At 34.5% G+C, this 144,179-nt stretch overlaps 7 protein-coding genes across 8 annotated transcripts; 4 read left to right on the forward strand and 3 right to left on the reverse strand.

Annotated features, from left to right (window-relative positions):
• Positions 1-3,696: 3,696 nt before the first annotated feature.
• Positions 3,697-6,946, reverse strand: LOC136063422 (uncharacterized). Its single transcript, XM_065763790.1, has 4 exons — positions 5,608-6,946; positions 4,855-5,381; positions 4,014-4,811; positions 3,697-3,855 (listed from the first exon to the last, which is right to left on the reverse strand). Exons 1-4 carry the CDS (start codon positions 6,944-6,946, stop codon positions 3,697-3,699), a joined length of 2,823 nt encoding a protein of 940 aa, XP_065619862.1.
• Positions 6,947-6,983: 37 nt separating this feature from the next.
• On the reverse strand, positions 6,984-7,502 carry LOC111986582 (uncharacterized). Its single transcript, XM_024018250.1, has one exon. It carries the CDS (start codon positions 7,500-7,502, stop codon positions 6,984-6,986), a length of 519 nt encoding a protein of 172 aa, XP_023874018.1.
• Positions 7,503-26,914: 19,412 nt separating this feature from the next.
• Positions 26,915-55,311, forward strand: LOC111984752 (probable disease resistance protein At4g27220). Of its 2 annotated transcripts, none has more exons than XM_065763804.1 (8): positions 26,915-27,388; positions 27,471-27,652; positions 35,605-35,689; positions 35,809-38,641; positions 39,761-40,501; positions 47,907-48,644; positions 52,895-53,783; positions 54,768-55,311. In XM_065763804.1, the coding sequence occupies exons 4-7, from the start codon at positions 35,864-35,866 to the stop codon at positions 53,405-53,407; spliced, it is 4,770 nt and encodes a 1,589-aa protein (XP_065619876.1). In that variant the 5' UTR covers positions 26,915-27,388; positions 27,471-27,652; positions 35,605-35,689; positions 35,809-35,863; the 3' UTR covers positions 53,408-53,783; positions 54,768-55,311. The 2 variants fall into 2 exon arrangements, with proteins under 2 accessions (XP_065619876.1, XP_065619877.1); XM_065763805.1 differs by having other exon boundaries at positions 35,838-38,641.
• Positions 55,312-67,728: 12,417 nt separating this feature from the next.
• Positions 67,729-80,701, forward strand: LOC111984788 (acyl-coenzyme A thioesterase 2, chloroplastic). Its single transcript, XM_065763802.1, has 6 exons — positions 67,729-68,071; positions 72,651-72,906; positions 73,330-73,501; positions 78,581-79,053; positions 79,788-79,916; positions 80,140-80,701. Exons 1-6 carry the CDS (start codon positions 67,938-67,940, stop codon positions 80,299-80,301), a joined length of 1,326 nt encoding a protein of 441 aa, XP_065619874.1. The 5' UTR covers positions 67,729-67,937; the 3' UTR covers positions 80,302-80,701.
• A 44,802-nt stretch (positions 80,702-125,503) lies between these two features.
• On the forward strand, positions 125,504-127,352 carry LOC111984790 (acyl-coenzyme A thioesterase 2, chloroplastic). Its single transcript, XM_065763803.1, has 3 exons — positions 125,504-125,829; positions 126,571-126,699; positions 126,927-127,352. Exons 1-3 carry the CDS (start codon positions 125,524-125,526, stop codon positions 127,086-127,088), a joined length of 597 nt encoding a protein of 198 aa, XP_065619875.1. The 5' UTR covers positions 125,504-125,523; the 3' UTR covers positions 127,089-127,352.
• A 7,270-nt stretch (positions 127,353-134,622) lies between these two features.
• Positions 134,623-135,301, forward strand: LOC136063423 (uncharacterized). The gene is made up of 2 exons (XM_065763791.1): positions 134,623-134,636; positions 134,929-135,301. The coding sequence occupies exons 1-2, from the start codon at positions 134,623-134,625 to the stop codon at positions 135,299-135,301; spliced, it is 387 nt and encodes a 128-aa protein (XP_065619863.1).
• Positions 135,302-138,240: 2,939 nt separating this feature from the next.
• On the reverse strand, positions 138,241-143,517 carry LOC111984780 (formin-like protein 1; the record flags this gene model as incomplete). Its single annotated transcript, XM_024016396.2, is given in 4 exon segments — positions 138,241-139,408; positions 139,803-140,047; positions 141,008-141,207; positions 141,398-143,517. Coding segments are annotated over 4 exon segments (3,369 nt in total). The 3' UTR covers positions 138,241-138,568.
• Positions 143,518-144,179: the final 662 nt, after the last annotated feature.

The raw sequence follows: 144,179 nt of genomic DNA on the forward strand, positions 1-144,179 counted from the left end.
TTAACTATTATAGCACATAATGAGTATTATACATGAACTATAAAAATATTTTCTTATTAAAATTTTGAAAATGAACAAATAGTGTGCATGCGCATCATGGTGGATATCGGCTAGTATGTCTAAAAGCGCACTATAATTTTAGCTATAGTGGTCTAAGGTTTTGCTGAGTGAAGCATTTCTTGAGAAAGAATGAAAATTCTCTTTATTTAATTTTTCACCCCATTAAAATCAATAATTGCATTTATGTTAAGGTATTAATTGTCACGTATTAATAGGAGAAATGCATTGAATTTCATGTATTAATTGGTGCATTACTTATTTATGTAAAGGAATTTATACCACAATTATTAGACCATACTAGACATTAACCCAATGCATCATCAGTCGAACTGCAAGGTTAATAAAAAATTAAATGGATATAAAAAAAAAAGTTTGAAAAATCCTAAAATAAATATGAAAAATGAAAAAGTAGGCATGGCTAAGTTACTAATCAAAACTAAGTCTAAAAAACAAGCCATAGAATATAATTTAAACAAAAAGTTTCATAAGTCACATCACTAGAAAACATAAAAATAAATTAAAAGGAAGTTATAGAATTGTAGCTAAGTCTTTGATAAATAAAATTTTATTACATTACACTTCTTAAAATTATTTGGAAGAAAAGCATATATCAAACTACAAAGTCATATTCTATGCATATTGCATATTTCACTAGCTGCTCTTGTCCCATTGATTACAATATGAGCCTAAATATAAAACTATATCTTTATTGAATAGTCCAGCATCTACCTCATTATAAAATCCTTTGGTTTCATTACGCTCCAAATTAATTTTTTTTTAAAAAGGCATTGCAATGGACCTGAAAAAGTAATCTTGTTCAAATTTACAATAGTAGTTGGGTGAAATCAACCGGTCCAAGTTGCATGGTTTGCCAAAAGCCCACTGGGTTTAAATGAGTTTTGTTAGTTCAAATGCATGTAGTAGTTCACTAGATTACAAGATTATTGGTCAGACCAAGTAGACCAGTCGAGGTTTCATAACTATGATTTGTACGGTTTAAAAAAAAATTATATAAGAATACTTATTATCAAAACCAGATAAAAATTCAATTGATTTTGAATATGACATTCATCCTCAAGTTTAATTTCTTTGACAACAACTGACCTTTTTTTTTAACTATTAAAAAGAAGAAACAAATTTAATAGAACATGCAATAAATAAATAAATAAATATATAATTATTTGTTATACATCTTTAAAAAAAAAAGTGTTATATATATAAATAAAAATTCAATTGATTTTGAATATGACATTCATCCTCAAGTTTAATTTCTTTGACAACAACTGACCTTTTTTTTTAACTATTAAAAAGAAGAAACAAATTTAATAGAACATGCAATAAATAAATAAATAAATATATAATTATTTGTTATACATCTTTAAAAAAAAAAGTGTTATATATATATATATGAATACAAAGGAGTAATATGTTTATAATTTTAATTGTAATAATCTAAACAGGCTATATTTTCTAAATTATTTTAATTACCGGTAATATGTAATATGTGTGTGTATATGTATATATAGTAATCTAATTAAATTTGTCCTATATAATTGTAGGGTCACAATTTGTAACTCAAGCCTAAAAAGTATGGAATATGAGTCCAATGAGCCCAATACAATGAATTTGTAGAGAAGTGGGTGAAAGAACTAAGCTTTTGGTGGATTGGACAACGGCTGGTAAGTATTTCAAAGATGAACAAGCATGAACCATACGTAAAACTCAATGAAATGATTGTCCGAGGAGATGAATTAATACAATAGTTCTCAAAGTACATGCAATTCTTAAGACTACAGTAATTTCTTTTCTTTTTCTCCTTTTCTTTTTTTCGATCCCCCTCTTATGTGAGATCTTTTACATTATATAGTTCCTTTCAAGCCATCCTAATCATACACTTGTTAATCATCTAAGCTTTCACTCCAGTACATGTCCCATCAGACATCTTCTTTAGCTATCTGTGAATGGTAGTAGCTGAAACTGCACTATTCAGGAGTCTTCTCCACATAAATGCAGTCAGAAAAGTTGTTGCAGTGCATTTAATGCGGTGGTAGCGGCTTTTCTCTTAGATATTTCTGTGTTCTTATCACCTTTGTATGTGCCTAAGGTTCATCCTAATCGTTGGAACTTCCTGGAAGGTCACCTAAATTGCCCAAATGCTTGCCTGACCGATATTCATCATGTTCGAGAAGGAGATACTCCTCGGACTATATTCATTCATTTTTTCCTTACGTGATTCTCAATTTTGGAGCTTCTCCCGATCATTTACTCATCCTCGGACATGTCCACATCCTCGAATAAGGCCCAAGGCCCAATATGCAAATTTGGGCTCTCATTCTCACAATAATTAAATTGAGTATTAATAAAGTAAATGTGTTTATTTTCTTGTATTAATTATTTATAGATGGTGCACTAATTATTTATGTAGAATTAATTTTAATAATTATTTTTATAAGATTTATACATAAGATATAATTGATTTGGAATATAATATTCTTGTTGAAATTAAATTGCTTTGATAACAATTTAAACAAAGTATAGAAAAAATAAAAGCAAACATAATTACATAAAATCAAGAGAGATGGGTTCAAGTTACACCTGGTGTAGCTCTAAAGAGTTACACATTTTTTAAACCATTGGATTTAAGTAAATCCAACGGTCAAGAAAAGGCACTCATTAATGCTAATATTTTGATTAGGATATTATTTATTATCCCTTATTTATAATATTCTATACTTATCTCTAAACCCAAAAATAGGTATACATTTTTCACTCCTATCTCTTTCTCCTCCATCACTCTTCCACCTCCACTGCCATAGGAAAATAATTCAAGAAAAATTGTAATTAGACTTTAGCTTTTGTTATGAACACCGGCCATGAGTATATATATAACCTTTAAAAGAGCTAAATGGAAACAAGGAAGTTCATGTTGTAGATCCAACCAAATGAGATTAAGGCATAGTTGAGTTTGAGTTTCTTTTGTGACGAGATTGTTCGAGATTGTTTGACGAAACTTTTGGCCAACCTAAACTACTATAAAGTATAAACTTTTTATCCTGTCTTTCTTTCTTTCTATGTATGATGAGTCGTTAAAGACAATGGGCGATAAGCCAAATAAGCTGGAGAAGAAATAAAACTGAAATTGGCTATATCCAAAGTTCTCCTTAGCTGTCTTGTCGTTTGTAATATGGTTTAGAGCATCTGGGGGACAAGTTATTGGGAAAAAGTGGCTGCTTTTGTTTAGATAATAATGGGTAAAATTATTAAATTCACGATTGATCAGATCATTTCATTTAACAGGGAAATATCAAGCAAATGCTTTTGAGTTTTGAGTTTTGAGTATTGATTAAATGCTAGCAGGTTTTAGGCTTTCGTTTGATTTGAAAGGATTATTTTGCTGGAGAAAATAGCGGGGAGAGAGTTTATTTTTTCTTTTTTCTTTTTGGTAAATCAGAGAATAGATTAAGGGGAAAATACATTTGCATTCACAAAGCGATCAAAAGTCACTCCAGAATTATCCAAATTTACTAAAAGCAGCACCTCAGTAGGAGGGCTTAAAAACACAAAATAATAAACATTTAGCAAAGCACCACATCATGCGAGCGCATCCGCACACTTGGTCGCCTCTCTAAAGCAATGTTAGATCTTCACATGAGGGATGAGCTTCAGCCCTTCCTTGCAGTCCGCCAGAATTGGCTTGTTTGAACTAGAGGAGTCATTTGCTTTACCAAGAAGATCAACCAGCAACTGGGCATCCAACTCAACTATCACAGCCGACAGATTGAGGGAAATGCATAGCTGAATGCCATCTCGAAGAGCCCACAACTCAGTTGCAACTCTTGTAGCCCAGCCTATAGCTCTCGCATACCCTCTTATCCACGCCCCATTTGCATCTCTTATAAGGCCACCCCCCCAGCCCGACCGAGGTTCCCCAAGGAGGACCCATCAGAATTTACTTTAAACCAATTAACTGGGAGCTGCAACCACTTCACTTGGATAGTAGACTTTGTAGGTGCACTATGGACGTTTGCACCAACAAAGACATACTCCGTCGCCTTCGCCAAAACTTCAACCTTAAGATTTAGGGAGGGCTTGGCCTTTTGAGACACCACCCTATTTCTTCGGATCCAAAGGCACCACAACCCAATCGAAAAAACGATACTCCAATCAATTCCCAATGATCCATAGCAAGCCACACTACACACATTCAATCTGAGCCAGTCCATAAAATTCATCCCATAGAAGTAATTGGCTTGCATCGGAGGAGAGATAGATTCCCAAAAGGATTTTGCAAGGGTGCACGATCTCAATAAGTGATCAATGGTTTCCGGGTAATTGTTACACAAAGGGCAAGTGTCAAAATCAAGGATGCCTCTCTTTGCAAGAACAGCTCGCACTAGGATACTCTCATGACAGCACTGCCATATGAAACATTTAATCTTGGGTATAGCATTTGCTTTCCAAACCCAAGCTCCTCTAAATTGCCCACTGTCTAGATTGTCCATTTTGGAGCAGGTTATGTGGTACGCATCCTTGGAATCAAAATCTCCATTTGGGGAGGAGATCCAAGCCATCCGGTCCTCAATGTTGGCAAGCCGAGGTATAGGCGTAGCTTTAATGTCCATAAGGATGTGCCTCGGAATGGGAAAGGAGCATTTAGACCAATCCCACCCTGCGGTGGAGACCATATCCTTAATACGAAGAAATTCTTCCTCTCGTTGAAGCGGACTTCTAAGAATGCCTTTATCCAACCACTTATCAAACCAGAAAAAAAAGGCTGCTATTTCTACCAGCTACCCACTTTGATCCTTCTGTAAACACTTCGTGCCCCTTAGACAGAGCACTCCAAACTTTCGAGCAAGCACGCCTAGAGAAATCCCTTGTTAAGGACCTTCTTCGCAAATACTTTTGGCTGAGCACCCGCGCCCATAAAGACTCATTTTCCTTATGAAGGCGCCAATTAAGTTTGGCAAGAAGGACCTTATTTTTCTCACTTGCAGCTAATAAACCCAACCCGCCCTTCTTCTTTGGTTTGGTGATTTTTTTCCAACTAATGAGATGGAGTTTTTTCTTTGTTTTGGAATCGCCCCATCGAAAATTTCGACTAAGCCTATCCACTGCTTTGGAGATTTTTGGTGGGATATCCACACATTGCATAATGTAATTAGGGATCGCCGAGGTTACAGACTGAGTAAGGACCATTCTCCCAGCAAAAGAAAGTAGATGGGCTTTCCATCCAGCAAGACGACTCTGAACTCGCTCAAGGATGAATCCATAATCCTGATTAATACCCGTATGCTTTAATGGGAAGCCCAAATACTTCCCTAGATTAGGGGTAGATCGAAAACCCAAGGTGTCACAGAAACTTTCCCTTTCATAGGCGGGGATATTTGGAGAAAAGAAAACTCTGGATTTTTGGCTACTCACCTTCTACCCCGACATATCACAAAAAGAATCCAGTACATCCCGAATTGCCGCACAATTCTTATGATCTGCTTTTGCAAAAAATACAAGGTCATCAGCAAAAAAAGAGATGGGAGAAAGCAATACCTCCTTGAGAAGCTCGAACTGGATTCCAGAGCTTATCTTCACATTTATTTGTAATCAGGGCTCCCAGCACCTCCATACAGAGAATAAAAATATACGACGAGAGAGGGTCCCCCTGTCTTATACCCCTTGAAGGAAGGAAAGGATTTAAGGCACCTCCATTGAAAAGAATTGAGACTGAAGAGGTTGAGATGCAATTCATAATTAGAGCTATGAGTTGGTGCGGGAACTGAAAAAGATTGAGGGTATCTCTGATAAACCCCCACTCTAATCTATCATACGCCTTCTCAAGATCAATCTTAATTGCCATAACCCCAGTTCGACCTTTTTTCCTAGAGATGGTATGGATCATTTCTTGAACAATAATGGCATTATCAACTCCCTTTCTCCCTGGGATGAAAGCAGTTTGGAAAGGGGAGACCAAATCAGAAAGAAGAGGTCTAATACGCGCAACAATGATTTTGGCAATCATCTTGTACACAGTATTACACAGACTAATAAGTCTATAATTGCTGAGCTGTTCCAGACTGGTGCACTTAGGAATGAGGGTTACTAGAGTCTGATTGAGGAAACCAGGAATTTTGCAAGAAGTGAAAGCCTCCTTTATTACCTTTTTAACTAAGTCCCCAACCAACAACCAAAAATGTTGGAAAAATCCCGCGTGAAGTCCGTCAGGGCCCGGCGCCTTATAAGGTTTGAGGGACCAGAGAGCAACGCAGATTTCATCATCAGTAACTGGGCATTCAAGCCCCCTTATTTCAGCATCCTTTAAGGCATAATTCCAGAAGGGCGGGTTCCAATTTACTCGAAAAGAGCTTGTTGACTCCGTGGTAAAGAGCTTAACAAAATGATTTCGTCTCCTTCGCACCAGGACAGAGGTATGAAAGAAAGCCGTGTTCCTATCTCCTTGGACTAGTAAATTTACTCTAGACTTCATAGCCCAGAATTCTTCCTCAATCTTGGATAAATCCATATAGTCACAGATAAGCCTTTTTCCCAAATTAATCAAAAAATCATTTGGTCTACTAGCAAGGGCCATTTGAATACCTTTTAACCGAACTGTGAGGATTTTTTTTCTTAAGGAAGATATTGCCAAAGTGTTCCTTGTTCCAGACTTTCGCTCTGGAGCTGAATTGATCAATGGCCAATTGGAGATTTGTAGCATTTGTCCAAGCATTGCGAACCAAATGTGGGAAGGAGGGGTGAGACAACCACATTGGCTGGAAGCGAAAAGGTCAGGGAAAAAAGGTGGAAGGCAGCCTGTAAGGAGACAGAAGAACTGGGCAGTGATTAGAGTGCACTCTTTCCAGGTGCTGCACATAAGCTTCTGGGTACAGCTCATTCCACACAGGGGTCACAAAAACACGGTCAAGTCTTTCCTAAATAAGATCAGTGACAGGGCGGCGATTTGACCAAGTATATCGAGCCCCAGAGAACCCGAGGTCGATCATTCTACAAGAATCAAGACACTCCTTAAAACGGAGAGCTCTAGAAATATTTACAGCTCTACCTCCAAACTTATCTTCGCCGATAAGCACCTCATTGAAATCACCAGCCAACACCCAAGGGAGAGAGTGAAGAGAAGCTACAGTGGTTAGATTATTCCATAATAGACATCTTTCAGCATATCTAGGGGAAGCATAAATGGCTGATAGTACCCAAGAAGAGTTTGAAGAAATTACCTTAACAATAGCGTGAATTTCTTGCTCAGTTGATGCAAGTTCAGAGACCTCAACTTGAGATGAATCCCACAACACCCAGAGGCCCCCAGCAAGGCCTATGGTCTCCATGTGAATCGCCCCATCAAAAGGCAATCTGTCCGAAATGGCTTTTGGTCTTGGACCACCTATCTTGGTTTCAATAATTATCATCACAGCAGGAGAGTAGAGCTGAACCATATCTTTAATAACACCACAAAAATTTGGGCTTTGGGCACCCCGAAAATTCCAAATAAGTGTACTCATAATAACAGACTGAAGAGTAGAAAAAATAACTTCACGAAGACAATGGGGTATCCCCATCACCCTCCACATGCATCCTGTCAACACCATTCTCAAGGTGACCAACCTCGGACACGTCATCAGTCCGGTTATCAGCATTATGGTGAACATTCAAAACACTCCGTGTATCACACACCACACCCACCATCTCACTATCAAAATTTTGTTGATCTTGCAAAGTGGGGAGCACAACAGGGTGAGTTTCCTCTTGCTCCAGAGAATTACAGTCTCGAATTTTTAAGAGTTTAGCACTGGCAAAATTTGAGGAGATGCCTGCAATGGATTTGCACAGATTTGGATTCGCTGGGATATTTGAGATGTCCAACAACGGCGTCCTCTCCTCCTCCATCCTTATGGTGCCACTATCCATTAGATGGGTCGTTCTCTCTTCCGATCCTTGATTCGTTGCTGTGCTTGAACCTCCAGCAGAGAAGCCCCTAAACTCCCTTATTTCCATCCCAAAATCCCCGGCAGCGCCGATCCCCTTTCCCTTGGTAGCAATCCACTTCTGGGTATGATTTCCTTTATCCTCCACATAAGTTTTTTTTTAAACTCTGGATTTAGCATGCTGCATCCTTACTTTTTGATTTTTTGACCCGATACTTCTTCTCATAGTACTATGCTCATCACGTGTCCCTCCATAGAAGAGAGAGAATGAGTGTGATCTGCAGACATAAAGTTGGGAGATAGAGACCCTCCCATCATGCTTTGACCCACAGACTTGTTATGGGTAGCACTGCCATTTTCTTTTTGTTTTGGGCTTGCATGCATAAAGCCTGGGCTTCGAGTTGGGCTAGACTCCCTGTTGGAGTTAAAAGAGGCAAAGCGTGCCCCTTCTTTCCCTTGCTGACTCTTAACTTTCTTTTTTCGTGTAACAAGCATCCAGGTCCCAAAAGAGCTCTCTTGGGCTTCTGGCATGTCATTTGTCCTCACCGGTTGCCTCAGTCTCCTCCCCAGTTGAAATTTCTACCTCCAGTGACCGCACAGAGTACGGACATGATTCCGTTCTGTGATCCACACGGCCACAGGAAACACATAAGGTATTGAGGCCTTCGTATAGCACTGGTTGGTCTAGCTTACCGATATGGAGAAGCCTAACAAGAGGCTTTCCAAGGTTTATTTGTACGCACAGTCTAGCATATTGACCTCGGGCTTCCGACGCGGTGTGCGTGTCAATCCGCAAGACCGGCCCTATCACGCTCCCAATTTCCCGTAGCACTGAGCCTTCATAGTATTCAAAGGAAAGCTCCGGAAGGCGAATCCAAACAGCCACCAATGCCTCAAATGCTCTTGAAGGTCTAAAGTTTGGTTCCTACCTTCTGATAGCTAAAATATGGCCGCCAACAAACTAGGGACCACCGCTACGAACCTTATCATGATCAGCCTTAAAAGCAAATCTGATAAGAAAATAACTCCTACCAAGGTGCACACAGTCCATCTTACTGACTGGCTTCCACAAGCCAAGAATCTAAAAGTGCAGAAACTGGTACCCTACCGATTTGCCAAAGACTTTGATTATCAATGCATTTGACAGTTGGGAACGTATTCTAGTTTTGGACTCCCCTGACAGTCTGACCTCTGCTTCACCGTCGGGGTATACTTGAGCTTCCGTATCGGACAAGTACTCCGTCTCCATATCTCGTTTGAAATCAAAGGCCTGCTCGTATGCACCTAGTATATCACCAAGTAGTTTGTCTCTGAAAGACTTCCCAGTATTTCCAAAGGCCGTCGGAGGGGGCTCATCATGTGCACCAGCAGCATTGTGTACCTCTTTAACCTTTTTTGTACTTCTCTGTAACTCCTCGTCTTCTTCCCTGGAACATCTAGTGCACTCAGACGTAGAACTCTTTTGCATCATGTTAAGAGCGTGCAAAAGAAATATATTGCTAGCTAGCACAATGTATGTGCCCAATGAGTTTATTTTTTCTTGTATCACAGGGTTACCCCTTTATATGTGGTTCTACGAGCCCATATTAAATTTGGCCACAATTTTGCAATTGCACATAGCAATGTGCCATTGGCCCAATGACCCAATTTAGGTTTGTACCTCTAATGTCAGTGTTCCGTAGTTGTTTTATTTTTTTTTTCTTTTTTTTTCCTCCTTTTGTTGGCAATCTATCCATGAAGGTAGAACAACGGTGGAAAAGAAAGAGATAGAGAGAGAAATGTAGAGAGAGAGAGAGAGAGAGTCAAATATAACATATTTTTTGGGTTTAGAGATAGATATCAAATATAATAAATGATAGATAATTAATGAGATCCTAATAAGAATATTAGCATTAATGAGGGTTTTTTTTTTTTTTTTTTTACCGATGAATCTACTTAAATCCAATGGTTTAAAAAATGTGTAAATCTATAGAGTTACACCAAATATAACTGAAACCTATCTCAAATCAAGAATATAAAAGATAATTATACTCTTAGTGAAAATGATTAAATATTTGTCTATTTAGTCAAGCAATTGATTCATATATTCTTAATTTTATCTATTTCTAATAACATGTAATGAAATATAACTAGAATTGATTTCTCAAATATTATAACTTTTATTTTCGAAATGTATCAAAATAATCTCTGAAGTATTTTTTTTTTTTTTTAATGGGAAATAATCTCTGAGATTAAGTGAATAAAAGTTGACGTGATTGATGATATGATAACAACCAAATGGGCTTTTACGTGGACAGCAATGTGGCCTTAAAAAATAATAATAATAATCTCTATTCTGAAATATTTTTCTCAGTTATACTTCAAAAGTTCTCTTAATTGAGACATTACCAAACCACATTCATTTTAGAAAAAAAAAAAAATCAAATTCCCAAATCAACATCTTAAGCAAACAAATCGAAGTTTGCCAAAAGTCATCTATACACCTACAATCATATCAATCAGGCAAAATTAAAATCATTTCAAACAAACACAATCAGTCGCATAGTTCCAATCTATCCTTTATTTTTCTTAAACAAATACAAATAGTGTGATTGATAGTAGAGGCCAATACACATAATCGCATTGCAGTTTCTTATATAAACCCAGATACAGTGAAAAGGTACAGAAAAGGGCAAAACAAGCTGCCAGAGCACTCTGTAGTTGCGGGAAAGAGACCATATTGGCTACAGAACGTTTGGAAAGGAATCGTTTAGTGTTGAGAGAGAAGCTGAGGGCAATTTCAGGTGTACGACTCTGAGTCCTTCAACGAGACAATGAAATGTTTACATGCGAGCACGTTTGTACTTCATGTAATGGTTGTTGGGTCAGAGTTGGACCTATAGCAAAGACAGAAATCACAGGAACTGCAGTAGTATTTTGGTTTTACGGGAGTAGAAGGCTATATGTAGTGCAAATAAATATTTAATTAAGAAATATATAATGGGAACAAATAATCATTGCCATCGAAGTAAACCTCGTTTTTGCACCATAGACTGCTATTTGCCGCTCCAAAAAGGCCAAGATCATGCTTAGAATGGAAACAAAAGTTAAAAGATAAGCAAGTTTTCTCGGTTATGTGGGGCGAGTAGCCGAAAGATATGCAGCTAGGCAGTGAATTATAATGGAGGAAGATGAGAAACCAAAAGCCAGCAAATCAAATAGCATAAATTTTTTGAAGTTTTCGTTTTCTCTTAAAAATGCTATGCCTTAGTCTTTGTATCCTCCAGGCGGGTTGATGGCTTCTGTGAAGCTGAGACTTGCAATGATTGTGGATATAACTAAAAAGATGCGAGACAATTTCTCATAATATTTACGTATAATTTCCTCTACCCTGACCTCTCCAGCCTCTTGCCTTTCCTTTTCTCGTCCTTTAACCATCCGATCCAAACTGAGAGAGCGAAGCCTCTATTCAACTTCAACTTTGACATGATCCTAACCTGTAAGTGTTCACGAGGGGAAACATGACTGATTAAATTCCTTAAAATAACAAATTTCCATCTTCGAACATGCAAGGTCCATGTATATTCTTACATGACAAACGACTCAATGTTGAAGATTTAATTTCATATTAGCTTAAAGGTCTATTTGAATACCGTTTATTTTGCTGAAAATTAAAAACACTATATTAAAATAATTTTTAAATGTGTAAATAGTGCTGTGAAACATATTTTTAATGAAAGTTTTGTTGAAAAAAGAAGTTTATGAGTCATGTGAATAATGCACGGGACCCACTGGAACTCAGTTAACCTTCTTCTCAAACAAAAAAAGTGAAACGCAGACATTGCTTGAATCAGTTGTATCCAAACGCTGCTTAATTGGATGATTACTCTAATGATTTTATTTAGCAAATTAAGTAGAATATTGCATATATGTGTGTGTGTGTTGTTGTGAAATTTTAAAGTACTCGCAAGTGTACGAACCGTACCGAAGTATAATTTGACAAGAACGAGGTCGAACCCACAGGGACTTGAATGAATGTAGGAAAATTAAATCAAATCTTAACCAAATTAATCCTAATATAGTTTAATTAAAAAAATTGGTTGTTTTTAAATTAAATAAACTAAGAAAATAATAAAATTAAGCAAATAGTTAAACTAAGTAAAAGATATAACTCAATAAAAAGATGTAAATAATCAAGGGGAAAGGAATTAAGGTTTTGGAATCCGCCTTGTTAATTCATATCAGCATATATTTATGATCATTAATTTTTCCCAACTCACTACATGATAATCTAGAAATCAATCTTGCTACCATGGAAAATATCATCATTAACACTTATGTTTAAAAATCTAAAGCATGTTCTTCTTCGCTTCTTAAGTATAAAATTAAATCATCAATTGTATTCGTAGCCAAACAAATCACAAGATATATCAAATTCTAAAAATCAAATCATAAATTGTATCCATTGATAGACAAATCACAAGTGATATCCAATTTTATAATCAAGAATTAACAAACCAAGCATTCAATTAATTAAGACAAATCCTAAATCATGAGAAAAACATGATTGAACTCATATCTAGAATCTCATCTTAGTCAATTGATATGAAGCAAGAACAATTTAAATCATTAAAGAACAACTATTGTGGGAAAAATTAAATCACATAAATATTACTAGTAATCCTTAACAAGGTTTCATCCTCAACCCTAATTACAAATTTAGCTACTCATGGTAATTGAAATAGACAAAAGAATAAAATATTAAACATTAAACTAGACAAATAAAATAGAGAAAGAAATAGTCACAATGCTATCATGGAGAAAAGCTACAGAGAAGCCACATGCGGCACTGCCTCTTGCTCCAATTTTCTGTTTTGCATCTCAGCCCTAGCACTAGCCTCTCTAAATTTCGCCATAAAAATCCTTTAAATAGGTCAATGAATCCTATTACAAGTTGAATTCCCGTTTGGAGAAAATCCCAGACTTTTAGGCTTCACTTAACCGACTATTTTGGCCCATTTAACGTCAGAATTCGGGCTCCTGGTAAACTAAAAAGTTGTATCCCTTTAAGTTAACTTTCCAGCCCAACTTGAATCATCTCGATTGGATATCTGAGCCGAAAGTTATGCCGAAAATACTAACTGATGTGTAGGCTGGAATCCTAATCCGAATTGGACTTGGATTTGGTGCAAATTTCCTTTGATTCCTTACTCCAATTGGACTTAAATTTAATATTCATGTCTGGCTGGATGTAATTTGGCTTGATTCAATTGGCCTAGCCCCACTTTGCATGTAAAGCTCTTGTTATCTACAACACAAAGATATTACATAATCAGTCACAAAATAACATAAAAATAAGGCCAAATATGTAGATATGTGAGTATTTTATTGTATATATTTCATGCACATCAAATACCCCCAAACCTACATTTTGCTAGTCCTCGAGCAAAACAGATAAAGAGTAAAACAAAACAAAGAAATTAAAAACAAAGAAAAAGGAATTCCTAACTAATCCACTTTCGCTGGAAATTTCGATTGCATTTAGCGTATGCAACAAGCCTTTAAACCCCTAGCTTACACTAGTGGACGAGTTGTAGTCTCGTGAGGGTTTGCAGGGAATATACCATTTTAAAAAAAAATTTAAAGACTAACACATGGATTTATTTAAAAAACCAGAATGACCGGTTCAACCGGGGGCTAGACACTAATTTGGTCCGGTTGCTTCACAAAACCAGAAATGTCATAAAAAGTAAGTTTAATCGGAATCCGGCAGTTGAATCGGCAAAACTGCAGACCGGAACGGTTTGACCGGCCATGGAGCGGTTTGCTTAAAACACAAAAACGTAGCAGCAGTAGTTTGATAGGAGGATCTAAAAATTATGAACATAGCCATCTTCCCACTTATCTGAAGTCTGAACGATGGGAGTGTAAGAAAAAGAAAAAGAAAAATGAAAGTTGTGAGAACAGATCTTCGTTCTTTAGTCCCTATCCATGGGTGTGGTGAAATAGTCAAATCGATTTTAGTTTTTCACACACACACACACACACACACAGAGCGCTTAGAAAACTGAAACTTTTTGTTTCATACTATCCTTCTTTCACCTGGTTGGGGGTGGCGAACTGCATACGCATAACTATTAGATATTTAGATTACGCCTTTTCTCTTTTTTTCTTTTTTTTTTCTTTCTTTTTATACTATTATTTAAGGAGTTTTCTTTATTGAAGTTTTTTATTTTTTATTTTTTGTTTAAAAATATTTGTACACTTTTATATTTAAGTAGAGATAAAATTTAAGAATAATTTGATAAAAATACAACTCTAACTTCTATTAGAACATTATCTCAAAAATAAGGTCACTCTCCTGTTGATTTTTAAATTGTTTTATCCATTTAATGAGTCTAGAAAAATCATTAAGGTCGTCCATCTTAATGGACAACCATTACATCATTAGTGGGTTATTAAAGAAAGATGAGTAACCGCTCAGCACAATCAATAATGACTATCAAAGGTCTTAAACTCTCCCATCAAGATAAAGAACGTTACGATTAGGGTAATAATCACCCTTATTTATGTCCAATAACTACCTATGTCATCTATAAAATGGACCGTCGGTCCATTTGCTAAGGTACGTTAAAAAACTATTACAAAATGCTATCTACATACGAAAGATATGGACTGATACTAACTTAAGCATCGGAAGCTCCCCCACTGGGCACAACCTGGTGGTTTCTTCGATTAGTCCCTCCTTTATTTTGCAGGTCCTACAAGATTGTCAAGAGCTCCAAATTGGACAAGTGACCCAACAGACGATTTTGGCATCATCAGTTTGGCGCCGTTTGTGGGAAAAGATTAGCCACTAACCTCTTCCTATGACAAAGGGTTAGTCAGTTCAATCCAAAGTTATAAAATACTGAATTGCTGCGCTCATCCAAAGTAGCAACAAAAAATGCATAGCCGTAAATAAGATAAAATCTGTGGAGTTGAGTTTCGATGAAGATGTCATGGTTAAAAGTCCCAAAGTGGGCATACAATAATGAGGGAAGAGTGAAGAGGCTACCTCTCGCCAAGGAGCAAGGCCATGAACGAAGCAAATGGAGGAAGCAATATTGGAAAGTAAGTACCTAAATTTTCTATTTACTTCTTGATTATCTTAAGTGCCTCCACAATGCATATGTTAGCATGTTTGGATCGTAATGGATCCTTTATCCATCTGTTATCCATGATTCACACCCCTCCTTAATTCACTCAAACAATATTGCTTTGCTAAATAGTGAAGCATATATTTAGTTAGAAAAGTAGAGAATGTTTGGTGATATCTCATGTATGAGAGATGTGCTTGTTCAAAAGGGGATGTAAATATTTGTACAACTGTGAGGCTTTAATAGTTACAGCCTACATAGATATATAATATATATATGGTAAATAAAAAGGATTAGTCAATGGGGAGACTTGCCGTTTCCTCTATAATATTCCTATTAGAGCCATATTTTATGGCCTTGATATCCTATTTATGGCCATAAAAAATGTCTTATTACATTTCCTAATATATTCGTAGCATAACATCCTAGTTGTTACGCACATATTATGACTTTTCATATCACCACTTTTCTTTCCTAGTGCATCTTGCTAAGATAAGAAAAAAAAGGGAGATATTGCTTCGATTTCAAACTAAGATTCCTCAAATATCTTCTTTACATGATGAATAAGTTTCTGTGATGCCTATATGCTCATGCACCATATGATATAATGCTCATGTTATGTTTATCGGTCAAGGTTATGAATTTATGATACTCCAACATTTAAACATTGCTATTAAGAACTGTTTAAGGTAAAAACTTCCAACCTTTGTTTTTCTACCAAATTTAAAGATACTAATTTTGAGTATTAAAGAAAAACGAAACCAAAATTTATCTCATAATTTTGGACATTAAAGAGGTGGAGTCAAATATTATTGTCTTTCCAAATTTATAAACCCCAAGTTTAGGCATTAAAACCAGAAGTTATTTGGTTGCATTTTTAGAATTTTGAAATTAAATCTAAGGTTTTCAAAGAAAATTCTGCCTAAAGAAAGATAGTGAATTTTCTAATGGGCGTTAAGGATCCTCCTATGAATGCTCCTTGGGGCCTTCAGTCAAATGTGTTAAATGTTATTTTTGGGTCAAAAGATCTTATTATCCATATCACATAAAAAAGGAATGCAAGTTTGTGATTGAAAAATCGTAAACTTTATGCCAATCTATATAAAGATATTTAGAATCAATATCTTGAAATGTTCTATAATAAAACGAACAAAGTTTATTGTTCAAAATTTTCCATGTATATATACATGTTGCTTTGACTTTGAAAATAGAGCACGAAAATTGTCCCATTTATATGCAAATCTCACCACACGGTTTCATGAAAACTTTGGTGGTATCTATATGCCTCTACATCATACTTTTATAAATTGAACCATAATTTTAATGCTCAATACAAAATAAATCACATTTATTTATGCACATACATATTTGTGTTACGTAAACACACTAAGGGATACTATGCTAAAAACTATGTCATAGACACATCAACATATACCGTCCCTAAGCCACAACAAATTTTATAAATTTGTTGTTAATAATATTTGTGAATTTCTTAATTGATAATGCTGCTCCAAGTCTAACGCTTTGCACAATAAAAGTAATAGACTATTTACTGTACCTATATTCTTAAGTTCATAAGCTTTAGAATGAGAACTTGTCAAAAAGAAACAACCAAGAAGGAGATAAAAAACTCTTAAGTGGAAAAGGGGAATACAACCAAAGATTGTGAAAATTCCTTTGACATCACAAATGGCGAATCAAGCTCTAGTAACTTTGAAGCCAATATCAACCCAACAAAGAAGAGCTCATTGAAAAGGAGTCAACTTAAAAGGATACCAAAAGTCCCACACACACATGCAAGTCACTTGTCATGTTCGCAAAGTGGTTCCAAGCCAAGCATGCATGTTCTAACATCCTTGCAAAGGTGGGCTTGGATATTCAATTTCTAAAAAAGTCTCCAAGGCGACAGGTAATTAAACCTTACTCACTCTCTCTCTTGTTAACTTAATCTCCAAAACTTGATTGTGATGTGTGTAACATATATATCTTAAATTTAAGGCATTGCAGAAGTTACCAACTAAATGCAAAAAAAAAAAAAAAAAAAAAAATCCGGAAATCCTATACTTTCCTTTAGTCTAGCTCTATAATTACTGAGATTATAAGAAAGGTGAAGTCAAATTCTTTTTAAAATATGCCTCTATTGGGGCACTAAAAAGTGGAATCAAATATAATTATGGTTTACCATAATAGTATAGTAGAGCATTATGAATTGCATAATTTAACAATTCAACCTTTTTATCCTTTAAATGTCCGTGACAATTTGTTATTTTGAAAGTTAATTACTTATATGACTTAGTAAGGTCGGAATAGAGAAACTTGAGGTCTAGAAAAAGATTCGCACACCATTTTTTAAAAATATTCATGACCTTTTCTCTAGTTCATATCTTACCAACTTATTGCACATGATATCACAACATCAAACACTTCTTTTTATCTTAAAATCATTTTTGATATACGTTGAAAGCTTGAGAATCCAAAATAATCGACATACCAGCTTTAACTTTGACACTTTAAAGAAGCATGTAGCCAATAGCTTCAGTCTTCACAAATCATATTATACTTCTAGAATGCACTTCATCGAATGACATCCATAATTGTATAGCATGCAATTGCATATTTGTATATTGTCATTCTTAACAAAATGCAGCTAGCACTTTTGAGAATACTAAGGTTAAAGCTTGTGTTATGTATACAAGAATTAGGCTCTTTTGAATATACATCACTGTAAGTTTCTTTAAAAAATCTTCTTCCCCTCTCCTCGTGTGTGTGTGTGTGTGTGTTAAAAATACTTAGTATTCTCAAAAGAAAATTGTGGGTTAATCTCACATTGGAAAATGAGTGTGAGTTAAAGAGATTTAAAGCCCGTGCTGTGTATCCAAGAGTTAGGCCTTTTGGATATACATCACTGTAAGTTTCTTTAAAAATCTTCTCCCTCTCCCCGTGTGTGTGTGTGTTAAAAATACTTAGTATTCTAAAAAAAAAAATGCAGCTAGCATTATTGAAGTGACTTAAGTGTACAATTAAAGAAGAGAGAAGGGAAAATTGCTACTTCGAATAGCAATAACCATGGTCATCAAAGCACTCATTAAAAAAAACACACACAAAAAAAAAACACAAAAGTTCCAACCACAATAGACCATTCCTCTAGACATTAACAAACGAGAATTTCACTTTCATGTTTGAATGGGGCAACAACGTGGGCTAGTTTTTATGCCTTCAAAAAATTAAAGCAAAAGAGATTTAGGCCTTAGGCATGAAGTACCATGTTAAGCTTAAAAATCTTAATAGAGAAAAGCTCGTCAAGAAGATCCTAGCAATGAAAAAATCGAGGTGTGGTGACAAAATAAAGCTGTAATCTAAGGTAACACATTTACTTGTCTTTTTATATTCGTCTATAAAATTTACACCTAGTAAGATTTCATGCAAAAATGTATGTGCTACTAGATGAATTACAAAAGAGATAAAGCTCTAGGATTACAAGAAAGTAAGAAAAATGCCCAACTAGGCTATTGGTAACTCATTATTTATATATAACTATTATATGGTTCTTATTTAACCATATTTTAGCAAGCTTATGTGCTACTTGATGCAGATAACAACATGACCTTAAGAAGGTCAAAAACGAAATAGCATCAAGAGTCCCAAAAGTGACATAGTCTCAAAGAGACCCAAGGCTATATAATTTCCAAAGGAGCTAGAAAACCGATCCATGTGATCATCAGTCTACTCAAGCAATGATCGTCAAAGAAAGAATCGATCCAAGTGATCATTGTCCAAAGAAGCCATTGAACTTCACCCAATAAAGACCACTAATCATGTGGCATTAAAGACCACGTAAGCACGTGGCACACAAAGATCACTAACCATGTGGCATCAAAGACCACGTAACCACGTGGCACACAAACCACTAAACATGTAGCATACAAAGACCATTAATCACGTGGCACACAAAGGCCACATAACTATGTGGCACCCAAAGACCACTATGGACGTGGCATACAAAGACCACTAATCATGTGGCATCAAAGACAATGTAACCACGTGGTATACAAAGACCACTAATCACGTGGCACACAAAGACCACGTAACTATGTCACACCAAAGACCACTATGGATGTGGCATACAAAGACCACTAATCATATGCCATCAAAGACCAAGTAACCATGTGGCATACAAAGACTACTAATCATGTGGCACACAAAGACCACGTAACCACGTGACACACAAAGACCACTAACCACGTGACATACAAAAACCATTAATTACATGGCATATACATAAAAAAAAAAAAAAAAAAAAAAAAAAAAAAAAAAACCCACTTGATATAGTGGGCACTCAAAAAGACCCACATTTTCAACATTAGGCACTCAAAATGGTCATCCGAATAAAACAGCTTGCTCTTCAGCAGTGATATAAAATGATCGTCCAAAGAAATAAGCTTACTCCCAAGATCAAGCAATGATCCTTCAAACATCCAAAAAGATCTTCAAAAGGCAGAAGCTAAGAAGAACCACCATCCTTGAAGAAGAAATTAATGGAAAGACAAAGGAGTCTGAATCTAAACAAGTCAAGAGTATTCCTAAGTCTAATCAACACAAAACCAGACTTGGGAATGAGGGGCAGCTGATAAGTCTAGAAAAATCATTAGGTCGTCCATCGTAATGGACGACCATTACATCATTAATGGGTCATCAAAGAAAGATGAATAACCGCTTAACACATTCAATAATGACCATCAAAGGTCTTAAAATCTCCCATCAAGACAAAGAACGTTACAATTAGGGTAATAATCACTCTTATTTTTGTCCAACAGCTACCTAAGTCACCTATAAAAGGGACCATTGGTCCATTTGCTAAGGTACGTCAAAAAACCATTACAAAATGCTATTTAAATACCAAAGATATGAGCTAATACTAACTTAAGCATCAGAGGCTCCCCCACCGGGTACAACTTAGTGGTCTTCTTGATCAGTCCCTCCTTTATTTTGTAGGTCCTACAAGATCGTCAAGAGCTCTGGATTGGACGAGTGACCCAACTGACGATTTTGGTATCATCACCACTTATAAATTAGATTTTCAAAATAAAAACATAGATTTTTTTTTTCTACAAAATAGGTCCATTAATAAAATAAAAAAAATTATGACACTAAAAAAAAGTGTCATTGCACAAAAAAGGTGTGACGAGGCTAGTAAGATGTTAAGGACATGTCTTTTAGTGAGCATTGGGGACTTGACGTGTAGTGTGTAGGTGGGCTTCACTTCTTCTTCTCTCTCTTTTTTTTTTTTTCTTTTTTTTTTTAACGATTATGAATTTTTTTGCTTCTTTTGGTGTTATCTCCTTCAATTTATATTTTATTAATGTTTAGTGTTTATTTTCTTTTGAAACCCCTGTTTATTGTTTTATATTTTAGCTATATTTTTTCGAATAAAAATGTTATTGGTTTATTAGTTGATTTTCTACTACGTTTAATTATATTTTGTAATTTTTAAAATATTTATTTTTTAATTATTTATTTATGACGTCAACGTCTGACTCCGGTTCAACTAGAAAATCAGAAACCAATTCTCATTCTGGTTATTTGTCTATTTTGGTTTTTAAAACCATGGTTTAAGGTCTTGAATATATTACATTATATTATATAATTTAATCTTAATTAATAAGGGTTTATTTGGGATCCGCTTATTTTGCTGAAATTGAAAACTTTTTGCTGAAAGTATCATAGATAAAGGTAAAAGTTAGCTAAAATAGTACTGTGCGATCCATGAATAGTACCAAAAAGTGTAGTAGGGCCCATGAATAGTAGCAAAAATAAGCTAAATAGTAAAATAAGTTAACAAAAATAATTTTTGCCAAACACATACTAGTCCGTTTGGATATTGCTTATTTTGCTAAAAACATAAAATAAAAAACTGAAAACACTGTAGCAAAATAATTTTTAAATGTGTGAATAATGCCGTGGGACCTATTTTTAATGAAAATTTTGTTGTAAAAAGAGATTTGTGGGTCCTGTGAATAGACATGGCAAAACGGGTCAGACCCGTTTGACCCGACCCGTTTGACCCGCGACCCGTTTGACCCGCAACCCGTTTGACCCGCGACCCATTTGACTCGTAACCCGTTTGACCCGTTTAAAAATGACCCGTTTTGACCCGTGACCCGTTTTGACCCGCGACCCGAACCCGACCCGACCCGCCCGTTTTTCCACGTCTACCAACGTTGAGTAGATTGAGATTGAGGTGTAATTCTTATAAGATATTTACTTATTCTTCTTCACTTAATATGTTATGTACTCCATTATAGTTTGTCATTCTTTACTTGCAACCTTCATTTTCTCTTCCTACTTTAAACATATCAAAAATTATACCAAGATTAGCTTTTAGAAAGCTGAAATAAGAGTTGCACCAAATTTAGGTATCAAGTGTTTAGTGGTAATTGGTAAGTGGTAATAGTATCACCAATGAAAATATAATCACAGTTAAGGAACTTAGAAACAATTGACAATTGCATCTATTTTCAAAAAAAAAAAAAAAAAAAAAAAACTTGTTTGAAAAATACGGGTCAACTCGACCCGTCCCGTGACCCGTTAAAAAAAAAAAAAAAAAAAAAAAAACTTGTTTGAAAAATACGGGTCAACTCGACCCGTCCCGTGACCCGTTTGACCCGCGACCCGTTTGACCCGCAACCCGTTTGACCCGTGACCCGTTTGACCCGCAACCCGTTTGACCCGTTTAAAAATGACCCGTTTTGACCCGTGACCCGTTTTGACCCGCAACCCGATTGACCCGACCCGAACCCGACCCGACCCGCCCGTTTTGCCATGTCTACCTGTGAATAGGGCACGAGACCCACCAGAAAAGCCACCACAACCACAAAACACTCAAAAAAAAAAAAAAAGACAACTGCAGACGTGTCCCTTTTCATCAGTACCTAAACAGGTACGCTCGTTTGGATACCACTTATTTTGTTGAAAATTGAAAACACTGTAACAAAATGATTTTTAAATGTGTGAATAGTGTCGTGCAACCCATTTTTAATGAAAGTTTTGTTAAAAAAAGAGGTTTGTGGGTCCCGTAAATAGTGCACAGGACCCTCAAGAACTCAGTTAACGGTCTTCTTAAAAAAAAAAAAAAAAATGAAACGCTAGACGTGGAACGTAGACTCAGTATCCAAACGGGTACAAGTTGATCAAAGCCTGCGTTTGTTGTTGACAAGATTACTATAAATTGATTTTTAAATTGTGATATCATATATATTAAAATACTATTTTCCTTAAAATTTTAGGTTATTTTTATTTCGGGCCTGGTTAGGTTAGGGTATACAATAATCATCTATTTTAGGAAAGTTTTTATAAGGAATTGAAAAAGCTGTCAAAACAGTTATTCACTTTTTCAGTTTCCCATAAAATGTTTTCTAAAATGATTTACTAGTGTATGCTCTTAGAGTATACATTAGTAAAACCTTTTTATTTTTTATCATTTATGTTTTAAATTTTGTTATTTTGGCCATATATATTTGATTCCATTTTGTAGTACTCATGTCGGTCTATTTTCCTTAATAATCTTGTGACACCTAGTATTGTATGGGTGAGTTGTACCCCTTAATGAATTGTCCTTATTTGATACTTTACAGTCATATTATTAACAAAAATAGACTTATATGGGTAACATGTATTAATGGACAACATTTATTTAACACTTAACAGTCAGATTACTGACATAAATTGAATTATATGAATGACATGTCTTAATAGACAATATTTATATGGCACTTAAAGGTCAAATTACTAACAAATATTATGATCACGGTCAATATAAAAACAAAATCAGATGTGATGAGCTAAAATGAAAATTTTAAAAATGTAAATAGCAAAACAAAAATAACTTCAATCTTTTTTTTTAGAACAAATATAAAAGCCATTAACTTAATCAATATGTATATTCAAATTTAGACAGCTAGATAGGAGTGATGGAACATCTTCTAGCCAAACCTGTTGGCCATCTACTGGTCTAGAATAATTAGCTATCTACTAGTCTAGATTAAATAGCTAAATACAAAGAGACCTTTTTTTACTTATTGGTATGAGAAATTACTTGGTCCATTGGGAACTGTAGGAACTGTAGAAGTGGTCTTCCAGGGTTCTTTTAAGTCCCAACCAATAAAACTTTGTCACTTATGCAAATATAACATCGCCTAGTGATTTGTGATTTTTTTTATTTTTTTATTTTTATATATCTTATGCTGATTAGGAAACTGAGTCACATTTGCATAAGTGGCATCATCTCATTAATTATGAAGACACTCCAGGAGTCCTCTTAGTAGACCTAATAATTTCTTGGTATGAGAAGGACACAACACGGAAAAGATTAGCCATACTCCTTGTTGTTAACTTGTACAAATGTCCATTTTCAGCCATATCAATTTCTTTGGATATTATGCCCAGTTTGGATGGAGAACAAAAGATGTAGAGTAGAGGGGAGTTGGCTGGAAATTAGGCTAATTTTTGGCCAACTCTCCCCTACTCCCCTTCCCTCCTTTTCTATTTAAATTGGTGATTAGTGCTTTATAAAAATTCAAAAGCTTGGAGCCGCTAGTGCTTTGCCTCCTTTGCATCGAATCCAATTGCTTCCAATGAACACATTGCCCCATAAATTCTTCATGCTCATTGCTAATAACAAAACTAACACTAAGGGTTTGCTTGGTTGGGGTGAAAAGTGGGATGATGAAAAATAGAGGAGAGAATATGAAAGAAAATAATTTGTAGGGTTGTTTGGTAATGATGAAAAATAGAAGGGATTTTGGTGGGACTAATGCATTTTCTTCTTGTGCTATCAAAAAGAAACCTCTCCAAATTGGAGTGATTTATAGGAGAAAAAATGGCAGAGGAGAGGGGTAGATGGCAAATTACTAAATGTGCCCTTCCCTTCACCGTGTCTATGTTCTGTTTTAGGTTCAGTTCATTTTCCTTCTTTTTTTTTTTTTTTTCAACGTGTTTTCTTTTGTTTCTCAAACAGTGACTTATTTTTTTAGTCATTGGTCTTTCTATTTTCTTTCTTTTATCAAACAATAGGATTTTTTTTTTTTTTTTTTTTTTTTTTTTTTTATATTTTCTTTCAACATGTTTTCTTTCTTTTATCAAACTGTGGCTTTTTTTTTACCCAAGTCTCGACGGTTGTTTGTGTGCTTAACAATATCTTTTTTATTTTTTAAAACTTTTTTGAATCAATGGTGGTATTTATTTTTTAACCAACTGATGGATGGCTCCTCTATAATTATCATATATAATATAATGTAATGTAATTATAAAGAAAAATAAAACAAATTGCAGGAGTATAAGAGTAAATTTATATAAACTACTTTTTCTATCCTCATTTTTTTGCTCAACCAAATAAAAAAGTTTTTTTTATCCCTTTACTTTTCCATTATTCTAACTATTTTTTATCTTCTCACTTTTTCTTCTCCTCATTCTAACTCTTTTCTATCTTTTCACTTTTTCTTCTCCTCAGCCCAGCAGACCCTAACTCTTTGAATATCAGAAAATATAGCCCCATCCATTATTTATCTTAAACCAGCCATCACGTGAGTATACATTAATCATTCATTTTAGAAAAGTTTTTATAGAAAATTGAAAAAATTGTCAAAACAGTTAATTACTTTTTCAGTTTCCCATAAAATGTTTTTTTGAAATGGTTTACTAATATATATACCCTTAGGGTATATACATTAGTAAAACCCTTTTATTTTTATCATTTATGTTTAAAATTTTATTTTTGGCCATACATATTTGATTCCATTTCATATTACTCATGTCGTCTAATTTCCTTAATAATCTTGTGACACCTATTATTGTATGGGTGAGTTGTACCTCTTAATGAACAATACTTATTTGATACTTAGAGTGCGTTCGGCACAAATTAAAAAGCTAGTTTATTATATTATTTAACTTATTTTTACTACTATTTATGGGTCTCACTACACTTTTTTGTACTATTCATGGATTCCATTGTACTATTTTAACTAGTTTTTACTTTTATCCATAGTACTTTCAGCAAAAAATTTTCAGTTTTAGCAAAATAAGGGGATCCCAAACAGACCCTTAACAGTTATATTATTATGAGAGATACTACGTCTACAACAATTTTACAACATTTTTATAACAAATCACAGGTGTTTAGTTGTTATTGGTTCAAATTTGAAACTAACACTAAAATTACTTTTTTGCTCTAACAATAACAACTAGTAACAACCTGCCACTTAGGATTTGTTGTAAAAATGTTGTAGACATATCATTTCTCTATTATTATAATCCGTTAACATTTCCCTATTAACAAAAATGGACTTATATGGGTAACATGTCTTAATGGACAACATTTATTCAACACTTAACAATCAGATTACTAACGTAAATTGGCTTATATGAGTGACATGTCTTAATAGACAATATTTATTTGGCACTTAAAGGTCAAATTACTAACAAATATAATCATTATGGTCAATATAAAAATGAAACCAGCATGATGAGCTAAAATGAAAATTTAAAAATGTAAATATCAAAACAAAAATAACTTCAACCTTTTCTTCTTACAACAAATATAAAAGCTATTAATTTTTTTTTTGTTTGAGAAACAAACACACACACTCAAGATAGAGAGAAAGAGGTTCTAACATAAAGACACACTATAACTCCAGGGAAAGAGGTTCTAACATAAAGACACACGATAACTCCACTCAAAAGTCATAATAATTTTTAAGAGAGGGTGAGGTAAGTTATACTACACATAACATACTCTTTTAAGTAATGTAAGACAATTACTTTTTTTTTTTTTTAAAGAAATAAACACACATACACACAAGAGAAAGGAAATGAAATTCTAACACACACACAATCAAACAAATTTTTTTTTTTTTATCTCTCTACTTTTCCATCATTCTAACTATTTTCTACCCTTCCAAATTTTCATCTCCTCATCCCAACAGACCCTAACTCTTTGAATATCAGAAAATATAGCCCCCATCCATTATTTACCTTAAACCAGCCTTCATGTGAGTGGGGCTATACATTAGCAGTGATGTACTCCTAATTAAAACATTTAATATTAGTCTGAAGGCTAAATGATAAGGTGGGACGTTTTTAAAAACAAGCATATTTATAAAATATAAAATAAAATTAAGGACACGTACATTCCAAAAACATTCAAAAAAGAAAAAGGAAAAAAAAAAGAAGGACAAATGAAAATTAAGGAATCAAACAACGTCTGACAAAGGGCGATGAAAACAATAAAAGTGAAGACAAAGCATGAGCTGTAAAACAATATGACCTATCAAAGACACACCCCAATCACACCATAGCAAATATTTTTCAGCCCCTACAACTTTCAAAATTTACATCTTAAACCACAAAGCATGTGGACGCAGATGTTTTAGTTCTGATATTTGGCACTATTCAATAAAAATATGTTCAAGAAAAACAACGGGAAGGAAGAGAAAAAGTCAGGGAGAAAAAAACAAAGTACTTTAATCAACACAATAATGCTGCCTGCCACTATCTAATAATTTAAAAGATTCATTCCAAGTTGTGGATTTAGAATTTTCTTTTCGAGATATGCTATGTCTACAATAATTTTACAATATTTTTACAACAAATTACAGGTGGTTAATTATTATTGGTTCAAATTTGAAACTAATACTAAGATTACTTTTTTGTCCCAACAATAACAACCAGTAACAATCTGCCACTTAAAATTTGTTGTAAAAATATTGTAAAAATGTTATAGACATATCATTTCTCTTTTCAAAAAGCAAAACAATAATAATTGAAAAGAAACTCTCTTCTGTTGAGGTCCATTAAAAAACTTTTCCTATTCTACTTTCCTTCATTTCTCTTTTCCTCTGAAATCATTTTCGCAGCATCTTTTGTTTCGTCAATCTTTACCCTCTCACTTTGGTTTTATTTTGCTCCACTTTTCAAAAAAAAAAAAAAAAAGAGTTTGATACTCTCTACTTTACGCCATTAATTTTCGTTGCAGTCATCCTCTTAGTTTGGTTTTACTTTGCTCTAGTTCTTAAAAAAAAAAAAAAAAAATTTATAGTAAAGAGTGAGATCTTTCCGACTTTTTACCTTAATCATCGTTGCAGTTTTTTGTGTTATCATCCTCATCCCATCGTTTTAATTTTACTTTGCTTCACTTCTCAAAACAAGAAGAAAAGTCCAGCTAGCTTAATCGTCACCGCTGCTCTCATTTACTATAGCCACTATCCTTGATCTGCTAAAATAAGAGAGGTACTTCCTTTTAGTTCCTCAATTTGATTTTTGTTGCGGTTTGTTACCTGACTTACTTTTTCTTTTTTAATTTTCATTTTAGTTTGTTCTACTTATCATTTGTCAAGACAAGCAAGGAAGGAAAAAGAAGAAGGAAAGGAAATTAAGAAAGAACGAAAGAAGGAAGAAAGGAAGGAAAGAACAAGATGTCATCTACTGTTTCCCGTTTTCTGAAACTCAGCATAGTGACTGTCCGAGTCTAAAACAACCTGCGGCTCTGATTCGGTAACCTTCTTATTTCTTTTTATCTCATTCATCCTTTGACATGGTTCTTTACTGTTGTAATCACTTTACTCTGTTACTAATTTGGTGCTTAATTATGGATCTAATAGCTGCCCTTAAAATAAAAATTTATAATATAAAAATGGCAAAATGGGAGATAGGGATTAAGAAAAGTGTTACATTACCAATTTTTTCAAAATTTTAAATTATTAAAATATAGTAAATTAATTATTTAACTACATATTTCAAATAAAGAAAAAGTTTGTATAGGGATTAAGAAAAGTGTTAAATTACCAATTTTTTCAAAAATTTAAATTATTAAAATATAGTAAATTTAATTATTTAACTACGTATTTCAAATAAAGAAAAAGTTTGTAAGCATGAACAAAATAAGGAACAAATAATTTTTAAAATCTTGCAAATTCTCCTATTAAACATCATTTTCTTTTTCTTTTTCTTTTTCTTTTTCTTTCTCTTTCTCTCAAAGAGAGGGAAGAGAAGAATTTTAATTCGGGTTCTCCCATGAGAGAAACCAGCAGTTCTACTAAGCAATAAAACATATAAAATTAGGCATAGCTCACGCATTGCGGGTATATATTATTAACAAATTTTTTGTTTTAAATAATATAAAAGTCTTTTATAGCTCTATTATTCATTACAACTAAAAATTTAATATTTGACTTGGAATGGAGAAAAAAAAAATGCAAAAGCATCGAACAATACACGTCAAATTCTTTATAGAAAATATAATAACCAAATTCTTTTAAAAATTGAAACAAAAAAGCAATTGTTAATATCTTTTCAATTAAATTCATCATCCAAACCAAAAGATTTTAATCAAATCCATGACTAGTGTACACAATTTTAAGACCTTAACACTATTTGATAATTATTCATGAATGTTTGTGACACATCCAATTCTTTCTTATGAGCACATAAAAAATAATTTCACTAAATAAAATACAATCCAATGTTCTTAAGTTGTTCTATTTAATTTCAAACTTCTTGTCATATGAGTAAAAATTCTTTCACGAAATATATTGTTAGCTGGCATTTGTAGTGATAAAGAAAACCTTTCTCGGCCTTTTGGCTAAGATCAAGTGTAGTAGTAATAAAGAAAATATATAATACCATTAAGCCTAAGTTTTGTTATTGATTTAAGTTTTGGATTTAAAGTATAAATGACTTACCCTACGATAAATTTTTAAGAATAGGTTCGCTTTTTATGACATTTTACTTTCTTAAATTATAGAAATAAGATAAAGAAGGAAGTCCCAATGACAAAATCTTAAAGAACAGCAGAAATGGTTAATTAATTAATGTCATTTTTTAACTGGATCAAACCCTTGAAGACATTCTTCCATCTAAATTGATTTTGAATGACAACCGTTGGAAGATGAAAAAGCTTTTTTTTAGAGGTGACGACATAATATATTACATAAGAGCATTCAAATCCGTTATTTTTAAACTATTTTATTTTACTATTTCAAAAATTACTTTATCAATTATACCGTACCATTTTATATTACATTTAATATCTTAACTTTTATTTTTCTATACAATACATTAAAATAATATATCTATTCAATAAAATATATAACCCAAATTCATCTCTCTCCTTTCTCTAATTTCTGTCTCTATCTCTCTCTCTCTCTCTCTCGCTCTCTTAATCTCAATCTCACCACCGGGAACAAACCCAAAACCCAACAAAACCACCCTTCAAACCTAACCACCCCACCACCTGCCAACCATCAACAACACCACCACCACCTGCCACTACCATCATCAACAACACAACCACCACTCAAACCCATCACCCCACCACTGCTGCATCACCCAAATCAACCCAACAAATTACCAACATAACCCACTACCACCACCACCAATCCAAACACAACACAACCCATTGCCACCAAGCCAAATACCACACCAGGACCAAAACTCACCACTACATGAATCAAAACCCGCTATAATCTCCAGTAATCAAACCCATAGAAAAAACCCATACCAAAACCCATCCAAGAATCAAACCCATAGAAAAAAAAATTACAATAGATCAAACCCACTAAAATCTCCACCACCAATCTCCACCGCAAACACACTGCCAGCAAGCCAAACCACCGATCTCAACCCACATCAGCCACCACGCACAACACCGAAACCAAAAAGAAAAAGAAAAGAAAGATAAAAAGAAATTAATCAATTTTTTTATTTAAAAAATATACATCATTCTTCAATTGCTACCACTAGTTGACGTTGTCGATCAACCCAAAATTACACCATTTAGCCACGCTTGATGATACTCGATTTCCAAAAAAAAGAATCGCCCACATGTGTTTCTTCGTTTGGCTGCCAAAATAATGAATATTGCCGATCTCCATGCTGATATAAGAGAGAGGAAGGAGAGAGTGAGACAGAGACAAAGTGCGTTGGGAGAGAAAGGGAGGGAGGTTGGCTTGAGAATAGAGAAAAGTGATTCAGATTTCAAAGAGAGAGAGAGGAGAAATTTATAAAATATGTGGTTCAAGTTTTACAAATTGCTACAGTACCGTCATACATATAAGACGGTACTATAGCACTATTGCAAAAATTTTTGCAATTAGAAGACCGGGTAAATGCATGTTATTTGTACTTTGATGCTAAAATATACCTTAATTTGCCATTTACAAGTCCGGATGTGAATGCTCTAAGGGCCAAGTTGGAAAAAAAATTATGTTGAGTTATTAGATTAAAAGTAGTTCTAGCTTCTGGAATACTCAAAGATTTAGCTATTTCTTGTACAAAAATGGACTTGATCACGTCCCAAGTAACAAATATGTTTTCTACTTTTCTTGTACACACTTTTTAAAAAGAAAATAGTAACAATATGTCGATCCAAAAAAGGGCATAGCCTTTGATGAACAGAATGGATCTGCATAAAAACAAAGAATTTCCCTTTTCTGATTGATGAGGCGATCACCCTCTTCATAGGTTAGACACCGTCATAAAATGAAACTTGTCATTAAAAAAATAGATAAGAAAAGAAAAGAAATTTAATATACTGCAAAAGAACATAACATCACGAACGCTACTCAAGAACCAAAATATACACCAACATAATGAAAACCCAAAATAGAATGTAGATAACAAAAAAATCATCACATAAAATAATTGAGCAAAAATCATATTACCAAAAGAACTAAAAATAGACAATAAAACAGACTAGCAATCTAGTGAGAGCATTGAGGGAACAAACCAAGAAAGCAATAATTTAACGAGCAATCTAAAGCAATACACTTTAGGGCAAAAGGGAAATTACTCCTGTCGGATGCCATTGCCATGTGACCTTTGGAATTCTCAGACTATGATTAATGTTGAAGAATTACAAAAAAAAAACGTTGAAGAAAAAAGTAAGTTAAATATTTTTTTTAATTAATATCTAGATAATTATAAAATGGTACCATTTAAAATTTTCCATGAGGTCCCACAAAATATTGAGCCAACCCTGTAAAAATAGGAGTCAGGACATCAAACGGCATGAGAATTTACTTGTCAACAGCGTAATTTCCTATTAGATTTGATATTATATTTATCCCCCCCAAAAAAAAAAAAAAATCCTATTAAATTTGATTTTGCGAATTATTATTTTCACACTTCTTGTTATTTTTAGACCAACTTCTGTAATACGATGGATTGGATAAAGGATATATGATCAAAAGTATTTCAAACTAAGAAAAATAATGCCACCACAGTACTTTAGATTCCATATTAGCTAATAATTAGCCTCCCTAAAAAAAGAGGCTATATCTATGGGGATTCGGGTTCGGGTGCGGGTGCGAGTATGGTGTGGTGACTCGGTAATTTTTGAAAAAGTAAAATGTGGGTGCGGCGGAATATGTTTTTTTAAAAATTATTAAAAATATTTTTATTTATATTTTCTATATTTTGCTAAGCATACTTTTTTCATATAATTGTAAACACATACCAATTTAAAAGCAATAGTAAATAATAATTAAAACATGACGTTCATAAATTAGAAGGCAACCCACAAGTTTGAAACTAAAACACTCCATGATGTTCGAAAATTATAATACAACCCACAAGTTTGAAACTAAAACAAAATAAAAGATAAGTGTTCAAGATAATCAAATACAAATGTCATCATCTTTTTCAAGATCAATAGTTTCATTTTGAACTTCAATTTCACTAGTAGTAACACTAGTGCTAGCATTCCCAATAACCATGGCCTCCAATTCTAGTTCATCAAGTGTAAGGGTAGCATTTTCAATAATTCTAGCTCCTCCATGTATGTCAGTCTCATTCCAAGAGTCTCTTGCAATATCCCACATCTTTGTTGCTGCATTTATGTACTCCTCATGGTGCCTTGACAAGAGTTGAAGATTAGAATACACATATACCAAATCCTTAGCATATGCAGGAGCCATTTTATTTCCTTTTTAGGAATGAATGAATTTGTATGTGCTCCAATTCCTCTCAGCACATGAGGATAAACAAAGTTGTCCAAGAAGTTTAAAGGTAGGAAACCTCCCTCCTGAAAATGTATCAAACTCAATTTTCACCATCCTTAAATCATTCTCGTCTTCAAAGAATCGCTTCAAACTCTTACTCCTTTCTACAGAAATTTTCGTAGCATATCATAAACGGGTGTTGTGAATTCAATGATACAATCAACAACATCACATCGATGATCACTTAAAATCAAATCTTTCACTTTTTGAGCTTTTCCAACATCATCCTCCCTATAAGAAGCCTATTGGTCACTAATAGCCATAGCTTGAAGACATTTTTTTTATCAACTTCAACCTTTTTAGCATGACAATAACCGAAGCAAATCTAGCATCAGCAACTTGGAGCAGTTTTAATGGACAAAATTCATTAAACATTGCCAACCTCATTGAATGGTTCATGATAAAAACACGTATGAAGGATGCATCATCAGCTATACATATAATCCAACTACGTTCCTCATATGTAACTTCATTCTTTTCAATGTTTTTTGCTAAACAAATATTCTTCAAAGCTAGATTAAGAGTGTGGACAACACATGTTGTCCAAAATATTTTGGGATACTCACCTTCAATAAGAGCTCCAGTAGCCTTCATCGCATTAGCATTATTAGTGATGACTCGGACAACTTTTTCATATCCAATCTCTTTTATAGCATCATTCAACAACTTAGCAATAAAATGTTTGTCTTTGTACTCACTTGACCCATCAATTGCCTTTATAACCATTGGACCCCCATCTGATTCAGCCATTATATTAATAAGAGGCCTCCTTTGTGGACCTGACTATCCACTAGAAACTATGCTTACACCATTTGCAAGCCAAGAGTCCTTAATTGGTTTCAAAAGTCTTTCAACATTTGCTCTTTCTTTTTACAAAAGTGTTGTTTTCAAGGCATTGTATCCAAGAGGAACATAACTCGAATTGTTATGGGTAGCAGCATATGCATAGGAAATACGATAATTTGGGTTCCTTGGAAAGTGAAATGGAAGCCCACCGATATAAAACATCCTAGCAATTCTACTATTCAATTCAACTCTAGCACTATTCTGGAATGATCTCTCCAAAGGAGAATTTGCAATCACATTCCTCTTCTTACCATCAACCACTGCATCTGTACTACCACTTCCTTCTTGTCCCTAGAATGAGGGAATAAGCCTAGGGAGAGGTGGGGGTAAGGGAATTCAACTTCTGTGTTCTCGCTTTAACTTATCATTCTCAACCTAATCATGCACTCTCTGCATTTACAATCTATGGCCCAGTGTCACTTTCATACATGCTTTAATACCTTTACCACTAATTTTTAATAAATGAGCCTTAGCCCTAGAATAGGGTCCCACAAAAGTTCCATCACAATAGTTGCACTTAAAATGTGTGTTTTCACCTGATTTGGAAGTAGAACCAGCAGGTTTTTCCAATTTAGTTACATACTTCCAAAGAAGGCCTTCATCTGATGAAGGTTCTGTGCTAGTAGCTTCATCAATTGAAAATTCAATAATTTCAATTTAAGTTGTTTTACCTACAAATAATTTGACAAATATATAATAACTAAATAAAAAATCAAGTAATCAACTAAAGTCTCAACATTACAGCTTATATAAAAAATTAAAAAAAAAATCAGATAACAGATACATATTGAGATACATATAGAATGAGCAATAGAGCATGTGAGAGTATAATGAAGGGTAAGAATGAAAGCAAAATACTTGAGTGAGCTTGGGACTTGGATTAGTGAACTTGAGGCCGAGATTGAGATTGAGAGATGAAGAGTGAGCTTAGGCAATGAGGCAAAGGAGGGATTCTGAGTGAGTGGCCGTGGGTTAGGGAGTGAGAGAGGAAAGACGGAGAGTGAGAGAACGAGAAAGGCAGAGAGCTCTGTCATTTGAGAGGGATAAGGTTGTTTTTTTTTTTGGTTTGAAGTTGCTTCAAAGTTCAAAACGTTTTGTATTTTTTTTTTTACTAGAATTTCAACCTAATTCAAAGCCGGTTTCGACCTGATTTGGCCTGTTTCGGCCAATACAACTCGATTCGGCCTAAATTGGCCCAAGTCGGCGTGAATCTGCAAACAAAAAAGGACACACCACTGACGCGCGTGTAGTGGCGTCAACTGCCGCATAGCTCGTCCGTGCAAGTTTGGTGGCCCTGCAGCTGCACCCATACTTCCTAGGGCTATATTAGATTTTGAACAATATGTAGCTAAAAGCCTTATATCTCTCAGACTCTCACTGTTGTAAGCTGCAACTTTAGAATTAAAAAACAGAAAAACAAAGTAGATGCCTTCTTCCTACCAGCTTATGGGCAATAATCTATTTTTTTTAATAATAAAATTAGAAAAAAAGGGACAACAGTCAATTGGTTCACAGCTTATCACAATCTGCTGCATTATTACTATTACCCAAAATAATTCTCCAAGAGAATTCCGATAAAGAAGGTATAAGAAATTGATTTTAGCAACTTATTTCACAAAAAACACACTACAACAAGGTTGCTATAATAAAAAATTTCATCAACTGAACTACAATAGGCTGGTATAAATAACAGCTTACTGTAGCTCAACACTTAATAATAACAATATTTTAATACTTCTCTCTCTCACTTCTTCTCTCTTTTCTTCTTTCTTTTTCTCTCACCGTTCTCATTTTCTTCTTTCTCTCTTCATCTTTCACCGGCCTTTGGCTTTCTTTCACTTTCTTCTTTCACCCCAAGAGAAAAACTTTGAGATTTTGGGTTTGGGTTTGAGCAAAAATCAAAAGAAAATGAACTGTGGGTTAGAGTAAACCTTGAGATTTTGGGTTTGGGTCTGAGCAAAAATCAAAAGAGGTGGGGCTGGTCGGAGTATGGTGGTGGTTGGCTGTGGGTTTGTGGAGGATGGCCAGTCGGATCGTGGTGGTGGCTGGTTGTGGGTTTGTGGAGGTGGGGCTGAGGCTTTGGGATTATGGAGGTGGGGTTGTGGAGGTGGTGAGTGTGTGGTTGTGGGTTTGTGGAGGATGGCCGGTCGAAGTGTGATGGTGTTTGGTTATGGGTTTGTGGAGGTGGGGCTGTGGGTTTAGGATTATGGAGGTGGGGTTATGGGTTTGTGGAGGTGGTGAGTGTGGGATTGTGGGTTTGTGAAGGATGGTCGATCGGAGCGTGGCAGTGTTTGGTTGTGGGTTTGTGGAGGATGGCCGGTCGGAGTGTGGTGGTGTTTGGTTATGGGTTTGTGGAGGTGGGGCTGTGGGTTTAGGATATGAATAATTTAAAAAAAAAAAAAAAAAAAAAAGAGAGAGAGAGAAATGAATAAAAAAAAATAGTTTTTTACGTAACTTAAAAAGATAAAATTGTTGATGCAAGATATATTGTAAAGTGTATTATTAAAATAAATAAAATAAATTTTTGAATTGTTAAATGTAAAAATTTACAATTTTTACTGTAAGTGGTCTAACCAGCTGTAAAACTGTAAATGTTGTCAGCTTTCAGCTTTCTTGCGTATCGCACTAACAGCACGCGTGAAGACGGTAGGAGACCATTATCTTCAGTAACATTCCAAACATAGAGGTATGTTAATGTCATTTACATTGGCTTCTTTTGTCCTTCAATTTGATTACGCTTTTCCTCTAAAAAAAAAAATTAACAAAATTTGTTAACACTTTCGTTGTTGTCATTGTTTTTTATAGGCCTTCATTTACCTATACTCTCAAGATAGCAGCCCAACCCAAAAAGAAGCAAAAGATGGAGTTTCTTACGGAGACCGTGAAAGTATTCGTTGAAAAAACTGTGGGTTACACAATTGCAGTAGTCGGACGTCAGATGGGCTATCTGATTCGCTACAAAAAAAATGTTGACAATCTAAATAACAAAGTTGACGATCTCAAAGATGCTAGAGATAGCGTGCAGCGTAAGGTTCAAGCTGCTAGTTACAATGTAGAAGAAATTGAAGCTAACGTCCAAAGGTGGCAGACACGAGTTCAGGGGATCACTGCAGAGGTAGAAGAATTTGTTGAAAAGGAAGGCCAAGCAAAGTTTATGTGTTTTAATTTGAAGGCCCGTTATCAGATTGGAAAAAAAGCACACAAGATGGGATTGGACGTCAAGGAACTCAAGGATGAGGCGGACACGTTCCATACTGTAGGCCACCGTGTCCCTATAGAAGGGGGTACTACTATTTCTACTAAAGGTTATGAGGACTTTGAATCAAGAAAATCAATTTTTGACGGAGTTATGAAGGCTCTAAAAGATGATAATATTCTTGCCATTGGGGTTTGTGGGATGGGCGGCTTGGGCAAGACCATGCTTGTTGGAAAAATTGCAACACAAGCCATGGAAGACAAGTTATTTGAAAGGATTGTTACAGTAGTTGTATCCCAAACTCCAAACTTGAAACAGATTCAGAAAGAAATTGCAAAAGAATTAGTGTTGAAGTTTGAAGATGAGGACACTGATTTTCAAAAAGCACATTTGCTATGTGAGCGGTTGAAGAAAGAGAAGATCCTTTTAATTGTAGATGATATTTGGAACAAGATTGACTTGGACGCTCTTGGAATTTCTTTCGGGGACAATAGCAAAGGAAGCAAACTATTGCTAACATCTAGATTTCGAGATGTATTAGACAAGGATATGGATGCTGAAAAGATATTCCATGTTGACATTCTATCAAACGAAGAAGCCATATTCTTGTTTGTAAAGATAGTGGGTGATTTTGCTGAAACCTTGAATTTCCAATCTACCATGGTTGGGGTTGTCGAAGAATGTGCAGGCTTACCGATTGCAATTACAACAGTTGCGAATACATTGAAAAATCAAAAGAACCCAAATGTATGGAAGGATGCCTTGCAACAGTTAAAAAGGGCAAATCCAACACAGATCAAAGGGATGCATGAGAAGGTCTACACGAGTATAAAGTTTAGTTACAATTTTTTAAGTAAGGAAGCGCAATCTTTATTCCTGTTCTGCAGTTCATTTGAAGAAGATATGGACATACAAATAGATCTCTTATGGAGATATTTGGTGGGTTTGGACTTCTTTGAAGATATTTATAAAATGGAAGAAGTAAGGAATAGGGTCCACACGTTAGTCGAAATTCTAAAAGATTCTTGCTTGCTGTTAGAAGGTTATAGGAGGGGTACATTTAAAATGCATGACGTCATTCGTGATGTTGCCATACATATTGCAGACAAAGAAAAGAAAATGTTAACCATAAGAAGTTCAGATGATTCGGAAAAATGGTCCAATATGAAAAAAATGAAAGACTCCATTGGAATCGCACTTTTTGAAGCCAAGTTTAGTGAGCTTCCTCAAAGGTTGGAATGTCCGCAACTTAACTTCATTATTTTGGGTGATGAAGAAAATTCTTTGCAGATTCCTAATCACATTTTTGAAGGGGCAAAAAATCTAAAAGTTTTAGTTTTGATGGGACCAAGTCTCCCACTTCCTTCATCCCTTTCACTTCTTCAGACCCTCCAGACATTGGCTTTGCTTGAGTGTGAGTCAGAGTCAGAAGACTTGGCTTTGATTGGAGAATTGAAGAATTTGAAAGCTCTTGTCCTAGTTGATTCCAAGATTAAGCAGTTACCCACAGGAATAAGGCAATTGACTCACCTTCAATTGTTGGATTTGAGAAGGTGCACTGAACTTGAAGCCATTCCATCAAATGTATTATCAAGTTTAAAAAATTTAGAAGAAATACACATGAATCGGAGCTTCAATCAATGGCAGGTTGGTGGAGAAATTACAGAAAGAAGCAATGCTAGAGTCTCAAAGTTAGATCATTTATTACACTTGACCACATTATGTATACATATTCCGAATCCCAATATTCTACCAAATGCCTTACTTTTTGATAAGTTGGTAAGATATGAAATATTAATAGGCCCTAATTGGGATTGGGATTATCATAGTCGTGTTGAGTTTGAAATCTCAAGGACGTTGAAAATTGACCTTGATAGAAGCTTTCAAGAAGAGGATGGAGTTAAAATTTTATTGAAAGGTTGCGAATATCTCACTTTGGCTCTTGGGAAGGGTATTAAAAATATTCTTTATGAAGTTGATAAGGAAGGTTTTCCACGATTGAAGCATCTTTATGTTCAAAACAGTGTTGAGATTCAATACATCATTGATTCGATATGGTTTCAATGTGTTGCCTTTCCTGTTTTAGAGTTGCTTTCTCTAGTCAATATGATCAATTTGGAAAAGATATGCCATAACCAACTTGCAATGGGGTCTTTCCGCAGCTTGAGAAAGTTAGAAATAAGAAAATGTGATAATTTGGTATTTGTCTTCTCCTCAACCTTGCTCAGGTGCTTTTCGCAACTCCAAGAAATAGAGATTGAGGATTGCAAGGTAATGAGTGCAATTGTTGTAGAGGAAAGAAAACATGGGATACAGGTCAATGATGACATCATTACGGATACAATTGACTTCCCTCAATTGCGTTCTTTAAATCTGAAAAGATTACCAAATTTAATGGGCTTTTGTTCTAATGTTGATTCTCAACCACTTTTCAACAAAAAGGTATTGTTATGACTTATGATTTAATATCCTCTACCGATTGTGATAACCTTCACACGTACATATTTTAGAGTTGAGCATTATACTAAAAGTTGAGCATGAATTTGACTGTCACTTGTATGGAAATTACTTGCTAGTTATTCATTATTGCAAAGTCAAATCCCTTATATATCATGATTATGACTTTCATTTTGATGGAAAGTATTGATTCTATTAATGTCATTTACTTCCCACAAATTACTAGATTGACGTAATTTGCTTATGAAATTTCCTTATGAGGGAATATGTTAGACAAAAACATATCACACCAATCTTCTTATTAGTCAACAATTGATTTTCTCTGTGCATGTCAAATTACTTCAATCATGTCCTTTTTATTTCCTTACTTAACTTATTTGATCATTTGTAATATAATTAAAATGTTTAAATTACCAATGTTAAGGTCCAAACTAAGTTTGTTAACCATAGAAATCTAGAGGGAAATTGTATATATATTTTTATTGCCATTTTAAGCTTCAACAAAACTGAAACTACCCCCATTTTCAGCTCTCATTCTGGTTTTAAAAAAAAAAAAAAAATTGGGTTGGGTCGGGAAGAGAAAAATTGTTGCTAAAGTGGTTTAGGTATGAGTGCAGACATTAAAATTGAGTGCAATGGGTTTGTGCTAGTGGGGTAGCAATGTGGCACACTACTAATCATCGTTTGGGAAACACCAAAATTGGTCTTTACTCTTTAGAATCTCTGAGCTAAATAATTTGCCCCAAAGCGAGATTTTACTTAAAGAAATTCAATTGATTTAAAAAAAAAAAAAAAAATTCTCGAAGCAATATTGTTATCTAAATTTTGTGAGCATAGACATCACATTTTAGAAAGAACTTGAAGAAATGAACCTAATGTCTGCCACTCAAATCTCTCTTCGTTAAAAGGCTGGTTGTTTTCCTTTTCCCCCTTTCTTTTATTAGTTTCTTCCATGTTCTACTTGCTTCATGGGTTTTTGGAATAAATTTAATTAACTTTTCTCATGTTTGTCTCTATGTCTTATTCTCAACATAAATCTTCTTCTTCTTTGGGTAATATAAAGGTATGTTATTGATTCACTCAATAAATATGTGAGAATTGTAGGTTGCATTTTCTAACTTGGAGAATCTACACATCGATGCCATATATAAGCTGAAGATGTTGTGGCACAATCAACTCGATGCAGATTCTTTTTGCAAGCTAAAACAATTGCGTGTTGATGACTGTGAAAATCTAATAAACATTTTTCAGCCTAATATCTTGAGAAGACTCCAGAATCTTGAAGATTTGCAGATAAGAAATTGCAATTTAGTAGAAGAGGTATTTGAAGTTCAAGGGAAAAATGGTGATGAAATATGTGATATGGTGGTATCCACGCAGTTCAAAGTCTTGAAGTTAATCAATCTACCTAATCTTAAGCATGTATGGTCTTTGGGTGCCCAAGCAATTTTAACATTTCAAAGTCTGCATGAAGTTGAAGTTTCTAACTGTAAAAGTATGAAAAGTCTCTTTCCAGCTTCCGTGGCCAAAAGTCTTAAACAACTAAAGAAGCTAAAAATACACGATTGTGGATTGGAGGAAATTGTTGCTATGGAAGAAGGATTGGAAACAATGACTAAGTTTGTGTTCCCACAACTCGTCTCTCTAAGTCTTGAATTGATGCCTGACCTCAAGTGTTTCTATCCAGGAAAACACACTATAGAGTGGCCATCATTGAAACAGTTGATGATACTCAAATGCGACAAAGTGAAGATTGTTGCTTTGAATGAATTAAGCTTCCCAAATACAGATGGGTTGGGCCATGATGTTCCGATCCAGCAGCCCTTCTTTTTCCAGATTGAAAAGGTATGGACTTGTACTTGTTTCTTTGTTGACATGGATATAAAATGTTTGCATTGTATAGCTTTTATACTTGATGGACATTGTTCGGTTGACAATTTTTTTTTTCCGTTAAAATGATTTCCAATTTTTTTATTATTATTATTATTTTTTAATGGGAAAATGATTTCCACTTAATGCTCCATACAAATCTAAATGGAGCTCTGTCGTTTAACCTCTACGAAACTGAATGAAGATAGTAAAAATGTTTTTTTTTTTTTTTGGGGGGGTGCTTTTGTACTGCTCCAATTTTTTTTTTTTTTCACCAATATCTTTCGGTTACGTGCCTTTAATTCTTCCTGCCTGAAATATACTTTTTTCCCCTTAATTGTGCACCACCGAGTCCTTAGTCCAATTATTTCTTTTTAACTTTGATTTTATATTTTTAAAACTATCCTAACTTACTACAACCAAAATCCTTCCTTCATATTCCCATCAAAAATATATATATAAAAAAAAAAAAAAACCTTCCTTCATATGATTAAAAAAAATATATCATTTTTGTCCCTATATTTTTACAATTTTTTTTTATCCCTAAATTTTACAAAACATTATACTTTTCAATCTTTTGTCTATGTATATTCTTCTGCCTCTGTTTTGCAATCTTGCTTCCTCCGTCTCTTTGTAATCTTGAACCTTTCAGTTTCTCACCTTCCCTCTATTTTTTCACATCTCCAATATATAGCATTGACGCACGGTTTAAAATAATTACATAGCTACATCCCATAATTTTCCAAATTTTATGACTTCCTCCTCTTTTTCCCTAGGATTCCTCAAACACATCACTTCAGAGCCAATAATTCCTCTTTTTCTTTCCTTCTGGGTGTTGGAATCTTATCATTATCATATACATTGCGATTTTCCAATTATTTTAGGTGTGATATAGTATTTCAACTCTCTTTTTTTGGATTCTCTGCAATTGTCATATTACAGTTGTTAATTGTTTGTGATTGAGAGATATGAAGATTGAGAGCTCACTATATATATATGGTTAGTTAGGGATGTACAAAGGAAGACGAAGTTAGCATAGGGAGAATCATGCAGTTCAATCATGTGAGTTAAGGTTAAATCATACCGTTCGTAGAACGAGCATAGAAATGAGGTCGATACTGTATTTTACAGCATTTTTGAGATTCACTCGTCCTAAATATGATCATACAAGAGTGATAATCTTGATTCTTGAGTCACTCACTCTTAAGTCTTAACCCATATGTCACCATGATCTTGACCTCAGTGTAGCAATTCTTTTTCTTTTTGCAAGAAAACTGACGAGTTTGATAAATTTTGTTAATGGATGAGAGAGATTCTATTATACAAAGTGATAGTCTTGATTCTTGAGTCGGTCACTCTTAACCCATATGTCACCACCATGCATCTACCAAGTTGCTGTATATTAGATTTCTTTTTGATAGTTGTGGTTTGTTTTTGTTAGAATAATTGTTTGAGTATATATGTTTTTAAGCAAAATTCGTTAGTGAGAGCTGGGAATATTCTTAGGCATAGAAAATCATTAGGAATTGATACATGGAGGACCAAGAAAGAGTAGAACTGTAGAAGGTTATAACAAGTCAAGGAAGAGTGACTTATTGGAGGCTTGATTAACCGAGGTAGCCCAGTGAATGGGAGCATCATAAAAAATTTCTTAAATTTATATAAGGTCAAGTAATGTTATTGATTAACATTTTTTTTTTTTGGGTGATGTTTTCTTTGATTGTCAAGAATCTTCAGCAAAGTATAAGAAAAGAAAAATTAGTGTCTTATATATTGGTAGAAAGTCTTTATATTTAAATCAAATACGTTTTTTTTTTAAACAATAAACTGCGCAAAACTCAATTATAGCAATTAATCTACAATTGTACCATGTAGAGCATTCGGTCAAACATAAAGAGATTCTCTTGATTTAGCTTCATGCATCTTATCAAAATATTGCATTTATAACAAAGTATTAATTAATTGACATTTATTAATGGGATAAATATATTTATTTCAATGTATTAATTATATGTATATGGTTCACTAATTATTTATAAATAGATTTATATAGTTATTCTTTAAAATTGATATAAGAAATAATTTCTTTGGAGTACTTATTATAAAAATATATTTGAAAGTATAGCATAACTCCTCACCAAAAAGCAATATATATCTTTCTCAAAAAAAAAAAATAGCATATTTATGTAGGAAAAATTAAAGGCAGTAACCGAAAGAAATTGATAAAAAAAAAAATAATAATAATAATAAAAAATAATAAAGGAGCAGTTCAAAAGCACCCCAAAAAGAATAAATAAAAAAATCATTTTTAATATGACAGAGCTCCATTTAGATTTATATGAAGCATTTAATAGGAAATCATTTTAACAGAAAAAAAAATGTCAACCGAACAATGTCATCAAGTATAAAAGCTATACAATTCAAACATTTTAACGTGTTTAAAAATAAAAAAATATTCAAACATTTTGGTGGAATTCTTGTGACTAGACTATTGATTAACATTGTTACAGTATTAGTCTAATTTTGGATAATTACACTAAGTGTTATATGCTTATATACATATTAACGAATAAACAAGTAAAGTCCATACCTTTTCAACAGAAAAAGGGGTGCTGGACTGAACATATGGCCCAACTCGTTTGTATGGAAGCTTAATTCATTCAGCAAAATCTTACTTTGTCGCATTTAGATATATCAATTCTATGAGGGCCACTCTATAGTGTGTTTTCCTGGATAGAAACACTTTGAGTTCAGGTAACAAAAAAGCTTAGAGAGACGAGTGTGGGAACACAAACTTAGTCATGTTTCCAATCCTTCTTCCATAGCAACAATTTCCTCCAATCCACAATCGGTATTTCCATTCAAGTTGTTAAGACTTTTGCCACGAGACTGGAAAAAGACTTTTCAACTTTTACAGTTAGAAACTTAACTTCATGCAGATTTTGAAATGTAAAATTGCTGGGCACGACCCATACATGCTTAAGATTGGAAGATTGATAATCAGACTTTAACTTTGGATACCTATCACATATTTCATCACATTTTCCCTCCTAACTTCAAATACCTCTTCTACAATTGCAATCCTTATCTCCAAATTCTTCAAGATTTTGGAGTCTTCCAAATATTAGGCGGAAAAATGTTATTAGATTTTACAGTCATCAACACGCAATTGTTTTAGTTTGCAAAGGAATTTGAACGAGTTGATTGTGCCACAACATCTTCAGTATCTTTGTCATGAGCATATATCCTCCAAGTTAGAAAATGCAACCTACATTCTCACATATTTATTGAGTGATCAATAACATACCTTTATATTACCAAAAATTGAGAAACAGAAGATTTAAGTTTTTTTTTTTTTTTTTTTTTTGAATGAACAGATATAAGTTGGTTATAAGACGAGACAAAATGGGAAAAGTTAAAATTAAATTATATTCTAAAAACCATGACGTAGTACAACATGGAGCAAACTAATGAAAGAACTGAGGAAAAATGAAACAAACTAAATGACACATTGCTCTCGAAATTGAATTTGGTTAGTAAAATCTCGTGAGTTTTGTTGTTTAGGTAATATATATAATTACACATAACACCTACTACTACTACTACTACTCCCTCTGTCCCATTTTTTTCCTGTTTGAAAAGTCAAATTTTTTAAGGGAACATTATTTATTGTCTTGTCTACCTTTTAAAAATATATAAGTTTCTAAAATTACCCTTAAAAAATTTATTAAAAAATTAAATTAGTAAATTAATAGGGATATAATAGGAACATTAGTAAATTAAATGATTTTTATTTTTAGAAACAGGACAATATTTTGGGACATCTCAAAATGGAATAGAGGACAAAAAAAATGGGACGGAGGGAGTATCTGCGTTGTAGAAGCTTCTTTCCATGAAGAAACCAGGCTGTTTATGTTGAGGCAGGACTGCTCTCTCATTCACCAAAATAGAAACCACTGATGACATTATTGGTCAGGTAACTTATGGACACATATAGTAAACCAACTTGAATACATCTAGTTTGAGTTCATTACCTTATGCTACAACAAACGAGATATGGGTGTATTAGGACATAATTAATGAAGGGCAAAATTCATATATATATCCTTAAGTGTTGCTTCCCCAAGTAAATTCAATCACAAGACTGCATAATATAAATTGTAACACACAAAACAAAATGTTATATTCCATTAAGGGAAATCATAGTCAACTATCTGACTCATTAGCTGACAAATCATAAGGTTGAATTATTGAAGAATCTATAATACATCTAAATATTTGTACTTAAGTTTTGTGCATTAAAAAATGCATATTCAATTTTAGGTTGCATCAATAGAATTTAAAGATGATACGTATAAAGCTCCCATTTTTATTGAGTTTGGGCTAATAAGCATGTGTTTGATTTCAGGAACAAGTTTAGGGATAAGACAATGAAATTTCCAAAAATCTAGGATGCAATATGATAATTCCTCAAAAACTATGATACAATATGACAGGGATATGCGTATTAATTAATTATTAGCTATATTTTTACATGTTGTCAAATATTGATTTTTTATGTATTGCTAAGCATATATCAATTTAAGAGTAATAATGGATAAAGTGAATATGTGGCCATTAAAAGGGTGTTTAGAATTCAAAGTAAGACCCAAAAGAGTAAATTAAAAAATAAAAAGATAATTGTAGACACTTAATTTTGCACTTGTAATTTAATCTTGGAAGATTACTGAAATAACTATTTCAAGTACCCAAAAAATCATAGTTGCATTTCATGCATTAAATCATTCATCACATATCATAAAAATGATCTTGAGATTCTAACGATCGCCACGATATACCCGATTCCCAAATCGGACTATTGGATTGAAAGATATTACAAGATCAAGTTTTCACAGCCTGCATGCATTGTATGTGGTTGAAGCTGATCACGTGTGATTAATTGAAATTAATTCTGATTGGTCAACAATTAAAATTAATTGAATAATTTATGTGATTGGCTGTTGGATTTTATCAAAAATAAGTTTGGTTGCATAGGAATAAAATTGATAATCAAATAACAAGGGAATTGTTGATAATTACGTCTTTTTAGAATATTGATCTATCAGATAATTATTATTTTAAGGACTTGATTATCAAAATAAAAGGGATTAATACAAGTTAAAAATACATCCAAGTGCAACTCCCAACTCAGAAAACCCCTAAAAAAGAGTCCAGATCAAACCAAAAAAGGAGATTGGGCTCGGCACTTAAGAGTGCCAATCGGTACTCTTGGAGTGCCAATTGGCACATGGCAAGTGCCAATCGGCACTTCCATAGTGCCAACGGGCACAACTCTGANGAATTTTAATTAAGCTCGAACAACAGTTCAAGCCCAAAAAGGATTAAAGTTTCAAATCTACTTCTCTTAGTATATAATGGAAACCCTAAACACATTTTTATAAGACTTTTCAGAGAGAGAAGAGTGCGCCTTCTTTGTATCTAGGGTTTTGTACCCGAAAAACTCTCTTATGTCTTCTACTGGTGTTATTCCTTGAAGAATCTCAAGATCCAGTGTTGTAGAAGTTGCTGCCTTCTCTAGTCATCAAAGGTACTGATGACCTAAACCTTTAAGGATGATCTTGGAGTCACAAATAGGAGAGTTTGTGTTGATAAACCTTTGGATGGAATCTCAAAGTCACAAGTGTGGGTGCTTGTGTTGCAAAGGCCAAGGAAAGAAGTAGTTCATGGACTCGGAGTTATCATGGGGTCGTGGTAATAAGTTCTACATGTGGTAGCAATAGGATGTTAGTGGTCTAAGTCTTATTGTAAACTTCAATTCTTTCTAATGAATTTGGTCTTTACCTTGAGGATGGTTAGATTAAATTCTCTCCAAGTTTTTTACTAGTTTGGTTTTCCTGGGTGATCATATTATTGTGTTCTTTATTTTCCGTTGCTTTACATGATATGACTTTATTGTTTTAACCTAGATCTGAATAATAAACCTAAGTATTCACTTAGTTAATTAATTATGTTAAACAATCTAGTTTATAGGGATCTAAAACCTAAGAGTATTTTATTGGTTTTTTTCCAATTGTTGGTTATATGTATATATATTATATGTCATTAAGAGATGTTAGGAAATGTAAATTGTTTTGGAAAGGACAATTATTAAAAATATTAACATTTTACTTTGATAAATTCACAAATATTTTCATATTTTGGCGAAATTAAGCACACAATATTTTTGTATTCGAGTATCATGTTTTATTTTATATATATATGTGTGTGTGTGTGTATTGCTTTTTTTTTTTTTACCCCCCTACCCCACCCCCTTAAATGTGCACCACCGAATCCTTCGTCCAATCATTTTTTTTTTTTTAAACTTCGGTTACACGTTACACCACCGAATTTTTGCAGCTATCCTAACGTGCAGTACAATCAAAATTCAAAACCCTTCCTTCAGGTTCTCAAAAAAAAAAAAAAAGAAAAAGAAGTCATTTTTAACGGAGGAAGGATTTTTTTTTTGGGGTTAAAGTGCACCACCACTCCTAAAATGGCTCTCTATTAATTTTTTTTCGCTATTTTTTTTTGGAATATATCATAAATTTTGTTGTTATTGTAAAATTATTGTAAAAATATTGTGAACATAATATTTATTTTATTATTATTAATTTTTCATATGAAGGTTGAGAGCTTACTATGGGTTAGGTAGGGATACAATATACAAAGGGAGACAAAATTAGTATAGGGGAAATCATGCATTTCAATCATGTGAGTTAAGGTTAATTAACTCATACCAGGTGAACTATTTCGAACTCATTGCATTAGAGACTATTGTTTAGAGTAGATGTTATACTAATACTAATATAATCAATTGTTAAACAATATCCCAAATAATTTTATAAAAATTTGTGACAGCTTAATCATTTCTCATTATGTGATTTAAAGCCAGTTCATACAATATATAGAATCTCTTACCTAAATAATTTGCCCTAAACTCACGAGATCTTACAGAAGCAAATCAAGCAATTCAGTTGATTCTCGAAAATAAAATTAAAAATCAAACAATTCAATTGTTTTTGTTTTTATTTTTTTGGTTATCTGAATTTCAAGAGTACAGCCATCACATTTTATAAAGAATTGAACATGAAGAAACTAACCTCTGTACTCCCACAGAATTTCTCTTCAATTAAAGGGTGGTTTGTTTCTTTTTTCCTCAATGCTTTCATTAGTTTGCTCCATGTTGTACTAGCCACGTGGTTTTTTAGAATACAATTTAATTTTAACCTTTCCCATTTCTGACTCTATTTCTTATTCCCAACATAAATCTTCTTTTTCTCAATTATTTGGGAATATAAAGGCTATGTTATTGACTCAATCAATAAATATGTGAGAACTGTAGGTTGCATTTCCTAACTTGGAGTACATACACATAAGTGACATGGATAACCTGAAGATGTTGTGGCACAATCATCAACTCGCACCAGATTCCTTTTGCAAACTAAAAAAGTTGTTTGTTAGAGGATGTAAAAATCTAATTAACATTTTTCCGCCTAATATGTTGAGAAGACTCCAAAATCTTGAAGAATTGGGGATAGGGAATTGCATTTCTGTAGAAGAGGTATTTGAAATTAGAGGGGCAAATGTTGATGAAATTTGTGATACGGTATCCACTCAGTTGAGAGTCCTGAGGTTATCCTATCTTCCGAAGCTTAAGCATGTGTGGAGTTTGGATCTCCAAGCAATTTTGACATTTCAAAATCTACATACTGTTGAAGTTTTTAATTGTAATATTCTGAAAAGTCTTTTTCCCATCTCGGTGGCCAAGAGTCTTAAACAACTTGAGCGTCTAACAATACACAATTGTGGATTGGAGGAAATTGTTGCCCTGAAAGAAGGAGTGGAAACAACAATTAAGTTTGTGTTCCCACGAATAACCTCTCTATATCTTGAATCGCTGCCTGAACTCAAGCATTTTTATCCAGGAAAACACACTTTAGAGTGGCCATCGTTGAAAAGGATGAGGATAAAGAATTGTGACAAAGTGAAGATTATTGCTTCAAATGAGTTAAGCTTCCAAGAAAGAGATGAGTTGGGGCATCATGTTCAGATTCAGCAACCCCTCTTTCCAATTGAAAAGGTATGGATTTGTACTTGTCTCTTTGTTAACATGTATATGACACTAGCTAGTGCAATTATCATAAAATAATCAAAAAACTAAATTTAATAACAATTTTTAAATACTAAAATGACTAGTGAGACTACATATAAATAGTTCGATTAGGTTATCTATAAAAAACTTTAAAAAAAAAAAAAAAATGTAGTAGGATTAGGAGCCTAGTTTCCAGTTGTACCGTAGCTGTGTTGAAGCTATACGAACTAACAAGTAAATGTTTAGAATAAGAAATTAGATACATTGGATAGGTTCATGACTACCTTAACGATATTTTTCAGATTTCTTTTTTGGAAAATGAAGGACATAATTGAGATATCCAACTGACTAAAACCTTATATGAAATCATCTTCTTTAAAAGTAATTAGGGTATCTTTTTTGTGTTTGATAATTTATATAGAGAAGAAGCCTTTCATTTTACTAGTCAATAGATAATTTTCAAATTAATAATGGTTGGTAGGTCGGATTCCATATTGTTGTTTAATTTTCTAAACTTTTATTCGAGTTTGGTTCTAAAATAATTTCAGAATTTTGGGTTTGACTAATATGTTTTGCTGATCTCCTGATAGTTTCAAATTTTTTTGTTTCAGTTTATTAAATAAGTTGTTGACGCATATGAATTAGGGGACAATTTTGATGTGTATCTCAACCCATTCTAACCATAATTTTGCATATGATTTGTCACATGTTGGGTTTAGAACACTGTCAAATATGATTATTAATCACATTTAAGGCCAAATTGATTATTAGATTTATTATGAATAGCCTTTAAAAACAAGATAAACATCAATAGCATGCATAGAGTGGAAAAGTAAAAAAAAAAACATATGATATTTTTATGATCGAGGAAAAAACCTATAAAACAAACTAATTACACAGGAAAAACTTTGGAGGACTTGACCTTATCAATCCAGAGGTGAACAGGTCTACTATTAAATAAATGTTTACAAACTGGATAACTCTATTCTTTGTAAACTTAACTATAGTTATCAAACTAAGTTCTGAGATCCACAGACATCTTTGATAGCAATTCGCTGCAATGTGAACCTCTAATCCTCGAATGCAATATTCCCTTGAAGATTAGATTCAGCACCTTTGACGACTGATTTGTAGCAACTTCAGATTCATCGATTTTGATTGTATGAGAACGAACACTGGTAGCAATTTTGGAAGCAATAGGCACTAGTGGTGGCTCTAGGATTTTTTTTTTTCCTATAGGGTTCAGTAAGAAAATGAATCTTGAGTAGGAGAAGAATCTTGCGGTCTACATGGTTTCCTTATTACAAATTTGTTCATAGTACTAGCTAGATTATAAAAGATAAACTATAAGTTCATTTGGTATATTGTTTCTTAATATAATGAACATATTAATTATAGAAGGAAGTTGGAAGGAGGGAGTAAGAGCCAGGTTCAAGTCTCTACAAAGAAACTTAACACACATATATACTCAGATTAGACTAGAATAAGATTTCAATCTTAGATTAAAAATATAAAAATACAATAAACATATTAATTATTGTTGTTAAGTGAACTTTAATTATTATTTCTTATAATATTTTTATCTATAAGTTTATATGTTTACTTTTACAATTCTTTTATTTAACAATTCAACTCAACTTTGATAACTATTGGTCTTTGTAATTATATTAAGAAAACTTTTGTTGTGTTTACTTTTGCTTTTGTCTTCACTCGATCACTCCCTTGTCCTATGCCTCTTGTCTAATGTTTTTATATTTATTTTTTTAGAATTACTCATTGTCTAATTGTTTAATTGTCTTTTAGTATTAACATTCGCTAATCACTGATGAATTGACTAGCCCATGTCTCAGTCCCCATTAAACAAACAACAAATTAAAAACACATTCAAAATTAGCTATTACATTCACAAATTCAGTCAGAAGTATAAATTAATTGTAACTTTTATTTGCAAAAATAGATTGTTAATAGGATCATATTCAAACTAATTTCAGTTTGGACTTAAAAAAGATTTAAGGTCAAGGACTTGAGAAGTGCTATATTCACAACATTTTCACAAGAAATTCTTGGTGGAAGGTTGTTACAATTCTAATTTTAATCCACCACTAAAATTACTATTTTGTCCACTCTTGTAATAGCCATTAACAACCTGTTACTTAAGATTTATTGTAAAAATGTTATGTACATATTATTTCTCTAGAGACTTAGGGTGTTCAAAATTTTATTTAAGAAGGTCAAACAAAAGAAAAATTAAAATTTTTTTTTCTTTGCCAGCTCTTGAAGTTCATTTGAACACCTTGGACTAAAGCTAATGCCACCCCTAGTAGGCACAAAATCTTTTAGATCTCAAATGATTAGCTCCAAAGTTCCTAAAAACTTTTCTTAGGGTTTTCTTTATATATTGAGTAAAATAGACTTGAAACCCTAATCACTTGATGGGCCGCTAGGCTAAAAGTCCATTTTAGTGAAAACGCATTTTGATTGATCAAAACTCTAAGTTTTTGATCAGTCGAAATGATTTGAATTTTCATTCTTGCACACTGAGAAACAAAACCTTGAGCACCTGTCTTAACATACCTATAAACTCTAAAGACTATAACAAGACAAATTTTGATTCACATGTTTCCTCATACAAACTAAGATATTTAAATCCTAACATCATATTTTGTTGGTTATTTTTGTCTTTGGCTTATAATTTTTCAAATAGGTTCCAATTACTTCAACTGATAAAGTTTATTATTAAAAAAAAAAAAAAAAGAAGATCTAGGTTAAAATTCCATATACACAAAAAATCATTAAGTATCTTGACCTAATTATAAAGAACTATAATAATGCAATCAATACTATAAATTGAAATCTATCATATTTAAAAATAATAAAAAAAGGTAAAAAATTCAACTTTTAAACACACCTTTAAAACTACAAGTGGCAAACTCTAGTTGAATTGGATCTTTTTACTTTTTATATTTCCTTTAAAAAAAAAAAAAACACCTTGTGCACATTTGTACTCAAACTTTTGTGTGTTAGTGATCTTGTTTGAAACCAAATCCCTCAAGTTGCATACTATGCCTCTCTCACATACAGATCAGTAGTTCATTTGTGGGGTTTACGCCAGTGTGAGATGGTGTTATTTGCAATCATTACACAAGATAATCAATCATGACATAGTATTTGATGTTAGAAAATCATATATAAGCAATCGCCCCACGACCTCCCCAAAATCATATATAATATTATCTGATGTTAAATTGCCCCTAATAACACATACATAAAGCCCCTTTACTCGAAGAAAGAAACAACTACCATCATACTAGTTTTTGTCTTTTCATAGTGGGCGCCCTCCTGTTTGGTAAGAGTATTGGTGTTTTTTGTTTTCAAAACATTGTGGAAACGGTCATTAAAAAGGTAAATTCAAAATTTGTTTTCCAATTCTCATAATACCAAAAAGTGTGTTTGTCACCATGTTTTCAGGTTAGTTTTTTAAGTATTGAAAACACAAAAGTTGTGTTTGGAAGTATAACTCAATTTTTTAGAATAAAGTGAACTTTTTCTGACGAAAAGTCACGAAGAGAGAGAAATCTCGCAATACCCAAATGGATTCATGAACACACCTAGCACCATCTGTTTTTTGAACACGCCTAAACCAAAACCACCCCTCTTATCTTAATGAAATCACTTTCTACCTAATTAGATTTTAGGTAATCTCTAAGAGACCAATGAGACACTGCCACCGCACCACCTTCTCTCTTTTGTTCCCTTTTAATTTTAACTCATTTTAAAACTAATCATATCAAAATCCTAAACCCCATTTCTTCTACAAGTCCATCACGCAGCATGTTGAAGTGCTTACACATGTTGAAGCATAAAAGACAGAATATCCTTGACCCTGCGACATTCGCACCGAACTCATCGAGTCAAACGATGACTCTAGAAGTACGCCGACATAGAATTTGCTTGTCGACAGACTCTCTTACAATCACAATATCATAGAGATTTGTATGACAATAGCATATCATAGTATTGTGTACCTATTTTGTTATTCATACCCATTATTATTTTTCCAATTTAATTATACTTTCAATTTTGTCATTTAATCTTCCCCCAATTGAGTTGATATCCTAACTTCACCACTGGTTAGATATATTCAATCCCTACTTGAAATAGTTGGGAATATTATCCTAAACTTGCTTAGAGAACACTAACTTTTCCTTTCTTTTGTTCAATGCTTTGATCTTTCTCAGGATACATTGTCTAACTTTGAAGAATTGAAATTAAATTGGGATGATGCCATATATCAGACATATGATCGATTAAAAGCACAGTTCTGTTGCAAACTAAAAGTCCTCGGGCTGTACAGCAAAGATAGGTCAACAGAATTCCCTTGGGTATTTGTTCAAGGATTGTACAATCTTAAGGAGCTTGACATCGCTAATTTTTTCTTGGAAGAAATTTGTCCATGTGGAATTGTCGATAACGAAGGACAATATGCTGAGATGTTCGAACGTTTGACAACTTTACATCTATCTAAAATGCCCAAGTTGATGCATTTGTGGAAGGAAAACTCTCAACAAGGTATTAGGGGCATTCAAAATTTGGAGTCTCTACATGTATCATATTGCGGCAGATTAAAAAATATAGTGCCATCCTCAATGTGTTTCCGAAATTTATACACTTTGGAAGTATCGGAATGTCATGGGTTGATTAGTTTAGCAACTTCCTCAACCGTCAAAAGTTTGTCCAACTCAAAAGATTGAGTTTATCTGGATGCAAAAGAATGAGAGAAATAGTCACAAATGAGGGAGAAGGTGAAGCAGGAGATGAGATTTGTTTCAATCAATTGAATTATTTGCGGCTTTATGATTTACCCACTCTGGAAGCTTCTTCCACTTGGGTAATCGCACCATAAAATTCCCATCACTGGAATATCTGTATGTGTTCAGATGCCCGGAATTGAAGATCTTCTCTAATGAAGTGCTAAGCATGCAGAAGCTAAAGCATGTTAAACTGGACGGAAACGATTGGTCGGCATACCAAACAGGTCTGTTTCCGGTGGAAGATGTGAATACTTTGATAAAAAGATGTTGGGAGAAAAACAATGATCCATGCTTGCGACAACTATTCACTCAGAAGGTATGTTGACTATGTTCTCACGTTTTTATTTTATGTAATTCTTAAAAGCATTTTTGTTGGAGTTAACACAAGGAAAGTGACATGATGCGGACCCAATATTGGTCACATATCCTAAATTCCACGGGAACACAACGTTAATAATATATAATATGTATAATACTTCCAATTGTTAATATACTTTTTCACTACTGGTCTTTAAAAGGTGCAATGCACTGGAACGTGAATTCAACTAGTTTTAAATTAGTTTATTTAATATTGAGTTAGTTTATACATTAAAACAAAAGTGAATTCAACTAGTTTTAAATTAAAAGATAAAAGAAAAAGTTATTGACAAACGCACGTGCCACTTTGGCAATCATTTTTAGAAGGCTTTTGGTGGAATAATTTGCTTCCACTGCCATGTATTATGCTTTTGGTTTCTTGGCATGTTTAATCCAAATAAATAAGCTATATATTTATTTTTCATATATTCATCTACAAACATGCCCGTATGGTATACATTTTTTTTCTTTATTTTATAAGTGTGGGAGTTTTGTTCTCATATTTACCATCTAGCTGACATAAAAAAAATTCTATTTTATATACAAACTCATTTTTCTTCTACGGTGATGAAATGCTCATTTCTCCTATATATAATAGCAAAATGATAAGATTTTTTTACACAAGCATATCTCACTCGTTTACACTGATATAGAAACATAATTTAATCTTCTTCTTTTTTGGGTTTGACAAAAAAAAAAAAAATCTTCTTATTTTTGTTCTTGAGGAATTTGGTTAGAAAAGACTTGATATTTGTTCTTGTGCTTGTTGGATCTTCTGACTTAGGTATCAGTTGCATTTATTATTGTATATAAGAATGAGATTGTTGATTAGATCATGATCTAGTGTTATGTTGTTTTAGGATTAATTTTCTCTTTCATCTCTTTATTTATTTTTTTTATTAGTTTTCGTTTGGGGCATTAATTTGAACCTCTTTTATTGTAGACCAATGCAAGCACAAGTGAGGCCGGAGAGGAAAATGATGTTGATGACTTGGAGGATGACTCAATGTAAGATTCAAGTAAGGGGAGACAGGAAAACGTTGGTGATAGCTTTGGAGGATGACTCATTAAGATTCAAGTGAAAATGGAGAGAAAAATACTTAAAATGACTTCAAGAATGACTCAAAGGAAGATTGATCTTTTAATTTATTAATGATTGATTTCTAGAACAATATAACTTTTACTGTTGAACGAGTGATGTAGTGCTTTTTGTTTTTGGTTGTGATGTTAGAGTTGTAGACACCATTGGATGGATCAAAAAGTTCACCTTAATGTATTGGTGTGTTACGGATAAGGATGAGACTTGTAGACTCATAGTAGCTTTGTCATGAGGATGAGACTTGTGGACTCATAGTAGCTTTGTCATGGGGCTTTGGAGCTAAGACAAGGCTATTATATAGTCCAAGAAATCATATGAATTTTTTGAAACTGTAGTCTCATAGACAAATTGAAGGATTTCTTTAATCAAGTAGTGAATTTTGTACTCATCATTGCTCATCTCTAAGAGGTGAAAACCATATAGCAAGATCCCTAACTCATATCTAAGGAGTTAAAAACAGATATTCAGCATAAAAATAAATAAATAAATAAAAATAAAAATAAAAAAACAGAAGTGAAAAACAAATACTATCCAACTGTTTAGTTTGGGTTGGTGAGGTTCTAAGTTATCTTACATTTGCTTTGCTATTGATCTTGCTTAGTATGTTTATATTTATTTATTTTAGATGAAGTTACTGGTGATCATACCTTAGACATTGAGACACAACAAAGGTTGATCGAGGCGCTGTTAGGAGGCCAAAAAAACGAGTGTGAGAATTGAGAATAAGCTTTTAGGATATGAATTTAATCATTGGTATAAATGAAACCCATGTTAAAAAAAGGTTTAGTACAAGTAGAGGCCACCCCATTCAATTAAGTTGGTTTTGATGCCTAACACTATCCCAAGTTTGTACCCTATCTTCTTATTACTTAAATAATTGGTCTTTACACTCTTAATCAAGATGAAAATAGCAAAATTTCTAAGAACGTAATATTTTAAATGACATATAAGAGTGCCAAATTTGAATACAATGTAACAAGGCCTTTAGTAGGCATATCGCTACTCAATGCTGATACAACACAAATAGTGAAACACTTACCTACAACACATTTTTCCTTTTACTAACAACCTTGCTATATATTAAATATGTGTTTAATATTTGTACTTACACAATGCAATGAGACCTTCTATAAAAATAGGCAAACCCAAATCCCTAGTTAGAGGCCGCTCCGAAATTTATCTCTTAGTGGATTGGTTCTCTCACAAACATATGGGCTCATGGATAGAGCTATATATGGACTAGGTGGGGGTAATGGGCCCCCCAAAGTTTTTTTTTTATTTTTTATTTTTTATATATATAAATTTTAGTATATTAATAGATACTAATTTTAGCAATTTTTTTCAATAAAATTACACTTTGCCCTCCCTTAACAATGCCATCAATTCTTTTAAGGGTTTTACAACATTTTTACAAACCACTGAGTTAGCAAATTTTTATTGGTTTGCATATTTGTATCACTTTTTACTTACCAATAACCACTCACTACATTAACAATTTGTAAAAAATTTGTAGTTTTATCATTTTCCACCTTTTAAAAGCCATAAAAAAATTAATATATTAAATCTAAACCAGAATATACAAGCCCAAAAAAATTAGCCCAACAAAAAAATTACCAATAACAAAGCTAAAAAAAAAAAATTAAACCCAATCAACATATTTTACCCAAAACAAACAACTTGGCCCTTTAGAAAGTTTTAAACAAAAATCCTTAGTGGTAAAGCAGTAGAGTCAAGGGCCGGAAACGCTACATACAGTGAGTAGCAGAGCCGCTCCCTAACTTCAAGTTCTGACTCTGTCCCTGTACGGGCTTACACCACGACAATGACACTTTCCTTAAGAATGAGTGCACCCAAATCCCTATTTAGCCCCTTCCTTAAACCATTAGTTCTTCACTGTTTTTATGTTCTGATTCATTGATATGGTATTTGTTCTTGTAATATTTTTTAAAACTAATCTTTGAAGATGTAGATGCTATTGCAACCATGTTGCCTTGAATTAATTAATAAAACCCTGAAACTTATTGTAGCACTTTTTCTTGTAAATACAATTTCAAGTGACAAGAGTACATAAGTTGGCAACTTGACAGTGGCAGTGGAAGACTAGAAGCTAAAAATGAAGCAAAGGCGCGTGCTAGCAGCAGCCCTCAAAAGCAAGTACCAATAGGGTAATTTCACCTTGAGGTAGAGATCACTAGTAGCTTCATGTTCTTCCAAAAACAGCGACCATAAAAACTAGTTGGTCAGTCAAATTGAATGAAATTAAAAGGCAAAATCAATAAAGATTTTAGGATTTTAGCTCGAAGGGTTATCTTGAACTTGTCTTGTGTAATGAAATTGAAAGGAGCAATATCATTCGAATTTGGGTTTAAGATTCAATGGTAGTGATGTTGAAGGGCACTCATTACCGATTTGGGTTTCAAATGGGGAAGAGGATCCAAATCATTTGGGTTGGGTAGTGCAAACATTAGGCACATAGAGACAAGAAAACAAAAAAGACTAGACAAAGGAACCAATTATACTCATTTTGAAAATTTAATGGCTAAAAGCACCCATTTAAAATATTAGGAACTATAAAAGCACTCATTATGTAACATTATGGAGCAAAAATGTTTTTTTTTTAACCTGTATAATATAGTTTTTGACAATGAGAAAATTGAGTTAATTTTTAAAAAATTTTAAAGTCTAAGGTCTTGCATATATTATATTATATAATGTAATTTGATCTTAATTAATAAATATTAGAACTAAAACATTTGCCTCCATGCTTTGTGGTTTAAGATGTAAATTTTGAAAATTGTAGGGGCTGAAAAATATTTTCCAATGTGGGGTGATTGGGGTGTGACTTTGATAGATCATATTGGTTTACAGCTCATGCTTTGTCTTCACTTCCACTGTTTGCATTGTCCTTTGGGTGAAAATAGTCAAATACCACGTTTTGGTAAAGTTTGTGACAATCTAGCACTGTTTCGAAAATATTTAGCAATCTACCACTTTTTTGATATTCAAGTTTTACAAACTCAAGTTCTAAATGGTACTCGAGTTCAGTGAACTCGAGTTCCTAATGAGTCCGCCAGCGTGGCACTGGCTGAGCTGGATTTTGGGCATTAAAAAATGTCACCTAGTACTTGAGTTTCTCAAAGTCAAGTACTGTGTGTCTTGAACTCGAGTTCTGTGGACTCGAGTACTATGCAATTTTTCATACATAGTACCCAAGTTTCCCAAACACAAGTATGGCTCGAGTATCGTAGTTCCACATCCAGGCTCATACTCGAGTTCATTGAACTCGGGTTTGGCTCGGGTTGCAGGCCCATCATACTTCAGTTCATTGAAATCGAGTAGTGTACTGTCATACCAAAGTTAAATCTCTCACCTCTCTATATTTGCCTTTATTATCAGTTGTTGAAATGGATCTTTGTCCTTCATACAAAGGCCTATCCTTTTTTTGGGACTTTTAATTTGATGGTTTGAGCAAAATGTACAGAGGGTATCGTACGCATGTGTTTCTGTTTACGTGAGGGAGAAGAAATGTATGAGAGAAAGTAACTTTTTTTTTTTTTTTTTGAGAATCATAGAAAGTAACTTTTGGAAGATTTGTTTATTCAGATTATCTTTATCTTTATAATTTTATCTTTTATGAATCCACTGTAATAGTTTCTTTGTGAATAAAAATGTAATTTGAAACAATACTAGCACCAGCAGTACTGTAGTAGGATTTCCATTGGTGGTTTTTGTAATTTGATATGCAAACTGCAAATGTTAACAATTACTATATGTTTATCACTTTAGGTTTGACCATAAAATCATATCCTACCTACATTAAACATTTTTTTTTTTTAAGAAAATTTTTTTTATCAAAAGGATAATGTAGCAACAGGAACCAAGAGATGACCTGATGAAATCCATCGTGATCGGTCTCCTTATTAAAATATTTGTTTCCAGTATTAGTTTAACAATGTTTTCTTCAGTATCAGTTTCAAGCACAAATAAGCCTTCATGACAAAATCTCTTGCCCACAAAATCACCATTTTGGCTAGGAACGATCTTATTGGATTCGAAAACAATTTTTAGGTCCACCTTATTGAGCAAGAATCGAGACACTAAATTTCTACACATGTTAGGAACATGAAGAACAAAGTGCAAGGCTAAAGACTTACTTGAAGTAAATTTCAAAAGTACATTTCCCTTTCTAGCAACTCTTGCAGTACCAGAGTCTCCCAAATAAACATTCTCTTCATCTAGTAGCCCCAATGTCCACTACCCAATCAGTTATGTTATTGACTAACTTCATTTCTGAAACAAGTGCTACCTCAAATTCTAAGACAATTTTAGGAACATCATACTTTTTTTAATCAATAAGAACATAAATCGCTTCGTAAGATTGTTGGAAGTATAGTTTGGAAAATTGTCCAAATTGATTAACAAAGTTACAAAGCAATATCAATAATATATCAATAAAACAAGTTATGCTCAAATTAACTTATAAGCAAAATAGAGAAGTGCAAAAGCGTATAAAATTAAGGATTAAGTAAAACTTATCGCCGAGGCACAAAACTAAATCCACTGTCCTTAAGAAGTGATTTCGCCCCCACTGAAATGAATCTGTTGGTGCAAATGGTTCAAGCGGTTGCTCTCTGAGATACAACGACAACTCTGTTAATGTGCACTCACAAACAGAGTTTCGAACTCGTCACAAATGCCCAAGAGAAAATTTTCAGAAAAAACAGAGAAGCTCAAGTTTCAAAGTAATATATGTTTTTTTTTTTGTTTTTAACTAATATCATAAATGCAAAATTTTGACAGTCTTAGAACTCTAAAAAAGGAAGTAGCTAAAGATGATTAGAGTGAAAAAGGAAAGGCAAAAACAAAGGAATTGATGCCGCAAGCTACAATGTATTTTCTGTAAAACAGGGGAAAGTGCGGCTGACTATTCTTTTAAGGAAATATGAGATGATTGAGGGTTTTATTTGCTGCCAAAAATTCCCACGCTAGCCAAGGAAAATTCTAGAGCATGGGCTTGGGCTTTACAACAAAATATTATGGGCTTAAGCTTTGAACATACCCATTTAATTTTAAAACATACCTAACACATATATCCTTAAGGCATGTTATCTTTTTGTTCTAGTTTAATTTTTTTAATCATTAGTAAAATTTATCATCATACATCTTTTTTTGGTTCTACCTGTATATATAACAATGTCATTGACATCATAAAATCTTGATAATAACTATTAGTCATGGAAACTTGCCCCTTTTTTCCTGAGGGAAATGGAAACTTGCCCTTGGGATATAAAAGATAACCGATGTCTTTTATGTCCTCACAAGAACATGTGTTCGTTTGGGAACATCTTATTAAGTTTTATTTTACTAAAAACTTTTTAGCAAAAAGTTTGCTAAAATATATTTTTATTTTAAAAAATGTAAGAAAAATTAGGGGAAAAAAAAAGGTTTTAAAAAATTGTATATAAGAGTTAAAAAGCAAAAAACTAGCTTATAAACTAATTACAAACACGCTTTATGTGATGATGGTAAGTCGTTACTTCAATTCTTAATATATTATAAATAATCATTTGCAAGAGCATAAAATCCCTTATAAATAATTTTTAAGGACGATATTGTTTTAAATTTGCAAATAACTATTTGAGAGGGCATTAAGGCCCTCACAAATAATATTTAGAATTAATTACAGATTTGGTCACCAATATTTATCACATGCTTCAAAATTGTTCCGAGCATTTCAAAGGTCCCAACAATCAATAAGTCGATGGTTAAGTATGATGTAACATACAGAAACACTATAATCAACTATTGATGTTAGCGTGGTGTATTTATGACTGTTTAGAAGAAGTAGGTGTAAAAAGATCACGTGCTACGCACATGAGCAAACCAATATGAGGATTTCACATCTAAAATCCCTAGCCCTTGATTTGGTGTTTTCATTTATCACACCATTCTTTTCCATCTCTCAATCGACAACATGAATCTTTTCTACACATATTTAAAAGATTAAGTACGAAATTGAAACATTTGAAAGGGTAAAGATTATTTTAAGACATGACAAAAGTTGAACACCAAAATGTGCAATTAAACCTAATTTTTAAGGACATCTCCTCACTAAAGCCTAAAGGCAAGTCATCAATTTTTTTTTGTCGTTTAATACTATAATATCAGGATAAATTTGTTCAGTAACAATGGCTAATCACCCTTGTAAATTGATTATCTGTGAAGGCTTTGTCATAATATACCTTTTAGCATCAAGAACAATTATGAAGACCCTGTTTCGAAGTTTGACTTTTTTGCAAAGTATTCAAATGTGATCTTTTCTTTTAAGAATGGTTTTAAAAATCGTACTAGACCCGCTGGTTCAACCGGAAACAAAGCACCAATCCGGTCCTATAAAACTCCTAAATCGATAAGAACTTATCAAAAACCAAAAAATAAAAAAAAAAAACCAAAAAACCGGAATAAAAAACGATTTATTGACTGTACCGGTTTTCATAACCACACTTTTAGGTACCTATTTTAAGATTATGATACTGTGTACGTGTTTGTGAGCTGAGTAGTTTAGATTTTGTAAAACATGATTGTATTGGTTACAGTAGTGGTAGCTACTTCTTTTGTGATTGATGTATGGTTAGTTATCCACTCTAATTGAAATAAGGTGTAATAATTAGGATTACTGCTCCATGCAACTACCATATATATAATGTATGCATGTGAGATGTAAAAGTTAATGGGATAATTAGTATTGCTACTTTTTACAAATTGTTGTTGTCACTGATTCTTATTGGTTCTCATTATGGGTTCACCATTATCATCATTTTTTTACTTATCAATAACAATTCATCACATCAACGATTTATAAAATAGTTTATAACTCTTTTTCTTAAACTTATACATTTTACATACAGGGGTAATTGGCAGATCCAAATCTCATCAACAGTGCAAAGCAAAAAAAAAAAAAGCAAACAAACAAACAAAATGTCGATAGACTTGAGAGTGCTTATTACTTTTACCTTGGCCAGTGCCAATGACAGCTACATGCAAGACATTCATTTTATTTCTTCCACCATATAAGCATCCTGGAACGTTAGCTGCTTCTTCTAGGATATGAGGAGAAATTTTGTAAAATGCTCGATCCACTGCCAGGAAGAGAGGGGATTCTCCAGCATTATTTGTAAGCGAAGTCAACCTTGGGAGTTCTCTAATTAGTAACTCGATAATATCAAAATGATCATTTCTTACAGCATCATGAAGTGCTGTATCCTTTTCAAGGTTTCCCATCCTTAGTAGCTCATGATTTCTTCCCACCTCAACTTCCGTTCTGGCACGATTGATTAGAACTCAGGTCATCTCCAATCGCCCTAACCTTGCTGCAACATGTAGTGGAGTGTTGCCTTTCGAATTTCTCCTGTACAAAAGTGATGGGTGCAACCTGAGGATCCTTTCTGCAATCTGCACCGCTCCACGTTTTGCTGCTACATGAAGAACAGAGTTCCCCTGGGCTGTCACCTGCCGATTCAAATTCAAACTAACATTTGGTTCAAAGAAACTGCCATCTCCATGACTTGCAGCATTGAACAGTTCAGCATCCATTGCTATAAGTTTCTTCTTGGATCTCTGACAATGACCTTGTAAATTTATATGGCAAGCAGCAAGTCATTGAATTAATATAGTATCAAATCTTAACTTCTGTATCTTGGTTATATATTCTGCATGCTATATCCTTTTTTTTTTTTTTTTTTTTTTTTTTGTGGGCACTGCATGCTATATCTTGATTCTTAAATTCTTTTAGGATTTAATGTGCCATGCATGTTCATATATATTATATAATATAATATACGCAGCTGAGTGGTGACAACATCAAAAAATTAAAAAACAAAACAAAACATAAGCATAAACCGATAGTAAAATTTAGGGTAAATTAATTATAGCGAAATTAGACTCATTATACTCGACTTTTCAAAAATGACACTTCCTCCCTAAATTTTCAACATAATTAACATTTCACCCCTTTTGACCAAATAGATTAACATGGAATATTTCTTTTCCAATATATATACCCAAATAAAACAAATTCCATACTACCTAGACAAATAGTATTTTTCTTATAGCCAAACGCTTTGCCACCCAATATTTTTTTAGCCGAATAGACTTTTTTTTTTTTTTTTTTATTGGTTATATATATATATATATAGAGAGAGAGAGAGAGGTGACAGCTGGTAAAATTAGAATTATACATATAAAACATCATAAAGGATGTCATTACAGATTGGTCACTTGGGAAGACAAAATCTCAATTATAATTTATTTATTTTTTCTCTTCCAATAATACTTTTCAAATCACCACCCTATTTCATTTTTCTTTTCTTTTTTTTCCTTGCCTTCTTCCTCCTCACTGAACTTTCTCTTTTTCTTCAATGAACACCTTTCACCGCCGACCTACTATCTCGTGCAATACATTTTTTTCTTCTTCTCTTTTTAGTCAAAATCATCACAACTCACAATAACCTTACATAAATCCGTGCACTTGGAACCCCCAAATGCATCAATGGGCTCCAAGACTCAAAGTCATACCCAAACCAAAAGGGCCAAAACCACTGGTCAACGAATCACATCTGTTTGTCGTTTGCCTTTGGGTCAACGGTCAACCATTCATGTTATGCATTAATAAATTTGTTGGCACAGATCTCTAGATTATTATTTTATATGTTTTTAATCTTTTTAATCTTTTTTTTGGATGAAACGTTTTTAATCCTTTTATGCTAGTGTAGAATGGAAATATATATATATATATATATTCACAAGTCCTTTTCAATAAAATATTAACAAACCCGGTATTTAAGCTGTTGTCTTTAAATGAGAATCCATACTGTTTGGGTTCTAACTTGACCTAGTTGAATTAAACAATTACCCAAATTATAAATTAGTTAAATTTCATGGAAGATGCAATTAAGACAACCACATCACCGATCACCAGAAATTTTGAGTTGAGAGGGCTGAAGTATTCTGTCAAAATGAACTCAAATCACAAATAAACAAAATTATCAATTTTAATATCTATACATACACACTTAAACATAGGACAAAATTGCAAAATGCCCCTTTTGGGCAAACTAAGCAGCGTTTTGCTCTTTTTCTCAAACTAATTAGGGAAATGCCCCTCTTTTGAAACTCGATTTTCCAAAATCAAGTTATAAAAAAAAAAAATTTCTGGAGCCCTATAGCGGCGTTTTTAAAGACCTATAGTGACGTTTTCAGGACCTATAGTGACATTTTGTAACTTGACTTCCAATAAATCGAGTTATAGGCAATTTTTTTAAATTTTTTTTACCTATAACTCGATTTTATATAAATTAAGTTACAAAACACCACTATAGGTCCTGAAAATGTCACTATAGGCTCCTTAAAAACGCCGCTATAGGGCCTAAATCGATTTTAAAAAACTCGATTTTCAAAAAATGGGCATTTCCCTAATTAGTTTGAGAAAGAAGGCAAAACGCTGCTTAGTTTGCCCAAAATGGGTATTTTGCAATTTTGTCCCTCAAACACAAGATCTTTTTTATAAGAGAAACTTATAATCTTCTTAAACTCTAATAAGTATACAAACATTGTATAATTGGGTATACAACATACAAATATATAGAACCAAAAAAAAAAATAATAATAAATAAATAAATAAACGAATACAGTATCTTCCATCAAAGTCATGCTCAACAATAATACTTCTCATAATAAACTTAATCAATTATTATTTTTATAGCAAATTCATAATTTCCTTTTCAATATATAAATTGTTTGCAAAACTTCATCCACGTTTGACAAATCAAAATCATAATGTCATAATTGAAGTCTCATATGAGCCCTTTTTTCTTGATAAAATCTTGAGAATATAAAATTTCAACCAAATTGCATATTTTATTAATGTTGAATGATTTGGACGCATTAATAGAATTTGAAATTAAGTTAAAAATTAGGGGTTCCACACTTCTACTATTTACTCACAAAACTTACTACCTAATTATTTCATTCTATTGCAATTGTATATTTACTCTAAACCCTTTTTTTTTTTTTGGAATGATTACTAGATTATTTTATCAATTCTTTCTTTGTGTTGAAAATGTGATATTAGTGGTGGACAAAATTGTAACAAAATAATCTATTACTTAAAATTTGTTGTGAAACTGTTGTAAATGTACTATTCATTTACCTTTTTTTTTAAAATAATAATAATTATGGTCAAGTGGTAGTCCATGGGAAATCTAATGGAATAAAAAAAATTCATTTTCTCTGATTATTGTTAACCATGTTAGCTTTTTTCATCACAATTAACTAGTTATTGAAAGTTCATGTTTAGACACCTGGTACAGGTTTTTAAAGATTTTAATCCAGATTAACGAAACGAAGTGATTAACTAAATCCAAATTAAATTGCAATATATAACCACTTACAAAACTTCCTGTTATGCGATGTACATGTACTTGAGTGTCCAGCTCCTACTAGCAACAAACCACATTAGTTGTTTCTCTTCTTGGTCTCCAAACACAAGTCAAGTACGCCAAGCACAAGTCCAATCTCTCAAATACTTCAAGGCCTCTTGAAGGTTTCTAATGTATTTGTGGTTTTCCAACAACCCAAATCACTCAAGGCTACGCTCAATATTTTGGTGAAATTCTCCTCTCAAAGATGGTCAATGGGAGAGGGGATACGAGAACTTCCCTTTAAAAGGTACACTAGCCTCCTACCTTCGTTTTGGATCGATTAAGATTTTATTTTCGTGCATATAAGGGTTATAAATCAAAGGTTGGATGGCTGCACTCAAATTTCAAAACTAATATGAAACCTCTTTTGGGCAAGAGTGGACTAAGGAGTGAATTGCTCTATGGCTCTATTCTTGTCTGCATGCTTGACAACTCGATTGACCAAACTTCATCTTCAGTTGACCCAATTCTTTAGAATCAACAACTTCAACTTTCAGCTCGTTCCTTCTTGAAAACCCAATTAAACAACCATAACTCAATTGACTTACATGAAAAACAATTTGCAATTACCACAAAAATTTTAACACACAATCTACCAATACTTAAATGATCCTAACAATTATTATTAATAACCAAGAACTTTCTACCCTTTTTTTATTTAATTCAATAGTTAAGAAATATAGATTTGAACTTTGAATGCTTTGATGGATACATCAGGCTATACCAACCAATTGATTGAGGTACTTAAAAAAATTATATCGCAATCAACGTTTCTTTTCAAAAAAGGTCATTCAAAATTAAAACATTACATGAAGTGAGATACATCATCATTGCTAAAGAATTTTTTTTTTTTTTTAAGGATAAACGGCAGATCGACATTGCTAAAGAAAAGTTAAAGATACAGGGAGTTTTTGGACTTGCCACCCAATCTTTGTTCGAAATTCTTCTAGCCACACAACTAAAGCCAGACATGATTTACGCATTTGATGTCAGTTTGTTTTTTTTTTTTTTTTTTTTTTTTTTTTTCATGTCAGCATTATTTGCGCATGTGATGCCGATAGTCGGTTGACCCTAAAGCCACCTTTTTGGATTATTAACTATGATAACGATTTGACACTAAGAACAAGGGATTTATATTAGTTTATTGATGAGAATCAAGATTAATTGATTGAGAACTTGAACTAAAATTGCATTAAAATTAAGAATTAAAGCTAGAATTACAAAGAAACTAGAGAAACAAGTTTCTGTCCAACTCTGAAACTAAATTATATTTACATCAAAAACTAATTGTACTCTTACATAGTAAGTCTATTTATAATCTTTAACTATTAGGAAATAAAGTAGCTAATAGTTACATAAGTTAAAACTGTAATTAACGAGGATACACAGCAAGTATGAGAAGTCAAAATAAGGGGCTGCTAACTACCCTAAGAGGTCAAAAAGAGTGGCTGACTGTTTGGCTTGTAGATGATGGCTAGTTGTCAATCCTAATGGTAGGGGGGGGGGGGGTGGGAATATTGGCTGGCCTAAGGATAGAGGGTGGCTGCATCAGTTATTTTCTCGTGTACCACATGCATCAAATAAGTATTTATAATCAATGTTCAATTATTTGACACTATATGCAATTTTAAACTCTCTCATGTGATCAACTTGATTTCCTCACGTGATTCCACCATTGGAGCAACTCGAATCTGTATTATATATATACACCAGATCGAGTTATTGATTTAGTAGGCTAAAGCCAGTATTTTTTTGCAACTTACTAAAATTCGAAAATTTTTATTGGGTGTTTTAAGAGTACAGTTACATGATATCCCATTTTTGCTTTCATATTTACTGTGAACTCTATCAATCATGCCTGATCGAGAAGCAAAACCGGCCCACCTCACAGCGTGTCACAATTATTTCTACAGTGGGTTTTTTCTTTAATCAATAGTCATTTCCGCTTCTTTCTCAAAAAAAAAAAAAAAATAGTCATTTCCGCTTTCTCTCTCCATTTCTGCACCACTTCTTTTCTTTGTTCTTTTACAATTCAGTTGAGTTTTTTTTTTTGGGTTGGACACTCCACGTGAACAATACACTTTCCTACCCCACCTGCACTATTACTATTGATGCATCCATATCATGAAGGCATCGCACGCAGAATATCTACCTTTGTATGTAACGTTAAGGCCGTTTGGAATGGTAGTTTGATAAAATGTTTTTAGTTTTTAAATAATATTACACATATTTTTACATATTTTTTATTTACATATATTTTTAAAAATATAAATAATATTTATAAACACCATTACTAAACGACCCTAATTATTTCAATTTTTTTGGTTACCCTACAGTGACAGAGTGACCTATCCAATTCTTATTACACAATGTTTGTTGCACACAATCTTAAAAATCGTGTAAAAATACGGTCTCAACTTATTTACATACTTCGTAGACACTCGTGTGTAATAAATAGTGCTTATCCAATTTGTGACTTCTCTACTCATAACCACAAAAACCGAGTAGTGTTCTTGAAGGAAATCCAAAAGATTCCATGGATTTGAATTCCTCTCTTTCTTCTAACACCATTTCTGTCGTCTCAACTTTGACTAAGCCCACTGAGGATGCCAAATCTTCTCCTACTTCTTCTGATGAGGTGCACAAGCCCATTTGCTACTGGCCAGGAGTGTACCATTCACCAGTGACAGATGCATTGTGNGGGGGGGGGTTCAAATATTTTTTTTTTTTCATATAACCTTTAAATATTTATAAAATATACCTATATTGTAAAAAAAAAAAAAAAAAAAAAAGGGGCCAAAGTCCCCCAAGCATGCATGTGGCTCTACCACTGTTTATAGTAAAGTTTAGAGTAATATAAATTTGACACGGCGTTATGGTCATGATGGAAAAAATCTCAACAAGATCAATCCCAACAGGTGATATTTAGGTCACCACAATCTAAATAATCCATTAACAAAGATTGAGATTACAAATACAAGTAATGTTACCTAATTTCAAAGTAACTACCCACAATATAACCTACTGACCTACTATCAAAGCCGACCTCCAACCCAATTGGATTACTCTTCTTAGTAGACTTCTTCGATATGCACGAACCTCCAATCCATGGTTGACTTCTCCAAATCAATTCTTGATTAATGTAGCTTAACTTTTCAGCTCCTTCACTTGAAACTCCTCAAAAAAAAGTTAAATATTTTTCAAGAATATAAAATATGATTATGTTCTTATATTAGTGAAAATAATTAAATATTTTTCAATTAACTCAAGAAACTGTTTCATAATATTCTTAATTTTATCTCTTTCTATTGACATATAATATAATTAAAGTCAATTCCTCAAATATTATAACCCCAACCTTTGTCGAATGTGTCATAATAGTCTCTACCGTTTTAAATGTGTCATTTTAGCCTCTACATTTTGGTATTGTCAATATAGTTCTTATCATTGAGTGTAGATGATAAAAGTTAACATAACTAATGATGATAATAAATTTTTTTTTTAAAATTATGCCAAATGATACTTTTCCGTGGAAGCCCATGTGGTCTTAAAAAATTGCCGTTTGGTATGGCATTTTAAGCAACATTTTTCAGCTTTTAAACAATATTACACGTATTTTCACATACTTTTTCACCCACACTTATTTCTAAAAAATACAAACAATGTTACTAGAATAATGTTACCAAACGGCTCATAAAAATCTCTATTCTGAAATATTTTCCTCAGCGTGGCCCAAATCCAACTCTCCTATTTCTCAATTAGGCTCATTGATTCTGAAACTCAACCAGCCTGTTCATAACTATGTTTGTTTTTTTAAACAAAAATCTATTTCTAAACCTTACAGCTTTCTCTAACAAAAACTCAAATCTCCTTTTTTTTCTTTTTTCTTTTTTGTTAATTGTGGCACTTCCGAAGTGCCACTTAAAATATTTCGCACATTCCGTAATTTAGTCTGAATCGGATGAAGACCAATATAAGTTTGTGTTATAAAATTTACAAAAGTAAGCATTGAGTGAGATCAACGAAAAAGAAAATGAGAGAGGAATGAAAGTCGAGAGAGTGATGCAGTTAATTTTTTGTTCTGATAATATTGGCGGTGGTTGGTGCAGTGCTACTCACAATAAAGAAGAAAACAAAGCACTCCAATGAGTTATGAGCAGCTTCGGTGCCACTGTCAAATCTCTTCTCTATTTTAGTTGTTCATTTCTCCCGTTCTCCGCCCTTTTCGTCTTCCTCACTTTTGGATATTGCTCAATATTTTCTATTGGTCATGTTGCTGTGATTGCTAGTGTTTTCTATTGGTCATGTACGTTGAAAATATTTTTACAACAAATTAAGGTGACAGGTTATTACTAATGGTTGAAAATGTGATATTAGTGGTGGACAAAATTGTAACAAATAATAATCTATTACTTAAAATTTGTTGTGAAACTGTTGTAAATGTACTATTCATTTACCTTTTTTTTTAAAATAATAATAATTATGGTCAAGTGGTAGTCCATGGGAAATCTAATGGAATAAAAAAAATTCATTTTCTCTGATTATTGTTAACCATGTTAGCTTTTTTCATCACAATTAACTAGTTATTGAAAGTTCATGTTTAGACACCTGGTACAGGTTTTTAAAGATTTTAATCCAGATTAACGAAACGAAGTGATTAACTAAATCCAAATTAAATTGCAATATATAACCACTTACAAAACTTCCTGTTATGCGATGTACATGTACTTGAGTGTCCAGCTCCTACTAGCAACAAACCACATTAGTTGTTTCTCTTCTTGGTCTCCAAACACAAGTCAAGTACGCCAAGCACAAGTCCAATCTCTCAAATACTTCAAGGCCTCTTGAAGGTTTCTAATGTATTTGTGGTTTTCCAACAACCCAAATCACTCAAGGCTACGCTCAATATTTTGGTGAAATTCTCCTCTCAAAGATGGTCAATGGGAGAGGGGATACGAGAACTTCCCTTTAAAAGGTACACTAGCCTCCTACCTTCGTTTTGGATCGATTAAGATTTTATTTTCGTGCATATAAGGGTTATAAATCAAAGGTTGGATGGCTGCACTCAAATTTCAAAACTAATATGAAACCTCTTTTGGGCAAGAGTGGACTAAGGAGTGAATTGCTCTATGGCTCTATTCTTGTCTGCATGCTTGACAACTCGATTGACCAAACTTCATCTTCAGTTGACCCAATTCTTTAGAATCAACAACTTCAACTTTCAGCTCGTTCCTTCTTGAAAACCCAATTAAACAACCATAACTCAATTGACTTACATGAAAAACAATTTGCAATTACCACAAAAATTTTAACACACAATCTACCAATACTTAAATGATCCTAACAATTATTATTAATAACCAAGAACTTTCTACCCTTTTTTTATTTAATTCAATAGTTAAGAAATATAGATTTGAACTTTGAATGCTTTGATGGATACATCAGGCTATACCAACCAATTGATTGAGGTACTTAAAAAAATTATATCGCAATCAACGTTTCTTTTCAAAAAAGGTCATTCAAAATTAAAACATTACATGAAGTGAGATACATCATCATTGCTAAAGAATTTTTTTTTTTTTTTAAGGATAAACGGCAGATCGACATTGCTAAAGAAAAGTTAAAGATACAGGGAGTTTTTGGACTTGCCACCCAATCTTTGTTCGAAATTCTTCTAGCCACACAACTAAAGCCAGACATGATTTACGCATTTGATGTCAGTTTGTTTTTTTTTTTTTTTTTTTTTTTTTTTTTCATGTCAGCATTATTTGCGCATGTGATGCCGATAGTCGGTTGACCCTAAAGCCACCTTTTTATTGATTATAACTATGATAACGATTTGACACTAAGAACAAGGGATTTATATTAGTTTATTGATGAGAATCAAGATTAATTGATTGAGAACTTGAACTAAAATTGCATTAAAATTAAGAATTAAAGCTAGAATTACAAAGAAACTAGAGAAACAAGTTTCTGTCCAACTCTGAAACTAAATTATATTTACATCAAAAACTAATTGTACTCTTACATAGTAAGTCTATTTATAATCTTTAACTATTAGGAAATAAAGTAGCTAATAGTTACATAAGTTAAAACTGTAATTAACGAGGATACACAGCAAGTATGAGAAGTCAAAATAAGGGGGCTGCTAACTACCCTAAGAGGTCAAAAAGAGTGGCTGACTGTTTGGCTTGTAGATGATGGCTAGTTGTCAATCCTAATGGTAGGGGGGGGGGGGTGGGGAATATTGGCTGGCCTAAGGATAGAGGGTGGCTGCATCAGTTATTTTCTCGTGTACCACATGCATCAAATAAGTATTTATAATCAATGTTCAATTATTTGACACTATATGCAATTTTAAACTCTCTCATGTGATCAACTTGATTTCCTCACGTGATTCCACCATTGGAGCAACTCGAATCTGTATTATATATATACACCAGATCGAGTTATTGATTTAGTAGGCTAAAGCCAGTATTTTTTTGCAACTTACTAAAATTCGAAAATTTTTATTGGGTGTTTTAAGAGTACAGTTACATGATATCCCATTTTTGCTTTCATATTTACTGTGAACTCTATCAATCATGCCTGATCGAGAAGCAAAACCGGCCCACCTCACAGCGTGTCACAATTATTTCTACAGTGGGTTTTTTCTTTAATCAATAGTCATTTCCGCTTCTTTCTCAAAAAAAAAAAAAAAATAGTCATTTCCGCTTTCTCTCTCCATTTCTGCACCACTTCTTTTCTTTGTTCTTTTACAATTCAGTTGAGTTTTTTTTTTTGGTTGGACACTCCACGTGAACAATACACTTTCCTACCCCACCTGCACTATTACTATTGATGCATCCATATCATGAAGGCATCGCACGCAGAATATCTACCTTTGTATGTAACGTTAAGGCCGTTTGGAATGGTAGTTTGATAAAATGTTTTTAGTTTTTAAATAATATTACACATATTTTTACATATTTTTTATTTACATATATTTTTAAAAAATATAATAATATTTATAAAACACCATTACTAAACGACCCTAATTATTTCAATTTTTTTGGTTACCCTACAGTGACAGAGTGACCTATCCAATTCTTATTACACAATGTTTGTTGCACACAATCTTAAAAATCGTGTAAAAATACGGTCTCAACTTATTTACATACTTCGTAGACACTCGTGTGTAATAAATAGTGCTTATCCAATTTGTGACTTCTCTACTCATAACCACAAAAACCGAGTAGTGTTCTTGAAGGAACCATTCACCAGTGACAGATGCATTGTGGAACGAGAGGGTGAGCATCAATGAGAGGCTATTTGACATACCAGACGATGCCCCTCCTCCTACTGAATTGCTCACAAGAACTCCCTCAGAGAGTCGCACCACCATTGTCTATGCTTTCTCCTCCGACTCCACCTTGAGAGAGCAGTATAAGGATCCATGGAATGAGTTCAGAATTGGAAAGTTGCTCGAAGACCTTGATGCCTTGGCTTGCACCGTCACTTTCAAGGTCTCTCTCTCTCTCAACATTTTACCACTAGTTTGTTTACGGGAATTTAAAACTTTGGTAGTACATTGCTTCAAATTTACTTCTCTCAAATGAGATGTTGTTGGGTTAAAGTGATAATCCAGTACTGATAACATCTTTGTGGTCACCCCAAAAAAAAAAAAACAAAGTTGTTGCTATCACTTTTAAGTTAAAAGCTGGAAACCTGTAATGAATTGAATAACGTGTCATATATGTAGCTGTCAAGGTCCGTACTTCTCTTAATATTTTACCACTAGTTTACTGAAATTTTACACTTGGGCAATTCTTGAAATTTACTTTCTCTCACGTGTACGTGGTTGATCATTTGCATGTTAAAAGCTGGAAATTTGTAATGAATTTTAATTTCCTTTAGTGATTTATTTGTTTGGTTTGGTGTGGGATTAGCATTGTTCTGATGATGATATCACGACAAGGCCTCTCATGCTGGTCACAGCTTCTGTGGACAGGATTGTGTTGAAGAAGCCGATAAGTGTTGACAAAGATCTTAAAATAAGTGGTTCTATCATATGGGTTGGCCGCTCCTCAATTGAGATTCAAATGGAAGTCATAACTGAAGGTAATGCAATATGGAAAATGAGTAGAGTATAGTTTGAGTCTTTGAGATCTACAGTTATAATTTTTAAATAGACTTTATTATGTTTATGTTTAAATATTACTTAAATAAAATTTAGGTAATATTCTATATTAAATTTTTTTGTAATTTAAAATCCATCATTCTTACTTTTAAATTACTAATTCACTTAATGAAGATTGATCAGTTGCATATTTATTTATCTATAATTTTCTTTGGGAAAATGGTAAAAATATTGTTACAAATTTTATTTGAATTATTTTTTATAATTGATAATATATTAATTTGTAAGATCTATATTTTTGGGGCTTTCTTAAAAGGGGAGGAAAAAAATGTACAACTTATATATTTGGCAAAAAAAAACAAAAACACACACTTTCCCCTTTTTTGTATGGGTTAGTTTACAATTCTCATCACCCTAAACTATAAAATCAAATAGTAATGCTAAAATATATATATATATATATATACCACTACTCTGTTACAGAATCTTTTTATTCATGAAAAATTTCAAAATGAAATTATTAAAGTACTCTTGAGGGGGCAAATGCAAAAGATCCAATATAGGGACAAAATTAACTCAAAAAATGTTTATTAATAGAAGAAAAATTACTTAATTTATTAAAATAAATATTTTATTAACATAAAAAAAAATATATATATATATATATAAAATTAAGTTGACTATAAATATATATATATATATATAAAATAAAATAATAATTTGAAATAATCAATAAATAAATAATTATTAATATATGAAACTAAAAGATTAAGATAAATATAAGATATTCCAAAAAAATCATTTGAATACTTAAAAATTAAAATAAGAAAAGCTAAATTTTAAGAAATAAAAAGATGAAGGAGTTGGGGGAAAAATCCTAAATTTTAGGAGTTCTCTTTTTGAATCCAAAATGAAATTTGTTATTTAACATTTATAATCCAACTCCTAATAACAAAAATAAAGTCTTAAATAATAAAATTAAAGAAAAATTAGGCACGAAACTTAAACTTACACAAGTCCATCCCATAATTCGTGCTCCCAAACATCCTTTCAGATTTTCAAATTTTCATACGTACAGAATACATTTAACTGTTTACCACGTACATAACATGGCCTAACGCCTAGCACCAGGGAAGAAACCAAAATTTTAATTTAGTGGGGGTGAGCCCCCGTGGCATGATCCATAGAAATTTAAAATTCAAGAATGATAAATATGCTAAAATTGAAGTCTATATATTAAATAAAAAATATTTAAAAAAAAAAACATTATTCATTCAGTGTTAGATAAAGAAATGGTGTAGGGAGGCTGTTGAGGAGGTAACAGGGCTATTTAGGAGGAGTATTGTTGTTTAGAATGATGTAAAAACTGTAATTTAAAAACTGTTGTAAAAATACGTATTTAAAATACTCATAATATAAAAAATGTGTTTTGCTCCATGTTATAAATAACATATTTTAAAATATGAAAAAATATAATTGTGTGTTTAGTATTTGTGTTTTTTTTTTTTTTTTAATAGTAATGAAAATAACGCCCTATTTTATTTAAGGAAGGAGAAAAACAAAGAAAAAAAATAAGAAAAAAAAGGATAAAGTGGTGGGCCCTAAGAGAAAAAGAAAGATAAAAAAAAAAAGTAGTCTTATCCATGGGTCCCACAATTTTTCAACTTATTTACACAAAAGATCACTTGACAAAATTACTTGAAAACTAAAAACTGGTGTGGTGAATTTTCAAAATACATGTTTTAAACATCATAAATTGAGAACTGTAACTCAGACACTCTTGATAAAAAACTCATACCAAACACAACTTTTTTTTGGGGCCCACAATTTTTAATGTTTAAATACTGTCATTTGAGCATACCAAACTAGTTTTTAAGCCTACAAAGAGAGCGGCATTTCAGTTGGTCTAAGTAGGCCTAGTGGGCTCCAAGTTAGTGGGTGTCACGTGAATTCTAAGGGTCTGTTTGAGATCCGCTTATTTTACTGAAACTGAAAATTTTTTGTTGAAAGTACTATAGATAAAGATAAAAATTATCTAAAATAGTACAGTGAAACCCATAAATAGTACCAAAAAATGCAATGGGACCTATGAATAGTAGCAAAAATAAGCTGAATAGTAAAATAAGCTGGTTTTTTAATTTTTGTCAAACGCACACTAAGTCAGTGGGTGTCATGTGAATATCATGTATGCATGTTTTCCATCTAAGTGTGTGTTTGGTTCTGGCTTTAAAAACTAACTTATTTTATTATTTAACTTATTTTCACTTCTATTCATAGGCTCTACGCACTTTTTGGTACTATTCATGGGTCTCACCATACTATATCAATTGATTTTTATTTTTATTTACAGTACTTTTAACAAAATGTTTCCAGTTTCAGCAAAATAAACAGATCCCAAACAAACTCTAAGTTTTACAACGCTTTCAATTTAAGGGGTTGATTGTGTGTTTCAATAGTTCATGGGATAATGTCTAATTTTAGGGTATAATTTAGAGTGGAATAGTGTAATTTTTCTCATTTATTTAATTAAAAAAAATCACTTATTGTCCCCTACATTTTGGAGCTTTAATTAGTTTTTCCGGTAAAAATATGAATTTTAGGTATTGTAAGGTTGAATTTAATCAACCATTTAATTGGCTTTATTCTATGACCAATTTGCTTCTAATTTAGCACTTAGTAACCCTGTATTTAGGTGGGAAAATTGTAAGGGTAGTGTGTGAGAAGATGTGAAGAAAAGCTCAAGAGTGTGCAAGAAAAACAGAGTCTCGCGACTAGGACTCGCGGGTGGTTCGCGACTGGCAAGCCGCGAAAGGCAGTCACGTGAGAGGCACACTGGGAAGCTGAAGGGTCGCGCCAGCTGTCACGCTACAGGACAAAAGTTCCAGTCTGGCCAGGCCGTTTCGTCGCGACTTGATTTTGCGACTTGGCCAAGCCGCGAGATCAAGTTGCCAACTTGCCCTGTTTGGCAAAAACTGACGTTTTGCATTCCCTTCTCACCCTACTATATATACACCCTTATACCCATCATATTGAGAGAGCTTCCAGAGAGAATTTTGTGAGAGAAAACCCTAGAGAAAAACAAGATTGCCTCATCCCCAATCTTTACCTTAGAGTCTCTACAAATTCCTCTACTTTCTCCCTCTCCATTGTTATATCCTTGAGAGGTTCTTAGCCAAATCTTTTTCTCACCATACCCATATCTGTGAGAAAGTTTATTTGGTGCTTTGGGAAGCAGTTAGGAAGGAACCAATCTAATTGGTTGATGCTATGGGCTATAGCGGAATCCGGGAAGCTAAAGAAGAAATAGGTTCGGCGTAACCTCGTTGGAGCAAGAAGCTTGGAGGGTTTAGGTACTTGGGTAGATTAGGCTTGGAGGGTCTTCTGCTGTTCATGTATCCCAACTACATTCTTTAGTAGATTATTTGACCGCTTGGAGGGCGGCAGAGAGGTTTTTCGCCGAGGATTTCGGTTTCCTCTTCGATAACACATCGTGTGTTGTCCGTGTGTTTGCATCTTCCTTCCCTTTATCTTTGCCTTATATTTACTGCTGTGGATGTGTTTATATTTAGCTTAGATTGTTTATCAATTCTGTGTTTAGCTTATATTCATGTTCCGCACGTTAATCGTTTGATATTAAGCTTAAATTGGTAATTTTGTAATTTGGGGTCTAAACGTTCAAGGGTGTTTCATATCCATATTGAACTTTCAGGTATCTTAATACTTTTTATTTTAATTTACCTTGCTGACCATAACTCTCTAACATTCGAATTCTAAATAGAAGTTCTAGTCCTATCTGAAGACAGTAAGATTTAAAGCTTATATAATTATATTATTGTACTCATATGATTAAGTGGGTTGACTAGAGACTTTCATTAATAGAATATTGAGTCTTTTGAGTATTGAGGTACATTGATCTTGATGTATTCTTTTCTTTCTCTTTCAACTTGTTCTTCTTCTTCTTTGGCGCATTGTCACTGTTCAAGGTCTTATATACGCATTTTGATCATGCTATTATTCAGAACCTATGGACAAATTAATCAAATCCTTTTGCAATTAATCCAATCCTTCCCTTCCCTACCAAAACTGTGACTATTTATTGAACGCTAACCCTTCTTTCTAAAGCCCTAAACCATATAGAAATTGTCAATTTCTCCTAACTCTAAACAACATCCTTCACTACATATTTTCAGATATGATGAGCACTGATAATACTTTTCCCCAGCTTTTTTATCTTTAGTTTAATTACATGATTTGAATCATCACAATTTGCTCCATTAACATAGCTAGTCTTAGTGATCTATCATAAAACTTCAATCCATTTATCTTTAATATGTCAACAATAAGAATACTACAGCAGTACATTCTCCCTAAACTGACCTATCTCAATATTTTATCAAAAGTGATCACTTCAAGGTATAACAAGGTCATTGATCTTGATTGCCTTCTTATTTTTACTGTTTTTTTTCTTCAAATAAATGCCATTCCATTTTATCGATCAATTTTGTTCTATTAGGTTTGCTGACCCTTCAGTATATATTCTTTGACATAGTTTGGCATTCTGACTCTGAAACAATGAAATTCATAGGTTGATTACTTTTGTACACTTCTCCTTAACCAGCATCATGACCTATGCAAACAATACAATCCAAGAATGAAGGATGAAAAGGGGGAGTAAAATAATTCCAATCTGCAGAATAAGGATGGTACTCACAACTGATGTCTATCCTATTTCTACAATAGAGGAGTGATCTTACCTAGGGAAAAAAAAACATTAATGTAGTTGACCCCCAATTATTCGAGGATTAAGGCTGACCTAAGTTGAGTAGTTATGAAATCACTTTACATTTCCTCAATCATTTACAAGAAATTATGCTTTCCTTATATGTTTCAATAATCTTGGAATTCAACTCCTCCTCATATGCATACTAACTTAACTCCTAAGAAACCATGCATAAAGCATGAATCCTTCTTCGAACAAATGAGAACATTGTTCTGCCCAGACAATTGTAGACCTATTTGCACAAAGTTGACCATCATCTGATCTACTACATATTTGTCAGGTGAGGGCCCTGATGATTCAGACTCAGTAGCTCTGACTGCAAACTTCATCTTTGTGGCTCGTGACTACAAAACTAGCAAAGCTGCTCAAGTGAACCGGCTCACACCAGAAACTGAACAGGAAAAGTTCCTTTATGATGGAGCAGAAGCAAGAGATAAAGCGAGAAGAATGAAGAGGGGAGAAGATAAAAAGCAAAGTGATAAATCAGAGGTGAATAGATTAGAAGCTTTGTTGTCTGAAGGCAGGATTTTCTGTGACATGCCAGCCTTGGCCGACAGAGACAGCATTCTTCTTAGGGATACTCAACTCGAAAATGCTTTGATATGCCATCCACAACAGAGAAACCTCCATGGACGAATCTTTGGAGGGTTTTTGATGCACAAAGCATTTGAATTGGCTTTTTCAACGGCTTATGCCTTTGCTGGAATAGTTCCTTCCTTCCTGGAAGTCGATCATGTTGATTTCTATAAACCTGTGAGTTCCATCATCCTTTCTTTTGAGACAACATTTCTCCCCCTTTCTAATTTCATATGTGTGGTTTAGTTTAGGATGCTTATCCTAATAGTCAGGACATATACAAGAGAAGCCCCACAAAAAATTAAAATACTAACTCCTGAAATGGAGAGTGTAAAGAAAGCCTATGAAAGATGAACATGTAGTATATATCAAGAAGCCATTTAATTAAAAGGATGAACAGAATCTTCATATGAAAGAGAGTTTTGCTTGGGTGCAGCTAATGCTCTCAAATCAAACACATCATGGCACACAAGGGAGTAGCATTCCAAATACACTTCTTTCTTATCTAGGACAATACCCTTTCCAGCAAGTGTACAACTCAGTTACTGTCCTTAGAATCAACCATTACTAGATAAAGATAGAATGGGGGAAAGGGGTACATATGGCCAACCCAATTTAGATGATGAGGAGCCTAGTCCAAATTAATTAGTATTAAGGCTTGCGTTAAGTGTTTCTTGTATTTGCAAATAAATGACGCCCCTTTTTATTTTAAGAACCAAAATTTGTTATATATCAATCATATTGGGGGATTTAGATTGTACTCAAGAGCCCTCCCTGGAAGATTGGTTCTACCTTGCCCAAAATGTATTAGCACTACCATGCTTTGACTACCATTTTGGCATTCAGCCCACATGTGACATGAATAACTTTGTACATCTGGAGAAAATTTATTATATATGTTTGTCGAACAGGTGGATGTTGGAGATTTCCTACGTTTCAAATCATGTGTTCTTTACACAGAACATGACAATCCTGATCAGCCTCTAATCTATGTTGAAGTTGTTGCTCACGTTACAAGGCCTGAGATGAGGTCTAGTGTGGTAAGTCCTAGCAAACTCCACTTTCAAAGAACAAAAAATTGTATTTGTACTTATATAGGATGATATTATGTCTCTTATATTACCTTAGAGTAATTGTAGAAGGCTTATAATATCCTTTTCTGCACTATCCACATGAATTTGAGCTTCAGTTCATAATGGCTGTCTAAAAATTTCCCTTTATTGATTGCATATCTTTTGTCTGTTCCTGTATAATTTGAAACAGGTGTCAAATACTTTCTATTTTACTTTCACTGTTCGTCCTGAGGCAAAAGCCACAAAGAATGGATTTAGGCTCAGGAACGTTGTTCCAGCAACAGAGGAAGAAGCTCGCCGTGTTCTAGAGCGCATGGATGCTGAGGCCCTGCAGAGATCACAGAGCATATAAACGTACAACAAACCATTCAAGGCAACTAGTAGTAACTATGCCAATTCTGGTTGAAAGTTTTTGAGACTCTAATTATATTAAAGAAAGACCAGAAACGAAAGTAAGATGGAGGGCTTTTTATTGTAAACCAGTGCCAAGTACTTTGTGTAACAGGGCTGTGTGTAATAGGTGGAATATATCTTCCACCATGTTTGTATGTGCTTTGAGCAAGGTCCGTTGGTAAGTGTTTATCTGTTTTGTATTGTTGTAATGGCAAGGTGCCCTGCTGTGTTTGCAGTAGGGCAGTATGTTGTGTTTTGAAGTCTTTCTTCTAGTGTTGATGTTGTTGTAGTGTCCTGTTCTATTTGAAGATTGTTCTTCAAGTTTGTTTTTATTAATAAAATTACTTATTTATCAACAAAAAAAACTTGTAGGTATTTATATATTTTTTCCTTTTTAATATAGCAAAATGAGAGGTATGTAAGTTTAGTACTCCAGTAATATTCTATGAGGTCAATAGACCCGCCCATTCCTGCAGGCAAAATTCATTCTCAAAATAATAGAAAGATGCAAATAAACCGAAGAAACTTACCTCCAAGGTGGTGGAAAAGGAAACAAGAAAAATAACAAGAAAGGGATTAGATCTGGAGAGGCTATATCAGGAGACACTACCTTCATTTGTGCTTGACTACTTCCACATTTACTATGAGTTACAGGAACATTCAGTTGAATTTCCTTCCCCATATAGCCTAAGGAACTACTATATCAACAATCTCACAATTAAATTGCACTATTTCCTCCACTATGCTATCTTAGAATGCAACATGACATCATCTGCATCTGCCTTGGTTGAGTTACCACTATTCTCAATCAAACCTGAAGCTGCCACGTCAATCAATCTTTTGTGTTTTATCAACAAGCTACCATTGCTCATCTTCTTCAGGCTTCATTGCACGTTCCTGAATTCTGCCAAAACTGCTACTACTGTCTGTCTCTTATTGCCTTTTGAAGTAGCAAGCCCCAAAACTATGTATTTTGTGCATAAATATGATTTTGATTCGTAGTTCACCCTAAGAGTGTCCCACTCATCATTCTCACACTTAGAGTCAAAGGAATGATTTATTTCCCTCCTCTGATCTCAAAACGGCTTCCTTAAGAAGTTGTTGAGCATCCCTTTCCCTTGCCCTCCCCAAATGACAAGAATACAACACTTGGAAGTATGCCAACCGTGCACACTGTTTGCCACATAGGCATTTTTTGTTAGTAAGTTAATGGCAAAGACCAAATTGAATACAAGTTGAAAATATTAGAGACCAAATTAATTGCTATCAAAATATAAGGACCAAATTAACCGTAACTCCAAAATATAAGGACCAAAATGGTATTTTTGCAAAAACAAAATTAATGTGTAACTCAATATTACGAATACTGAGTTACTTCGAAATTTTTTGTTGGGTCTATAATTCGAATTTAATAGTATCAAGTTATGTTGGAATTTTTAAAAAAGTGAACTCAATTTTAAGAAAATGGAGTTTCATTGAAACTATATCCAAATCAGATATTTCAAAATCAGTGTTTCTGTATCCTTCACTTCAGTTCACAGCTCCTTGGCTATACATCCCTGGATTCGATGTTCCTATCTAGCAATCATCTCTCTATCATCTCAGGTACAAAACCCATATCATAATTTGATGCACAAAGAAAAATTTCTGACGTAAGTGAGGAATAGTTTTAGATATTGCAAAGGTTTATCAGCCAAAATGTATTTTCATATTAGTAGGAAAGTATTTTCATTTGATATGATGTATTGTTTGTGCTTCGGTATTTGGTTGAATGAGAGTTATGTGAGTACATTGGAGGAATATTGGTTGTTTGGTGTTGCAAATATGAAATTCAAAAAATGAAAATTTTACAATTTGCAAGAAGCAATGAACTAAATCTTATTTGGCTGGGATTTTTGTAAATTGTTATTAAGAGTTTAGGAGGGATCTTAGCGAAATGAAGGAACTTATTTTGCTAGTGATTCTTGTTAATTTTCCCTTTAAGGGGCACCGCATTTTTTTTGGAAAAGGAAATGGAAAAATGAAATCGTTTTCCCCCCCTAATCAAAACAAAAACTAGTCGATTTTGACAATATTATGATGAATTGGTGTAATATAATGATAATTATGACGAATTGGTGTAATATAATGATAAATTTGAGGGACGCCAATTTATTTAGGTACTATTGACTTAATTTATTATTGTTGATAATATTAGAAGGCATTTATTAACAAATGGCCTCCTAATGGCAAGAAAAGTGGTCATAGTGAACTCAATTTCACTATGAAAAAGTATGCAATTCTTGATTTTTTTTTTTTTTAAATATGCATCCATAGGTTATGAGACTCGCATATCAAACTTAAATACATTGCATGAGACAGATTCAAGAGATATGTTAACGTTTTCCTAACATCAAATGTTGAAAATAAGAAAGAAACAAAAATTTTAAAAATTAAAATTTGCATTATGTAACTGAAGGTGTATGTAGTAAGCACAAGTTTTTATTTTGCAAAAGTTGAACGTACATAATCACCATTGTTAGATGTAGGGATGATAGGCCCAGTAGAATATATTAGGCCGGAGGCCCAATCCAAGGACATGAAGTATTCCGAGGAGGGGTGAACATTATCAAAGGAGTCCATATTAGTGAATGAATAGGTTAGTTTTGATCATAAAAGTCCATGAAGGTGATCCGAGAATGAATGCCTCCACGGCTGATCAGAGCCGAGGTCCAAAGGGGTGGTCTACCATCCAAGTCAGCATTCTAGGGGATTCTATTGATATGGATAAGCATCACAGAAGTATAGGATAGAGAGAAGTCCTAAAGTATTTAAAGAGAAAGCTGCTACCACCGCATTGAATGCTCTGTACCTAACCAACTGGCCGCATTAATGTGGAGGTGATACATGAACAATAATTTTCAGCCTTATAACTACTACTAGAGATTTCAGGAAGGTACTGATGGGACAAGGATCAACACCAGTAATCTACTCTACACGTGGAGGGTAGAGATGACAGAAGGAAGAAAGTATAAAACAAATAGAAGACCCTGAAGGAAAAGGATTGAGAAATTGAGAGAAAAACACTGTATCAATCAAGAGTTGAACTTGTAATCAAACTTGAAAGGAAATATATAAGAATTGATCTCCTCAGATTGTGCCGATGGCGATTTTCTTTAGATTAAACCAGTCTATCTTCATTTTCTTGTCATCTGAATCCACTTTACTTGTTGTCTGACTCATTAAAGCCCAGTTTTCCAACCCACTCTCTACAAATTCATTGTATGGGCTTTTTGGGCCTAAGTTCATCCATCATTTGGGCTTGGGAGCCAAATTGTGTCCTTATATTAGACATTAAAAACAATGTCTAGACATTAACAACAATGTCTAATCTTTGTAGGTAGAAATTAACAACGTCTAATCATGTATTAATTGGTGCATTACTTATTTAATCGTCGGTTGAACTGCAAGGTTAAATAAAAAATTAAATAGATATAAAAATAAATTTGAAAAATCATAAATAAATATGAAAATTGAATCAATAGGTATGTCTAAATTACTAATCAAAACTAAGTCTAAAAAAAAAAAAGCCATATAATATAATTCAAACAAGCCATATAACTCACATCACTAGAAAACATAAAATAAAAGGATGTCATAGAATTGTAGCCAAGTCTTTGCTAAATAAAATTTTATTACATTACATGTCTTAAAATTATTGGAAGAAAAGAATATATCAAACTACAAAGTCATATTCTATGCATATTTCATATCTCACTAGTAGCTCTAATCCCATGGATTACAATATGAGCTAAAATATAAAACTATATCTCTGTTGATCAGTCCAGCATCAACCTCATTATAAAATCATTTGTTTTCATTATGCTCCAATTTTTTTTGTTCTTTAAAAGGCATTACAATGGACCTAAAAAAGTAATTTTTTTCAAATTTACAAAAGTAGTTGGTTGAAAACAACCGGTCCAAGTTGCACAGGTTGCTGAAAGCCCGCTAGGTTTTGATGAGTTTTGTTAGTTCAAGTGCATATACTAGTTCACTGGATTAGTAGATTATTAGTCAGACCAGTTAGGCCGGTCCAAGTTTCATAACTATAAAAATTCAATTGATTTTGAATATGACATTCATCCTCAAGTTTAATTTCTCTGATAACAAATGTTTTTTTTTTTTTTTTTATTTAAAGAAAGAAACCAATTTAATAGGACATGCAATAATTAAAAAAGAAAAAAAAAACACTTTTTTTAAGATGTATAACAAATAATTGCATGTACAAATTAGTTGAATTAATTACATAAGTATATATATATATATATATGAATACAAATGAGTATATATATATATATATATATTTTTTTTTTTTTTTTTTGAGAATCAGATACGAAATTTTATTTAAGGCAAATCAAACTGAAAAACATCCTCCAAGTCACGTGGTAGATCTTCTAACCACACATCAAAATCTGCAGATACAACTGCACTACGGGACAGGGCATGTGCAAGCTTATTGCCCTCCCTCTTGACATGACAAAAACTGCAATTAAAATTAGCTACTAAACAATGAATATCAGCAATGACATTTCCAAACAAAGTCCTTGAAGGCTTGGCAGCAACAAGGGCTTAGATAACCTTCAAGGAATCACCCTCCACCTCCACGGCTTGAAGACACAGCTCCTGGGCAAATACAATAGCTCTACGGGCAGCCAAAGCTTCCACCATGTCCATGGACACCGGATGCCTAACTTTATGGCTCAACACACCAATAACTAACCCCGTTGAATCCCTGATGACCACCCCAAGACCTGAACATGCCTGATCTTCAAAGAATGCTCCATCAAAATTGACTTTGAACAAACCAGATGCAAGAGGTTTCCATTGAATATCCCCACTACCAACAGCCAACCTAGGAATCTTTCTATGCACATCATGGAACTCCTTCAGTAGCTCAGAGGCCCGAATGCACACCTAATCAGCACCCACACCTTCTGTCTCTCCCTAATCTGATTTCGACGCTCCCAAATACTCCATGCAACCATGGAAAAACACTCCACCAGCTTTGATGAAACTTTCCTATAAAGATAACAAAAAAAATATTCAAACTTGGAGAACCTCTTAGAATGCAAAAAGGAGAAACTCTGATCCGACATCCAAATGGACTTAACTGAATCGCAAAACCACAGCGCATGAATACTATCTTCAGCTAAATCATGGCACTGCTCGCACATACCATCAACCACCACTTGCCACTTACACAAATTGATCTTGGTAGGCAGCACCTCTCGGACTACTCTCCACAAAAAAAATGTCCAACTTTCTGTTAGGACATATGTGATTCACTTGTTAAGAACATATGTTACTATTTTATGTAATTAGCTAATCCTTTGACAAAACACACTTTACTTGTATTTGGGTAGATCTAGGATGTATTTAATACTTTAAGAAACTGTGTTTCAAAATCCAGTGTTGAAGAAATGCAAGTTTGTCCAAGATTCAAGTTGAAGAAGTGCCTGTCATTAAAGCTCGACAGCTAGCTCGACAACTAGTCATCTATCGAGCTTAAGAAGCTGTTCCAGCCCTGTGGCTCGACAGCATCTCGACAGCTAGGTATCTGTCGATGTTTATGAAAACAGAATTTCAGATCTATTTTGACTCTAATCCGTGATTATGTGTTTGGGCTTTCTTTTCTCACAACCCTTGAAATATAAAAGGATTATTTTAAGGGCCGTCAAAGATGACACAAGTTGCACAAGTGTTGAGCAAAATTTGTTCAAGCAAATTGTGACCGGAAATAGAGTTTTGCCCTAGTTCATCATTCTTGTGAAAAAGTTGCTGTGTTTGTGCACCATCAGGTTTTGTAACCAAGCATCTTCTTGATCTTCATCATGGATGAACTGAAGCACTTTGCAGCTAACAACCTTCTCTAGTTGGTGATTGAGATTGCGTACTGGGATCCACGCAATTGGTTAGTCACATACTAGGAGCCGTGCATCAAAAGGAGAAATTGTCACTACAAAACAAGTCCAATTGGGTATTGGGATAAGAGTTCAATTGTAGGTTGGTATAAGGTACTGGGATTCCTTTACTTGTAACCGCTTGTTGTGATAATAGTGGAATTTCGAGAGTGGTGACCTTAAAATTACCCGGTGGGTTTTTGTCGTGCATGTTTTCCCCATTCGTAAAAAAATCACCGTGTCAATTTATTTTCCGCTGCATACTTAGTTTAATTGGTGATTGGTTTGTGCTATCACGCGTTTGCATGTTAATTTGACTAATTAATAAACTTAGCTAATTAATCAATTAATTCATCATAAGGGGTCAATTCGTTTTTGGCCTATCACTTTCTAAGGCACCCTAAGTTTCCAAATGCCCTTCCATGGTCCTTTACCCAACTCCAAAGACGATGGACTAGGCAAGTGCTGTCTATTAAGCTCAACAAACAGTCTATATGCACTCCACACCGAATAAACACCATTAGAGGATAAAGGCTAGACAAGTGTATCCAAATCCACAAATTGACTCATTGGAATACCTTTAATAACGTCGGCCTCCCAACGATAAAAGTTTAAGTCAATTAACTCCTCGTTCCATCTCCTAGATCCGGGCAAAAACAAATCGCTAACCACCTGAAGAGAATGATCCCGCTGGGGAGTTAGAACACGACCACCCCCAGCTGAAGGCAGCCAACAATACTGCCAAATCGAAATGTTCTTCTCATCACCCACCCTGCTCCCTTCAAAACTCCCTCTCGAGCTTGCAAAATGCTACGCCAAGCAAGGGAACACCTTGGGAATTCCTTAGCATCAAAGATATTACCGAACTAAAAATATTTAGCCCGGAACACCTTATATACCAAGGAATTTCTGTCATGAAACAAATGCCAAACTTACTTCCCCAACATAGCATCATTAAACATCCGAAGATCCCTAAATTAACTTTGTGCTATGTAATTAAATTAAGTATTAATATGGTAAATGAGTTTATTTTCTTGTATTAATTATTTATAAATAATGCACTATTTATTTAGTAAAATTAATGTTAATAATTATTTTCATTAGATTTATATATAACATATTATTGATTTGGAATATAATATTCTTTTTTAAATTAAATTGCTATGGTAACAAGTTAAACAAATTAAGTATAGAAAAAATAAAATCAAATATAATTACATAAAATCAAGAATATAAAAAATAGTTATACTCTTATATTAGTGAAAATAATTAAATATTTGTCGATTCAGTCAAGCAATATTCCTATATTCTTAATTTTATCTCTTTCTAATAACATGCAGTGAAATATAATTAAAATTGATTTCTCAAATATTATAACCTTTTATTCACCAAATGTGTCAAAATAGTCTCTGTGATTAGGTGAGTAAAAGTTGACGTGATTGATGATATTATAATAAATAAATTAACTTTTATGCTGACGGGAACGTGGCCTTAAAAAATAATAATAATAATAATAATAATCTCCATTCTAAAATATTTTTCTCAGTTTGGCTCAAATCCAACTCTCCTATTACTTAATTAGGCTTTGTTTCATTGATTCTGAAACTCGACCTAGCTTGTTCATAACTACATTTTTATTTTATTTTATGAAAGCCTATTTCTAAACCTTACAAGCTTTCCTCAACAAAATTCATATCTCACACTTCCGAAGGTGCACTTAAAATTTTCAGCACAATCTATGATTTGGTTTGAGTCGTATCAAGACGATTATGAGTTTGTATTATAAAAGCAAGCATTGTGTGAGATTAAAGAAAAAGAAAATGGGAGGGAAATCAAAGGTCCAGAGGGTGCCACTGTGTCAAAAATCTTCTCTATGGTTCTCCACCCTTTTTGTTTTCCTCACTTTTTTGTGTTGCTCAATGCTCAATATTTGATGTTGTTCATGTTGCAGTGACTGCCATTTGCTAGTGTTTTCGAAGTTGTTAGAGATTTACAGGGTTTTTACTTTTTAGCAAGGGATAATGTTTTTTTTTTAACCAAAAAACAATTATGGGCACTTTTATTATTTTTAATCATGTCAGCCTTTTCCACATCCACCATTAAAAACATGAACTATTTCAACTCAATACCAAAAATTTATGAACTAAACTAGCATATTTAAAATGTTAAGAACCAGTTTAACACATAGGACAAACATTAGGAACTAAAGTAGTAATTAACCCCTAAAATATATAGATCCATATTCATGAGAGGTGGGTGCATCACTTCCAAACTATTGATATATTTTTCATGAATGTGATTTTTCTTTTTAAAAAAATAGTAAAATGAAATTTGAGTTTCCAAAGATAGTTTCACTTGACATATTATATTCATGTTTAATTGTAATAAAAATACTAATTAAAACAAAAGCCAATGAGCCTGCAACTGGCAAATCCATCCAAGAGCTAAGCCCCACGACAGAGCAATATATATGCTTCTCAATTCCAAAAAGGAGGACCAACCAAATAAGTAAAAGTAATCCAAGAAAGCAATGGTTGAGAAATCAAAGTGGTCCATCCAAGGATCCAAATAAAACCCATGAAATATCTTCTTGACTTTGGAATGGTGAAATTGTTGATACAGAGATTAACCTCCTGCTATTGTACATTTCCCTTGTAGATTCCTCTTAGTTCCTAGGATTTAGGAAGGTGTATTCATGCAAGTAGTTTACTTGTAAGTTGTTAATCCTGATTATATTCAAGTTCTTTCAATTTGACTCAAGTTCTTGGTTGTTAGCCTATAAGATCCTTTGTTCCTAATCATCGATCATATTCATGTTCAAGGTTTTTACCATAGTATTGATAATCGATTAGTTGTACTAGCATGTAACCCATCAAATGCATTGATGCATTTAAAATTAAACACAATTTTTATTAAAAAAATATAAATAATTAGTCAAATTATTAAAAAAAAATAGCATGTAACACATACATATGAATAGATACATTTAAAATTAAACATAATTCTTATCATAAAAATATAAATAATTAGTCAAAAAAATTTTTAAAGTAAATCTAATTAGTCACATATTAAAATTCTTACCTAAATTTAATACTACTTATGATTATTTTTTTCTAATTTTTAATAAGATAAATCGCGTGGTGATATTTATTGTGCAGTAATTTTTATTGAGTATATGTGATTGGTTTTTTATTGAAAAAAAAAAATTATAGTTCATTAATACTAAATTCTTAGTATTTTGCACTCATTCAATCACTTGACACAATGATTAAAAAACTTAAGTAGATAATTATGATGTGGTCCCCATATAAATTTAGACACATGGTACAAAATTATATTCTAATTTTAAATTCTAATTGAATTTTCTTTAAGTTTTACCTATTAATATATACTAGTATGTGACTCCGTGCTACCGCACGGGACTGGTTAATTGTAATGATGCTATTGGCCAATTTTTTGTTATCACATGGATGATAGAATTAAATCAAACAATGAAAAATATATATTGCATTTTATTATTTAAGTAATGCTATTGGTTTTTTTTTTTTTTTGGTTTATCATACATAGGATATCATTAGATAAAACAATGAATAAAAAAAGAGAATATTGCATTTTATTATTTAAGTGATGCTACAGTAAAGAAAAAAAGAGAATATTGCATTTTATTATTTAAAATATGTAAAGGGACATTAAAAAATAAAAACTTATCATTGAGTTTGGAATCTTCTTGGAGGCACCAATGAAGCACTAATGTATAAGAGTGTAAAGCAAGGAAGAGTGGGATTGAACATTGTGTTTGAACCCGGCCTTGCTCTAAGAAATCCGTAAGAAGGAGGAGAGGGTAGTGTGTGGATCTAGTCGGTAGAGGTTGAGAGAGGAGGAGACATGGGATGACGATATGAAATTAGGAGAAGATGATATTTTACTTTTATAGTCTTTCTCGTTGGACTCCTTGGTTCTGGTTGTGGAATTAGAAGAGTTCCATACTCTATTAAGATCACTCATAAAAGTGTGCAGGTGACATGTTCTTACTTAAGCCAATGAGTATTATCATTGTGGCTTTCTTGGCTTCCGTATTAAATGTTAATGCATCATTTATTTGGGCACAAAAATTAGAAAATTTAGATAAGATATATGACACAAAATTGGAGTTCAATTTATAATCTTCATAAAAGTGTGCAGATAAGATGTTCTTACTTAGGTTAATGAGCATTATTATTGTGGTTTTCTTGACTTCCGTGTTAAATGTTAATGCATCATTTATTTGGGCACAAATATTAGAAAATTTAGATAAGATATATGACACAAAATTGGAGTCCAATTTATAATCTCCATAAAAGTGTGCAGGTAAGATGTTTTTGCTTAAGTTAATGAGCATTATTATTGTGGTTTTCTTGGCTTCCGTGTTAAGTATCAATGCATCATTTATTTGGGCACAAAAATTAGAAAATTTAGATAAGATACATGACACAAAATTGAAGTCAAATTTATAATCTAATTAGATTTTTTTTTTTTAGGTTTGGTTAGGACAAGTGGCGCAAAATTAAGAATCCAATTAAAATCTAATTGGATTTTCTCTCTGCTTCACCTATTATTATATATATAGATATATAGACTAGCTTGTAACTACATGTATATACATGGATACACTTAAAGAGATATAATAAGATGTATAATATAATTCTCATATATATAATTCAAATATTACTAATAGTCATTTTTATATTTTGTTAACTTTTTAAAAAAATTTGTAAGGATATTATTAGGTATAAAATGTAAATTGTCCATTTTTTTTAAATTATTGTGAAGCATTTTTTTTTTTTTAACGATTCATTTATTCTAGACTCTTTAGTTTTTGTACTAAATAACTCACTTGAATGAATATATATAATGTGGTCTCACATTTTATTCTAAAATTAAGAAATAATACTCTTTAAGAATAAATAATTTAGGACACATGACGCAAAATTGGAACTCTTATTTGAAATTCTAATTTGAGTTTCTCTCAGCTTCACCTATTATTATTATTATTATTATTATTATTATTATTATTATATAGATACATTTAGATTTACGGTGTGACTTAGCATGACTTATACATTTAGATTTACGGTGTGACTTAGCATGACTTTAGTTTACTTAGCTTATTGATGCTCTATAACTTAGAATTGCAATAAGAAATTAGCTCTTGATTGTAATAAGAATTTAGCCTGTTGGTTTCCATCAATAACTACTACTAGCATCATCTTCAATAATTACATCAATTTGAAAAAAAAAAAAATCCTCTTAATTAAGGCGTCATTGAACTACATTCCTTTTGAGAATTGAATTCAAATCCCCAAATCAACATCTTTAGCAAACAAATCAAAGCATCATCAATTCACCAGCACTCAAATTGATTAGCCAAAATTAAAATCATCTGCAGTTACATAGATTCCAAACCTATCCTTCAAAAGTTCTCTTAATTGAGACATCACCAAACCACATTCATTTTAGAAGCGAAGTCAAATCCCCAAATCAACATCTAAAGCAAACAAATCGAAGTTTGACAAAAGTCATCTATACACACCTACAATCATATCGATCAGGCAAAATTAAAATCATTTCAAACAAACACAATCAGTCACATGGATTCTAATCTATCCTTTATTTTTCTTATACAAATACTGTAGGGTCTCAATTTGCAGCCTAAGCCCAAAAGAAACAGACTGTGACCTCACCAAGCCCAAAACAATAAATTTGTAAAGAGTGGGTGAAAGAGCTGGGCTGGTTGTGAATTCAACAATGACATGCATGGATTTGAAAGACAAATAAACACAAAAAACACACTTAAAGTCTGATTGAATATATGTTCGAGGAGATGGATTAATGCTTTCAAGGTTTGTACCATTCTTAAAACTACAGTCGGTTGTTCTTCTTTTTCCCTCCTCTCTTTTTTACGATCCTCCTCTTATGGGAGATCTTTTACATTATATAGTGCCTTTTGGATCATCTTGATCATACACTTGTTAGTCATATGAGCATCTACTTGAGTATATGTCCCATCAAGCCTCTTCTTTGGTTCTCTGTGAGTGGTGGTGGTTAAGAGTGCACTGTTCAGGGATCTTCTCCACATTAATGCGGCCAAAAAAGTTGTTGCAGTGTATTTAATGTGGTGGTAGCAGCTTTTCCTCCAGATATTTATCCGTTCTTATCATCTCCATACATGCCTAAAGTTTATTCTTATTATTGGAACCGTCAGGAATGCCACTTGAACCTCCCAGGTACTTGTTTGACCGAGGCTCTCCATATCCGAGGAGATCACAATCTTCGGACTGTACTCTTTGTTCATTTCCAGGTATATTTTTCCTACCCGGGTTCCTTCTCAATCATTTTCTCCTTTTCGGACACGCCCTAGTCTTCGAATAGGACCCTAAGCCCAATACATAATTTTGGGCTTTTACCCCCACAATAGCCCCTCAAAATTTTAATTTTTCCCTTGCATCCAAGGGGAAAAAAATAAGATTTTGATTTGTTACAGAAAATAAAAGATAAAAAACGCGAAGAATACCTGAGTTTACACATGTGTAAGCATAGATCCAGGCGCTTCATTATTGCCGCTGCCGTTTCGGTACTTACGAAGTGGTATTAATTACTCTAGGCGGCGTTCTGTCTCTCACATCCAACGGTGGATCATCAATCCTACGGATGATGTTTTTCGTCAGAATTTGGGTAGGATAACTCCCACCCACTTTCTGGTCCCTATATATAAAGCCTCAAATAAGACTCTCTCTTTTACTTTGCGATTTCTTACTCTCCAGCAAACTCGAGCACTCAAATCTAACAAGTTCTTTAGATCATTAACATCATTTCTTCCAAGAATCTGCAAAAATTCCTCTCCAGATTCAAAGATTATCTTCCTACTAAGTTCGCGTAAGTTCCCATTTCTTCAAATCTTTCATCTTCTCTTCGGCTTGCTTCTTCGGCCCTCAGACGCTCACTCCCCAGTCACTGCATTTAATATTTTTTTTTTTTTATTTGACTAAGATGGGTAGATTTAAGTATATGGTGGATAGTCCCGAACAAATGGAGGAATTTAGGGCCACATATCACATTCCTCAAGATGTGGGTCTGAGATATTGTCCTCCAGAAAGACTACTAACAGAACGAAAGACAGGCGAGGTTATAATCCCCATCATCACCTTCCTCGAAGGGGGAATGACTATTCCTATGGGTTCCGCTACTAGAGACTATCTCCAAAACCATAGGCTTAGCCCCGAACAGTGTATGCCTAACGTCTTTAGAATCTTAGGAAGTTGATGACTTGAACCGTCACCTAGGCCTGGGACTCACCTGGCTTGAAGTAGTACACATGTACGAGTGTCATAGCCAGAAGGGAGCGGGATATTATCTTAAGTCCCGATCCGACACCGTTAGGCTGGTCTCCTGCCTTCACAAGTCTAACAAAGGGATGAAAGACGACTATCTAATTGTCTTGGGCGCGAGGCATGATGGTTTTCATTGCCCAACCCAACCAGGAGATCCAGGTGGGACATCATAGATTTAGGACTTCTAACATTAGATTTAAGATCTTCATTATTATTATTATTCTTTTTTTTTTTTTAGTTTTTCTTCTCTTCATAACAATATTTTCAAATTTCTAACTATACTTAATGTGTGGTGTTAACAGATAAAGAGCACGTTACTCCTCGGCTTAGCCTTACCAACGTTGCCGCGCTCAACTACTTACTAAGATCAGAGATTTTTGTAAGTGAGGACGGTCAACTTCGATCTGTTCCTCTTATTCTCGGTTACGATTCGAAATCAACAAACTTTCAGCCTGTCGGCAACGCTATAACATGAGGAGACTACAGGCTTAACTGAATAGACGACTCTCGACCTCACTTTCTAACGCTGTTTGACCTTGCCCCCGTGCCACACCCGAATCCGCAGGGTGTGCCATAGCTCATACAGCCAATTCAACAAATTCCTCTTGAAGCGGCCGCAGAAAGAGAAAGAGTTGCTTCTTCAACCTCTTCGCTTGAGGAACAGATTGACAAGTTTAAGTTTGAAGGAGAGGCTTCAGGGGGAGTTCAAATCATTCAAGTCTCAGAAGGCAAGGAAGAGACTGACAGGCAATCTAGGGTTTTCCCTCCTGTCCTGATAACTACTCTTCCGAAAAATTCTTCAGAAAAGGAGGACATGGCAAGCTTGAAAGACTTGATGAAGAATAGAAATAAAAAAGCTGGGGCCAAAGAGACCAATACGTCCCAACCAGTGGTTAGCCTTCCTCCACCTGCTCCTCTAGTTCCTTCTGATCTCGGCTTAAAGCCATTGCCAAATCCGAAGAAGAAAAGGCCCCTAACAAATAAGGAAGAGAGGGAGGTGATGCCTCCAAAAGGGGCCAAGCAATAGAAAGTGGTTAAGGACCAACGGAGCAAAAGGGTTTTGTCTACTAAAAGCCGAGACGAAGCTCTTGTCTTCTGATCTTGGCTTAAAGCCATTGCCAAATCCGAAGAAGAAAAGGCCCTTAACAGATAAGGAAGAAAGGGAAGTGGTGCCTCCAAAAGGGGCCAAGCAACAGAAAGTCGTCAAGGACCGATAGAGCAAAAGGGCTTCGTCTACTGAGAGCCGAGACGAAGCTCTTGTCGCTGAGGTGCACCGAGGGCAACGCACCTAGTCCCCTAAGCTGGAGCTGGATGGTGCTCCCATCCCCTAGGATACCTCCCTCAGGAACTACCACGGGGGGAGGGCAGGTTTAGTTGTTGAAGCCTTGGAGCAGCCGCTTCTCCTTCCGAAGGATATGGAGTCTTACAAGCGCTTCAGCCAGTATGAACTCTTCTTATCCCTCAAAAGGGATTTGGCCATGGTAAGTGAATTGATCCACTTCTTTAATTAAGATGCTGATCTTTTCTATTTGTCCTTTTTCTTTGCTTTATATTGAAACTTTTCATTCTGCTATGTAGATTACTCAGTAAGTTTATGTGGCCGAAGAGTGGAATAAAATGACTTATAATGAAGCCTAGGCTGAGGCCCACAATCGATCTGAGGTTGAAAAGGCTTTAGGTAATCTGAAGGAAGATTACTCTCGGCAGTCCGAGCAGCTAAAAGAAATGACTAGAGAGAGGGACAGTCTTGATGCAGGCCTTAAAAATACTGAGAAGCAGGCCAAAGACCAACGCAAACAATTGCACATGGCCGAAATCAATCAAGCAACAGAGAGAAAGTTGGTCAAAAATCTTCGTGCTGAGCTTCAAGAAGCCAAGGAAGCTACTCAATTGGCTAATAAGGATGCTCAGCTAGCCAAGGAGGTAGTGGAGGCTGAAAGACAGGCAGTATATACTCTTGGGGTGGAGGAGACCCAACTTAGATTCACTGAGGAGTTCGCAAAGGTTTGTAGAGAATACTATGATGTAACTTGGGATAAAGCCCTTGAAACTACTGGGGTCCCTCCAGAGGCTGACTTGAGGTAGCCTAAGAGTGTTTTCTACCACCCAGACATTTGCGAACTCCCAGAAGTTTCGGAGCAGCCTGTAGTCGACCAGAACCTTCTTGATCCTACTGAAGCACCCAAAGAGTCTGGTCAAACTAGAGACCAGGGCAGGCAAGCTGAGGATCAGACCACGGGTGCTGCTACCCAGCCTAGCCATATTGCTGAGCCTTTGGCTCCTCAGACGAAGACTTAGATATCTATGAATTTTTATTTCGTACTTGTATTAGTTAGTTTTTAGTTTTTTTTTTATGTAAGGGATTGTAATGTACTTTCTTTTTAATCAATGAAATCGTTCTTCTATTTTCTGTCTTCGTCGTACATGTTATGAAATTTACTATTGTTGCAAACGATTGACTTGTAGTTAATATAACATAGGCAAACTTAACAATGATATCATATTAATGATGCAAACAATTTATTCCAATACTGGAAGAAACTGATTGTGTAAGAATAATTAATAAACATTAAAAGCAATGAATGATATGAAGATCTTACAGTTTTTCTCGAATATTTACGGAGAATACTGCTGAGCACTAACTTTGTATTGAATGCGTGGCCAAAGAGATTTATCGTAAGAGAGTGTTAACTAACCCAAATCATCTGGTCCGAGGACTTCAGGCATGATTGGATTTAAGTTTAAACACTTAGGAAAACTGTAACGGAGCGTTAACTAACCCAAATCATCTGGTCTGAGGACTTCAGGCATGATTGGATTTAAGTTTAAATACTTAGAAAAATTGTAACGAAGTGTTAACTAACCCAAATCATCTGGTCCGAAGACTTCAGGCATGATTGGATTAAGTTTAAACACTTAGGAAAATTGTAACGGAATGTTAACTAACCCAAATCATCTGGTCCGACGACTTCAGGCATGATTAGATTTAAGTTTAAATACTTAGGAAAATTGGATATAATAAATTAGCATATTGATTAAAGAAAAGGTTCGATTAATAATAGTACCTTTTGAGGTTGTTTACATTCCAAGGGCGTGGTATTACATGACTACCTAAATCTTCCAAAAAATACGCCCCAATGCCAGCCTCTAAGGTAATACGATATGGCCCTTCCCAATTGGTCCTAACTTTCCCCAAGTTGGGTTCTTTGCAGTGCCCATAACTTTCTTGAGCACCAAGTCACCCGGTTCTAGAGGTCTTAGCTTTACGTTGGGATCCTAGCCCTGTCTGAGCTTTTGTTGATAATGTGCTAATCGGACCATTGCATTTTCTCTCTTTTCATCAATCAGATCCAAACTCTTCTCCAACAGCTCACAATTGCCGGTTGGACTAAATGAGCTGGTTTTTAGTGTTGGGAATCCAGTCTCCAGAGGTATGACAGCTTCAACCCCATAGGTCATCGAAAAGGGGGTCTCTCCAGTAGACCTACGAGGCGTAGTTCTGTATGTCCAAAGTACGTGTGGCAGCTCTTCTACCCATTTGCCTTTTGCGTCATCTAGTCTTTTCTTTAGTCCATTTACTATGACTTTGTTAACAGCTTCTGTTTGCCCATTCCCTTGGGGATAAGCAAGGGTGGAGTATCTATTCGTGATCCCCAACTCACCAGAGTAATTCCTGAATGCTTTACTATCAAATTGAAGGCCATTGTCCGAGATAAAGGTATGGGGAATTCCAAACCGAGTGACAATATTTTTCCAGATAAACTTTTTTGCATCAACATCCCTAATGTTGGCTAGAAGCTCAGCTTTAACCCATTTGGTGAAATAATCTATGCCGACCAGAAGATACTTCTTATTTCTTGCGGCCTTAGAGAATGGACCCACTATATCTAAGCCTCATTAAGCAAATGGCCATGGGCTAGATAACGGATTAAGGACTCCACCTGGTTAATGTATATTCAGTGCAAATCACAGACATTGATCGCATTTTTTAACATATTCATGGTCTTCTTTCTGCATATTAGGCCACCAATAACCTTGAGTAATGGCCCTGTGAGCCAAAGATCTACCTCCAGTATGACTTCCACAGATTCCTTCATGCAGCTCCTCCAAAAGTGATTCAGCTGCTTCAGGATACATGCATAATAAGTAAGGTCCTAAATAGAAGCGTTTGTACAATCTCTAGTTCTTGGATAACCAGAATCTAGTTGCCTTCCTTCGAGCTTTATCAGCTTCCAACCTTTCTTCAGGCAAAATATCCTCTTTTAAGAATTTAATTATAGGATCCATCCAGCTTGGCTCGGCTCTAATTTGATGAATTCTGATTACCTCTCTTCTTGTCTCCGTAGGTTTATGCAAGTCCTCGACAAGGATAACTCTAGGCAAATCCTGCGCCAAAGATGTAGCGAGCGTGGCCAAAGAATCAGCATGTGCGTTTCCACTCTTGGGGACGTGCAGCAAATTAAAAGATTCAAACTCCGACTGCAAGCATTTAACTAGGCTTAAATACTCCTGCATTTTTTCATCTTTCACCTCAAATTCCCTTTGTACTTGTCCGACGACTAGCCTTGAGTCCGAGAACACTTCCACTGATTTTCCTCCCATCCTTTGGACCATAGCCATTCCCATCAATAGAGCTTCATACTCAACCTCATTATTTGTGGCCGTGAAGCTTAATCTTAGTGATTTTTCAATAACAATCCTCTCTGGAGATATTAATACTAGCCCCACTCCAAATCCTTTCTGGTTAGCTGCACCGTCTACATATACTTCCTAGGATGAAGGGCCTTTCTGAGAGATTTCGCCAACCAATTTTTCATCCATGTTCTGTGTTGGTATTAATTCTTCTAACAAGGGCTTAGTGAACTCGGCTACTAAATCTGCAAGGACCTACCTCTTTGTAGAGGTACGGGGCATATACTTGATGTCAAAAGCCCCTAGAACTGTGCCCCATTTAGCTATTCTCCCTGTGTAGTCAACACTTCTGAGTATAGTTTTAAGCGGAAGCTGCGTGAGTACAATGATCGTATGCGCTTGAAAGTAATGAGGCAACTTCTGTGTACCAAGTACTACGGCCAGGATCGCTTTCTCCAATGGCAGATATTGAATCTCAGCATCGTGCAATGACTTGCTCACATAATAAACTGGCCTCTACACACCCTAGTCTACTTGTATCAATACCAAACTTACAACATAGGGGACCACAGCAATGTAAGCGAAAAAAACTTCGTCTGGTTCAGGACTGGACATGATTGGTGGCCGAGCTAAATAATCTTTAAGTTGCTGGAAAGTCAAAGCACACTCTTCAGTCCACTCGAATCATTTCCACTTGTTGATTAGCGAGAAGAAAGGTCTGCACCTATCTGCTAATCGAGAGATGAATCGGTTCAAAGCAGCAGTCATTTCAGTCAGTTTCTGGACTTCTTTGGGATTCCGAGGAGCTTGTAAATTGTTGATAGCCTTTATCTGATTGGGGTTAACTTCAATTCCCCTGTGTGTCACCATTTAACCCAAGAATTTGCCTGATCTCACACCAAATGAGCATTTGGAAGCATTTAAACGCAGCTTGTACTTTACCAGAACTTCAAAAATGTTTTTAAAGTCCTTCACATGTTCAGAAACGTTGCTCTTCACCACCATGTCATCTATATAAATCTCAACGCTCTTTCCCAATTGTGGCTCAAACATCCTTGTCATCATTCTCTGGTAGGTGGATCCTGCATTTTTTAAACCAAATGACATCACTTTGTATTTGCAGCTCCCAATAGGGGTGACAAAAGAAATCTTCTCCTGATCCTCCAGGGCTAATGGTATTTGGTGGTAACCTTGGAATGCATCCAAGAAACTCATCCAAGGATGGCCGACAGTGGCATCTACCAGCTGATCAATTTTTGGCATAGGAAACGGATCCTTAGGACAAGCCTTATTCAAGTCGGTGAAATCTACGCATACTCGTCATTTCCCATTCTTCTTCTTTACTACCACAGTATTCGCTAGCCACTCAGGATAAAAAAATTTCTTTAATAGCTCTGGCTTGTTTAAGCTTTGTTACCTCCTCTCGCACTGTGTCAGCATGCTCCTTGGATGGGTGCCGAGGAGGCTGTTTTTTAGGGGTGATAATGGGATTGACTTTCAAATGGTGACAAATGAATTCTGGATCAACCCTCGGGGCTTCGTAAGCATTCTAGGCAAAAACATCAATGTTTCTTTTAAGGAACTCTATTAGCTCTTCCTTCTCCTGCAGAGGTAGCTGAGATCCAACTTGGAAAAACCTCTCTGGATTGTCTCCAATAGTAACTTTTATCGAATCTTCACACTTGGCGCCCTCAGCTGAATCTTCAACAGGTAATGCCCGAGGTTTTGATTGCTATAAATCCCTTTCGGCCTGGGCTAAGGGCTCAGCTTTGGACTTATGCTGGATGGCAGCCACTAAATAGTATCTTGCCACAGATTGATCTCCCAGGATTTCATGAATCTGCCCTTCAAACGGATACTTCACCTTCTGATGTAGAGTAGAGGAAACAACCCCTAGTGTATGAAGCCATGGTCTACCACAATTGCAGTATAAGGCGAATACGCGTCTACGACAATAAAGTCCACCTCTATTATCTCTGTACCAGCTTGCACAGGTAGTCGTATTTGACCCTTCGGAATGACAACTCTTCCCTCAAAACTCACTAGGAGAGAATCATAGGGTGCTAAGTCATCGGGTTTTAAATTCAGTCTCTTGTAAAGATCAGGGTACATTATCGTGGCCGTGCTGCCCTGATCTACCATTACCCTCTTCACATCATATCCCCTAATCCTGAGGGTGATGACCAAAACATCGTCGTGAGGTTGGCTGGTTCCAACTTTGTCCTCATTCGAGAATGCAAGAACTAATGGAGTAATCGCTTTAGCTCTCTTCGGACCTTGATTAACGTCCCCCGCAGGTAAACGGGCTACCAACATTACCCTGGATGGATATGATCCTATCCTCCTAGATGCAGCGAAGATGACATTAATAGTTCCTAAGGGAGGTCTTGAAGAAACATCTCGTTGTGATCCCGAGCTTACTTGACTTCCCTGACCACTGGAGTGATGCAGCAATTGCTTTAATTTACCCTCACGGACTAGCTGTTCTAAATGATCCCAAAGACTTCTACAGTTGTCAATGGTATGCCCATGATCCTGATGATATTGGTAGTAGAGGTTGTGATTACATCTCTCAGGGTTTCCCACCATCGTATTTAGTCGCTTGAAGAATGGTTCATTTTTTATCTTCTCCAAAACTTGATGCACTGGCTCTCGGAATACTACATTGACTGCTTGAGGATTCGCCGACCCAGATTGTCCGACGAAATCCCTTCATGGTTTATTGTTATTGTATCAATCTGACCTAAAATCCCTCATCTCCTGAATGATAACCTTATTCTTACGCTTCCCTTCCTGTTGATCCTCTTCTACTCTTTTATATTTATCAAACCTGTCCATCAGTTGCCGAACGCTGGTGATAGGTTTTCCAGTCAGAGATTTTCTTAAACCATGGTCGGCAGGTAGGCCGAGCTTAAACGTATTAAGGGCCACTTCGTCAAAATCACCCTTCATCTCATTGAACATCTCTCAGTACCGATCTAAGTATGTTTTCAAGCTCTCCCCTTCCTGCATGCTCAAAGATAACAATGAAGCTAGGGGCCTGGCCACTCCTCGGCAGATGATAAAATGGGAACCAAATGCTTGGGTGAGTTCTTTGAATGAATTGATGGAATTTGCCCTTAGGCTGTCAAACCATCTCATCGCAACTGGTCCAAGACTGGAGGGGAAAACTTTGCACATCAAAGCCTCATCTTTAGAATAGACTGCCATCCTCTGGTTGAAGTGGCTCACATGCTCTACATGGTCTGTTTTTCCATTGTAAATGATGAATGTCAGTTGATGAAAACGGCGAGGAAGTCTTGCCTCCTCAATCCTATGCGTGAAAGGCGATTTAGAGATTCGATTCAAGGCCTTGCTTATAGCATCGTTCCCTACACCTCCACATGACGGACTTCGAGGCTGCCGTTTACGATAATATTCTTCTTCATAGGAGAAAGATTCACTAACTGGTGTTCGAGATCTCTGCTTGTAAGTGACATCCTCCTCGTCATCAGATCCTTCATCAAAATACGAAGAAACCCGTTTTCTCTTTGCATGGCGCAATTCCTTTTTTAGCTTCTCAATCTCTACTTGCATGTTCTTGTTCTTCTCTGCATGAGACACGTGACTTCCACCACGTGAATGGCTTCGATCAGTATGCGTAGTGTGTACACTACCTTCACGATCCTATCTCCGCTCCAAGTTAAGGAAAGGATCAACGTGCTGGGATGCCCTAGATTCTGCTGGTTGTTGCCCTGGTTCCGCCATCATTAATCATTGCTTCCACTCTTGGTCAAGCTCTTCCCACAGACGGCACCAATTGTAGAGTCTTAATTTGCAGCCCAAGCCCAAAAGAAACAGACTGTGACCTCACCAAGCCCAAAATAATAAATTTGTAGAGAGTGGGTAAAAGAGCTAGGCTGGTTGTGAATTCAACGACATGCATGGATTTGAAAGACAAATAAACACAAAAAACACACTTAAAGTCTGATTGAATATGTCCAAGGAGATGGATTAATGCTTTCAAGGTTTGTACCATTCTTAAAACTACAGTCGATTGTTCTTCTTTTTCCCTCCTCTCTTTTTTTCGATCCTCCTCTTATGGGGGATCTTTTACATTATATAGTGCCTTTTGGATCATCTTGATCATACACTTGTTAGTCATCTGAGCATCTACTTGAGTATATGTCCCATCAGGCCTCTTCTTTGGTTCTCTGTGAGTGGGAGTGGTTGAGAGTGCACTGTTCAGGAGTCTTCTCCACATTAATGCGGCCAGAAAAGTTGCTGCAGTGTATTTAATGTGGTGGTAGCAGCTTTTCCTCCTTATATTTATCCGTTCTTATCATCTCCATACATACCTGAAGTTTATTCTTATTATTGGAACCGTCAGGAAAGCCACTTGAACCTCCCAAGTACTTGTTTGACCAAGGCTCTCCATATCCGAGGAGATCACAATCTTCGGACTGTACTCTTCGTTCATTTCCAGGTATATTTTTCCCACCTGGATTCCTTCTCAATCATTTTCTCCTCTTCGGACACGTCCTAGCCTTCGAATAGGGCCCTAGGCCCAATACATAATTTTTGGCTTTTACCCCCACAAATACAATTAGTATGTGATTGATATAGAGGCCAATGCACAAAATCGCATTGCAGTTTCTTATATCAATCCAGATACAGTTAAAAGATACAAAAAAGGGCAAAACAAACTGCCAGTGTACTCTGTAGTTGCGGGAAAGAGACCACATTGGCTACAAAATTGTTGGAAAGGAATCGTGTTTAGTGTCGAGAGAGGAGAAGTCCAGGACAATTTCAGGTGTACGACTATGAGTCCTTGAATGAGACAATGAAATGTTTACTTACAGTTCATATGGCACGGGTAGCCGATCGAAAGATATGCAGCTAGGGAGTGAATTATAATAGAGAAAGATGAGAAAACAAAAGCCAGCAAATCAAATAGCATAAATACATTTAAAACATGAAAGTAAATGTTAAAAAATTGGTTGTAAAAATGTGGACGTAAGAACATCATTGTCAGTTCTATATATTATATTACTATGGATGCGTAGTATTAGTTGGGATATTAATTAATCTTACAGACTTACGCTAAATAAATTTATCCATTTATTTATAATTAATTTGATGGTTACAACCGTGGTAGGGGTATTTGAACCTAAGATGTTTTCATTGGAAGCATTAGGAGGTGCCAACCTGTTGAATTATACAAAGCTCTTAGCCAAGTTTAGTTTAATAATGAGCTAAATTGAGCACAATTATTACTTGAACCAAAATTAAAGCAACCAAATTAAACTTTTAGGCCTGTTTAGTTGGGGTGATTACTGGAGGGATGGAAATTTTGGGAGAGAAAAGTGGGCAGAATATGGGAGTGGAGGGTGTGTGGTTAAATAGGGAAGAAAATGGAAGGGCCTAAGTGTTTTTTTCCCGGGCCCATTTAAAATCAATCTCTCCAAACTGGGGAGAAAATATGAGTGATTTTGCTTGAGCCTTCTCATTTACCTTTTTTTTTTTTACCCTCAATTGTAACGTTATCTCTCTTTATTTTATTTCCCTTCTTTTCATTTTTTTTTTCTTTTTGTTTTGTTTTGTTTTATTTGTTTCATGGTACTAGTCCTAGCTATCTTATGTTAAGTTTTTTTTTTTTCTCATTGACTTTGTTTCCTGCTTTTTTCTTTTTTTCTTTTTTATTTTTTCTTGCTTGTTCAGTGTCAAATTTGTGCTTTTTTTTTCTTTTACAAAGTTTGGTTACAAACTTAGTTGTATAGCTAAGAATGGTAAAATTTGACATGATCCACAAACCCGACATGACTAACCCGTTTATAAACAGGTTATGAGTTGAGGTTAAATGGGTTCAAATTATATTCGGGTCGACACAGCTAACCTGTTTAATAAATGGATTGTGTATGTGTTCAACATGCGAACTCGTCTAACCCATTTGACCCGTTTAGCTTATAAAGGTATTAGCTTTTGTTATTATTATTTTGTTATTATTGTTTAATTTCTTTTTTTTTTGTTGTAACCCAAACATTTGCCAAATGTGTTAAAATAGTTTCTGCGGTTTCTGACGTTTTAAATATGTTATTTTTTTTTTATATCATTCTTTTATGCCATCCGGAATTTTAATAGGAAGCCCATGTGGCCCAAAAAAAAATCTCCATTTTGAAATATTTTTCTCAGTTTGGCCGCTCTCCTATTTCTTAATTAGGCTTTCTTTCATTGATTCTGAAACTCAACCAGCCTGTTCATAACTACTTTTTTTTTCTTTAAATGAAAATCTATTTCTAAACCTTGCAGGCTTCTCGCATCAAAACTCAAATCTTCCTTCTTTTTTCAATATGGCACTTCCGAAGTGCCACTTAAAATATTTCGCACAACCTGTAATTTGTTCTAAGATGGATGAAGACCAATAATCCAATACTAGTATATAACTTGTAGGGAAGATAGGCCTAGTGGTATATGTCTATATGTATATATTGGGACGGGGGCCCAATCCGAAGATATGAAGTAGTTCGAAGACGGGCAAACACTATCATGGGGGTCTGTGCTAGTGAGCGAAGAGGCGAGGTTTGATCATAAGAGTCCAATAGGGTGGTCTAAGGATGAATGCCTCCTCGGCTGAGCAAAGCCGGGGTTTGAAGGTGTGGTCCACCATCCAGGGCAACGTTCCGGGAAATTCTATTGATAAGGATAAGCATCACAGAAGTGCAAGACAAAGGGAAGTCCTAAAATATCTAAGAGAAAGTTGCCACCACAACATTGAATGCTCTGTAGCTAACTCTTTAGCCGCATTAATGAGGAAGTGATACCTAAACAGTAATTTTCAGCCTTACAACTACTACCAGAGACTTCAAAAAGGTGCTAATGGGACAAATATCAACACTAGCAATATACTCTACATGTGGAGGGTAGAGATGAAGGAAGAAAGATAGTATAAAGTAGAAAGAAGACCCTGAAGGAAAGGGATCAAAGAATTGAGAGAGAAATAATGTAGCAACAAGAACTGTACCTGTAATCAACCTTAAGGATTATATGCAAGAACTGATCTCCTCGGACTGTGCCGAGGACGATTTTTTTTAGGTAAAACCATTCTATTTTTACTTTATTGTCATTTAAATCCACTATAATTGCTACCCAACTCATTCGAGCCTAGTTTTCCAACCCACTCTCTACAAATTCATTGTATTGGGCTCTTTGGGCCTAGATTCTCTAACTTTTGGGCTTAGGACTCAAATTGCGTCCTTACATAACTCATGCAAACGCATGGATACATTTAAAATTAAACACAATTTTTATCATAAAAAAATAAATAATCAGTCAATTTTTTTTAAAGTAAACATAATTAGTCACATATTAAAATTCTTATCTAAATCTAATACTACTTAATGATCATTTTTTTTTTTAATTTTCAATAAGATAAAACATGTGGTAACCTTTATTGTATGGTGATTTTTATTGAGTATATGTGAATGTTTTTTAATTTAATTTATAGTTCATTAATATTAGATTCTTAGTATTTTGCACTCATTAACTCACTTGACACAAAGATTAAAAAACTTAAGTGGATACATGGCACAAACTTAAGTGGATAATTATGATATGGTCCCCACATAAATTTAGACATATGACACAAAATTGGATTTTAATTTCAAATTCTCATTGAACTTTCTCTTAGCTTTACCTATTAATATATATATATATATATTAATTTGTGTTATAAAAATTATAAAGGTCAAGAGGGTGGTGCAGTTAGTTTATTGTCTTGATAGTATTGGCAGTGGTTGCAATTGTTGGTGCTAGTGCTACTCACAATAAAGAAGAAAACGAAGCACTCCAATGAGACAGCTCCGGTGCCACTGTCAAATCTCTTATCTATTAGTTGCTCACTTCTCATTCCTTTTCGTCTTCCTCACTTTTTAAATGTTGCTCAATATTTTCTATTGGCCATGTTGTTGTGATTGCTAGTCTTTTCTGAGTTGTTAGGGATTTTTTTTTTTTTTTGGTTTCTAGTAAGGGATAATGGTGACTATATTGAACTTGATTATAAAAGTGGGAAAAACTGAGTGCAGCAATGTAAGCAGAGTTTTGTCATGAACCACCGAGATCAAGTGAGGAGGAAGATGAGTTGGGGCGGAGTGTTAAGAAGTTTAAAGAAAGCTCAAAAGCAAGACAGTTCACACCTCCACGAACTTTGGTTAGCTATAAGGACAATCTGGTTGGAGATATCCCTGAAGCTTATGAGCAAGCCTTCAAGCTTGACAACGTGTGGGATGATGGAGAAAAGTCTGACACAAAATTTGAACCTCTGATAGAAGGTATGGCACAGATCAAGTTGTCCAAAGAGACTAAAACTCATATTAGAGCACCTTGGTGAAAGGCTTTGATAGTGAAAGTGTTCGATAGAACTGTTGGGTTCAACTACCTCACTTTCAAAATCAATGCTTTATGGAAACCACTGCAAGGATGGATTGTGTTAATTTAGAAAAATATTATTTTTTTTATTAAGTTCTACAGTTCTGATGATTATGATAAAGTTCTGAAAAGAGGTCCATGGTTTGTTGGTGAGCAATTTTTAGCCATCAAGCCATAGGAGATTTAACCTTAGTAGCAGTGTGGGTGAGATTTCCAGAGTTGCCAATAGAGTTTTATGATATGGAGGTGTTAAAGGAAATAGGCAGTGCAATTGGGCCTATTTTCCAGATAGACTCATACACTGCCACTAGTTCAAAGGGAAGCTTTGCAAGACTCTGCATCTAGGTAGAGATAAACAAGCCATTAATCACTTCAATCCGGATAGGCAGAATGGTACAACAGGTGAAATATGAGGATATTTCCACACTTTGCTTCTGCTATGGGCGCTTACGTCACAAACAAGAAAATTGTGGCTATCAGATAAAGCAACAAGAGAGGAATGTCAGTGTTTCAGCTAAAATGGAGGACGAAATGGCTAAATAACCATAAAATCCTAACAATATAATTAGTTGTCAACGTTTTCAAACTATTTTTTTTTTTAGCACCTCGAGTCTCAGAAAATCGAGTTATGCGCTCATACCTCGAGTCTTTGATGCTCGATTTTTATAGTTTGACCTGGCCTAGTTCCACGTGGCATCCCACGTGGAACTCGAGTCTCAGAGACTCGAGGTCCAAATCAAAAAAATTTCAAAATATTTTCAGCATCCAACTCTCTCATCCACAAACCAAAATACCAAAAAAAAAAAAAAAAATCAGATCACAGAGAGAGAGAAACAATCTAGAAAAAGATGCTGAAATACCATATATATGTGTTCATCAGAAGAAAAAAAAAAAAAAAAAAAAAAAAAAAAAAAAAAAAAAAAAAAAAAAAAAAGAGAAACCCAAAAACAAGCTCCAGGCCGGCAAGCCCCAGGCCGGCGCGACCGGCGCCGCAGTGCGGCCAGGGTCGCGCGCGACCCAGGGCCGCGCGCGACCCAGGGCCGCGCGGCCCTGGGTCGCGCAGGCCGCGCGGCCCTGGGTCGCGCCTGTTTCTGGGTTTTTCTTTTTTTTTTTTTTTTCTTCTGGCTTTCGGCTTCTTTCTTCTTCTTCAGGTTTTTTTTTTTCTTCATGCTCTGATTTCTGGGTCGCGCCTGTTTCTGGGTTTTTCCTTTTTTTTCTTCTGGCTTTCGGCTTCTTTCTTCTTCTTTAGGTTTTTTTTTTTCTTCATGCTCTGATTTCTTTCTGGGGGGATGTGGGGTAAATATTGGCTTAGACCTCGAGTCTCTGAGACTCGAGTTCCACGTGGGATGCCACGTGGAACTAGGCCAGGTCAAACTATAAAAATCGAGCATCAAAGACTCGAGGTATGAGCGCATAACTCGATTTTCTGAGACTCGAGGTGCTAAAAAAAAAAATAGTTTGAAAACGTTGACAACTAATTATATTGTTAGGATTTTATGGTTATTTAGCCATTTCGTCCTAAAATGGAAGGTTAGGATAGGGAGGAAGTGAAATCCTCGGATGCGAACTATGGTCCGTGGATGCTAGTTACAATAAGAAAAAATTTAGCTAGGAATGGGCGAGCTAAAGGTCCCATTATAAAAGGTCAGGAGAATGAGGTCAGCCCCAAGGGCAAAATAGTCCAACAACAGGTTAATAGAGAGGTAATAGAGACTGAAGTGTCAGAGGAATCCCTAAAAGCATATTTGCTTTACTAAAAACCAGGTCCATTACATGTAAGGCTTAAGGCGTCTAATCTAGTAGCTGTTAAAGACCCTTGTTTTATGGAGTCAGGCTGTGATGTCTTGGGAAGTGGCATGGAGGTAACCCAAAATCTGAGTGATGGCAAGAGAGGGATTCTCTCCTCGGCTTCCAAAGCTTCGAGTAAAAGGAACTTGGGTATAAGAAATTCAAAATCTCTAAAAAGACAACATTTAGCTGCTAGTTTGAAAAACACACAACTCAGCGCTTCTCAAACCGATAAGTATGGAAGCAAGTCAGCAAGGAAGGAGCATCACGCCTCAGCCTGGGTGGGCGATTTGGTACCAAGGGAAACTGGTGAGAGTAACCGACAAAATAATCCTTCAGATTAGGGTGGCACCGTCGGATACCCTGGGGTGGTGCAAAGCAAAGTTAGGGAAGGCGTGGAAGAATATTTTTCCTTTAACTCCAATAAGCATCAGAACAGGAAATCTTCCATTGGATCATCCAACTTAGGGTCTGACTCCTAACCCTTGGTGAAGGTTCATCACAGATTTACCACTCTTGTCTTAGGAGGAGGTCGAAGTTCTGAGCAAGCAGCAAAGGCCATCAGTAGTGCCCCACTTCGACAAATCCGAGTGGATAATCCAGGAAAGGAAGTTGGTAGATTACAAGGGAATGGTGACTGACCATATGGGGAACCACCCAATGCTGAAATTGGTGCAGATTCTGGCTCCAGTGAACAGTTGCAATGTCCTAATTTGCTACAGGGAGGACATGATAGGGATTCTAAAGTATATGATGGTTTGGAAACCAAAATGGAAGAATTCCAAGGACCTACTGAGGAGTATGGGATGGAGTATGGTGGAATCAGCCACAATGAATCCTAATCAGATTGAAGTTCCTATTGGTCAATTCATCCAAATGAATATTCTCATGTGGAATTACAAAGGAGCTCTTAATCCAGATTTCAAGAGAAGGGTTTTTGAAATGGTTGTGAACCATCGCCCCTCGATTATGGTTATTACGAAGACCAGAGTTGGAGGTGAGAGAGCTAAAAAAATCATAGATGGGTTGCCTTGTGATGGTTTTATTACTACTGACACTATTGGGTATGCTGGTGGTTTGTGGATCCTGTGGAATAAAGGGGATGCAAAAATTTCTCTATTGGCAATGACAAAGCTGAGGATACATGCCACTATTAAGGTACATACTTCAAACCTTTCTTGGCTATTTTCGCTATTTATGCAAGTCCTCGTTTGGCTGAAAGACAAATTTTGTGGTCTAACATTGAGAAGGTAGGTCGTTTGCACTCACTGCCATGGCTTATAATAGGGGATTTTAACGAAGTCCTTTGTGGTGAGGATAAATTTGGGGGGAACCAAGTTAATATTAATCGAGCTATGGAGTTTAAAGCTTGCCTGGATTCCTGTAGTTTTGTTGATTTAGGGTTTACAAGGCCCAAATATACTTGGACAAATAAAAGGCAATTAACAGATTTAATTTTGGAAAGGATAGACCGATGCTTTGCTAACCCACTTTGGAGAGTTCTCTATCCGGAAGCAGCTGTAACCCATTTACTCAGAACTTATTCTGATCATCACCCAGTTTTGATTAAACTCTGGAAGCCCGATGCTGACATGGCTAACAGACCTTTCTACTTTCAAAGTATGTGGCTGTTGCATCCGAATTTTCCGAGGGTGGTCAAAGAAGCTTGGTCTGAAGGAAGTTCTTTGCACCTGGCCATAGTGGGGTTTACAAGGAAGGTGAAGAAATGGAATTATGAGGTTTTTAGGAACCTCTTTGCTAGAAAGAGGAGAGTCCTAGCTAGATTGAATGGTAATCAAAGAGCTTTAGCCAATAATCCTAGTGAGGCTCTGATATGGCTTGAGAAATACTTAATTGAGGAATATTCTTCTATCCTCCTCCAAGAAGAAGAATATTGGGCCCTAAAATCAAGAATTAATGCAGCTGCATTTGGGGATCAAAACACCTCCTATTTTCACGTTTCTATTGTTGTTAGGAGGCAGAGAAACAAGATCAGATGCTTAAAGAATAGTGTAGGGGAATGGATTGACAATGAAGAGGCCGTTAAAAAGCACATCTTGATGGGGTTTGAAAAACTTTACTCCATTGAGATAAGTATGTCCTCATGGCAATCCCCGATATTAGAATTCGCTTGCTGCTTCTTAACAGAAGAAGAAAGAGATTGGATGGGTAGAGAAGTAACGAAGGAGGAGATTAAGAATGGTTTGTGGAGCCTGAAGCCATTTAAAGCGCCAGGACCAAATGGTTTGCATGTAGGATTCTATCAACAATTCTGGCGAGATATGGGGAATTCTGTCTACAAAGAAGTTTTAGCTATCTTTGAACGTGGCAAGGTCCTTGATTATCTCAATGAGACCCTTATTACTTTGATTCCGAAATGCCAAAGCCCCGAATCTTTGAATAATTATAGACCGATTAGTCTTTGCAACTCGATCTATAAAGTGGTTTCAAAAATCATTGTCAACAGAATTAGAACCCACATAGGTAAACTAATTGCACCTGTCCATATAGTCTTTGTGCCAGGTAGGAAGGGTATTGACAATGTTTTGATAGCCCAAGAGTTATTCTATGCTATGGATAGAAAGAAAGGAAACGAAGGGTACATGGCTATTAAAGTGGACTTGGAGAAAGCCTGTGACAAATTAGAGTGGAGTTTTGTTCACAAAGTGCTACATGCCTTTCATTTTCCGCATAATTTAATCAAGGTGATTATGAGTTGTGTCACTTCTACTAGGATTTCGATCCTATTTAATGGGGGTGCTTTAGAACCTTTTAAGCCTTCAAGAGGGCTAAGGCAAGGAGATCCGATTTCTCCATACTTGTGTATTTTGTGTATGGAGTTTCTTGGGCACTTAATAGAGGAGAAATATATTAATGGGGATTGGATACCTTTAAAAGCCTCACGAAAGAACATTGGTATATCCCACTTGTTTTTTACGAATGATTTAATTTTATTTGCAAAGGTGGAGGAGAAAGCTTGTGAAGCAATATCAGAGGTCCTAAACAGATTTTGTGAGGAGTCAGGGCAAAAGGTGAGTCTTGAAAAGTCAAGAATTTATTTCTCTCCAAATAGGGAGATAGAGAGGAGATCTGCTCTAGATTGGGAGTTCAGGCCACGACTAATATTGGCAAGTACTTGGGATTTCCTATTAATCATAGAGGGGTAGCAAGGAACCGATTAAATTTTGTTACAGAAAGGGTGATGAATAAACTTGCAGGTTGGAAAGCAAAGTTCTTATCCTTTGCAGGGAGGACTATCCTTGTGAAGTCAGTCATGTTTGCTATTCCTAACTATGTGATGCAAGGGGAGGCATTACCTATACATTTATGCGAGAAATTGGACAAGATTAATAGGGATTTCCTATGGGGGTCAAATAGAGAAAAGAAACAACTTCATTTGGTTGGGTGGAACAAAATTATTAAACCAAAGGAGGAGGGTGGTCTTGGGATTCAAGCAGCAAAGGAAAAAAAACTTAGCACTTCTTGCTAAGTTGAATTGGAGAATGTATAGGGAGAAAGAAGCTTTGTGGGCCAAAATTATTTTGAAAAAATACTGTCCTTTAGACAGAAGACGATCAAGAAATCCTGAAAAACTTCCGGCATCTTCTAATTGGAAGGCTATTAAAGCTGGATTCCAAACTTTTGCTGATGGTATTTGTTGGGGAGTGGGTAATGAGACTATGATCAGAGTCTGGACTGATTGCTGGATAAGAGGAAAATCTCTAAAAGAATTGAATGACCTTGAATCAACATGAGACTAATCTGATGCTCTATGAGCTTCTTCTCGGGCAAGGCCAAGGGTGGAGATGGGAAAGGCTTTCCTTTGAGCTGCCTCAAGAAGTTAAGGACAGAATTAGAGTTATTCCTCTAAGTCAAGTTGGTAGAAGTGAGGATTTAGTGCTATGGAAACACTCAAAAGATGGAGAATTTTCTGCAAAATCAGCTTATTTAGCTAATATCCCTCATTATCTAGCCCCTCCCTTCCAAGGTGCTTGGATTTGGAAGTTAGATGTCTTGCCAAAAATTGTGAATTTTCTATGACTGTGCATGCATAAGAGTGTACCTGTGAAAAACATTCTAGCTTCGAGGGGTATCATTGAGGATAAGTTTTGCTCTCTGTGCAAGAGTTAGCCTGAAACAATTGAGCATATATTAAGAGAGTGTGATTATGCCCAAAACTTTTTGCACAATATTAATGTTCCACCTGATGCTGTTCAGTCATTCCAAGCCTCGGATGTGGATACTTGGCTACAGGAAAATTGCTTCAGTAAGGCAATGCATCAATCTTTGGTGCCATGGAGATTTGTCTTTCCATTTGCTATATGGGAAATGTGGAAACATAGAAACAAAGTGACCTTTGAGAATAATCCTCTAAACCTCAATTTGTGCAAACTGAGTATCAATCAAGCCATGGAGTATTATTTTTGCATGGGGAAGATTAGGGAACAAAAACGTATGGCTGTCATTGTTGTTAGCTAGGAAAAACCACCTATAAATTGGTATAAACTAAATACCGATGGGGCGTCATGTAGGAATCCTGGGAGGGCAGGAGGCGGTGGTGTCATAAGGCGTAGTGCAGGAAATTGGATAAGAGGTTTTGCTAGATATATTGGCTCAACAACAAGCATCATAGCAGAATTTTGGGCACTTAGGGATGGTTTGCAATTAGCTATTCAACTTAGTGTGCAGAATTTGGAAGTTGAACTTGATGCGAAAGTCATTATGGACTTAATTAATTCCAGTAACTCTTCCAATGCAGCGTACTCATCCTTATTGTTTGATTGTAGATTATTGCTGGAAAAGATTCCTCATACCAAGGTGAAGCATGTGTTTCAGGAAGGAAATAAATGTTCAGATGCATTAGCTAGGAAAGGATGTAACTCTCAAGAGGAATTTGTATTTTTTGATGTCCCCCCATCTAATGTATCTACCTTAGTGTATGCATATGAGATTGGGGAAAGCTTTTGTAGGCAGGTTGCTGCTAACTTAGCCATTTTGGCTGCCTAGTTTAATATTATTTCCTTTAAACCAAAAAAAAAAAGAACTGGGTTATTAAACTCAAACGTTTTTTCTTTTTAAGAAATGAAACGATGACAATATTTTCACAACAAATCGAAAGTGGCAAATTATTATCAATAGCTAAAAATGTGATATTAGTAGTAGACCAAGATTGTAACTGTCTATCACTTAAGATTTATTGTGAAACTATAATAGATGTAGCATTCCTACCTTTTAAAAAAAATTAATTATGGTCTAGTGGTAGTCCACGTGGAAATCTAATGGAATAAAAAAATCATTTTCCATTATCACTATTAATCATGTTAGCTTTTTCCATCACTATTAACTAATTATTGAAAATACATGTTTAGATACCTAGTACAGCTTATTAAGTGATTAACTAGATGTTGGAAAAACATGGTTTGTATCTCATACAAAACATACACATCAAAAAATTAGCAGATCTACTTCATTCGCAATTGATAACATGCACTATGTAAATTTCAAAATTCAAGAACAAGAGAGCGTACATTGGTGTGGTGAAATTCAAAAACCAATAATTAGAAGGATTTGGGAACACTTTTAATCTTCACTCCAATTCCACTAACGCCCAAAAAGTGTGGTCTCTCAATCAGTTTTCAAGGGAGAATAAGATCAGAGAGGCTTACACTCACATACACACCATTTTATAAACTTACAACTTGTTACAAAATTCTATATGTTTCTCCCTTAATATCTAACTAATTATCTAATTGGTCTAGCCTTATGGGTCATTCCAGTTGGGCTTAAGTATGTGGCTTGGAATAGGACCAAAAGGGAAATAAATAAGACTCTAACTCCAATGGGCCTTGGGCTTTTCTGTCAACTCTTGACAAGTCCAAAGTTATCATTAATTATATTTAATACCACTATATAAATATAATTACACTCTAGGCCTTATTTATAAATTATATCCCAAGACTTTATTGTACATACAACCCCTTCATAAAATATTCATAGTAATACAAAGTCATGAATGTAGACTGTCACTTTAAAGATTACTACATCTTAATTCCTTAAGTGCCCAGTTTAATCCTTTAAGTTATTCATCATATATTTATTAAATCCAATTTCATAAATATATACTTTAGTAACTCCTTACTAAAGTGGTTAGGCCTAACATTCTGAATTACCAAACTCATTAAACTTATCTCAAGGGAATATTTTATATCTTCGTTAAGAGATTATGAATTCTATCTTGAGAACATATGTTTTATCAACACTAAATGTGGCTGCCCACCATACTAGGTTTTGATCGTGACTTTAGATCTCACTCCTGATATATCAAAGCAACCTACACTTTATGATTTAAGTCCATTATTTTCTTAGAATTAAGAGTTCATGTAAATATAAGTCGTGAGATTTATTATTCATTTGACAGTCATTAGGAAAATAATAAATCTCACAGCGGTCCAGTTCAATATGTCTTAACTCTTAAAACATATCAACATACCAACTAGAAGTTTCCACTTCCAAGACAAATCATCTTAGTTGATATGTTATAGTCTTCATAGATGAAATGCCCAATTTCATCACCGACTACGAACTAAATTCTAAGTTTACAAAAAAATTGTGATTTATATTTTCTGTGACTAAATCACATACTATGCATCTCATGGATTATATGATAATGTCCCAATATTCATGTTACTATTATTTTAGATAATAATAAAACAACTTTATTAATCACTACATAATGTCATACATAGCATCATACGATAGGATTTAAGGGCACTAATCCTAACACTAGATCCAAATTAAATTGCAATATATAACGACTTACAAAATCTCTAGTTATGCAATGTACATGTACTTGAGCGTCCTAGCAACAAATTGCATTAGCCATTTCTCTTCATGGTCTCCAAACACAAGTCAAGTACGCCAAACACAAGTCCGATCTCTCAAATACTCCAAGGCCTCTTGAAGATTTCTAACGTCTTTGTGGTTTTCCAACAATCCAAATCACTCAAGGCTACATACGCTCAATATTTTGGTGACATTCTCCTCTCAAAGATGGTCAATGGGAGAGGGTAAAGGTATGAAAGAATACAAGAACTTCTCTTTAAAAGGTACACTAGCCTCCTACCTTCGTTCTAGATCAATTAGGATTTTATTTTCGTGCATATAAGGGTTATAAATCAAAGGTTGGATGGCTGCACTCAAACTTCAAAACTAATATGAAACATCTTTTGGGCAAAAGTGGAATAGTGGACAGTGGAGTGAACTGCTCTGTGGCTCTATTCTTGTCTGCTTGCTTGACAACTCAATTGACCAAACTTCATCTTCAATTGACTCAATTCTTTAGAATCAAAAACTTCAACTTTCAGCTCGTTTCTTCTTGAAAACCCAAACCATAACTCAATTGACTTACATGAAAAACATTTTGCAATTGCCACAAAAATTTTAACACGCAATTTGCCAATACTTAAATGATCCTAACAATTATTATTAATAACCAAGAATTTTCTACCCTTTTTTTTATTTAATTCGATAGTTGAAAAATAGAGATTTGAACTCTGGATGCTCCGATAGATACATCAAGTAATACCAAACAATTGATTGAGGTGTCCAAAAAAAATTGTATCTCAATTAACATTTTATGGTGTTCTCAATAGAAATATTCAAAAATAAAACACTACATCAAGTGAGATACATCATCATTGCTACAGAAAAGTTAAAGTTAGAGTAAGATACACCATTAAAGCCAGATAGGCCTCGTCAATGGGCCGGGCCGGGCCGACCCGGCCCGTTTTTACTTGGCCCATAGGTCTAATGGGCTGGGCTTAATGGGTCGTTGACTAGTCAATGGGCTAGGTCGGGCCGGGCTAGATGGAAAATCCCTAGCCCATGGCCCTACCCATGGGCAATGCCCATTTGGGCCTTAGCAGGCTGGGCTAGTGAGGTGGATTTAATGAGCTACCCATGGGCATTTTTAATGGGTCTTCAATGGGGTTATAAAAATTTAACTAAAAAAATTATAATTATATATTATTACAAACTATCAAATTGAACAATTAAATCTACTAAAAAGATTCTATTGAAAAAAAAAAATACTAAGACATACCTCTTAAAAAGGTACTAAAATAAGATTAATTAACTTGTATTGATAAGAATAAATAAGTACATTGAAATTTTCATGAATATATTAGACTGAAAATAGTTGCATCACTACAAATGTGTACATCCCAACTAGGTCGGCACCCACACACTTGTCTATCATTTGCAATTCCCAATCTATTTGTGTTGAAACATCAAATAATTTTATCTAAGAAAAAAATTGAAAAACTTGTTACATAAATTTTATAACTATTTGCCAAGCATTATCTTGAAGTGGTGGATTGTTGGTCATGTGGTGGACTTCTTGGCATCCACTCAGGCCTTTCTAACTTCAATCGCTCAAATGCCTCTGCTAATTCTGCTTCTTGTTCTGCTTCTTGTTGTCTTGTGTCTGCTAAGTTCCAATCCTTTAAGCACACAAGTGCCTCAACAGTCTCGGGACTAAGACCACATCTCTTGTCAGATACAACTCTACCACCTGTAGAAAAAGATGCTTCCGATGCTACCGTGGAAACAGGAACTGATATATTTCACGAGCCATAATGGAAAGTATGGGATACTTACTTTGATTTGTTTTCCACCAGCCCAATAAATCAAATGATCCTTCCTCATCAATTTCAAGTAAAGGTTGATTTAAATAACGTTGAAATTCCGATAACCCACCTGATGTTACTGAAGATGCTTGTTCTCTTCTTCTTTTAACCATGTGATAAGCATTTTGTTCTTCTTGGTCACCTAGAAAACTAGTAGAGGATAAAGTGCTTCTTGTGTTTTGTGTTTGGGCACCAATTTCGGAATTTTTATAAGCATTTCCATAATAATCAAATAATTGTGTCATTGAATTTTGAAATGATTGTATAGTCTTTTGAATTTTTTCAACTTCATCATTATAAATTATTTCTAAAAAAACATTCAACTCTTCAATCTTAAATCTAGGATCAAGAATAATAGCCATTCCAAAAATCAAAGGAATATCTCCCCAATATTTGTCAAATTTTTGTCTCATTAAATCTAACGTTTCATCAAATATTCCAAGAGTTTGCCCATAAAATTTTGAAAATTTTGCACAAATGTTAGTCAATTGAATTATAACTCTACAAGATGTTGGATAATATACACCACAAAAATTTTTGTTGAATCATCAAAAACCTTTAAAAAGTCTCTTACAAGTTCTGCTAACAACCAATCATGTTCTTCAATTTTTTCTAGAGGACAACGTGAATTTTGAGAAAGATGAGAATAATATAAATTTAAAACATCTTTATATTTTATTGCTGAATCTAAAAGAAGATAAGTAGCATTCCACCTATGAGGCACATCAATATTTATATTTTTTTTTGTTCTTTTCAATTCCATACAACATTTTATATACAATTCATATCTTGCTTGAGAACTATTAATATTACGAACAATATCTTTTATTTTTTCAACAGATGAGGATAAATTTGATAAACCATCTTGAACAATTATATTTAAAATATGTGCACAACAACGTATTCGAAATAATGTACCATGTAAAGGTAAGCTTAATTTTTCTTTTAAAACATCTCTGCTGTATCATTATTTGTTGCATTATCAAGTGTTATTGAAAATTTTATCAGTAATCCCCCAATATTGAAGTTCCTCACTAATAAGATTTGCAATGTTATAACCCGTGTGTGGAGATTCCAACATTTTAAATGATATTATTCTTTTATTTAAATTCCAATTAGAATCAATATAATGAATAGTTAAAGAGAGAAAACCTAATTTATTTCTTGATGTCCACAAGTCAGAAGTTAAACAAAATCTACCACTATGTGCATGCAAAATACTTTTTAATTTTTCTTTATAAAATTTAAAACTCTTCATAATATCTCTTTTTGCGGTGGATGCAGAAAATCCTTTATAATGTGGAGTAAAACCATGTTGTACCATTCCTGTAAAATCATGTTTTTCAACAAATGTAAATGGGTGTTCAGCTCTAACAAGATATTCTACCATTTCATTACGTGCATTTGCATCAGTGTAAATAAATGTAGTTAAATTTCCCTCCTTGTCTTTTCCTAATTGTTGAAAATCTCTAATATCCATTTTATTTTTTCGTTTACAACTATTTAACATATGAAGTTTTAAATGGTTAGTCCCCGCACTTCGGCCACCAGCCAGCTCATCACCACATTTGCTACATATAGCTTTAATTTCTTTTGTTCCATCTTGTTTTATCCTCTCTAACCTATCAAAAAATTTCCAAACTTCACTTTTTAATTTTTTATTAGTAAAACTTGGATTTGAGCCAAGTGTAGTATTATTATTAGTTTGAACATTAGATGTAGGGGAAATTGGGGATGTGGGGGAGCCAATTGACTCAAAATGTTGCCCTTGCTCATCTAAATCATCTAGTATGATGTGATCATTTCTATGAGTCATTTTAAAATTTTGAAAACTAACAAAAATAGTGTATAAAAATAATGAGACAGCAAGTATATAATAAAAGTTATGAAAAGAAGTTACCCAATCAATCGAATTTTGAGACAAATAGCTTCCACAGTTCCACTCCAATTTGGAGAAGTTGATTTTCAAATGCAATTGGATGCTCAAGCCTCCAAGTTCCAAGCCTCCAACTTGAAGAATTTGATTATTTGATACTTGTAATTGTATAAATATAACTATAAAAATATAATACTATTATTCTATAGAGTATATAACTATAAGAGGGCAAAAATAATAAGAGATGAAAAATTGAGAATAGTCTAGGGAGAGTTTGAATTTGATTTGAGAGATTTTTTGTGAGTAAAATGAGAGAAACGATATAGGTATTTATAGATTGGATACTTGAACACACACACACACAAAATTCTAATTTTGTATTGTTCAAACGGTAAGCAAGGAAATATATGAAGAATCAAATATTTGATTATTCATATATTTCCTTTAAGCAAGAAATATATGAAGAATCAAATATTTGATTCTTCATATATTTCCATTAAGCATTAAACGAAATATATGAAGAATCAAATATTTGATTCTTCAAATATTTCCTGCTTAAAGGAAATATATATATTTATTATGCACATTGTATATTTATTTCATATTCTTCAAATATTTCATACTACTAAACTAATACCAAAATATATATATTTATTATGCATATTGTATCACAATCACTCCAAATATTTAGTGGTTAGTGTGGTCTTAAAGTTTTTTATAATGTCTAAAGTTCAATCTCTCACCCACCCAACCCCAAAATTATTTTGTCATGAATTTTGGGCAATGAGTTAGGCTAACGGGTCGGGCTAATGGGCTGGGCTAATGGGCCGGCCCACCAGGCGCCCATGGGTAAAAAAACCAACCCATAGCCTATCCTATTGGGCTATTGGGCTGCTCATGGGCTTCAATATTACCGAGCTAGGCTGCCCATTAGCCTGGTGGGCTAGCGGGCTATTGGGCCAGCCCATGGGTCATGGGCTATTTGATGACCCTTAAAGCCAGACATGATTTACACATTTGATGTCAGCTTCTTCTTTTTTTTTTTTTTTTCTTTTTTTTCATTTCAGCATTCGAGCAACTTGATTTGCGCATGTGATGTCAGCATTCACATCGGCTGTATATATATATAATTGATATATACATAATATACATTATTATGTACACTAAACTAATTGATTTGGTAGCCTAAGATAAGGTCGATGGTTGGCTGATCCTAAAGCCACCTTCTTGGATTATTAACTCTGATAACGATTTGACACTAAGAACAAGGGATTTATATTAGTTTATTTTCTCGTGTACCACCACATGCATCAATATAGTAATTATTATCAATGTTCAATTATTTGACACTATATGCAATTTTAAACTCTCTCATGTGATCAACTTGATTTCCTCATGTGATGCTACCATTGGAGCAACTCGAATTTGTATTTTATATATACACCAGATCGAGTTATTGATTTGGTAGGCTAAGCTCAGTATTTTATCCCAACCTTATTAGAATTCGAAAATTTTATTAGTTATTTTAGAAGTACAGTTGCATGATATTCCCATTTTCGTTTTATTCTTTCATATTTACAGTGAACGTTATTTATGATGCACTTAATTACTTCCAGACAGTTTCTAATAAGTACTAATATAATTGGAAACCCAGACCCTCATAAACATTTTTGTTTGAGTGAGAAGCCAGAGTCTAAAGCCGGCCCACCTCACATAGGGTGTGTCATATTTATTTCTTCGGTGGGTTTCTCTTTAATCAATGGTCTTTTCTTTGTTTTTTTTTTTTTTTTACTCAGTTGAGATTTCATTTTTGTGTTGGACCCGTCACATGAATAATGCATTCTTCCTACCCTACCTGCACTATTACTATTGATGCATCCATATAATGATGGCATCGCACTCAGCAGAATATCTGTTTGTGTAGTAACATTGTTCCAATTTTATTGGTTGCCCTCACAGTGACAAAGTGACCTATCTAATTCATATTACACAGTGTTTATTGCACCCAATCAAATTCTCACTATATATGTTGCACACATTTATGGCCTGTTTGGTAGGATATTTTTAATAACATTGTTATTTTGTGAAAATACGTGTANTTAATGTTTTGAAAATGATTAAATACCCCTACTTTGTTATAGAATCTTTTGATTCATGGAATATTTCACAATAAAATTATTAAAGTACTTTTGAGATGGCAAATGCAAATGACCCTACGTTGAGACAAAATTAACTCAAAAAAAATGTTTATTAATAGAAGAAAAAATTACTTAATTTATTAAAATAAATATTTGATTAACATAATATATATAAAATAATAATTGAAAATAATCAAGAAATAGATTATCATTAATATATGAAAATAAAAGATAAAGCTAAATATAAGATATTCCAAAAAATCATTTGAATACTTAAAAAGTAAAATGAAAAAAAAAAAATTAACTTAGAAGTATTAGCTAATCATATTCACGAAAGTTTTAGAATGTTCTAAATGGGCCTTGATTTTATTTCAAAGATGTTATATGACATTGTTATTTTGAATTAACTAAAAAAAATATTAATGTTTGTTTTTCCTATCTTAGATTTATTTCTAACTATCAAAGGTTTTTTTTTTAATTATAAATAACCTTAAAAATTCTATAAAAATGTAATAAAAATTTGAAATATATATATATATATGCAAAATTGAGCACATTAATTAGGAGATAATAGTAAAATATATCATAAGATTTTTTTTTTTCCCCCTTCTTCACTATACTAGAGAAGTCAAATTTAAAATTAAAATAAAAATTAATTAAGCTTGAAATTGTTTGAGATTTTAAATTTGAAATATTAATATAATTCGACACGTTCATTACAATTCAGTCCTTAAATATTCGATGAATCAAAAAAGATTCCGCTATGTGTTACTAGAGTTGGGAGGTGTTTGCTCATTTTCAATAGTTAAATGGGAGCATTGCTGGATTTTAGAATTTAAGGAGAGAAATGAAGATAAAGGGTGGAAAATGTTTTTTTTACTCGACATGTTTTTAGGAAAAATTCACACTTTTCACCCTAAATTATACTCAAAATAACATTTTATAACCTAAACTAATGAAAAGCACAATCGACTCTCTAAATCAAAAATTTTGTTATACTTAACCCTTTTCTATTCATTTTGCTATTAAATTAAAAGAAAATTATAGACACGAGAATCTCATGTGACAATTGAAGAGCTATACCCTAATACCTAAAAGTAAAAGACCAATTACCCATCTATCTCTTTCAGTCCTTCATCTATTTGTTTTAAGGTTGTCCACGGGTCGGGTAGGGTCGGTTTTGGGCCCAAACCGAACTCAACCCGGTTGGATTGGGTTACTGAATTTTAGACCCGTATTCAACCAAATATTTGGGTCGGATCCAACGTTTCGAGTAATCGATTGTCTTGGTCGAAGTTGTCGGTTTGACGGGTCTGGGCCTCAAATTGGGCCAAAATTTTTGCCATAGTTAAAATTATGATAATTTCATTTTTTTTTTTGGGCATTTTTAGACCAAATTACTCAGGCAGTTTGATAAACCCTATTGATTTCAAATTTTTTGAATTCTCTATATATTTCAAATTGGGCCTCTTTTTACTTAATTTATTTTAAAATAGGGCTTCAAGCTTAACTACACTAGACCTATTGGGCCTTCAATCAGGACATATCAAAAATCTTCAAGAAGAGAAAGAAGATTTTTTAGAAAATCTCTAGAAAATACGAATAAACAATTTGCTTTCACTTACAATCTTTATACGTAGAGCCATACTTGAATTCAACCACAAACACAACACGGCTACTTACACCATGAAATCATAGCAATCACACACACAGAAACTTAATTACACAAAGTCCATTTCATACTTTCAAACATCCTTTCAGATTTTCAAATTTTCATACATATAGAATATACGTTTCACACAAAAAAAAAAAAAACTCTAAATACAAAAGCAAACTCATAAATACATTCCACTATTTACCACATACATATTGATATAATACATGGCCTAGACACAGATATTGTAGAAGCTAGAAGAAAGCACACATGATACTATTTTAAGAGGAACATAAACTTAACTGGTAGTTTCTGATCATGAACCACTTCCTTGACTTATGAATAAGTTATTAATAATAATCAGTATTACCTTTAGAGGCTACAATACGTTTAAATAATAATATAAAATAAAAAACCTATAGTAACTAAATGACTAGAAAAATCTTCAAAACCCTAATTTGACTAAACAACATTAAAAACACCTTTAAATAAGGAAATAATAACTCTAAACTTATAATAACAAAAATTACATAAAAATACTAAAATTAATATATTATAAAAATTAAATAGATTATGTCCTACATCAAAAAATTTGCATGAGGGACGGAACAAGAAATTTAGTTTAGGGATGCCAAGACACGAGACATGAACCCAAAAAACAAAAAAATTATAATTTAATTTAAAAATGAAAAATATACTGAAATTGAAAACTATATATATATATATATATATGAACATTATCCATTCGCTTTCCAAAAAAAAAAAATATTATCTGTTCAATGTTAAATAGAGAAATGATAGAGGCAATCTCAATTCTCAATAGTCGCCATTGTTGGTGGTGACTGGTGAGGAGTTTGAGAGCTTTGGTAGAGAGAGCTGATGTTTAACTTAAGACCGAAAGGAGGGGCATTTCGGTCATTTTAGTTAAGCCTAGTGGGCTCTAAGTCAGTGGGTGTTGCGTGAATATCACTTTAGGTAAAGCCTAGTGGGCTTTAGTGCATGGGCTCTATACGCATACTGATCATGCTAATGCTATTATATTTTCAGAAACTGTGGAAAAATTAAATCTAATAAATTTCTCTTCACCTCTTTTGCAATTAATTAATCAAATCCTTCCCTTTCCCTACCAAAACTGTGACTATTCTTTGAACTCTAACCCTTCATTCTAAAGCTCTAAACCATAAATTGTCAATTTCTCCTGCCTCTAAGCCCATCACATGCACACGTATACTGTGTCTCGACCTGTCCTACATCACTTACTCTTCAATGTCCTTCAGGAGTCGGACCATAATTAGTCTTTAGTTTGATGTCGAGATGATGATAATCTTCAGTAACACAATATCTTCACTTAGGTCTTCACTGCATATTTGTTCAGATATGATGAGTGCTGCTAATACTTTAGGCCAGTTTGCTTAATTCACTTACATGATTTGAATCATCAATATTGCTGGAATCACCTAAAATCTACTCCATTAAAACATAGCTAGTCATAGTGATCTATCATAAGACTTTAATCCATTTGTCTTTAATATGTCAACAATACGTACACTAAAGCAGTAAAGCACATTCTTTCTAAACTGACCTATTTCAATATTACGAGGTATAACTGGGTCTTTGGTCTTGATTGTATTCATCTTTTTAATTTTCTTTCAAATAAAATGCCCATTTTATTTGTTTTGTTCTATTAGGTTTGCTCCCTTCTAAACAAGCATTGACATAGTTTGGCATTCTGAGTCTAAAAACTATGAAATTCATAGGTTGATTACTTTTGTACCTTAGGGAGCATCATGACCTATGCACATAATATAATCCAAGAATGAAGGATGAAAATCGAGTAAATAATTCCAATCTACAGAATAAGGATGGTACTCACAACTGATGTCCATCCTATTTATACAAAAGAAGAGTGATCTTACCTAGGGCTTAGTGGCAAAAAAACATCAATGCAGTTGACCCCAATTATTTGGGATCAAGGCTGGCCTAAGTTGAGTCGTTATAAAATCTCTTATTAATTTCCCCAATCATTTACAAGAAACAATGCTTTCCTTATACGTTTTAATAATCTTGGAATTCAACTCCTCCTCATACGCATACTAACTTATCTCCTAAGAAACGATGCATAAATCATGAATTCTTCTTCAAACAAATGAGAACATTATTCTGCCCAGACAATTGTAGACCTATTTGCACAAAGTTGACCATCATCTGATCTACTACATGTTTTTTAGGTGAGGGCCCTGATGATTCAGACTCGGTAGCTCTGACTGCCAACTTCATCTTTGTGGCCCGTGACTACAAGACTAACAAAGCTGCTCAAGTGAACCGGCTCACACCAGAAACTGAACAAGAAAAGATCCTTTATGATGGAGCTGAAACAAGAGATAAAGTGAGAAAAATGAAGAGGGGAGAAGATAAAAAGCAAAGTGATAAATCGGAGGTGAATAGATTAGAAGCTTTGTTGTCTGAAGGCAGGATTTTCTGTGACATGCCAGCCTTGGCCGACAGAGACAGCATTCTTCTAAGGGATACTCGACTCGAAAATGCTTTGATATGCCATCCACAACAGAGAAACCTCCATGGACGAATCTTTGGAGGGTTTCTGATGCACAGAGCATTTGAATTGGCTTTTTCAACGGCTTATGCCTTTGCTGGAATAGTTCCTTCCTTTCTACTGAAACAAGAGATAAAGTGAGAAAAATGAAGAGGGGAGAAGATAAAAAGCAAAGTGATAAATCGGAGGTGAATAGATTAGAAGCTTTGTTGTCTGAAGGCAGGATTTTCTGTGACATGCCAGCCTTGGCCGACAGAGACAGCATTCTTCTAAGGGATACTCGACTCGAAAATGCTTTGATATGCCATCCACAACAGAGAAACCTCCATGGACGAATCTTTGGAGGGTTTCTGATGCACAGAGCATTTGAATTGGCTTTTTCAACGGCTTATGCCTTTGCTGGAATAGTTCCTTCCTTTCTTGAAGTTGATCATGTTGATTTCTATAAACCTGTGAGTACCATCATCCTTTCTTTTGAGACAGCATTTCTTTCCCTTTCTGATTTCATTTGTGTGGTTAGTTTAGGATGCTTATCCTAATAATCAGGACGCATACAAGAGAAGCCCCACAAAAAATTAAGATACCAACTCCTGAAATGGAGGGTGTAAAGAAAACCTATGAAAGATGAACATGTAATATATATCAAGAAGCCATTTAATTAAAAAGTGAGAATAAGAACAGAATCTTCATATGAGATGGAGTTTTGCTTGGGTGCAACTAATGCTCTCAAATCAAACACATCATGGCACACAAGGGAGTAGCATTCCAAATACTACACTTCTTTCTTATCTACGACAACACCCTTTCCAGCAAGTGTACAATTCAGCCACTGTCCTTAGAATCAACCATAATTAGATAAAGATGGAATGGTGGAAAGGAGTACATATGGCCAACCCCATTTAGATGATGAGGAGCCTAGTCCAAATTAATTAGTATTAAGGCTTGAGTTAAGTGTTTCTTGTATTTGCAAATAAATGATGCCACTTTTTATTTTAAGAACCAAAATTTGTTGTACATCAATCATATTGGGGGATTTAGATTGTAATCAAGAGCCCTGCAAGATTGATTCTACCTTGCCCAAAATGTATTGGCACCACCATGTTTTGGCTACCATTTTGGCATTCAGCCTACATGTGACATGAATAACTTCGTACATATCTAGAGACAATTTATTATATATGTTTGTCAAACAGGTGGATGTTGGAGATTTCCTGCGTTTCAAATCATGTGTTCTGTACACTGAAATTGACAATCCTGATCAGCCTCTAATCTATGTTGAAGTTGTTGCTCACGTTACGAGGCCTGAGATGAGGTCTAGTGTGGTAAGTCCTAGCAAACTCCGCTTTCAAACAACAAAAAATTTGATTTGTATTTATATAGGATGATGTTATGACTCTTATATTACCTTAGAAAGAGTAATTGTAGAAGGCTTATAATATCCTCTTTTGCACCATCCACATGAATTTGAGCTTCATTTCATAATGGCTGTTTAAAAATTTCCCTTTATTGATTGCATATCTTTTGTCTTTTCCTGTATAATCTGAAACAGGTGTCAAATACTTTCTATTTTACTTTCACTGTTCGTCCTGGGGCAAAAGCCACAAAGAACAGATTTAGGCTCAGGAACGTTGTTCCTGCAACAGAGGAAGAAGCTCGCCGTGTTCTAGAGCGCATGGATGCTGAGGCCCTGCAGAGATCACAGAGCATTTAAATGTACAGAAAACCATTCAAGGCAACTAGTAGTAACTATGCCAATTCTGGTTCAAAGTTTGTGAGACTCTAATTACATTAAAGAAAGATCAGAAACAAAGGTAAGATGGAGGGCTTTTTATTGTAAACCAGTGTCAAGTACTCTGTGTAATAGGTGGAATATATCTTCCACTACGTTTGTATGTGCTTTGAGCAAGGTCTGTTGCTAAGTGTTTATCTGTTTTGTATTGTTGTAATGGCAAGGTGCCCTGCTGTGTTCGGAGTTTGGGGGAGTGTACTTGTTTGCAATAGGGCAGTATGCCGTGTTCTGAAGTCTTTCTTCTAGTGTTGATGTTGTTACAGTGTGTCCTGTTCTGTTTGAAGGTTGTTCTTCAAGTGTGTTTTTATTAATAAAATTACTTTTTTTTTTTTATAGGAATAAAATTACTTATTTATCAACAAAAAAAGACTTGTAGGTATTTATATTTTTTTTTCCCTTTTAATATAGCAAAATGAGAGGTATGTAAGTTTATTACTCCAATGATATTCTATGGGGTCATTAGACCGCCCCATTCCAGCAGCAACGACGAATTTTTTTAAAATAGTCATTAAGAAACTTAAATTATACAAAATTTAATAAAAAGAGAACATACATTAACAAAAAAAACACACACGGGCGCAAATAAATAAAATCTTACAATTTCCTTCTACAATTTTTTTTTTAAATCATTATAGTCTCATTAACAATGTTGCAAATTACATCTCTTCAAAAGTTTAGTTAAATAAAAATTTTCTTGGACTCTTTATTTTTATTTGCAATGACTTAATATATTGTTAAAGGGACCAAAGTTTAAGAATAAAATTTGGCTACAAAATTAATTGTAGTCACTCTCACTAAATGAATTAACGTTGTTACATATTTTGAAAATCTAATCGATGAATTGCATATTCTCTATGTTCTTAAAATATGTCAAAATTTTATGCCAATCAGATGTTATTTACCATTCGATCCATAAAATTATTTTTTATGTATAATTTGAAACTGCAAAAACTTGAAATTTAAATATTTAATTGACGACATAGCTATTAATCTTTTATTTTCTTGAAATTTTGCAAGTATAGAGGATTTAAGAAGAAACAGTAATTAAATGATAGATTTGTTAAAATTCACATTCAATAAAAATATATATATATATATATATATTGAATAGAGTTGTTGCCTTAGTCTACAACCAAGTTTGTTACCAAATTTTGTCCAAAATTTAATTATGTTGGGCCTAAAAAAAAATTTGGGGTGGTCACAAAGTTTTTTTAATGATAAAAAAATCATAAATTTTTAAAATTTATACATAACAATTGTTTTTTTTCCAGGTCAGGGTGGTCCTGTGACTACCCAAGACCCTATGTGAAGCCTCCCTTGCATTCCAGCAGGCAAAATTCATTCTCAAAATAATAGAAAGATGCAAACTTACCTCCAAGGTGGTGGAAAAGGAAACAAGAAGAATAAGAAGAAAGCGATTAGATCAGGAGAGGCTATGTCAGGAGACACTACCTTCATTTGTGCTTGAGTACTTCCATATTTTCTAGGGGTTACAGGAACATTCAGTTGAATTACCTTCCCCATATATCCTAAGGAACTTCTATATCAACAATGTCACAATTAAAATTGCACTATTTCCTCCACTATGCTATCTTAGAATGCAACATGACATCATCTGCATCTGCCTTGGTTGAGCTACCACTGTTCTCAACCAGACCTAAAGCTGCTACGTCAATCAATCTTTCGTGTTTTATCAACAAGCTACCATTGCTCATCTTCTTCAGGCTTCTTTGCACCTTCCTGAATTTTGCCAAAACTGCTACTGCTGTCTCTCCCTCATTGCCTTTTGAAGTAGCATGCCCCAAAACTATGTATTTTGTGCACAAATATGATTTTGATTCATAGTTCATCCTAAGAGTGACCCACTCATCATTCTCACACTTAAAGTTAAAGGAATGATTTATTTCCCTCTGATCTTAAAACACCTTCCTTGAGAAGTTATTGAGCATTATTTCCCTTGCCCTCCGCAAATTACAAGAATTCAACACTTGGAATATATTCCTGTTTCCAGCCCCCACGTCGCAATTATCAGTCTTCTCCTCTTTGTTGCACTTGATTCTTACTTGGTTAGTATCTAAGACAATATGCTTTTCTTTCTTACTAAACACCATGTTCCACTCATGGTTACCATTTTATGCTTGCTCAAATTCCTTTTTCCTAGGAGGTTTACCATTTATAGCCATTGAACACTTGGACAATAGTCATGGACGGAGCCATTCATTGACTAGGGGGACAGTGGCCCCCCCTTTTTTTTTTAAATAATATAATTATATAACTATATATTTAGGTACTAATTTTAGCAACTTCATTCAATAAAATTACATTTTGTCCCCTTTATTGACCATTATAAGAGAAATGCTACAGTTACAAATTTTTTTACAACATTTTTACATACTATTGAGGTTGAAAATTTTTATTGGTTTGTATCTGAGTTCACCACTTAAATCGCTTTTTTATTTACTAATAACCACTAATCACAACAAAAATTTGTAAAAAAATTTGTAGATCTAGTATTTTCCTCCTTTCAAAGTCCATGAAAAAATTTATAAATCTAAAAAAAATATACAAGCCCAAAATATTAGCCCAACAACAAAAATTATCAATAGGCAATAGCAAAAAATAAATAAATAAATAAAAATAAAAAATTGAGACTAATCAACCCATTTTACCAAAAACAAACAATTTAGCCCTTTAAAAAACTTAAACAAAATAATTTTGTTCTTGCCAACAAAAGACACGCTCTACACACACATAAAAAAATAAAATTAATAAAAGAAGACCTTTGCCAACTAAGCAATAGAGCCAAAAGCCGAAGCCACTGCATATAGATAACAATAAAGGGGGGGGGGGGGGAGGATTGAGGTTGTCTTGGCTTCATCCCTGACAATAGTGTATCCAAAATTTTACACCGCACAGAACCAAGCAAATTTAACTCTTTGTTTCAGTTAAATGATCAGCATAGAGGGACAATTTTCTTATTGAGCCACCGGCTCTCTCACAGTATGTGGGCCCCACATGCTATGAGAGATTTATTGCATATAGAGGCTCCATGAATTTATTTATGAATTTAACATACTAATGGTTTCATGCAGTTGACCGTTTCTGATGGATGGGAAGAAAATGTCCAATTTTCATCTATGATTGGAACTTTGGACTGAGATACTAGCAAGGGTTGCAACCAACTCCTTGGCTAAACTTGCTACTGCAAAGGTCACAAGCAAAAGCTGACACATCGCAGGAAGCAAAAATGAAGTTTATAGTAAGGCAAATATATTGAAATCGCCCAATCCATTCAATCTAAGGAACGTAGACGCAAAAATCTTCTTAGATAAGTCTGTAAGTGCTGGTAACCCTCTATACCTCATCTATCAAGGAATTCAGAATTACATTGTTAATGGTGATATAAATATTGGAGTTACATATTTCAAAAAAATCTTCTGAGAATGATTATCTACCATCAACATATATATATATATATATATATGCAACTCATATCTACAATAAATAAGTTAAACGTGAATGAGTTGGAGTTATGTTGAAAGACAATTACAAGTCTAGGTGGTCACATGTGAAGAAGGGTCTTGATTGAACAGAGCAATTTGCATTGTATTTTTAAGGACTAATGTGACTACTTCGAAAGCATGAACAGATAGATCTCAAAGGGGGATCACATTGCAGAGAATGATGGGTCTGTTTGTGACATCTGTAGGACAAAAGTAGAAGTAGAATGGTTTCGCAACCTAGTACACAAGCAACCGATGCTACAATTTTTGAATCCGTGACAAACCTATAATATGTTTTGTGTTCTTTCAAGCCCATGTGTAATGATGGGTCTGTTTGTGACATGTGTAGGACAAAAGTAGAAGTAGAATGGTTTCGCAACCTAGTACACAAGCAACCGATGCTACAATTTTTGAATCCGTGACAATCCTATAATATGTTTTGTGTTCTTTCAAGCCCATGTGTATGTAGTGTTTGTGTTTGCTTTTAGTTTATGAGTATGTAATGTTTATGTACTGATTTAGTGTGTTCTGTGTCTATCATTAAAATGGTATGTAAGATAACAGTATCAATTGAAAAGAAAACATTTGTGAATATTGAAAACAGTTTATGGACGGTTACAACTCCTTGCCCATGATATATAAATGATTCTAACTCTCACTTTGAATGTCTTCTTCTTTCAAAACTTTCTTAGAAACACTAAAAATCCTTTGGGACTTCACCAAAATTTCTATTTTAAGAACCTAATAAACATGATTGTATTCTAAGGTTAAATTTATAGTAACCTTTTAGCAAATGTTGTGTGGATGCTTACATGGTCTAAGGAAAGCATTTCATTGGGGTTCCAAATTATCAAGTGTTTTGTTTGATTATTGAATCACTATATTTTTTTAATTATATTTTTCAATACAAAAATGAGATGTTAGTCCCAATTTTTGTTTTTAATGTGAAAAGCATTAATTCCTCTTCAATAGAGGGAGAGAGACAAAAAAATGTGGCAAACAAATGAAAAAATAAAGTTTATAGAATCTCAGACATACAAGAGTATCAAGTTTCTTTTCATCAAAATTAACTGTGAGTTGTAGGAATCTCAAACATATGAGTATTGTATGAGATTATGCAGAATTTACGAATTTGATAGTTTTTGGGTCCAAAGTTGCACAACTTGAAATGAAAACTATTGTGAATATTGGAAACAGTTTTTTGGATAGTTTTAAAACTCTATCCATGATGTATAAATGACTCTAACTCTCACTTTGAATATCTTCTTCTTTCAAAACTTACTATGAAACACTAAAACTCCTTAGAGTCTTCTCCAAAATTGCTATTTTTAAAACATAATAAACTTGGTTGTATCCTGGAGATAAATTTGTGGTACCTTTTATCAACTCTTGTGTGAGTGCATCTATTGTCTAAGGATAGCATTTTGTTATGGCTCCAAATTCTAAAACGTTTTGTTTAATTACTGAATCACTATATTATTTTCTTTATGTTTTTCTATAGTGAGAAAGTGCTGTCTAATCCCAATTTTTTTTTTAATTTGAGAAATGTTAAATCCTCTTTAGTAGAGCCAAAGTGACAAAAACTGTGGCAATGAAGTAAAAAAAAAAAAAAAAATTAGAGAATCTCTTACGTATGAGAGTTGTATGTATGAAGTACGAGATTTTCAAGTTTCTTTTGCACCAAAATTTCTTGAAAGTTTGTACAAAACCCAAACGTACAAGTATTGTACAAGATTATGCAAAATATACTAATATGATAGTGTTTGTGTATGCTTTTAGTTTATGAGTATGTAATGTGTATGTACTAATTTAGTGTGTTTTGTGTCTGTCATTAAAATGTTATGTAAGATAACTGTATGAATTGAAATGAAAACATTTGTGAATATTGAAAACAGTTTATGGACGGTTATAACTCCTTACCCATGATATATAAATGATTCTAACTCTCACATTCAATGTCTTCTTCTTTATGAACTTTCTTAGAAACACTAAAAATCCTTTGGGACTTCACCAAAGTTGCTATTTTTAGAACCTAATAAACTAGGTTGTAGACTAGGGATAAATTTATATTAACCTTTTAGCAACTCTTATATGGGTGCAAATATAGTCTAAGGAAAGCATTTCATTGTGGCTCCAAATTATCAAGTTCTTTGTTTGATTATTGAATCACTATATATTTTTAATTATATTTCTCAGTACAAAAACGAGATGTTTAATCCGAATTTTTTTAATGTGAAACTGAAAAGCGTTAATACCTGTTTAGTAGAGGGGGGTGACAAAAAATGTATGTTTGGGCCAAGAATGTATTGACCCCTTGTGATATATTAATTAATTAATTAGCCAAGTTTATTAATTAATCAAATTAACATGCAACGCGCGTGGTAACACAAACAAATCACCAATTAAACTAAGTATGCAGCGGAAAATAAATTGACACGGTGATTTGTTTACGAATGAAGAAAACCTACACAACAAAAACCCTATCAGGTAATTTTAACGTCACCACTTCCGAAAATCCACTATTATCAAAACAAACGGTTACAAGTAAAGGAATCCAAGTACCTTATACCAACCTACAGTTGAACCCTTACTCTAATGCCCAATTGGACTTATTCTGTAATGACAATCTCTCATTTTCAATGCACAGCTCCCAGTACGTGACTAACTAATTGCACGAATCCCAGTACGCTACTTGATCACCAATTGAGAAGGATGTTGACTACAAAGTTCTTCAATTCATCACACGATGAAGATCATGAAGTTGCTTGGTCACAAAACCCTGCGATGTACAAACACAGCAACTTCTTGAAGAACTAAGGCAAACTAGGTTTCCGGTCACACTCTTCTACACACTTGTGGAATTTTCTCTATGCAACTGGTGTCACCTTTTATGGCCCTTAAAATAATCCTTATATATGTTTAGGGTTGTGAGAAAAGAAAGTTCAAACATACATTCACAGATTGGATAAAAATCAGCTTGAAAAACTAAACTTCATAAATCTTGAAAGATACCCTATCTATCAAGATAGCTGTTGAGCCACGGGTTTCAGCAGCTTTTAAACCTAAATAGATGCTAGCTGTCGAGTTTTAAAATCCTGCACTTCATTCCTTGATTCTTGGACAGACTTGCATGGCTTTAAAACTTGAACTTGAAACCTTATTTCTTAAAGCATTAAACACATCCTAAATCTACCCAATTACAAGTAAAGTGCGTTTTGTTAAAGAATTAGTCAATTACATAAAGTGGTGACATACGTTCCTAACATCAAATCACATATGTCCTAACAATAATAATATTCAAGCAATAATTATCTTATGCAACCAGTAAATGCAACATATCTCTCACAGTAAGTGAGTCCCACACTTATATGAGACTCATATATTATGAGAGGGATGATGCATGAGATGCAATGTTGGATGCAAGAGACACATTGTCATTCTTAAAGGGGGACATTAAAAAATTTAATTCACAATAGGATTTTGCTCAACCATCTTTGGTCAAGGACATGCCAGCCTGCCAGGAGCTGATAATCACATGTCAGCCAGGATGTACGTAAGGGATGATAGATATTTGATTCAGCAGTACCATGTTGTACTTGTAGAGCAGCCGTTTTTTAGGTACACAAGCAAAAGCAGCACTTTATTTATTTTACGGTCCGGTTAATGTGTACTCTTAAAGCACATATTAGTAAATTCCTTCATTTTATCCAACATTAATAGCTATGAAAAACTTACCTGTGGACTAAATTTACAAGAATTTTTTATCCAAAAAATAAAATGAACAGAATTAGAATTACTCTGAAAGATACCTCAGACTAAAGTCCGAAAGAAACCAGTAACTCTACGGGCAACGAATATCATTAGTTGACCTCATAAACTACCTAAAGGGACTTCGACTGGGAATGCAAGTAGGCTCAGACCCAGATTATGATAAATGAAAACACTAGTCAGAAATGGAAATCAAGCGGTATCCAGTATAGGGTCGTAAGGTTATTATAATACTAGTCAATTTAGATGTATCTTCAATGGAGTCAAACGTTATCAAATTCCAATGATTCTATAGAACCAAACCTACTTTGAAGTTAAAAAGGTTGGAGAATCGGAATTTTTTTTCCTTTTTTTAAAAAAAACTAGAAATCCTTTGTCCTACAAATCACATCCACTTTTATACAATGCTGAAATTCAATTGGAACATATTTTATAGCTATAAGAGGAAAAATCCTTACAACCAAATAGTCTTTTGATGGAGCTGTTTTCAGTGAGTTAAATCAGTCCGGAGTTGGGGTGGTAATCCGGGACAATAATGGTGCTGTGCTGGTTTCCTGTTCAGAAAAACTTCACCAAGCATACAAACTTGACGAGGTTGAGGCGCTGGCTGCTTTGAAGGCAGCCTCTCTTGCACGTGAACTGGGCTTTCGAAATGTGATTCTTGAAGGTGACTCTCTCTGTCTGATCAAAGCATTGAAGTCAGCAGAGGATAGCTTTTCTCCAACAGGTCTGCTGGTAGACAATGTGAAACGGTTTGCTAGTAGTTTTGAACGATGGATGTATTCTCATGTTAAGAGAAACGGCAATAGCGTAGCTCATAGTCTGGCGAAAAATGTAATACGCATACCATATTCACAAGTATGAATGGAAGATGTCCCATCGCATATTACTTCGATTTTAGATTTGGATGTAATAGTTTCAAGTTAAATAAAATGAGTCAGCTTCTTTCTCAAAAAAAAAAAAAAAAGAAGTCTTTTGACTGAATATTGCAAAAAATTGAGTTTATTTGTAATATGGGTACTGTTGAAAGTTTTTGGTAAAATGAGAAAAGAGATATTGCCAAAATTTTAACAAAAAGTATGAGAGAGGAAAGATAAATGATGTGATGTGAGGGGTAAGAAAAAAAATTAAATTTCGGTAATGAGGTTATCGAAATTCTTGATGCCTAAAATTCCTGCCCAGGTGAAATGCCCGAAGGAGGAGTGGTTGAAAGAGAAAAAACCAATTGTGGCAACCAAGTTGCCGAAATTGTAGGGGATTGAGGAGAGAGAAAATAGGAATTGTGGCAACCAAGTTGCCGAAAATGAGAGGAAAAAAAATTTGTAGCAACCAAGTTGCCGAAATCTTGGGTAAATTTCATATATGGTGACAATTTATTATGGTAAATTTCAATTATAACTAAAAATGCTTGTAGTCCTAACCAAAAAAATTCATTAATCTAAAATTTGAATAATAACAACAACAAAAACAATAATTATAATTATAATCATAATCATGGTCATACAAACAATATTAACTACAACAATACATAATATTTTACAACGTATTAGCTTCTAATATTTACAAAGCATATATTTATACAATAATAATAAATCTGTTAATTTTTAGAGCTGTAAGTTAATAAGCAAAGCAAAAAAACTCACATTAACCCAAAACTTACGATCCTTAGTTGTATACCCTGAAACAAAGCAGAAGAGTAATATAGCAATGAACAATCGGAGGTAAGTGAAACAATATGAAAAATGTAACTCTCGATGAGGAGATGCAATACAAAAAGTGATGATGATGCATGCTGCCTTTTATAACAAGGATGAGAAATGAAAAGACAAAAAAAAATCCATAACAAAGATCCTATGTGTGATATCAATAGGTTAGGTTTTATTGGAAATGAATAAAGAATATATTCCAAGTATTTTGGAGAATAAGAATCAAGAAGAAGAGGTGAGGTGATTGACTCCAATTTTCGGTGCCACAATTTTTTTTTTTTTTTCGGCATGCCAAAATTCCTATTAAATATTTCTCTCTCCTCCCTTACAATTTCAGCAACTTGGTTGCTATAATTTTTTTTTTTTTTTTTCTCCCATTTTCGGCAACCATGTTGCCGCAATTCCTATTTTCTCTCTCCTCACTCTCCTACCATTTCGGCAACTTGGTTTCAACCACTCCACCTTTAAGCACTTCACCTGGGCAAGAATTTTAGTAATCTCATTACCAAAGTTCAAATTTTTTTTCTTACTCCTCCCATCACATCGTTTATCTTCTCGCTCTCATACTTTTTATTAGAATTTCAACAACAATGTTGTCGATATTTGCTATCTTTCAACAATATCCATATCACGAACAAACTCAATTTTTTGTAATATTTAACCACAAGACTCTACAACCAAGGGCGCTATATTTCCATATCAAAAAAAAAAAAAACAAAAAAAACAAAAAAAACAAAAAAAAAAAAAAAAAAAAAACAAAAAANTTCTTTTGTTGAATGTTTTTGTGTTAGATCTAAATTGGGTTTAATTTTAAATTTGTGTTCTTGGTTTGATTTTCTGACTTATTTTTATGTTTTAAATTTTGTTTTTATGTTTTTTAATTTTGTTAAAATTAATAAATTAATTTTTTAAATTTATATGCTGACGTGTCGTGGGTGATGTGGCATTTTTATAATATTTTAATTACTCCGGCTGCCACCTCAGCTATTTCCGTCGGTTGACTGACGGAAAGGACTAAAATGGAACGCGTAAATTGGTTTTAGGGACTAAAAGTGGAAAAAATAAAATGTAGGGACTAAAATGGAAAAACGTCAAAATGTAGGGACTAAAAGTGCATTTACGCCTAATTATAATCATAATCATAGTCATACAAACAATATAACTACAACAATACATAATATTTTACAACGTATTAGCTTCTAATATTTACAAAGCATATATTTATACAATAATAATAAATCTGTTAATTTTTAGAGCTGTAAGTTAATAAGCAAAGCAAAAAAACTCACATTAACCCAAAACTTACGATCCTTAGTTGTACACCCTGAAGCAAAGCAGAAGAGTAATATAGCAATGAACAATCAGAAGTAAGTGAAACAATATGAAAAATGTAACTTTCTATGAGGAGATGCAATACAAAAAGTAATGATGATGCATGCTGCCTTTTATAACAAGGATGAGAAATGAAAAGACAAAAAAGAATCCATAACAAAGATCCTATGTGTGATATCAGTAGGTTAGGTTTTATTGGGAATGAATAAAAAATATATTCCAAGTATTTTGGAGAATAAGAATCAAGAAGAAGAGGTGAGGTGATTGACTCCAATTTTCAGTGCCACTTTTTTTTTTTTTTCGGCATGCCAAAATTCCTATTAAATATTTCTCTCTCCTCCCTTACAATTTCGGCAACTTGGTTGCCATAATTCTTTTTTTTTCTTTTTCTTTTTTCCTCCCATTTTCAGCAACCACGTTGCCGCAATTCCTATTTTCTCTCTGCTCACTCTCCTACCATTTCGGCAACTTGGTTTCAACCACTCCACCTTTAAGCACTTCACCTGGGCAAGAATTTTAGTAATTTCATTACCAAAATTCAAATTTTTTTTCTCACTCCTCCCATCACATCGTTTATCTTTTCTCTCTCATACTTTCTATTAGAATTTCGACAACAATGTTGCCAATATTTGCTATCTTTCAACAATATCCATATCACGAACAAACTCAATTTTTTGTAATATTTAGCCAAAGGACTCTACAACCAAGGGCGCTATATTTCCATATCAAAAAATAAAAACAAAACAAAACAAAAAGGGCGCTATATTTCTAAATGAGCAGAATTTTTTATTTAGTAATTGAACAGCATTTGTACCACCTTCAATCAACTTATGTTCATAGGCTTACAATACATATCCAAAAAAAATTCAGCGTACTAGCTTATTCTTCTTTTTGAACAAAAATTCTTCTGTATATTATCTATAGGATGAACTCAAAATCTTTTACATGGATTTATACAGATCAAAAGGAAAAAATAAAATAAAATTACAACAGTGCCAGACCATACAAGCTCCAACCTTTCCTAACCACCGCCAGTTCCAGGCAGTTTTTGGCTACATGCAGCTAAAAGGTCATCCTGATTCAGACCATAAAACTAAGGGGATGCAGTCTCATCATCAGAGGAACTGTATGGCCGCCTAATAGGGAATCCAGGAAGAACTTGTGGCATCATCGGATTAACTGGAACAGGAAGAACTTGTGGCATCATCGGATTCACTGGAACTGGAAATTTATGGGCAGAACTAACTATTGTTCGCTCATTTATCAAACTAACTTCCTTGCAGACCCGATCAAGTACCATAAGAAAGTCCCTCACCACCATGAAGATTCTGAACGGGTGAGCTTCTTCCCTAGCTGAGTTGCCATGGAAGTACTCTGTAATCTCCTTCACTAGAGACAAAGCAACACTTTCTTGAGCTCGAATTCTTATGATCTCCTCCTCAGCCATTTTCATGAACCTGTTCATTGACTCTGAAAATTTCTGGGTGCTTTCGTCCAATCCTACTGTCTCATTTAATTTCACCACCTCCCTAATGTTCCCAAGCTCACTTGAAAGCTTGGCAACTTCACTGCAAAGCACATCGGAGTCCATTGCAGCAGCTTTCTTCACATTGGTGAGCTCTGAACTAAGACTTGAAACAACTTGCAGGCCAAGCTTCCTATACTTTGCATCTTCATTCAAAGTGGAGTTTGGAGTTTGGTTGGTTCCTGAAAGTCTAGCACCTTCAGTTCTTATAATTTCTTGTACAACAAAATGCAACAGTGTGGTTTTTCCATCAGCAGCCTTGACATCAGCAAGCTTGAGAAGCGTGTCAAGCTTGAAGGCATGGGCATCACCTCGGTTTGTCCCAACATTCATGCGATTCCCAGTCTTCAACACAGCTTCTAGAAGCTTCAAAAACATTCTACTGTTTCTCAGTTCTTCACAAGCAACCTGTAGAAGGAAAACCAATTAGATTCAATATAACCCACAAAACTATAATCTTTACCCAACAATGAACAATGGACTATTGCAGGAATCTATTATGTGGAGTAAGATATTTTTACAGGGAGAATGCAAAATATTCATACACTGAAACTAGTAGGCAAGCCTAGTTATGCTCATGGAAGCTGGCCTAAAAACCTGGGCCATTCAACACATGATCCATGTTCAGAAAGAATTGTAACAAAGGATTTGAATAGTCAACATATTGTGGTATTGGGCGTCCAGAAAATTCCAAGTTCTAAGGAAGATGTATCGCAGAACATTACCATTTGGTAATATTCAAAAAATAAAGCAACCAACAGGGGAAAGCAGGGAGAGGGAGAAATTAGATAACTTGAATTACCTCTAGAGTTTCAAAAGACTTTTTCAGGTACTCAACCTCAGAGTCAAAATTAGATATGTAAAGCATCGCATCCACCCTTTTAAACGCGAAAGGCACATCAAGCACTGCCTTCAGAAATTTCTCAGCTGGACCAAGCTTGATTGGTGAATCATCTTTGTACTCCTTCAGTTTACGTTCTTCTTCTTTCGTTGGAGCCATCTTCAATAAACTTTCAAGTAGTTCGGTACCAAGTGTATCCGCATTACCTGCATTTTTTTTTTTAGTTTAGAAAAGAAAAGAAATTCTCTTTAATTGCAAGTTCAGTATCTCAATAATAGGGGGAAAAAGGCCCATCAGTTATGGATATCTACACAAGGACCTCTGGGGCTCCATTTTCTTTACTGTAATCTGAATAGATATAGGAAGATGTACAGATTTTTCATGCAGCACCCTACCAACTATTTAATCTTCTCATGGAACAAAAGAAATTTGTCTTCGTTTTGAAGATAAATTTCTGGTGTTTGCTTTTGCTATATATTAAGCATCATCTATTGTTAGCATTCCATTAATGCGTTGTGTTAAAGAGGATTACAGACAATTAGCTTTTCACAAAACAGTAGATGATGAAAGTGTACATAACAAAATGAAAATGCAAAGGAAAAAGACAGACAATAAGTTCTAGGCACTCCTGATCCTGAAGTGCTAGTTTATTTAACTGCCGCTTCAACATCAGCTCCTGCACCTACGAGTATCAAGTCCCACCACTCATAATCACACTGAAAGACGTTACAACAATGCAATCCTAACCATAATTGTAACTTTCCACAAATTGTTGTCTGCAAGCTAAAATGTCTGCACATGGGCATGCACTACAGAAGGAGAGAAAGAGATAGAAGAGAGGACAGAAGTCAAGTGATTGTTGATTAACTCTAACGAGGCCTGCCTAAGGAACTTCTGCTTCATTTATAGACTTCAACTGTGCAATACCCTGGAGAAGGCCATTCTCATACAAATACAAGTAAACACAAAAGTAGCAATAAAATGTACGAAAGTATATTCAGAATAAAAACTGTTAGACATCAAAAGCAACCTGATTTTTCATTATTAAAGCATGTGACAGTTCATATGTTCTAATCATAACATTTGCATAAGAGAAACAACAATTTTCCCAGAAACAAGAAGCCACCATGAAAATTAAATGAGAAGACAAGATAGACTATAGATACCTTCTAAAAGGGCATCACAGACTTCCTCCATGGTCACATTAAGCGCCCTTAATGAAATTGCGATATTCTGTGACTTTTTCGGATCAAGGACTCTGTCCTCTTGATTTGGTGAGGGAGCCGCCCATCGTGGAGTTGTTTCTTTAGGTTTCTGGTTCGGGGCATTCACCACAAACAATGTCTCAATCATTTCTTCATTTAATCTGCAGCAGCCCAATTCAATACACAATTACTCAACAAATATGATACAAACAAGTATAGAACTGAACAGTTTTAGGACAAGAAAAACAAGTAAACCGAAAGTAGATTAAAACCCAAAATAATAATGAAAAGACAAAAAGATAAGGAAAAAGAAAAAGAAAAGAGAGAGTATTTGAGAAGTGAGTAACATACTTAAAAGAGCTAGATCTGAGTTGATCCCAAACCGTTTCACGATCAGAACTGGCTCTGACTTTATCCCAATGTAAAGGTTTTAACTTTGGCTTTGGGGTTTCCTCATTGTTTTCTATGGTTGAAGAGGCCGGTGGCAACTCAATTGGAGAAACCTCTGTTATTGTTTTTGTAGTTGGTGGGGTTTGCAATACAAAAGGCCTTGAAGGCGGTATCAATAGCGTCGGTGGCGGCTTAGAGATTGGTGTCAAAGGTTTCGGAGCTGCCCAATTTCTGTACTGAGGCTGCGATGGCGGAGGAGGAGGCGGCGGCGGCGGTGGTCGTGGTGGCGGAGCGTGAACCTTAACAGACTGCGCATTTGAGTCCCAAACATTGGATAAGCCAACTGTATTTTGCTCCAAATAACGCGCTGGCGAAGAAGAACAAGAAGAAGCACTGGATATTGTCGCTGATTCAACAACTGGGTCTGCGTCTCTCTGTGACAAAGACTGCCTTTTTGGCTGGGAACCGATGGATAATCGCGGCGATGAAGAATAAGAAGAAGAAGCATTGGACATTGTTGGTGATCCAGCAATTGAGCCTGCCTCTTTCTGCGAATATCTTCCAACTGAACCTTTCTCTGCTTGTTGTTGTGGAGAAAGAGACTGCAATTTCAACACTGATAATCGGGGCGATGAAGAAGAAGAAGAAACATTGGATATTGTAGGAGACTCAGCAACTGGTTCGGGCTCTCTCTGTGAAAAAGACTGCCTTTTTGGATTGGAAGCATTGGATAATGGCGATGAAGAACAAGAAGAAGCCATGGATATTATTGGAGATTCAGCGACTGGGTCTGCGTCTCTCGGTGAAAAAGACTGTCTTTTTGGCTCAGAAGAATTGGATAATGTTGGTGATGATGAATAAGAAGAAGCTGCATCTGGGTTTTGCTCCTTCAAACCCAAACCCACCTCTAATGATAAAGCAGGCAGTGTCGGTGAGTACCTAACTCGATCAGAGGCATTCGATATTCTTGTAGGAGATGAACCCAGAGCTCTCTCTGCATTCAATGCTGGTTCATTCAAGGCTGAAGCTGAAGCTTGGTTATGGCTTTGGCTTTGGCTTTGGTTTTCTTCTCTGGACTTGGGTTTGGGGCTCCAACTGACAGGCGGCGAGAGACTAATAGAGTGAGAACGTGCAGGAGATCCCGATTCTGATGTCGAAGACGAATACGAATTCGAACTCGAATCGCTGATTTTCCCAACTGCAGCGAAAGCTCGTCGGGACCCAGATCCAGTTCCACTCACACTCCCACCCAATGACCCTTTCGGCGAGTAAAACTCTTCGTCTTCGTCCTCTTCATCGGCTTGTCTAGCACTAGCAGTAAGTGGCGGAAGTGGATGTAGCTCCGGCGAGTCCATTTTCCGAGTATCCAAACCGCCATTATCATCAATCCTAGCTCCTCCACGAGGGTTCACCAAAGTACCCAGATACAAAAACTCAGAACTTGCTGAAGTGGAGGCTCCTCTCACTCTCTTGCTTGCAGTCGCAGTGGTGGGCCTTGTTTCCTCTGCATTTGTTTGGACCTCCGACGACAGGTACGTCTTGTCGTCTTCGTCGTCGAGGCCGCGGATCCTCCTGCGTCTCCAGTGGAATAATAAGAAGAAAACGGCAATGGCGAGGAGGATTACCACGGCGGAGACGGCGGCGGCGACGGCTTTGGAAGATTTATGTTTGGGAGAAGAGGTGTGGGGGAGGATGAGAGAGGAGATGTTGGCTGGGAAGGAAGCGAAGGTGGAGGTAGAAGGTGGCGGAGGAGCTGACGGTGGAGAAGGGTAGGATGGGAAAAATGGAGATGATTTAGGGGTAGAACCAGAAAATGGGTATTTTGGGGTGGTCCTAGTGGGCGGAGAAGGAGGAGGAGTGGCGGTGGGGGGTTGTGAAGGAGGGAGAGAGTCTTGTGGGAAGAAGGGTTCATGGAGGATTCTGCGGTTGTGAGTGTGAATGTGGGTGCAGGATATGGGGTTGGGTGTGAAAGATAAGAGTAGTAAGAGGATGAAGATGGTGATGGAAATGGTGGGCATTGTGTTGTACTTGTAGTATTTCCACATCAACACTACCGGCTCAGATGAAGAAGAAAGTGACAAAAAAGTTAAAAACAGAATTAAAAACACAAAATTACATAAATTGAGATCTAAACGTGTCTTGAACAAGAACAACAAGAACAAATCCAAGAACACAAACCCAAAAATTAAAAAAAAAAAACAAAACAAAATATCTCCTCCGCATCGAAAAGAACACAAACCCAAGAACACAATCTCAGGTCAAGAACACAAACCTAGAAATTAAAAAAAAAAAAAAACAAAGATATCTCCTCCGCATCAAAAAGAACACAATCCAAAAATACAATCTCAATCAAGAACACAACCCAGAAATTAAAAAAAAATATATATATATATCTCCTCTGCATCGAAAAGAACACAAACCCAAGAACACAAAGTCAGAAATTAAAAGAAAAAACAAAGATATCAAGAACACAAACCCACAATCTCAGGCGATGCGGAGGCGTGGTCGACGGCCCAAATATCTCCTCCGCATCGAAATCAGCTTCCGATGTAACTCCCAAATATCTCGACCGTGCAACTCTTCTCCACCCCCAAAATCTCGTAGTAGTCTTTCTTCTTCTTAATCTGCCTCACGATCGCGATTTTCTGTGTACGAGGCCGATGCGGACGCCGATGAGGCCGACGATGAAGACGGACCTTGGTGGCGGACTGATGGCTGATCGGACGGTTTCGATGGCTCCGAT

This window comes from Quercus suber, unplaced genomic scaffold (assembly GCF_002906115.3).
Source record: "Quercus suber isolate HL8 unplaced genomic scaffold, Cork oak 2.0 scaffold_525, whole genome shotgun sequence".
Taxonomy (NCBI): Eukaryota; Viridiplantae; Streptophyta; class Magnoliopsida; order Fagales; family Fagaceae; genus Quercus; species Quercus suber.

Excerpts from the sequence above, each read along its gene's own strand:
- LOC111984790 (XM_065763803.1), top strand. The coding sequence starts at position 125,524 with ATGAAGAGGGGAGAAGATAAAAAGCAAAGTGATAAATCGGAGGTGAAT. Across the intron at positions 125,830-126,570 it reads ATGTTGATTTCTATAAACCT|GTGGATGTTGGAGATTTCCT; the intron begins GTGAGTACCATC and ends TTTGTCAAACAG. Across the intron at positions 126,700-126,926 it reads CTGAGATGAGGTCTAGTGTG|GTGTCAAATACTTTCTATTT; the intron begins GTAAGTCCTAGC and ends AATCTGAAACAG.
- LOC111984788 (XM_065763802.1), top strand. The coding sequence starts at position 67,938 with ATGGATTTGAATTCCTCTCTTTCTTCTAACACCATTTCTGTCGTCTCA. Across the intron at positions 72,907-73,329 it reads CTTGCACCGTCACTTTCAAG|CATTGTTCTGATGATGATAT; the intron begins GTCTCTCTCTCT and ends GTGTGGGATTAG. Across the intron at positions 79,917-80,139 it reads CTGAGATGAGGTCTAGTGTG|GTGTCAAATACTTTCTATTT; the intron begins GTAAGTCCTAGC and ends AATTTGAAACAG.
- LOC111984752 (XM_065763804.1), top strand. The coding sequence starts at position 35,864 with ATGGAGTTTCTTACGGAGACCGTGAAAGTATTCGTTGAAAAAACTGTG. Across the intron at positions 38,642-39,760 it reads AACCACTTTTCAACAAAAAG|GTTGCATTTTCTAACTTGGA; the intron begins GTATTGTTATGA and ends TGAGAATTGTAG. Across the intron at positions 40,502-47,906 it reads TCTTTTTCCAGATTGAAAAG|GTTGCATTTCCTAACTTGGA; the intron begins GTATGGACTTGT and ends TGAGAACTGTAG.
- LOC136063422 (XM_065763790.1), bottom strand. The coding sequence starts at position 6,946 with ATGAGCTGTACCCAGAAGCTTATGTGCAGCACCTGGAAAGAGTGCACT. Across the intron at positions 5,382-5,607 it reads AGTTCGAGCTTCTCAAGGAG|GGAAGTATTTGGGCTTCCCA; the intron begins GTATTGCTTTCT and ends CCCCTAATCTAG. Across the intron at positions 3,856-4,013 it reads TCCCAGTTAATTGGTTTAAA|CTATGCATTTCCCTCAATCT; the intron begins GTAAATTCTGAT and ends GATGGCATTCAG.
- LOC111986582 (XM_024018250.1), bottom strand. The coding sequence starts at position 7,502 with ATGGTTCAGCTCTACTCTCCTGCTGTGATGATAATTATTGAAACCAAG.